The sequence below is a fragment of the Aythya fuligula genome, chromosome 6, assembly GCF_009819795.1.
Source record: "Aythya fuligula isolate bAytFul2 chromosome 6, bAytFul2.pri, whole genome shotgun sequence".
In the NCBI taxonomy this organism is placed as follows: domain Eukaryota; kingdom Metazoa; phylum Chordata; class Aves; order Anseriformes; family Anatidae; genus Aythya; species Aythya fuligula.
This window is the reverse complement of record NC_045564.1, coordinates 344,729-488,907: the sequence shown is the minus strand read 5'-3', so window position 1 is coordinate 488,907 and position 144,179 is coordinate 344,729. Positions and strand designations below refer to the sequence as shown.

The window sequence follows — 144,179 nt, the reverse complement described above, 5'->3', positions numbered from 1 at the left end:
TCATCAGCCTCTATTTGCTTTTACTGGAATAAAATTACATAGGTTGCATCCTGGGACCATGACATCCTGCTAATGCAAGAATTGAATCAGATGGATGCTTTTTGAACTAACATTTTTATCTTAATTTTCCCATTTCTCGGTATAGCATTGGCATAAATAGTATATTTATTAATTTTCATGAGAAGTATAGCTTAAAGTCCAGTGGTTAGTGAGACTTCAGCATGACTTGGGCATACAATTGTCTTAAAATACAGGAGCTGTTCTTGAAGCTTAAGATAGCTGGGACTGCCTTTAATACCCTTAAATGTTAAGTTTTTCATTCACTCCTGCAGCAGCACAATGAACTCTGAGGTCTCTGTTACCAGCAAATGTCTGAACAGGTGACATTAAGATGTGAAAAATGTTAAAGTTCTAGTAATTATTGCAGATTCAGTTGGAAAACAAAATTTTCTCTTGTTAATTGTTCTTTGAAATTAATGATATGATGTCAAAATCCTGGGATTTAGCTGAGAATTTTAAAAGAAATGCTGGCATTGATAACAGTTAGAGATGAATGATTTTTTTTTTTATGGGCCAAGTGATTCAGTTTCCCTGATGTAAGAACCATTGGTATGTTTGATACATCTCAAGCCCTGCTGAAGCCAGTAAGGAATTACTAGGGCATAGGATGTGCTGAACAGTTCACACGCTAAACTGCTGGTTTTTACAAGGATTTGACAGGACAAAAAGTTTTCTTCCATGGCTCTATGCAACATATCTGAATTTTTGCAGTGTACAGTGGTCCAACTCTGTAAAATGAGCTGCCAGTGAAATGAGTTCTGAAGATCCGTATAATTAAACTGCTAAAAGCTGTAAAACCATTATGTTAAAACATGATGTGCACTTATTGTAAAGGAGGCTTTTTTTTAAGCTTCTAGAATAGAATCTAGCAGCAAATTACCAGTAGTTTTTTTAAACTCCTGTGCAAAGTGACTATACAGTAAGTTTTTGGTACTACTGTTCAATGAAGTGTTAGTTTATAATAGGGTACATCACAAAATATTTAGAACTTTGTGTTGACTCACTTAACGTGTGGACTGTGAGTGATTTTACACAGTGCAGGTATCTGTCATGCAAAGAATTGTAGGGAAAGGTCTTTCCTGGCCTGCCTGCTCATGGCTTGGACTGGCATACACTTTGTTACATTAGAAACTGGCTAGGTAGCCAGGCCCAAAGAGTTGTGGTGAATGGAGTCAAAACAAGCTGGAGACCGGTCACTAGTGGCGTTCCCCAGGGCTCAGTACTGGGGCCGGTCCTCTTTAATGTCTTTATTGATGATCTGGATGAGGGGATCAAGTGCACCCTCAGTAAGTTTGCAGATGACACCAAGTTAGGTGCATGTGTCAATCTGCTCGAGGGCAGGAAGGCTGTGCAGGAAGATCTGGATAGGCTGGACTGATGGGCTGAGGCCAAGTGTATGAAGTTCAACAAGGCCAAGTGCCGGGTCCTGCACCTGGGGCGCAACAACCCCAAGCAGAGCTACAGGCTGAGAGATGAGTGGTTGGAGATCTGCCAGGCAGAGAAGGACCTGGGAGTGATGGTGGATAGTCGGCTGAATATGAGCCAGCAATGTGCTCAGGTGGCCAAGAAGGCCAACAGCATCCTGACTTGCATAAGAAGCAGTGCGGCCAGCAGGGCTAGGGAGGTGATCGTCCCCCTGTACTCGACTCTGGTGAGGCTGCACCTCGAGTACTGTGTTCAGTTTTGGGCCCCTCACTACAAGAAGGACATGGAGGTGCTCGAGTGAGTCCAGAGAAGGGTGACAAAGCTGGTAAGGGGTCTGGAGAACAAGTCTTACGAGGAGCAGCTGAGGGAGCTGGGCTTGTTCAGCCTGGAGAAGAGGAGGCTCAGGGGTGACCTTATTGCTCTTTTTAGGTACCTTAAAGGAGGCTGTAGCGAGGTGGGGATTGGTCTGTTCTCCCATGTGCCTGGTGACAGTGAACTTTAGCCCTGGTGGGCTAAAGTTGCACCAGGGGAGTTTTAGGTTGGATGTTAGGAAGAACTTCTTTACCCAAAGGGTTGTTAAGGCATTGGAACGGGCTGCCCAGGGAAGTGGTGGAGTCACCATCCCTGGAAGTCTTCAAAAGACGTTTAGATGTAGAGCTTAGGGATATGGTTTAGTGGAGGACTGTTTAATGTTAGGTCAGAGGTTGGACTGGGTGACCTTGGAGGTCTCTTCCAACCTGGGTGATTCTTTGATCTCTATGGAAAGCCTGTGGAGATTACTGCCCTGCTTAGCAAGTAAGGGAGGGAGGAAGAATTCCCCATTCCAGTGCCCCAATATAAACTCTGTAGGCTTATTGATGTTTCTATATAGGAAAAATAAACTGAATTATCAGCATCTATCCAGCTACATTTTAATGCCTTTAGCAACCTGTTTTTGCCCCCTTTTTTTTTGCACCATAGTTGTAGATCCCAGCTTTCTAGTGAGTCAGCTCATAAACCAGAACACAATCTAACACATGCTTGCATTATTCTGAATCTGGCCACTACATGTTTAATATAGGTTTTTAAATAAAAGGTGACATGTAGTTACACTGCCTGTTTTTTTTCTTGAGTCACAGAACTGGAATAGCAGGACTTCTTTGTCACCATTCTCTGAGTTGATCATTTGCATATGGAATTCATTTACGTGCCATTGACATTTTAGGGAGCGAGCTGGGAAGTGTCTGGTCTCATCTGCACTTGATGCAGAACTGGTCTCTGGTTGCAGTTAGATGGGAATTAAATGAGTTTGGCCTGTGGGAAAATTAAACTTGGCTTCATGAAAATATCCCTCAATTGTAATTTTTTTGTTTGATAATATGCAGCAGTGCCATGTGGGTAAGGCATACATGTTAGGTAACGATAGGAAGGAGAATTTCATTGCAAATCACCCTCTAGGCTGCATAGCTTTTGCTAAGTTCCTGGGGATTCACTTTTTCCATCATCAAAACATTTTCCTGGTTTACTGAAAGGCTCTGTAGAGTTCAAAGTTCTGCTCATTACTGTACCGACCTGGTTTGTCATCTTGTATGAAAGATACTTTTTCAAAGATAGCCTTTGAATGTTTTCTGCAGTTCTGAAGTACACCAGCTACACACTTGTCAACAGAATGTTCCTTTGGTTTAATAACTACAGGAGCCAGGAAAGCTTATCTGGTGTTTACCAGAACCAAACAGTCTCGTTGAATGAGTATGCAATGTAGTGAACTGCGGCTGGAGTGAAGCAAATGTGTGTGGACACTCACAAAGCTGTTTTTTTGCTTAGGGTGAATGTTAATGACACTTCTGTGTTTCATGATGAATTTGTTCATACATTAAATCACTGGAAAAAATGCTCTGAAAAATATCTACACATTGCTGCTAACTCAAAATCTGGTAACCGCAGCATAGTTACAAGAAAAAAAGGTTGTATGTATTTTGGGGTCCTTAAAACCAAATGTTGCCAGAAAATGTCATGGATTCTGCCTGAGCATGTAGTCATTTCAGCTTGTCCATGCCATGTAGCTGCCCTGTGCCTCAGTTAAAGATTAGGAGCTGGGGTGTCCATGAGCAAAAGAGGAGACTTCTATTGTAAGGAATCGGGGAGGATTTAGAGCAATTGGTTAAGCTGAACTAAAGAGAGGACATATGCATTAAATGACTGTATTTAGAAATCATTTTTAAAATTCTCTTTCAAATGAGATGATAAAGTGATGATGGTGATGTCATTTATTTCTTTCTTTCTATAATTGCTTTAATTTCTAGACTGGCACTGAAGCTTTACCTAATCTTAATTAGTGAAAGACTGCTGTCTGAACAAACAGAACAGCACCTTTTGGGACAGCACCTGAGGTGAATACGTTAGGGCATTTTTAACAGTCAAGCAGTAAATGTGTTTGTTTTTTTTTTTAACTTGTGCATTTGTGATCTGAGTGTTCTTGCCAAGGAATAACCTGTTCTGGATGTAATGAGCTTTCTTAAGTGATTTTGGACTTTTTTTTTTTTTTTTTTTTTTTTTTTTACTTTATCTCTCTCTGCCTCAGCTTTATTTGTTCAAGAGGCTGGTCGTTTCATAGTTTTGTTGGTTTTGTCGTTCTATAAGGATCATAAATTCTTCCAGGCAAAGGTGCTATCTTCAAGCTTAGTATGTGTATAGCAACTGGCACAGTATGTCCTCATAGGTACTACTGTAATGCAGCTTATTTCTACTAATTGTTAAAAAGAATTCCCATTTGTGTGAGCCAGGACTGAACTGAAGTGAAAACAGGGAAGAGACTTGCCTGGGTGAGATGGAGGGTGTGTGCTGGCCTCCTGCAAGTATCACCAAGAGGAATGCTGTGTCTGCAGCGTGAAACGAGGCTGGGTGCTGTGTAAGTCTCTAGGGTGTTTTTTAATGTGAGCAGGTTTCAGGTTCAAGATGAGCTTTAAATTCCATGTTTAGCAAGCACCTGGTATGTTTTATTTACAGCATGTGTAGTAGCTGTACAATGGGGTTTTAAGGGAGTTCAATTTAAAGTGGCAGAGGAAGAAATGCATCTATTGAAAATTCCTCTGTTTCATCAAGGTTTCTGGCCATGTGATCGATGGCGGGCATGTCCTATAAAAAAGAAATATTTGAATGTATGTTTACATGTGAGCAGTGCTCTCTGCTAAGAAATGCATAACAATATAGTTAAGAAAGGAACTGATCCATCCACCACAAAGTAGTGGCTTGTCACTTTCTCCTTGTGTGTTTTTGATATATATATATCCATATATATATATATATATATGGATGTGCTTTATATGAAGGAATATGTGAACCTGCCCTCTATTTTAAGCATGTGAGCAATACACACCAGCTTACAATTCAATTCAAACCTAAGTGTTTAGGTAGTATGGAGCTTGAAGGTTAATTTGCAGCAGAAAATGCCAGTAGCTAAATGCTCAAAGAAACATTAGTTTTTGCTTTCTCCTTCAGTGGGTACTAAGGAAAAGCTTGGCAGTACATAAAATTGGTTTTAGGGTGCAGATTCCAAATTTTGTGATTTTGGGTTCCATTCTTTAGGTTGACAGGACGAGGGGGAATGGGCTAAAGTTGCGCCAGGGGAGTTTTAGGTTGGATGTTAGGAAGAACTTCTTTACCGAAAGGGTTGTGAGGCATTGGAACAGGCTGCCCAGGGAAGTGGTTGAGTCACCATCCCTGGAGGTCTTTAAAAGACGTTTAGATGTAGAGCTTAGTGATATGATTTAGTGGAGGACTGTTTAATGTTAGGTCAGAGGTTGGACTCGATGATCTTGAGGTCTCTTCCAACCTAGATGATTCTGTGATTCTGTGATTCACTGATTTTTAATTTAGCTTTTAATATCTGACAGATTCCTATTACCAGGAGATCTTCCCAACAGCAATCTGAACCAGAGATGGAAAGGAAAAGGAATCTGCCTTCACTGTTTCTAGAAAATCTGTATGAATGGAAATAAAAGAAATATCCCTAGATTGAGAGATTTGTGATATTTTTTTTGTGAGTATCAGCCAGCTCACACAAGTCAAAATAGTATTCAAATCTTTCTTTTCTAAAGGTCAAAAAAAATAACTTCATAAGGCAAAATCCACCCTGCTTTTCAAGTGTAGCAGCAAAGAAACCCACAGATCATAAGTCATCTGGCAAAACTGAGTTGAACTTGGGTGATTAATGAAAGTTACAGACAGGCTAATTTATTCATTTAGTGCTGGGAATAAGTAGTGGGCACAACCATTTGTCTTGCTGCAATGACACTCTGCACGAACAGGCAGAATGGCCAATTGCAGCTGACCCTGGCTGTGTGGTGAAGGAGCTCAGGTGGATTTTAGCTCTCTGGGTGAAGTTTGCTTGCTGCAGTTTGATGCCCAGAAATGCTTTGAGATGGCAAAGCTTCAGTAGGAAATGTGAAGTCTCAAACACAGCAAATAGAGGAAGACATCACCTGATTTCCTGCAAGCAGTTCTAACAGGGAAGTCCTGGAGGCCTTGAAGCACAACAGTTCTTGTGCCAGTGCTTCATCTGACCACAAGGACATCCAGGCTTTTATTATTATTGTCCTTTTGGCCTAGATTGTCATGTCTTTTCTTTTCTCTTTAATGTCTGACAAGTCTATGCTATGAGTACTTCCTACTAAATAGCTCTGTGGAGCTGGGCTATGGCCTGTGGCTTGCTCCATCTTCCCTCTGCACCAAAACCTGTCAGATCACTGCTTTCCCTTATGTTCTCCCATCCTCCAACAGTTTGCAGGTCAGGAATTGCCTTAACCAATGGTGTTATCCTTGCGGTTAGCTCTTGATGGAATCTAATATTAATCTTATCTCTTTGAGAAGCTAAGGAATACATGTGGTAATTAAAAATATCTCATGCTGGCTTTTTCCCTGACCCTCAGTGGGCTGCCAAATTGCAGTGCTCAGGTACAGCTGGGTTTTAGGAGCTGACAGGAGCAAGCTTGAAGATGAATTGTACTATCTGTCAGAGGCTGTCAAGGACCAGAGGAGTTGATGGGAGGGAGCTGCCTCTAAAACAAAGGCTGACCTGCCAGGCCACACTGTGAAGACTGAAGTCCCAAGGACTGGTTGCAGCAGAGCTGCCAGTTTGTAAAATTACGTGTGGCATGAAGCAAGAAGTGAGCCAGTGGTACACAAGGCTGCTATGAGTACTGGGAAGAGCGTGTGAGGATTGTGGACAAGCCAAAAGGCAAGCAGTGGAAGCTGGGCTGCCTGTTACCTGGAAAGAAAACTTGAATGGAAAAAGGAGGAAAAAAAAAAAAGGCATAGCTGATGGATCCCACATCAGGCAGTGTTGCTGACTGAAATGAGGGAAAGTTATTTGGCTTCAGAGATCAATAAGTCTATGAATACAGAAAAACAGTGCTGGAAATGGAATTTCTACCAAATTCAAAATTAACAATTGTGAGTGACAATTGTTAACAGATGTCAGACCTCTATTTGTTTTCTAGAATATTTATAGGTTTCATTTCCATCTTTTTTTTTTTTTTTTTTTGTATGTTCTTTCTCTTTTCTCAGGTGAGGAGAATTTGTATACCATCTCTTCATTGTGGCAACAATGTGACAATCTGTGGGAGAGATTACACATGACAAGAAAAAATTCTGTTTATTTCTGTTGTAGATTTTATTTGGTTACAGAGTGGAATGTTATTGAACAACCCAGGTGATAGGAGAATAACCCCTCTGCCCTCTTTGGACTAGTGTAGACCATCATCACCCACCCAGTCTCTTTGCAGAGTCTGCTGATAAAATTACCTCCAAAAGCTAAATAACTGTCAAAAAAGTCTGGGCCCTAGCATGGCAATGGCAAAACCAGTCCCCTTTCCTGGAAGAGCTGAAGACTTTCAAGAACTTGCAACTTAAACATGTCACTGAGCTGCAGCAGCTCTGTGCTTCTGGATCCTTCCTGCACGCTGGCGTCTGCAGTGCAGTTCCCAGAACTCTGCTCAGTCTCTCTACTGATTCTCCATGTTTTCAAGGAAAGCATCAAGGGAAAAGGGAGAGCTGTATAGTTTTGCATCCAAGGCAGTCCTTTCAGTCCTGGCTGTTGACACTGTACTTGGTACAAAGAACACTGCAGAAATCCATGCTAGCAGCTGTTTTCCCTGTTAAAGCATTTTCCTTCGATGAAAGTGTCAGCTGGCTGAAAACTCTCTCCAGCCATTAAACTTTCCACACGGGAAGGGAAGGTGGCGTTACTTTTATCACCAACAAAATTTGAAAGCCTTCGGATGTGGCTTTAACTGGCTTGCTGAAACACCCCACATTTCCAACAGCTTTTTTTTTTTTTTTTTTTTTTTTTTTGTGTGTGAGTGTCAGCTTAACTCTAATTTCCTAAGCTTTCTGTGCAGGGAAATAAAACAATACCGGGTGAAGGGTGGATTTTAATGTGCTTCTTCCTTAAAAGGGCAGATACTGTGTGTGCCAGGGGAGGTAGAAATGGGATGGGAAACAAGCTTACGTGTCTGTAGATTCAAAGGAAATTTGAAAACTGGTTCTCCATTTATGTGCAACTTCCTTGTGTAGGCAACTAGACTCTTGGCAAGGACATGTGCTTCACTTCAGGACTCTGGAGAATTTTACTTGACACTCTGGTTTCCTTCCTAGAAATTTCATAGATGGGGAGAAGAGTAGTATACATGGATACTGACCAGAGAGTTTTCTTTCCATTTTAGAAATATATGGCAGAGGGACAAAATGGTGGAATTAACATTTGATAAATCTCTTCTTCCATCCAAGCAAGGCAGCACAAGATCTATCAAAGACTTAACTGAGAGAGGAGCTTACCTTATGATTTAAATCTTACTGCAAAAAAAGAAATCCGGACTTGAGGCTTCAAGCCTCTGTCTGTAGCTATGGCTTATTCTGCTTAGTCAATGCTCCAGTATTTTGCGGAGACTGGAAGATAGTCATATGTTTTTCAGTGTACTGAATACTCAATACTTTTGAGATACTCAAAAGCCTGTCTTCATTTCAGTGCTGGATTTCTCTCAGCTGTGTGTAGGCAGGCATGCTTTTGCATACTGCTGACTGCACCTGGCCACAGAACTGCATCTTCCATGTGTGCTGTCAGGCTGCTCTGCTTAGCAGGCTCTGAAGGTTTGAGAGGCCTCCCATGAGTTACAACAGAGATGGACTTTGTCCAGGGATTCAGCCTTAATTTGAATTCACCACCTCCACTCCCAGAAGCTAGACTCCGAGATTATTTTAGGAGTGTATATGAATGTGTAATAATTCCTGTGTGTTTGCCTCAGCAGGGTCTGACAGGCTCTTTTTTTTTTCCTCCCCATCTTTGGCATATTGAATTGGAGTCACGATTGCGTAAAGCTATCTACTAGCTAATTTTTTCCAATGGTGACTTTGTTTTTCCAAAAGGTCATGAACTACACTGCTGCTTGCTGCTTACTTAAAGCAAAAGAATGTAGTTGCATATGTTCACAGATGTAAACCATAACTGGTCTGATACTGTACTGTGTATGACACTTTTTAAAAAATAACTGAAAACAGACTAGCACACATCACTTCAAAAATTGAGTGTACAAGGAGGAGGAAAAAAGCTGAGATATTGGAGAAAAAAAAAAAAAAAAAAAAAAAAACAAACAAAAAACATTTACCAAGCATTGCGAGTAGTGTAAAGCAAATAAATGGGTAACTTGTGTGAAGGTTCTGCCCAGCCAGGGCATGGCTAATTGATAATGCTGAAACCCTGTTGTAAACATTTTGAAGGAGAAGCATACTGACATGAGGTCCCCTGATACAGTGTAACTGGAGCATATCTACAGCGAGTGCTTCCGAAAAAGGCAAGAATTACTTTATAAAGTCCTGCTTAGTTGGTGATTCTTGAAGAAAATAGGTCAGATTCTGGATGGTTGTCTTCTTTAAGCAGCCTGTAGTGGCTGAAGATAATTTCAATATGTAGCTAAATGGGGTTTGTGTCTTCCTGCCAGAGGAGGCATGGATTTCAAATTAGAGTGAATCACACCGGTGTTTTCTGAGGTCTGGTTATACAACTCTGTTCCAAAGGCTGAGGAGCACAAGACATTTCCAACCATCCAGCTCTCACTCCAGAACTGTCAATTTGGATAGTGTGGTTTCAGGGACCTGGATGAAATTTCTGTTTAAATAAATAAATAAATAAATAAATAAATAAAGTGATTGTTGCAGGTTTTAGTTTGAATTGCAGGACTGTGCAGAAAAACATCAGATTCTGGATTCTCTGAGCAGACAAGGTGTGGAGGAAAATAAGCTGTGAAACATGGTAAAAGAGTAACATAGACTAAACCCGGGAAGTAATGTGGGAAGAAAATACCGTCATGATCTTTGCCTACCTTCAACAAAACCTTGGTGTTGAGATCAGAGCCTGACCACACATTTTAGCAGCAGTTTACTCCATGCGTTGTGTAATGCTCAAGGGGACATAAACCATGTAACCCCAGGATAGATGTGTTTTTTGTGAAGGCTTCTGAAATGTCTGGCTCCTCTTCTGGTAATTCACAAATTGTTTGCACATGCAGATCTTGCTACTTACATCATAATATTTTTTTGTGTGAACTCTTCTTGTGTACTATCAGAAGAACATGATTTCACCTTTGAGTATAAGAAATTATGTTTACAGGAGTAAATAGGAGGCCAGTAATTAACTTCCAATTTCTGTTTTTCCTAGGCTTATTAAAGATACTTGTATGTTGAGATAAGGTAGGTACATAGTTGTTACAAGTGAATATAACAGCATATCAATGACCACAGAAGTATGCAAAAATTCTCCACGCACTATTGAGAATGCACGTCACTAGGACCATTTCCCATGTCAGTAACGTACATTTCCTGCTAAATTACGTCCTGCTTATGTCCTTATTTACCTAGGTGGCTTAGTGTGTGCTTTGAAGCTATGGGGTTGCATTTGCCATTGTTTCCCTGGACAAATATTATGTGTTAGACATGTGTGACAGGCAAACCAGCTCATTAACGAAGTGTACTGAAGAGAAATTGGCACATTGGTGTCCTCTGAGCACTCTTCCTCTGGATTGAAAGGCTGTGCAATAGTGAAGATGTGTAAGGAAATGATTAGTTAAAAATCAGCTTGGAGTAACTTACAAGATGTAAGAATGCTGTGCTTTGATGTTATTTAATGATAAACAGAGAGGAGTCCATTGTTGGACTAAAAACTATGCAAAGAAGCTTGCTAGATGTGAACTGCCTTTCCTCTATGACCAGACCGAACTAATACTTTTTCTTCTTCTGAAGACCTGAGAGCAGGATGCATAACTAGCATAGGATTCTAAAAAATACCAGAGAAGAACATATTCTTAGAAAACCCTCAAAACTTGTTGAAGGACAAAGGGCCCTTTAACCGAGCAAGGCCCAAACTAGTGAATTCAATGGAGAATAGTTTCTACCATAGCTGCTGCCACAGGTCTGTGTTGTAGGGCTCTGTAAGATACTTGTTTATTTTGTTCTTCTCCTGATTTATATGCTTTCCTCTTGAGTGTTTATTTTAAGTTGTCCATCACACAGAATTCCTTGTGACCAAATAAAATAGATTGAGGCTCCTTTGGAACTCTTGGATGTCTCTCTGACCGTAAAGGAATTAAATGAAAAATTTGGCCCATCAAGCCTCAACCTTTCTTTCTCTGGCCCCAGAACTTTTGTTCTCCTCTGGACACTGTGCTTGGCAAAAGTATTTTTGTGGTGTTTTTTTTTTAAGGTATTTCAAGGAGAGTTTCAAACAAAGGACCTTTCTTAAAATAAATAAATAATATTCTTACAAAACAGTTCCCTCACTCTGCTGTGAATGCTATGTCATTGAGTGTAGCAAGAAGACTATTTGTCCATTTAGGGAAGTAAAAAAGGAAAGCATTTAGTAGGAATCCATTTGAACTTAGAAGAAAATAGAAGGAATTTCTGCTTTGAAACATGGATAATTGTGCTGACAGAGAGAGGCTGACTTACTATGCCTGACTGGCTATCATGTGATTGCATTACTCTATAAAATCTATTTCACAACTCTGTGCAGTATAATGCTGCAAATGCAATCTGTTAGTTTCTATATGCAGTGTACTTAGCAGCATCAAAAAATGCAGCAGATTTCATGTGAAATAGAGAATAAGTCAGTAGAAGACTAAACAAGGCTCACGGTGTCATCCAAAGTCTACTGAGTTTAATATCATGATTTGTATCAGACCCCAAAGTAAGCAACTTAAATTTATAGATGATCAGCATATTAATTTTCATTCTGGGTTTCTAATAGAGTAGTAGATTTTTCCAACAGAGCTGAAAACTGACCTCATTGTTTTACTCACAAGGGGAAGGGAAGAACCTCAGGTTACACATTAATTTCTATATCCGTGATGCCACATAGTCATTTGAAATTACTAAATATTTTCCATAGGAAAAGTGACATTCACATATTTAGAAAGTAAGGCATTTCTAAGGATAATTTAACTGCTGTCAATTTTAAAGAAGAAATCCACAAATGTTGTCTGTGAAAAAATAGTGGATGAAGAGCACTTTATAAGTATGTTATTTCTATTCCAAATCATGAGCTATAGTTGGAAAAGACTACTAAAATAAATGTGATTTCTGTAAATGCAAACCAGCCATCTCATGAAACATTTTTCAATTGCAGTTTGTAATCTATTCTTAGGCACAATTAAGAGACTGATTTAGTAGTAATGTAACCAAGATTACACCATATGTGTGTACATAGGCACTAGATTTGTAGTAATCTGTGCTACATACTGCAACACGAATTACTGTGAATTTAGCAGCTATGAGGAATCTAGCTTAAAACAGAAGTGCAAGCATTGTACTGGGTATGTGCATCTGTGACCTTTGCAACAGTTTTGCTGGAGGACAGTGAATTGTTCAGCTGCTGTAAATCTACCATGTTCCAAAACAGTCAGTGCATCCACGTTCTTTTGCACAAGTTGACGCTCTCAGAGGATATTGTATTCTCTTATACTACTAATAGCAAAAGCATGTAAGTTGATTTATGAAGGGGAGTAGACTCATGAAAAGAACTGCTGGATCCCATTATGTGAAATTAACTTCAGTTTAACTGGAAAAAAAATAGGTCATTTTTTGCCAAAGAGGGTGCTTAGCAATAGATTCTGATATTCATATTTGGGCACCTCTGTGAAAGAGGTACCTCTTTGAAAGAAGATCTTAATAACTAGATTGTCCTACTCATATTTGTGATCTGATTTCCAAATTTCTACCAGGCCATCCAAAAGAGTGCATGACTTTCAAGAAAAGTAAGAACTGGACTCTCTCAGTCAGTGTGAATCCTTAAGTTTGATTCATTCTCCTGACATAATAGGACAACTGCTTAAGATTTCTAAGGCATTGCAGCTTGTAGAAAAGAGGTGAAAGGAATAAAGAATTTGTGTAGGATTGAGTCTGTGGAAACACAAGTGTCCAGAACACACACGTGTCCAGAACACACACAGGAGCGATGCTGCTAATCAGCAGGCTGTCCTTGCACTGGCCTCTGCTCGTAGCAGCAGGTCAGTGGTACATTTCCTGCCATTTACCTTGGCTAGTCAGGGATCCCATGCCACTCATGTTTATGCTACAGCGATGCAGTTTAATGTTTTATGTAGCCATTTGGACCCTGGTGTGACACAAACTTTCACTCATCTCAAGAACAATAGGAAAATATTTTGCTTATTGAGGAGACCCTGCTTTTCCCTTGTGCATATGTTCTCCCTTCTCCCCCCTGCCCCACGGCAGTTTCAGTACCAAGGCATTACACTATGAATAGTTTGTTTATGCTGTGGGAAGTGTGGGGCAGCAAGTCATTCAGGTGTTTGTGTTCCTGTTCTACTAGCCTTAGTCATGGTGTCATTTCACATTCACATGAAATAAAGTTCTATAAAAAATACCGAGTGTCTTATACTACTACTGTGAACTGCAGCCTGTGAATCTGAGCCTGATACCTGAAACAGGAACGCAGTAGGAATTTGAGAAGCACTGAGTAATGGGTAGTTTATTCTGCATGAAACAAGGAAAGTACTCCTGACTCTGTCGTCAAAGGGAGCTTTGTCTAAATAAGCAGCCCTGAATCCTTTTGCATGGGATTTGGTGCTCTTTCAACAGCAGACCTTGGCCAAGTCTATGACTTCCTCCAAAGCTGATCCCTTCCTTGCAGTTTTTCACTGAGAAATTTCCAAGAATATTGTAGTCTTTCTTGCCCAAAGAGTACTTTGTAGTCCTATTTATTTAATAATGCAGTCCTATTTATTTAATAATAATAACTTTGGAGTTCTATTTATTTAATCACATTTTTTAATCACTTAAAAGTAATATTGAGTGGCTTCGTGGTGTTGGGCTGAAAGTAAGTTGATGCTCTTTTTCTACCCACACATTGCAAGACATGTTGCAACAGAAGTAAAACCAATGTGCCATAAAGACAAATTAAAGTGCTGCAATAGAGTATAACACTTGCTGAAAAGGGGACTAAAAACATTTGCTGTTTGCATGTTTTCTGTTCTGAAATCTCATTATCCAATAGGACTTTCAGAAAATATTGCTCCGAGCTATGTTTAGTCCACGCATTGTGCCCTGCCCTAAGAACACCAGTAGTTCAATGAGCAGAGCAGTCAGCTATGAAATGCAAAACTTTTCTTTTTGAGTGTGATCTGTGTTGATAGGCAGGATATACATGCTGAACAGTAATGGTAAGAACTGGTAAGCAGTTCTGCTGAAGTGTTTACAAACATTATGGTGTTCTCCCATCAGCCAGGTATGAATAGACTCCATCAGTAGGAGCTCGAGCATGCAGAAGGAGTGACCCTGTGTGAGAACAAAGTTACTGTAATGGAAAATAGAAAGACAGTCTGGTTATGAAATGATGTGAGTTGTTGGGATATGAGAAGATTTGCATAATCATTCACAGTGACATCTATTCTATAAGTAGTAGATTGCAATTACAAAATATTCTCATTTTGATTTATGTATTTTTAATATATAAAATTCATTTGGTTTATGTCGTAAGTACCTTTCCAGGAGTATCTGCATGTTCCATTATAATTCATAGTTTTCCACTAAGATAGCCCTAAACTAATCAGAGCTTTATAAGCTAATCAGCTCATACTGTCACAAGTGGCATAATGCAAGTAATTATGCTTTAATTCACCTTCTAAACAAGGAGGAGAAAAAATCAGGTTGAACAAAACCAGGCTTATCATTAGTTCATGAATTGATAATGATGATTAACAGAGGATCTCTGGGGAAAGATGTGTTTAGATCTCTTGCCTGTCACCCTTTCATTGGGCATGGTGGAAAAATGAGCATGCATGCTCCTGTGGTTTGTTGACCCCACCAGCAGCCAAGCTGCCACACAGCTTCTTGCTCATTTGTGCACCTTCACCCCAGGGTGATATGGGGTGAAAATAAGAACAAAATCAAGAAAACTTGTGGCTTGAAATAAAAACAGCTTAGTAAGTAAAGAGGGAAAAAAAAAAAAAAAAAGCTTGGCAAAGGAAATCACTCACCACCTCCCAGAGGCAGACCAATGCCCAGCAGGTCCTGCATCCTCTCCTAATCAAATCTGTTCTCATATCCATGTATTCAAAAATATTTTCTATCTGAGGCAATTTCACTATTAAATGTGTCCTGTTTTTCTATGTATTATGCACATGAGGGAACAGACAATGTTTATCTAAAAGTGTATAATAACAGTGAATTAGGATTCCCACATTATCTTTTTCACTGCTACTGGCTTATGGTAAATGTATGGACAATAGTTGTTTAATACTTAAATGGAGATATGGAAGGGAAGATGACATAAGCGCAACATAGTTTTGCTAGAGAACTACTTTTTAACAGAGATTTATTTTAGAAAAATGCTTCTGTAATTTGGCTGACAGTTCAACCAGACTGAAGGAGAAAATCTCTATAACCTTGCCAGTCAAGCCAGGTGAGAGAGAAACATTTGAAAGTAAAGGAAAGTAGTAAAAGCTCCACCGCTGTGTTATAAATTGATAATATAGTGCCTATTCTATGTCAGATATCACAAACCAAGCAGGCTTGTTTCCCTGGAAGGTACAAAAATATCAAGGCTGAAGTACCCCTTTATTTAACACAGGTATAAATGACTTCTAGGATGTGTCCGTTAGGCTACTTAAAAGGCAATCACTAATTCTGTTGAATTAAAATTTGTTTCAGGAATAGATGTATTAGGTTTCACTTGTATATTGGACTTTGCTGTTCTGCAGAAATAAGGAAGGGCTTAAAAAAGGTAAATTGGGATAAGACTCGGGTGCACACAGTCTGCTCAGCTCTGCAATTTAACTTCCTTGGAAATGAAATTGAGAGCTAATGTGCCAGAAGAGAGCACATCTAGGTTGCAAATGCACACACTTTCCTACTGCTTTGGACAGAGCCTATTGTAATATCAGGATTTCTGCCTATTTGAAGAAATTCTGCATGCTACAGAACTTTTAAATCTTACTAATTTTAGGTATTTACCTAGTCTGTAATTAAAAGAAAAGTACTATAGATGAGACTGAATATATCTATATGCAATATAGATATTTTAAATCAGTAAAAGTATGCTTTTGTATACTACATAGTGTCCTTTGGCAATGAGTTCCATCAGTTTAAGTCTCAGACATTAACTAGATATAAAAATCATTAAAACTGTTACAGAAGCTTTTTAAGATTAGGTTATATACTCCTGGACTCTTAGCTGGAGGATACGAGAAATATCAGGTCTCCAGTGAAACCAACTGCTAGCTAAATGTATTAGAAATGGGAGAACTTTGTTCTTCAGAGGCTTGTTCTTCAGGAGTTGGCAATTTACAATTTGAATGTGAAATGTGCTCTCTAATGTGCTGCAGAACTGAACACCAGCCTCCATTTGCTACATTAGTCAAACAGCTGTAGGCTGGTCCAGGGTGCCAAATGGATGTGACCTACATGTATATTAGCAACCTGAAAACATTTGCTGAAATGAAATCTAAGATATTGAATATTTTCACAAGGGTTTATTTGAGAGTATTATATGCTCTCTTCTTTTGAGAGTGATATATGCTCTCAAAGAAAAGTAAAATGGTAAAACATGCATTACTTCTCAGTCTCCTACTATTTAAAGGATTTATTGCTGTTTGATACCTTCCCCCCCTTCTTTAAATTTCCCACTCTGTCTTTTTTCTTCCCCTTTTTGTTGCCAAATATTTATCTGTTTAAACACTGTATTTCTTCCTTTTCGGCACTAAAAGAATCCCTGGTGGCTCTCAACCATGTCATACTGCATTATTCTTGTTATAAATGTTATTCCTTCAATTGGGTCATTGTAAAGAAGTTTATTGATTGCATGTGAAGGACATGAGCTACATAGCTGAGATATTTTTGATATTTTATTAGTCTTTCTATATTTGTGGATTCCCTTATTTTCCTTCTATATGAGTGATGCACTCATTGAATTTATGGAGAATATGTGGAGCTAGATGCACCACTGGAGAATAATTTGATTTGCTGATTTATCTCTTGGAGTTTTATAATAGGCATATGTATAGGTGAAATGCTCCTAAAATTGTGCAGTGTGGGATGTTGAAGGATTCTTGGAAACAGGTGAAGAAAAACCCAGGCAGGTTCCCTTCTACGTATAGTGATGTTTGCAAGTCTGGGTAGTTGGAGTAAACACAGACACTATTTTATTTATTTATTTTTGAGAAAAAGCTCTGTTAAATAAAATACTAGAGAGAAAAGAAGAAGAACAAAAACATGAAAACTCATGGATCAAGATAAAAACAGTTTAACAGGTAAAGGAAAGAACATGAAGAAAAAAAAAAATCAAAGGAAATCACTCACCACCTCACACAGGCAGATCAATGCCCAGCCAGTCTCTGAACAGCAGCCAACTTGGAAGCCCCACCCTTCTTCTGCTACTGCAGTTTTTACTGAAGAGTTTGATGGTACTTGGCATGGAACATCCCTCTGGCCAGCTTGGGTCAGCTGTTCCAACTTTGTCTCTTTGCAATTCTCTTGCTCAACTACAGTCTAGTTGCTGTGGGGGCAGAGTGGGAAAACGAGAGCACTGACAATGCAAGCAACAGCCCAAACAGTACTGTGTTATCAGCACTCTTCTAGCCATAAACCCAAAGCACAGCACCGGATGGGCTGCTATGAAGAAAGTTAACTCCATCCCAGCCAGACTAAATACAGCCCTGAATCATAGTGCTTTTTATTTTAGTTTGTGTATCTGAGTTTACAATTTCTTGTTTCATTTGGGATAATTTTCTTGCTGCAAAGGCATTGAACGCTCAGTTTTCCATAGGTGATAACCACATCTCATTGCTGCTGTGATTCCTTGGCCTATTCACTTGCCATATTTATGTTTCTATACTGTTTTCCTCTAGCACGCTGGGGCTTCTATTTTCTTATGTTAGCAACCAAATTAGTTTTGCTCAAACTGGCTTCCTTTCTTCTTGGTGTATGTGATAGCTCTTCATAGCTGCTTCAAAACTGTTTGTTTAGGGCCAGTAGAAAGGGTTACTAGTACTTCCCTTAGTTTTATTTAGTCCCCAAATGTCTCTTAAATCTGTCTCCTTTATGGTTGCTTATCTGTCCAGTATCTACAAATGATCTCCTTTAAAACAGACGCAGGCCTGTGGCTTGGCTTGGGCTTACAGCCATAGAGAATATGCTCACGCTATGCTTCTTGTAAAAATCATTATTATGAGATTCTGTGGTGATGCTGCATCCCCATTCAAGTTTGCTACCAGACAAGGTGTGTCTGTTTTTAATCACGATGACATGCATAATGTCTAGCTCTAGACTTTGTTTTGTTGCGTGGATTGCATATCCTCATTTTTCTTGGGGCGTTTGTAAGCAACTAACTTTTGTCTGTACTTTCATATTTCCCCATGACTGGAACCCACTTAATTCCTTTAGTTTCTCAATGCCTTTATTTAAATGGACAGCCAACATCCATGGTCATCTTTGCGCAGCGGTTCTTTCAGATTACTGTTTTTAGCAGCTAGATACCAATTTCACTCTCTAATTCACAGTACCAAGAAGTATTTGTAACCTTTATTTGCCTGTGAGAACAGCCCAAGCCTCGCACTGACCTACTCATACCTATTGCTCTGCCAAGTTCTCCTTTCCCAGCTTCAGATGTTCTCGTTAGCTCTCAAAGCAACGGTTGATTCCTTGTTCTCAGGTCAGTTATGAACTTCTCTGCAGCTTTTCTGCCTTTTACTTTCTTTTTATACTTTTAGGTTAGAAAGATTTGTTCCATTTTACATAAATTGAAAATAGTCATAGAATTTGCACCCTTCTCCTGCATTGACTGAAAGATACTGTATTCAGGGAATTTGCAAAGAGGCAATCTGTTCTTCATTCCTCAGCATCCATGATTTTGAGCTACTCCCCGGGCTTCTCTCTGAGGAGCAAACATTTAGGTTTGTTTCAAATTTCATCACCCTTATGAGAAAATGAAATGTTCCAGTCACTTTAAAATGTTTATAATTCAAAGCTGCTATTGATCCTGTGCATAGTTTTTGTATGTTGTCTTAAGTGTGGAAGGTGCATTACAGAATAGACATCAAGAAATTTCCTATCCCAAATCTGGTTGGAAAAAAATAGTGCAGCACAGGAAAGACATTGTAGAGGGATCATGAATCTTTTGGCAACAAGGCTGTTGATTGATAAGTTTATTTATTTAATGTTGTGGTATCGTTTGTAGGTGCACTTTTATGGATATTCATATATAAAGCAAGTCACAAGTTTTTGTGAAAACTCTACAGAGAACCTGAGCCTGTGGAAACTGAGACAACAATGAAAGCTAAGAAAATAATGCTTATGAGATAAAGTGGGGGAGGGCAACTTTTTAGTCCAGGAAAGAAAAAGCTGAGTGAAGATAAACATTAAAATATTAGAATGATTCTAAGGAGAACAGTGATAAGTTGTCCTTGTCCACTGGACATAGGGAAATTAGTTTAATATACAGGAAGGAAAATGGAAGTGTGGTATGAGAAAAGATCACCTAATTTTGCAGGCTTTGAAATGCTGGAGTATCTAGAGAGGCTGAGCAACTTCCCTCAACAATGCTGGACAAAGACATGTCAGGATAGACCAGACCTGTTCCAGGAGCCAATTCTGCCTCCCATCTCTCCAAGTCTGTTACTGTTTTTTTTTCATACTGGCATGACTTGTAATGCTACAGTATAGACAACATTATTCCTGTTAGTTTTTGCTCTTACAAAAAGCTGATTCTTAATATAATTATTCTTTGAATAATAATAACAGTATAAACCTTCTGGTTTTCTATTTTGCCTAATTTTATTATTATTTATTTTTGGATGCCTAGCTTGAGATATTCATTTCTTTGTTGTTGTTCAGCTGATTTTTTCCTGAAATTTTGTCACAATTCATTCTTGCAATTGATTTTGACATTTGCAATATATTGTATTGTTATTCAAGTTCCAGCTCCTGGCAGCATCTGATCAAGTGAAAATACTGCTTCTGATTTTTCTAAACTAGCATTTTTATTTGTTGTGGTGGTACTGTGAATCACAGTGAAGTTTCAAAAAGCAAAATCAAAGGTAAACAAATTATTTTTAAAAGGTATTATGATCTGAAGGCAATCTCATAGTTTTGACTGTGCTCACATCATGATTTTGATGTAGACAGTGCTGAGCCTGTTTAGATTATGCTCAGAGTTATTTTGATGTAATTTCCCAGTGTTTCAGATAGTGCATATGCTGATGTGCATATGTGAATTCTTGTTTCAGTTCCTATGTAGCAAATAGGAAGTTCTCTCGTTTGTGCAAGTGGCAAATGTGCCAGCTTTTGTTAAAGCAAAACAAAAGATTGTCAGGACAAGGATTTTGTAGATGGAAAGAACTTCATACTGATACAAGTTGCTTTCATTGAAATGTGCTGAAAGTTGCTCTGCATTTGATTTACATCCTTTGGCTTTTTAAGCTGGACTGTTTGTTTGCAGCATACTGTCTCTTTTAAGGAGCATTCTCAGTAGATAAATAGCAGACCTGGATTAGAACCCCCTCTGCTATATTGGGGTTTCATTTTAGGGGGAAGAAACATGGGAGAATACGATGTTTTATATATGTATAGCAAATTGTTATGAAATATTTCTGCTTTGCATATGAGAGAAAAAAAAAAACAAAACACTCATATTCATCTCTTTCTCTGGAATTTGGATATGTAATAGTTGTATTTTTTTTTTCTTTATTTTTGTCTGTCCATATTTTAGGTTGAAATAGAAAAGCATTTCTCCCATTCATTTATCTCATACTCAGAGCAACAATTTTTCTGATTCATTTTACTGGTGGTTTTAAAAACAGGTATTTTCTTGTATGCAGAATATTCTGAGCCTCAAACTTCTTGTCCTTCTAATCTGAATTCCAAAAAAAAAACAATGCAACAGCTTATTATTCATTATTAAATATTTTGTGTGTTCAAGAATTAGGGATCAACTTATCCCCTATTAGAGTCACTTGCCTTCAAAGGAGTTAGATTTGATCTAAGAAGCTGGGTTATTTCCTTTCCATGGATTGGACAGAGAATGTTTTCCCCATACATTTTATTTACCATAGACCAAATATTATAATACCTTTGTAAAACTTTGTTAAAGTTCTTCTGAGATCTTCAAAAGTTGAATGAAATAAGATCTCCAGAGTTTGGCTCAGCATTTCTCCAGAATACACCTTTGGGTAAAGATGTGTTTTGTAAACAGTGAGAATGTAACACAATCTAGGTTTGCCTTCTTTCATCCTCTGGCAACCTCAGAGCAAAATCAGCCAAGATTGAAAAACATGCCTGTCTTCTCATTGTCTCTCAACCTTTAATTTTTCAGTTCTACAAGGGGTATAGGAGTCTGGCCTTGACCCAGGCAAGTTTTTGGACTTTGTGAGTTGTCACCTGTATAAAGTTAAACGCTCAGGTATGGTTTGTCATTTCCTGTGTTCAAACTCTGAAGCATTAAGATCTTGCTCATAGTCATTTCTATCATACCAGAAAAAAAAAATGTGCCTAAGCTGAAAATTTCTGGAAACTGAAAAGTTTATTTATTTATTTATTTATTTATTTATTTATTTATTTTGAAAAGCACCTCACTCTTGCTCTCTCATCATGTGCTTTCTTAACCATCAGTTACTGACTGTGACTGAGAGATGGACCTGTGACCTGAGCTTGTACCACTGACATTAAAAACTTCAGGCACTCTTTTTCTGGCTGAAAAGTCACTTCCTCAGCTGACATGAGCAAGTCTTTGCATCTTTAAAATCTAGAAATGAGTATGTAGCATACATGTACTTTACCTTACCAAGCAAATAATTTCTGAAAAGCACAAGGCTGTCAAATATACCTTTAGTCTTTGTGCAGCAAACTGCGAGGTTTCAAGCACACACAGAGTAAAATCCCGGTGGCACTAATGCCAGTGGCTCCATGAATTTATCTTTATTATTTTCATGGGATTAAATGGTTTAGAAAGGTTCAAAATTTTAGTGTCTTGCTTGTCTCTAAATTCAATCAATTCCAAATAACAAGTAGGAAACAAACACCTTGATAAACAAATTGTAAAGGAAATAGGAAATAAGAGAACTACTCATATCAATACAAAGAAATATCTCATTGCTTTAAACCACTTGAGTATATTTAATGGCAGTGCTGTATCTGATATGATGGGAAAGGATCTCAGTGACACCTTAAAAATGTTGCTGGTATACACACATATAAATATATGTGTGTATACCTCATCTCTGCTTAGTTAATGTTCTTAGGATATGTTCATTTATGGAGTGATCATGGTAATTATTGTTAAATACAGTCAAGAACTGACAGTAATTGTAACTGTAATGAAAGATTGTTTCAAGAACCCTCATAGAAACTTCCCAGTTCACTCCACTAGAGACGAGCAGGTTGGCTGGCAGTAAATCACACTTTTTAAGTAAGGGTTGAATACCTTTTATTTGTAATGATATTTAATCAGACAAGAGTAAAAAAAGTCAGAGAGCATTACATTTGATTGATACTTCAAATGATTAATAATGGATGAAATTCTGAGGTTCTTACTGTGGTTTTTGTTTGTTTGTTTTGTTTGTTTGTTTGTTTTTGATTCAGTGCTCCACTTTGGTGGAAGTTTGCCTGAATAAACATTAAGTAACAACTGATCCTGAACCTCAAAATGTGACCCAGTAATACTTAGCACTTATCTGGTGCTTTAAACTTCCAGAGCTCTTCTGTGGATCAGATCTTGAACACAAAGGGGCTATTGAAGTGAGCCTAATTTGTTCAATTAACCTGTTAAATCTGTGCATGCAAGGCAGAAGACCCACTGTGGTTTTGGAGAGGGGTTACTCAGATCCAGCAATTTACAGGATGTTGAGAATCCCATGGAGTTTATGTCCAAGCAGGGGCTTGTTGGACCCCTACTCCGTATGGAATAATAAATCACATGGTGCTATTTCAACTGGAAAAATATATTAACACATCTGCTGCTCCAGCTGGAGAGAATAAAATCATAATAGCTTGTGATAAATTGCTTATATTTCCATTTGTTAAAATACTATTTGTGAAATGTTTTTTCCTCTCAAGTTGAAACCACAATGACACTTGGGAAGGGCTCTTTATAATGCACCATCTATGCAAACTGGAGGAATATTAAAGGTCTAATTAAAAGCATAAGTCACTAAAGTTGATTAGAATGGAAACTAGGCCTAATTTCATGCAGGATCCATTAAAGGCAGCCAAGGTTGAAGCAGAGACAAAAAGGCTGAAGAGTTGCTATATTTAGATGGGGAGAAAAAAAGGTACACTAAAGCGAGAGTACCATGGAATGGAGATAAAGCGTGAAAGTGACAAAGGGAACAGGAAACAGAAACTAAAGAGGGGATTACTGTTTCTGGATTCCTGTCATACTGAAGACTTCTTTGAGGTGGGGGTAAACTGTGGGAATAAAAATGTTGTTTTTGCAGAGTTACATTGTTTAAAGGTAAGGAATGTGGTATCGAGATATGCTTGCAGTGATAAGAAAACTTAGCAGGTGACCTTGTAAAATGCAGACAACCAGACTTCTTAGAGCAATTAGGTGAAGATCATGGTGTCAAGTCAAGTCAGATGAGTGAAGAAACATTACCACTTCAAGTAGTAAAAAACTCAAAAGAAATTTGAAATTTAACAGGCCAGCAACTGAAGGCCATGCATTGTCTGTGAAGCATCAGATAGGTTGTGACTGGATTACCCACTCAGTGGGGAAATAGGGAAGGGTCCGGGTCATTGAGAAATAAAGTATATAAACTGTACTGTGTGACTAGTAGGCATGCTCCTGCTTGTGGGGTGCCCGCCATTGCAATCATGAATAAATTACTACTTCACTGAGACCCTCGCCTGAGCCTAACTTACTGGCTACAGAATGTCTCTCACAAAGCTAAGCAGGGTTTGCCCAGAGAATCATGGTGAGTGCTGCATTGATCCTGTTTTCATGGAGGCAAAAGTGCCAGATGGCTTTTGCAACGATGATTCAAGTAGTTCTCTCACACCCTGTCTAGGAGGCAAGATGGAGCCCAGGTGCTAGCAGTGGCCCCAAGCAAAATCAATTTTGCATGACACTGGTATTCTTATTGTCCACCTGCAAAGGCAGTTTCTAGTTAGTTTGAACTGCCCAGCAGGCTGATTCTTCTGCCGGGCACTCCCATCCTGAACATCACCTTGTGACTGTATCTGCCACTGGCTAGTTCCTGTGAAAGCAGTAGGGGCAAAGCAGAGATGAGGCAATTGCTCACATTGCTCTGTATGGACTGGGAATGGAAATTTGTTGTTCTGCCCATACCAGGTGAAGAGATGTGCAGAGGTCTGCACACCTCTTGTTCAAATTGTAAGCAGCAAGCCTAAACATTTCTCCTTCAAAAATCAGTGACACAATTGGGTTTGTTTTCAATATCTGTTTTGATATGATTCCAGTATTACTGTTATTAGCCGCTATCATGCTGTTTTCCCCTTCATCCAAAGATTTCTACGCGCTGACAGCAGCTTCACATATTAATTCCTAGCAGCATCCCTGCAGCCAGCTCTGTCATCACAATTGCTCAGCCATTTGACTTGCTGTGGTTATTGGTTTGATGGATTACAATCAGGATTTTGATCTCAGAGCAGCTTTGCAATAGCAATGCTGAACATGACAAATGATTTCTTCCTGAACCCACAATCTGGAAAACTGCTAACATTTCATCTTACTTGACCACTGTGCAGCTTTCTATCTTGTTAATCACAACACTTTGATGAAGTGATTGTAGCCTATTGATGGTATTCCTGGAACAAGTACCAGAACTGCATTTTACTGTACCTCAAAGTTCTACCTTAGATTTTATTCTAAATCTGGTGTTTTATCCTTTCATAGAGATATTTTTGAAGAAATATTTATAAACCTCTCTTTTTTTTCTCTCTCTCTCTCTTTTTTTTTTTTTCTCCTTCTCATTGCTTCTCTTATTTGGGGTTTTGTTTCTGAAAATGCAGCCTATTCCATTACATAATTTAGTTGAAGTTAATTACTTCCTAGCCTGCTTCAGTACAGTTCAATACTTCTTGGACTTAGGGCTTGGTATCACACAAAGTTTGCAATCCGTAATTTATATCTCTTGCTTACAGAAACACAAATACACAGCAGGCATTTGGTGTGGTCCTCTTCATCATTTGTTAATGTACTATACACACAAACCTCTTATTTCTCGTTTGGAAGATAAAACTTCAGCAATTCTGACACAGATTTAACAAATCTCCAGAGTCCTGGAGATCTCATAGGCAACAAGGGTGAACCCTTTAAGTAATGAAGCAAGATCTACATAGGAGAAAAAGAACAGTGAAGTCCTCCCATTGTTCCCTGTGGACATTACCCATCATTTTGAGAGGTCTGTTAGATATGCCTCCTATTGTTCAATTTTCTGTTTTTAATAAAATAATAGATTATGTGGATTTGATTTGAGAAGTTGCCAAATCTATTCAGGTGTCTCAGGTATGGAATTTATGCAGACTTACTTAACTTAGAGAAAGTTATTTGCATTTCCACTTAGTCTAATTCTGTGAGGTGTAGGAGGCAGAAGAATGGTGACTGCTTTGAAACTCAGCTTGGCAGTCACAGCATTTATTTGTTGACAAAGGCATGTTCTCATCTGTAGTTCTTAAAGATCTTGTTGACAAGTGAAGTTCACAAAGGTGGTACCTTATTTTTTTTCTGTAGTTAAGTCAGACTTGTTAGTTGTGGAGTTATACCACCGATCCCATGGTTTGTGGGGATCAAGATAAAGTTTCTAAACTATGCCTGCAAAACACTGTCAGCTGTTACTATAATGCTACTGCTGCCACTAATAAGTGTTGAATGCAGCATGGGAGCTGTGGGAATGTTGGGGGTCTGCACATAAATTTTCCAGTATTTTTTTTTGATACTGAATATCCAGTTTAGAGTTCAAGTGGAGTCATTTTTGCAACCATGAACAATGATTCATACTGAAAAGCAGTTTATTTTAACATTAAAAAAAAACCTGTTCCACTTCAAAGGGCGTATTTAAAGCTGGGAATTGAATGACATAACTGCTGCAGCTTGCAGCTTCCTTATGTCTCCTTCTGGCTCACTTTCTCTCTTTCTCCCTGTTTCTGCTGGGTGATTAACTCTTACTTTGCTGTAGACAAAACACAGATTGTCTAGTGTTGTGACATAGTGGGGAGAAATAGCTAAATACTTTGTTATTGTGTGGCAAATGCAGCAGGGTAAACTCACATGACATGATGAGTTTTACAGGAGGGATCAGGTCATTCAGGTAACTGTTTCCTCCAAGGCAAACTTGGAACAAACTACACCCACTGTTGGAGAGAAAAGACCATCCAAATCCATCCAAATCTTTCATGACGCTCCTACACCCACAAAGGCAAAGGCTTCACAGTACCACCAGGTATGGTGATACCACTAAACCTTCTGGGGTAGATTGTGGATAGGGCAAGAAGCCCTTTTCCTTCGCCTTCCAATAACTCTTTTTTTCCCTCAGATGACTTGATTTTGCTTTGGGGCAGATTTACCCTGGGTAAGGCATCTCTGTTTTGCTCTAGCCGTGTTTTACTCCTGCAAATGCTTGTTCTAAGTTTTGTCTGGTTATTTATATGCGTGTTATACTGCAAACAGTGTAATCAGCCTCTTAATGTGCAGGTAATCTTACCAAAGGACAGCCTTTTATTCCACCTTTGTTTTTTTTTATATTTCATATGAGATTCAGCATGTAAGACACAATGAAAAATCTGGCCTCAAACATTCATATCTGTTAGGATTCTGAGTTTGAAAGTTGATTGGCAGTTTTGCTGGTGGATGAAGGGGGCAGAACAAAATGGTATTTGCAGTAGTAATGGCAGTGAAGAGCTGAAGCACATCTCTGTGAGTTACCTCCTTACATATCCTTCATGGAGAAATATGCTAATAATATCTTTCTCCTAGACTTTTGAAGCCAGCCTAATCATTTTAATAAATACATTTATTCTTGTACAATGAAATGTGTCATAAATAGGGCATGTTCATTACCTTCTAGTAGATTTGTGGAGCATGACTACCGAATTGTCTGAATCCTGTTACATGGACGGCACCTGTATGAAGAATGACTCAACTTTTTTTTTTTTTTTGTAATGTGTAAAAATATATATACACACATATATGTCCCTTTGTCAGTTTTGTCCTCTTTGTCTTGTCTTCTTTTAATGTCAGCTCTTTCATCTCCTTAGCCCATAAGCTGTGCTTTCTGGTCTTTGAAAGCAGCAAGCAGTGTTTGTGCATTAAATCAAGTAATTGCATAGAGACAAATTTTGTTCTTGTTTTAGCCAGAGTGCTGTGCTAAGCAGATTCAATACTGCGTAACTTTCAGCAGTATTGAATACAAGGTAGGATCCTGTGTTCAGCCTTTGGTTCTCACACAGATTTTCTATGCAGATGTCTTTGAGGCACTTTCTGAGGTGGGACTCCCTCACTTTTAAATAGAGGTACTGTTTTTCTGTTGCTCAGAGGTGTGGGGACACTTTATTTTTGAGGACTCTACCTGTTCAGCTTCACTTGAGTCTCTTCAGAGACAGGCTCAAAATCTGTGTTGCCTTAAGTGACCTTGGTCGTTTCTGGATCACACTGCTGACATTTTCTGTCATGATCATTGTACTTCTGAAGAATGCTGTTTATTGATAAAACCTTGTTTCCCCTTGTCTTTTTTTAACACCTTGTAGTTCTTTCTGACATTATTACATTACTAATTTTTTACCATTTTCCTTTAATTCATTGCCCATTGTGTAGCAACACTAGTACTCTAATCCTTGCATTTGTTGTTGGTTTGTTTTCTTTTTTTTTTTACAACTTAATTATATGTTTCCACCTGTTGGTCAACCCTTCTTTAAATACTACATCAGACATATCACTGTGTCAACAATAGCCTGAACCACTAAACTCCTCAAACTCATGACTGTGGTAGTCAAATCATTATTTAAATGTGCCACTTCCATTATTAGTATTGCTTCCCAGATAAGTTTCATGTTCAATTTCCTGAGCTGAAACCACACTCCAAAGCACTGAATATCTTTGATCGTCACTTTTTCCTTCTGGCTAGGATTATCTTGTGCAGATTACTTTTTTTTTTTTTTTTTTTTTTTTATGTGAAAGAGACCCGATTAATATCTGTATGCAAAGCCAGTCCTCAAGTGGAGTCACTACTTTGTGTTTCCCCGTTACACACATTCATTTCCTACTAATGTGTCAGTTAAAATCCCATACATCTCCAAGCTGGCAATGGAATACTTTAGTAAAATAGCCCCTGCGGTAAAAACTTCCAACTTTTGTAAATCATGCTTGTTAGCAGAAAAGGGAGGGTAAGGGCTAATGTACCATTTTGTACACCTGCTAGAACAGAACTCTTATGTAGGAATCAGAATTGCCATACTTCTTACTTCTTGTAGAACTTGTTGTTTTGTCCAGTTGTATGGGAGGAAGGATTGTAAATAGTTTCTTCTATAGATCATCTTGCATTGAAAAATTTGGAAACATTATATCTTTTAGATGTCAAGTTTTTTTCATTGGCTTCTGCCTTTAGCTCCCATGTGAGATCTGTCAGGCACCAGGCCTCAAGCCACTTCAGAGAATTAAGATAAGATTTAACAAATGTATGTATTAATTAAAAAGTCCTGATATACAAGTTAAAGATTTTCACAGAGCTACAGCATTTATATACCATGTCTTCAAAGCTGGAGTAGTTTGCTCAGTGGTCTATGATGCAATACTCACTTTGCATGTTTAGGAGTTGCAGTGATGTGAAACAGAAGGACTTTTTTTACTAAATTTTGTTTAGTCCATGTGTTTGCTTTACCATTAACACTCTTGAGTTGGCTGTACATTTTGTCAAGCTGAAAGGGAAAGAGTCACCTCTGTGTCAAAACAGTCAGCTCCCACAGCACCTCACTTATTTGTGCCTGGACAGACTGAGCTGTTTGCTCTAAAATGGAGACTGTAATGTTCTAATGCTCTCATCTACCATATGAACAATCAGATTTTCTACTCACAGTCTCAAGTCCAGATAGAGGACAGCAATACAGTAGTGCTACTAGGAAATGGATGTCCCCTGTTCTTTTCTAGCTGGAGCTTTAGGGGTAGGCCAAGCCCTTTTGGAACAAAGCAGTAAGCTCCTGGAGTACATACAGTGGCATCTGAGTTACTGCGAGCAGTTTTCCTCGTAGTCAAGTGCTCCAGGAAAGTAACAGAAGTAACACTGAATGTTTAGGTCATCCCTGCATTGGGGTTTTTAGCAGTGTAACTTAAGGTGACTAACTCTGGTGCTTACAGGGCTGAAGGCTCCTGTAGAGTCAGTGGGACACCGCTGCTTCCACGACAATCTAGGGTACTGAGGCTTCTCACTTAGGCACCCAAGTTGAATGCTTAAAGCTAAATAGTGAGACTGTCAGGGTCTAGCCCAACCACAGAGCAAAACTCTACCACTGCTGCTAACTAAAGGAAGTTCCTCTCCAGTTGTTCCCTTAGAGAGTGCACATCAGCACCCGGAGTGCATGGTGGAACTCATCAGAAGATGAGCATTTAAACTGACACAGCACCTGTGTCCTGGGACTGCAAGCCATTATCAGAAACTATTCCAGCAAACCCCAGCTATTTGGGGGGTCAACTAGTGTCACGGAGCTGTTTCTGTTTCTTTTCCCTCCTGTTTGGATATCACCACAGGACCAGGAACACTATGGTCTCAGACAATTCCATCTAGAGCTACAGAACATTTTTTTCTTTGTATGCCTTTTCTTATCAATTAAGAACTTGTGCCCCCAAAAAAAAAAAAAAAAAAAAAAAAAAAAAAAAAAAAAAAAAAGACCAAAGATACCAAGTCCAGTCTGTTCACACACTGCCAAGAATCTGCTGCTGTGCAGAGTGCCCTTGTCTGGAGTCCTGAGAACTGCAGTGAGGAACCAGGATGAGGTTGCTTGCCCTATACATGGCATGAGCAAGAATATGAGCAAAAGCGGCACCTATATATCATAGCGTATTGTTAGCTGTGTTTGCTTTGGGGGTGGGGATAGTAATTTTTCCTCTAGGTTTTTGTCTCTGTTTAATTACCTTTTCATGACTGATTTCCTGACTTAATCTGAATGTGCATAAATCTCCACCATAGATTTATCATCTCTATAGAAAGTGTTTTCAGAATGGTTGTGCAGCTTCCCAGAAAAGGGACACTGTTGGAAAATGAAGCTTTCAGATTCAACAATAAGCCTACTATTATGCTGATTTCTGCCAAGCTTTCCCTCACTTCTTTCCCATTTAATACAAGAGTGTGCTCAAGGCTCCTTTTTGTTTGTTTTTGAACTTCATTCTTAAGTGTTTACCACCCTGTTCAAGTCCACTCACTCTGAAACACTGGACACCAAAAGATACTGCTGCATTGTTTTCAGAAAATGCTCCCAATCTTTAAAAAAAAAAAAAAAAGAAAAACTTTCTTAGAGATTATACTTTGTCACAGTCACTTGAAGACATTGTAGTTTCAAATAAATGTGAGATCTCAGAGCAGCAGTTTCACTTATCTGTGATATAAATATTCTCATTGCAAAACAGATTTTTGTTTATATAGTTTATAGTCTGCATGCGCATAAGCATTTAATCAAATTCAGGCCTTGTCTGAGCAAACATAATGGCCGAACTTGTGTGTGGGTTGCAAATTATCTTTTCTAAATTTGACCCACAGCTTTGGGAGCCAAAAAAGCCAACTTCCTTGTTTTTTTTTTGTTGTTGTTTGTTTGTTTGTTTGTTTTTATTTTGTTTTGGTTTTGGTTTTGTTTGTTTGTTGTTGTTGTTGGTTTTGCTTGGGATCACATGTGCAAACACAGAAGCTTTTCTATTTACAAAATTCTTCTAGATACTGAATACAGGTTTCTGCTGATAACATGTAAGAAGCCAGCCTCTAGGATTTTGGTCCAGTGTGACTGACTGTCAGAATTTGCTGTAGCTATAATGAATTTTCATTTTCCTCTTTCTGTGTCGTTATTCTATATAACACTCCTTAGGACTCCACACAGGTCCTTGAAAGGACCTTCTGCCTTTTCATTGCTTGGCATCTCTCTCCGAAGCTGAGCATGTAAACAGTTATCTCCCGAAGACTTATCTCTGGTAATCACTTCTGGTGCCTCTATTTAAACTTTTTTTTTTTTTTTTTTTTTTTTTTTTTTTCCATTAAGATTGCAAATTTTCACTGCAGTTAACTAAAGTCAGGATAAAATGTTATCATCAGCCCTTCTCCTGGTTTAAAAGAGCCATGTTATATTTATGCCCCAGATTAGCAACTGCTTTACAACATGAGCTATGTAATTTGCCATTTTCCACATCTTTACCCTTAGATCCTCTGCCAGACTACTGTGATTGCATCAGTTTACTTCCAAATTTCTGTGTTGAATCCATTTCTCCCTCTTACAAGCCAGAAACAGTTGTGTGCCAGGGGAATTTCAATTGATTAAATTTCTTCCCAATTAACAAACTTTTAATTAGTGATTCTGAAATTGAAAAAAAATCAAACACTTGTAGAGGCACAACTCAAATCCCTTCTAGATACTTTTCCTGCTCCCCAGTCCCTTTGCCTTTCAGTGAGGCAAAGGCAGTATGGGAGACCGGGATCGGTGTATGGTGGTTCCTCCTCTGTTTGCAGTCCCCTTCCAGTCGTACCTCACCCTCAGTTTTCTCTGTGCTCATGCTCAAGGTGGCTAGTTTTGCTCCCGCTCTTGCAGGAGCAGATAGTTGTTTTTCTATCTTTTTGTTTGTTTGTTTGTTTGTTTGTTTTTTCCCCCTAGCTTTTGTCTCATGTCCCTACTACCCTGGCGTCTCTTGCGTCTTCTGCGTGTCTTCTCTCACTTTAATATGTTTTTGCAGAGGCAGTAGAAACTGCTCTGACTGGCTCACTTTTGGTCCACCCCTCATCTCTGTGAAGCACATACTTAAAAAACATTACATGAATATACATTTTATGAATATACATTTATTACTAACTCTACTTTTAGCATAATCAGGTGATAGTTCTGTTCTTTCCTGGTGGTTTTCTCAAGGCTACCCTTAATATTGGACCCTCCATATTATCCTGGCTCTTGCTGCTAATCTCAGGTCTACTTTCTAGGACACGGCACAGTGCATATAGCTTGCCACTTGATCAACAGGACATCCCTTTGTCATACGGTATCAGGACAGTGTTAATAACTGTCTCTAGCCATCAGAGTTTTCAGGCCACAGGATCAGTGATCACTGCCTTTTCAGTCCCTTCCCCCTTGTCTGCAAACACCCCTCAGCCATCCAAGCAATTGCAGCCAATTATCTCCTTCTTTCCAGTCTCTTTGTGGGGGTATCTTGTTTACAGGGTTGGAAGGATAAGGTCCTTGCTCTACATAACCCAGAAGCTCCAGCTTCCCGACTCCACCAGAGACATTGCAAGGGCACCTCAACGAGGCAGTAGCTGTAGACATTCCTCATTCCTAATAATTCCTCAGGCATGGGAACAGGTGCCCCAGGGCAGTAGTTATGGCACCATACCTGTCAAAGTTCAGTAGGCATTTGGACAACACTCTCAGACATATGGTCTGAATTTTGGGTGGTCCTTTGTGGAAGCAGGAGTTGGACTTGATGATCCTTGTGGGTCAGTTCCAGCTGAGGATTTTCTGTGATTCTAACTGAGGATTTAATGCAAAATCCCAAGTCAGACCTCTGACCAGTAGGCCACCTCGCTTCTAACAGAGCCCAAAGGTTCCTGCTGGGATGTTTGCTACTGTCTATCATTCTACTTTTATTTGTGAATAAACTTTATGTAGGAGCCAAATGATGTAATGTGTGGACCATAATGTTCACACTGCTATTTGGCATAAACAGGAGATGAGAACTAAGTGCTGGGCAGCTGGAATCCTCTTTTAGACAATGTAGGCTCAGCATACAGCCATATATACCGCAAGTCAATGTAGATCTGCGCATTTGCTGCAAAAATTGGAAAACTAGTAAGAGTAGTGCTAAAACACCTTCAACGCAGATGTATATAATCTGTGATACTTTTGTGTGGAGATCAGCTTCTGGTGTTGGCTTTTTAGTCCCCAAAAAGCAGTTTGCAGCTGTTGCATCAGTCTCTGTTGAAGGGCTCCTGTTCCCTGAAAATTTGTTTGAGGTGGTTGTTTGTAATCCTCACTGCAGAGCATTCATGATTCCTTCTCTGTTCTCATTCTGGCCTCTACTTTCAGTTGCTGTGGGTGGTAATTTCCTTGTGCCAGCTTTTGCATGCACCTGTGGACTTCCCAAAGCTTTTATTCCTTGTTTTCCTATTTGTTTTTTTCCTCACTTGTGTTTAGTACTTAGACACCCCATCCTCAGTACTGTCCAAATACACCATTTCTCACCAGCAGCGTTGGATTTCCCCGCCCAAAACCACAAAAAAAAAACAACCAAGAATTGTTACAGGAAGTAATTTCAATGTACACGGGGTACAAAAACTTTGTTAGCAAATACAAAAAAAGTAGACCATTTGATTTTTATTTAACTTTTCTATATAAATTTACATAGTTCATTTCTAATGATTAACTTTCTTTTAGCCACTACTTTTTAAAAAGTCAAAAGTAAAGATACGTAATGAAGTTACCACTTGGGTTTTTCTGACCACTGCATTGTCATGGAAAAACCTAAACTGTTTCTGGCTGTTGTTAAGTTGTTCTTCATATACCATCTACTGGCATTGAAATTAATGAAAAAATAAAAGGAGTGACCTTTGACTGAGCACATACAATTTATGCGTGAGCTAAACAGCAGGATCCTTTTTCATTCTTCTTTTTCCCACATTCTCTTTCTCCCTCCTCTCTCCCATCCAAATATAATTTGTAAAGCCTTCAGAGCCTTTCATCCTATGTGTTTCCACTGTGTTCCTTTAGATGAGTCTCAGCTCCTTGATTCACATCTATTATTTTGTGTGGAAAGGTCAGCAGCACCCTTGTTTTATGAACATAATGCACTATTTTCTTGAACTTCAGAATCATTTCCACAACTCACAGGCAAAATTCATACAGTTCAGGGTGCTGATAAATGTCAGTGGTACTTCAGTGAGAGTATTCTGAGTGCAAATGCAAACCTGGACATTCAAAGTTAAGCTGTTTAAAATAAACAAACATTTACCGCAGATCTGAACAGTTTTGAAGATGCAATTCCAAAAGAAATGTAAATTCTGAACTTGTGGCCACACTGTATATCACTGAGCATTTAATTTGTGCCCAGCTCTCTGAAGGAGGTGGGCAAACCCATCCTCTGCATGAAGCAACTGCACCCAAGCAGAGTAGAAGGTGTCAAGGGAGTTTCCCTGGGACACCACCACCACCAAGAACTGTGTGCTGTAATTCCGAGCTAGTCCCCTGCCAGCCCACCAACCTGCCATGAGGAGGCACACCGCCTGGCTTGGAGGATGGGTTGGGCCCTTGCTTTAGACAAATCCCACCTTGCGTTATTTTCCATGCTGAGGTCTGGGAACCTTTGGCTGAAAACAGTGAGGACCCAGTGCTGCCTCCAAGCTGGGCTTGGCAGTGTAAGCAGTTAATTTTCTTGCAGAGGGTGGAAAGATAAAGTAGAGGTGTGTTAGAGCCAAGGAAGCCTCCTCTCCGTTCACAGGAAAAGAGGCAGGTAAAGGTTTTTAGAGGAAGCGCTATGATTTTCCAGCACTTGGGGCTCACATTGCTAGCAAAGATGAGAAATGGTATGTGTTTAGGTCAAGGATACCACCAGTGATGGTATGAGACACCAATACTGACAGTAAAGCCAGATTACAGTTGTTTATGGAAAATTTGCTGTAGTTTTCTTTAGTTCCAAGCATGCAGCTGTATCTGCATGTTCTAGTGTTTAAGGGAATAGTTATTTATTGCTCCTTTACCATTGGGTTAACAACCCAGACTATGCACTTGTGCTTTTAGGCAGTATTTTAAAACACCGATTCCTGAAAAAAAAAAAACGGAGGTACTTTTTAATTTTTATCTCCGGGGAGCTTCAGGGGCTGGCAGCGTTTGGTGCCGCTCGCTTCGCCGTGCTGGGCGAGGGGCTCCACGGCCGCACCTCCCCACATGGCCCGCCACAGGGGAGCTGGGCCGTGGGGCGGCCGTTGCGGCCGTTGTCGGGGCGGGCCCGGGGCGGGGCGAGGGGCGTTTCCCGGCGGGCTGCCGGCCCTGCCACCGCCGCGCCCCGCTGCCGCCCTCCCGTCCTCTGCCGCGGCGGCACGGCGTCGCTGCGGCCCGGCGGCTCTGAGGTAAGGCGCCGCCCTGCCCTGCCTTCCCTTCCCTTCCCTTCCCTTCCTTTCCTTTCCCCTCCCTCCCCTCCCCTCCGCTCGGCACCTGCCCGGAACGCCAGGGAGGGTGAGGAGCCCTGCGGCGAGTTCGCTGTGGCGGCGGGGGAGGCCGGTCGCTTCTCGAACGCTTCGCGCCCCTGAGGTGGGCGGGCCCGCCCCTCCGGCGGCACGGGGAGCGCGGCCCCGGTCCCTCGGCTCCTAAGCCCTGGGCCAGGGTGCCCGGGGAGCCGCCCCGCGGTCGGTCGCCCTTGTCCGCCGGGCGCCGCTGGAGCCCTGCTGGGCTGCGCTGCTCCGGGCTGTTCAGTAACAGCTTTGGGCATAAATGATTAACGGGCTGGGAGCTGGCGCTGTGCCGGCGCAGCCCTTCATCCCCGCCTGGCTTCGCAGCCAAACGCGCTGAGACAGCGCCGCTTTTGCTCCTGAAGCGTTGCCTCACGGTGCTGTGCGGGCTGCGGGCGCCGCTGCGAGCCCCGACCTACTGTGCTGCAAGGTAGGGACGAAGGCTGCCGTGCCCCAGCTCCTGTTCCTGCACCCGTTTAAGGATTTAATTTTTCTGCGCCGCAGTAAAAGATCGCTGAGGTGATAGGGCTTTTTTTTTTTTTTTTTTTTTAATATACATATATATATATATAATTGTTGTTTTTCTTATAGTGAATGCAAACCTTAATCATTAGGCGTGGAATCTGTTGGTAAGCAGAGAGAGCTGGCAGTGTCTTTTTATTTTCTATCATTATGCAGTGCTTCCTTTGCTGAGCTATAAATGAGTAGTGTAAGTTTCCTTCTCAGCCTTGTCATCGTGTAGTCTGAATCACTTTTACTACTAGATTTGTTTTCTTTAGGAGAGCCAAGAGGTACCTCAGAAACTCCATCATTTTAATTCCAGGTCACATTCTCCTGCATTGGTTTGGTTGATTCCGGCTTGAACACGTACAAACGCTTTACGTGCTTCAAGGAATCTAATAGTCTTCTGTGGGAATTCCTTTCTGTGAACTTCTTTATTTGAATTACCAGTGTACATTATGAAGCATCTTTCTCCTGTTTCTTTGGGTTCCTGATGCAAACATAAAATGCCATCCAAAACGTGATTTTTCAAGGAACGCCAGCTAAAGACTTTGTTACGTTGAAAGCAGAAAGGAGTGTTGCATCTAAAATGCCAGGGCTAACCAGGAACATACTTGCACTAGCCATGCAAGAAGCCTTTCTGGGAGGTAACCTGTTGAATGCCTCTAGTTAGAGTCTTTAAGCTGCTGTGAGCAGGACATTGTGTCCTGCCACAATTGTTTCTGTGGATGCAGTTAAACTGTGTAAACATGGAATGGTTTCCAGGTTAGAATGGGCTGAGTTTTATGAGGCTCCATCAGAGCCTGCTGAAGCTGAATGCTGCTGCTGGGTTTTGAGTGTTCTGCTAATTACATTAAGGGAGTTGAAAAAATTTGGCCATTTAGGAGAACAGCAGGATCTGTTAAATGTAATGACACACCAATCAAGATAAGGATTGTACTGTGTCAGGTGCTGTATAAGCATGAGACAAGGTGAGGTCACAACTCTGAGAATTGTACTGTATAAGAAAAGTGTTATGATTAAGATGAAGGAAATTAAATGTCTTTCAAAGTGTTTACGGGACTGCCCTTAACTGAAGGGTCTGCTTCCACAGTCCTTATCCACACGGTTGCTTCTGAACTTAATAGACCCTGAGAAGGAACATGTACTTGAGTCTGTTTTGTTTAGCATTTAGTAATAAGCCTAAAAGTTGAACACAAGCATATCCAAGTACTTTCTATGTTGAGGAAGCTTGGGGTCTGAATCTAGATCAGTTTTTTCTTACCTATGCTTTCTCAAAGAAAGGGAAACAGGACTATGTCAGGATACCTTCTCACCATTTCTGAAATTTTAAGGGCATAGTTGTCCAGAACTGAAACCTATGGTTTGGGTCTACTTTTAAGAGAAAGCACAAGATTCCAGTGGCCCGAGGAGTGTTTATGTTTTGTGTTCTCTCCTAGCAGTGGTGGAAGTACCAAAGTCATGCCTGTCAGTAGTTACAGCTAACCTGTGTTTGGTGGTAATTCCCCTACATCATTATATTTGTGTTCTGTTTCACCCATGTGTTGCCTCCGTTGTCATTCTAGGGACTGTATTTTCCAGTATGTTTTCAGGGCTCAAGTCTTAAAGGTCTTTGCACACTGTTAAGTAATGTTAGTCATGCAGAATACAAACAAAAATAAAAAAAATCCTCAAGCACTTCCTTGGAACAATACATATCCAAAGGAAAGGTCAAACTCTACTTTTCACTGTGCACTGGAGGATTTTAAAAATAAAGCTACATAACAGTTTGGAGCAGAAGATTCAGGCAGTGAGGCTTTGCACAAAGATCAAGGGAAGAGAAACAACTTGTAGGTGATTGTAAATTGTAATTTACTTGTTAATATTAAGGATTTTATTGTCTGTGCTGCTCTGGGGGAATATGACCTCATACCTATTGCTGTTACTATTTTTTCCCATGTCCTTATTAGTTTTGTGCGCTTTCCCTATCCTTCTGTTTCTATCTCCTTCCTTCTGCCCTTTCTTCTTTCCCCAGATTGTTCATGAGTTTTCTGTTCAAGTTTTCTTCTTCATGTACAAAAATGAAGGGTTGCAAAATAGTTAACTTTGATAACAAAGTGTCTATTTTAGTCTAGACTTTTGGCATCTTAGTCCATCACCTTCCCCCTGTTAAGAGTTACTTGTAAGCATCATTGTGTAACATTACTATATCAAATAATTTGTCCCTGAACTTCAATGATTAGCAGGGGGCTGCAGAGTTCATGCCTCTTTGCTCTGTTTGTTTCTGAGCACCTTGAGCTCAGGAGCTCATGCCATCTTGTAATACACCAAAGCCCAACTCCTTTCCTGATGTGATTTGATAGGATGGTCAGAAGAGCTAAATCCAGTTCATAGCTGGTGTCTTGGCCAGTAGTGTGCACAAAATATATTGCTTCATTTCAGAAAGGGTTGTAGAAGCACGAGGAATATGAACTCTAGGATGCTGGAGAGTGAAAACTGACATTTTTGACTGTTTAGTTTCACAGTATGTGGGTGGAACAGATGGGTGAATAGGGCAAGTCTGACAGTTGTGACTTTTGTTTCTTAATGGAAAGTGCAGTAATTTCCCTAGTTCTGGATATGGATTAGAAGAAATCAGGTTTTGCTTATTAGCCTCCACTGTCTTTCCTGCTGAAAGTTTGTCTGTGTGAAGCTTATTTAGAAACTCCATAATGAATTCCTGTGTGCAAATCCCATTTTGGGTGTGCGTGCATTTGCATGTAAAACTTCATAACTGAAAGTGTGAGTGGGGCTGGAGAGAAGTGAAACATTTTCCTACTTTTCAGAAGTCAGCAGACATAAATGACCTTTTTTGCGAGAGACTTCAGAAACAAACTTAAAAATTAGTTAAGAGTCAAATGCTTTTTTTTTTTTTTTTTGTGAAGAAGCCACTGCATACTTCATACGTAATAGCAAATTTGCTCAATTACTAAGTGATTATTAAGCAACAGTCACAATGCTTTCAGCTATTATCCCAGTGCAATTACACTTATACTAGATCTCTTACTGAAAAAAGTTTCCAGGGATTTTGTGTTTAGACAAGGCAAATAGTGCTGCGGACCCTAATTAGGGATTTGGAATAAAGTCAAAACTCTGCATGCATTTACAATTTATCTTCTAAAACAACTAATATAGAATGCCTGTCCATCTTTTAGTAATATGAAAGAGGCAATCCAAAAAATATGCTTGGCATATACATAGTAGGAAAGGGTTGTGGCATAATGTTTTTCAAAGCCAGTTCTTTTCTTGGTTTGCTTTTAACTGAAGCTATACAGTTTCTTCAAAAGCATGAGTTACAAATGAATCTGCGATACTTTGTGACTCCTTATCCTTTTCCTTCAGACAAAAGGCCCTTTCAATCCATTGTGGAATAGTCACTGATTTTCATGTGGTCGTTCAAGAAAAGGATAGTGATTGGTCTTCATAATGGGCCTTTCAGTAGTCTCTCTAGTGGTTTGCTGACTGGAAAAAAAAAAAAAAAAAAAAAAAAGAAAAAAAGAGTATGGTTGTGTACTGTATCCAGTGCTTAAATTACTGGTAAATCTAATCTTTCAAGTATTGAAAAGGTAAGAGTTCAAAGAAGCTTCATGCGTTTGTGAATACCAACGTGCTGCTGCTGCTTGCAGTTGTGTGTCAACTGGTATGTTTTTTAGTTTTATGTTTGTTGGTGAAAGATCTGTTCCTTTTCTTCCCCACCCCCCCCACCCCCCCCAATGTTAGGTAAATTAAACACAATGTTTCCATGAACTGTGTTCTTTTGAGATGGTTGATGCTGTTCTGTGTCATCAGTGGTGTGGAGCAGTCATTTGCTTGTGCTGTGTGTGGCCAAGTGGACAGTAAGTATGATTTCTTGGAAATGTGATTATCCTGGAAAGTTGTGGGTATGTTTTGAGTTAGCGCTAAAGAAGCTCTGTTATGACTGTTGTATCAGAAGTACAGTCTCACTGAGTTGTTATCCTTTAGTGCTGATGAGGTCAACCTGCCTGGCAGCACTTCAAAATAAACACACGCCCCCATTCAGGGCAGTTAGCCTGGTATTTGTTGTCTTATCCTTGTTCAAAATCTGTGCAAGGTGTTCTGAGTCTTATCTGGAACAGCACCAAAAGATAGTGTTTGTGTTAGATTTTTCTCAAGAATGGTAGCTCTTCTGGATCTTGGTTGATTTGTGTTAGCACGTGCACAACTTGCCCTGAAGCTTCAACACCAGGATGTCTGCCTGAGTACTCTCCATGGTGCAGAGAAACCCACAGCTTTTTATTGCTGCTGAAGGCTGATGTGTGCTGGCAGCTAATGGGGTGGTAGATCAGAACTTGAGACTTCCTTATGAATTTAGATAAAACTGCTAAGAAAGTGTTTGGGCTTCAGATGACTCTTAAGCTCAAGCATGTACTGAAATGGTCATTTCAGACTGAATTACTTCATAATGTGTAAATAAGAAAAGCTTTCAGTATGTACTGGCTTACACACATGTCCAATGTGTGGCGTCCACTTTTAATGTTTAAATGAGTGTCCTGTGTGAGTATAACTAAAGGCATGAAAAACCCTACACGTGCAGTGTTGGTATGGTAGTAGTCTAAATGAACACTAAATATGTTCAGAGACCGCGGTTTATGCTAGTCATGGAAAAACTTACAAGTCTCAAAATGTCATCACTGTGAGACTCATCCTTACTGTATTGATGAGGGAATAACTATCTTATGCAGTAATACTAGCCTATACAGAATTTGATTTAGTGATCTTTCAGACTCAGTCTGAAAAAAGTGTTGCCTTTTTTTGCAGTTGTGTTTTCCAATAATAACTTAGTGCTGGCTGCAAATTGTTTTGAGCTGGCTGGTCTGTTAAGCTATTGGCATGAATTTGTGCTTTTGTGTTAGGATGACAGCTTGTGTTCCTTGCTCTGGAGCTGATGAAGAGTGCAATAGCATGGAGGAAGAGTGCTTGCACAGAGCTTGGGTGGAGAGGCTTCCACAACTCCTGAGGGTTCCCAAAGCAACTGCTTTGCTACTGCACTGGAAGAGGGAAACATATTTCTCATGAAAATCCCTGAAGAACTTGAGGGTTTTCTTCTCTGACAACAGCGAAATTACGTTGGTAACAAACATGGTGGAAGCCAGAAAGGAATGGATGATACATCTGGCCAATAGAGGCAGACAGGTTGAAAGATCAGGACAAGAACACAGAAAGGAATTGGAAGATCAGGTGGAGTATTGCATGCATGGAGCTGTAGAATGGGTAGGACAAGAGATGGATATGTCAGTGGTGCCCTGAAGAAGTCTGCAAAGTGAGGGAAGTGCATGTGAACTAGAGCAGCTGCTGTGTAAGAGGAGTGCCTGGATGTCTTTGTGTGAAGAGAGCAGAAGATGGTGGTTGGAAAGAACCCTGGTGAGAGTGGAAGATCCTGGGGGCTAGAAGGAGCACTGGCATTCAGAGGACACCAGGTTTAGATACCCCAGTGGAAATGAAAGCTTGTGAGGTGAGAGGAAAGGGGGGGGGTAGGGATTACAGGGAAGATCTTTTCTGTGTAATGGTAGTACAAGATCAGGGTTTGTCTGGCTGTAATGGGAGTGAGTGACAGATAAGGATCTTCCTCAGGTGGGGCCACATGGTTAAGGATCTAATGGAAATGATAGTCTTGCACCGATTTATATGTCTAATAGTGAGCCCAATTCTCATGGAGCTTATGCTCGCTGAAATCCACGAGGCAAGTTTGCCCTACTACCATTGCTTTCTTGTTGCTCAACAAAAAGTTTTTCACTTGTTCTCTTGCTAAAACTGCACACGTGTCTTTAATATCCATTCTCTTGTGCCTTACTGACCTACACATCCTGATTTATTACCAGATTGCTGGTGGGTCAGAAGGCTAGAGAACATGGCATAGAGTTGATTATAGTAGCCGCAATGAGATTTTACATGGTGAAAAATATTTTATCCTAAAAGAGGTAAAATAACCTTCTGAACAGTAGTGTATCGGGGAAACATTGGGCTGAACAGACAAGCAGCTTTACAGTAGAAGATCTCTGACTTGCTAATATTTGTCTTTGTGTGAAAGGGGACTGTGGATAGTGTCATAACTTGTCTGGCACGTGCTTCAGTCAGGAAATTGACACCAGTGGAGTCGCACTTTTTTGATACTGGTGTAAATTTTGTATCTTGTCTTATGATCTTTTTAGCTTTTTATTAAATCTTGCTAATTTTTTTGTTATGCAGTTACTTTTTAGTATGAGATGCTTCTAACCCTTGAAGCGTCAATGATGTAATGGGTCTGCAGCACAGCACAGCTTGTAACCTCTCAATTCTTTCCTGTCATGAGAAGCTGAAGCCCTTCTGTCTGAAATAAGTGAAATTCAGGTCCTCTGCAAGTGAAATGTTTCCCCAGGAACTAACACTAAGGCTCTGTCAGTGCTCCACATATGTTAGCAGTTCTGCAGCCCTTGTGATGTGAGGGGGAGTTGAGCACTATGTCCTTCCTCAGGAGTACTGCACAAGAGGCTGCAGCAGCATGCTGCCTCTCACTCGAGTGCTCTGGTGCTTACGCAGTGCTCGGTCCTGAAACTTCTGTCAGCTCTGTGAGTGTGTTTGCAGTCCACAGGGTGTGTTGCAATGAGAGGTGCTCTACAATGTGAAGAATAATATTTTATTTTGTAATGAAGAAGCCTACAAAAAACAAGGAAATGCTGAACAGGACAGACAGTTTGGCATTCTGGAAAGTCACTTTGCTGTTGCCTAACATGGCAACAGATGGTCATGTATGTAAATTCATCCATTACGCTGCCATCAGCTGACAAAGAATGATGGGTTGCCTTTCTCTTTGCTAATGGGATGAGCTAAGATTCCTGTGGTGGCATTTTAACATGATTTCCTTCTCTGAAGTTACACTGTATCTGACCCTGATTATTTTTTACTTACTCTGCACATAATCCAGTAGCAAAGGTGGGAAGTTTCTAATTGCCGTCCTGGTGCTGGATTTTCAGAGATGATGAGCACAAAGTTTTAATTTGAATTGTGTTTAATCAGGTCCTCCAAAAATCAGACTGCGGGTGAATGGTGTTACCTTCCAATGCATTTTAATGAATTGCCAAAGAGAAAACTAGATTAATTATGCTATTGAAAGGGACATATTAAATGGAAGAGGAATCATCTTGTAGTTGCAAGAATATTAAACTGTAAAAGGTTAGTTGTTACTATTGTTGCATCATATTAAAGGAATAAGGCAAAGTAAATGCAATTCTTAATTAAATTGATAGCACGCTTAAGATACCACTTAAATATTTTAGTTGTTCTCTCTTGAAAATAGTATCTTCGTTTTAGATAGCAGCTGAGCCTGTATTAAAGATTCTGTAAACTAAAAAAAAAAAAAAAAAAAGTTTCAAGATTACTGGTACTTATGACAAAAAATGGGCATCTTATATCACGATATAGTGCTTGTTCTAGGGTGATCTCTGCCTATCAGGCTCTGCATGGTCAGTGAGCTGCCCAAGGTTTCTTCAGTAGTGATTTAATAGAGGGAAATGGCTGAACAGCATCATAGCAAGTACCATGTTCTGTGATAACAAAAGACCTGTGTGAAGACGACTCATTTTGAAATCTTGGACTGTAAGATAGGAGTGTGGTAAAGCATCTTCATCACATGTGTATGGGAGGAAGGTTCGTGCAGAGCTGCATTTCTCCTGCAGGCCTTATGGCAAGCATGGGAAAACCACTGGAGCTGGAACCAGCTGGCAGCCTATGTGCTTTGGAATGACTGTTGATGAGGGTGTTGTTTTATTTTTGTTTTTTTTTAAAAACAAACCTGGTATTAGACTCCTAAAAAGCTTTTTCTTTTTACAAGTTTAAGGACTTCTGCCATGGTCTTCATGGGTTTTCACTGCATTTTTCAGACAATTTCAGATTGTAGTACTGACATGGAAAAAAGCTTTGGGAAAGAATTTGCTGTTAATTGAAATGGAAAACACAGAATTGCATGGGGTCTTGAACAGCAGATGGACTACATCAGTTATTAAGTGACCATGTTAATGCAGATGTAGAAAGGTACTTGGTCAGGGGTGAAAGTTTTCTTTTTTTTTTTTTTAAACATGCAAAACCACACACACATACAAAAAAAACACATGTATACAAATAAACTGTGTAGTCAAAGGAAATGTTTGTTGAGCAGTCATGATAGGAACAAGGTAGAAATGTATCAGCTGCTCATTTTCAGCCCTCTCTGGAATCTGCTAGGTAAGATTTTTAGTACACCTGATAAAAGGAAGTCTAAGGAAGTGCGTGTATTATCTGTGCTGTTGTACATCAAGAATGAAACAAAGATGGTGGGATTTACTCCAGTCTGACAGTGTATGTTTTTTTATATCAGTTTCAAATTTTGTGTAGTTTCTTCATTAAAAGGGTCAAGCAGATTATCATCACACAGCTTGATCCTGCATGAGGATCAACAGAAAGAAATGGGACCCAGCCCTTGCCTTTCCTAGCTGTTTCCAAAGATTGTTCGGAATGCCGTTTCCATACTTGGAGCATATGCTGAAATTTGGAGCCATCCAGGAGTCTGGCTGCTTTTGATGAAAATCCAGGATTTTTGTTGTTGCTTTTAAAACAAAGTAAGAGTAACTCAGAAGTTGGCAATTTTGACTCAAAGTGGCTAAATGAATTCAGGCTGATAATTTGTAAAAAATAAATAAATAAATAAATAAATAAAAATTTAAAAAAAAAATAAGATTCTACCTGAAGTCACATGAAGTAATCAAGTTCTCATAATGCCTTGAAAGGAGAAGCCAAGAACTGCTCGTAGGGTCCTAACGAGTACATGGTAGCAGCCATATGATAACATTCATGCAATTAGTGACAGATGTGAGCATTCTTCTGTGAGAAACATAAGCAGCTTAAGTGCATTGAGCATCCAATGATTGTTCTACCAAAATGACAAGCCACCAGAGAAGAACCACTTGTACATGTATAAAGCATCTTTCAAAGCTGTTACAAAAATGTCTGTGCAACTCCATTTCATATGCAATATGTGTATATAAGTGGTAGGGCCAAAGGAACACCTAGATCTCTGCAAACTTGGGTGTGTTGCTGAAAATGTTTAGTTTCTTAATTTTTTTCTGTGATGTTAAATCTGTGTGATTCAATTTCCACTTGTGCAGGTATTGATTTGCCAGTTTCTGAGTTTGTCGCTTAGGTGAAACAAGAAGAAGGGGGGAAAAAAGACCAAGCAGCTCTCTGTTTTATTGATTTAAGTAATGCTTGTTAAGCAACCTAGCACAAGGATCTTGTCCAGCCATGGCTACATTGCCTTTCATCTGGGCTCCCTCCAGGGCTCTGCCTCGGTTAGTTTCTGAATTATCATTTAGAATCTTTTTGTTCATGTTTTTTGTTTGTTTGTTTTTGAATTCATGGCCTATCCTTTATCCTCCCATGATGATATAGTAGTAAAATTGAGGTCAATGTAGTATACTCAGGAAAGGCTGTATATCCAGAAATCTCTTCTTAAATGTCAGGTGTGTAAAGACTAGTTAATGGTATTTCTGATAATTGGTTGGACTTTACATCCTATTAGAATGTTTTGTCTTGAGGCTTTTAAGTATTTTGACTTTTTTATATAATATATTATAGATATATTTAAGAATACCTTAAGCTTGAAGATTTTCCTTAAATTTCTGTTACTTAACCATAAGGCATCAGTGGTGAAGGAAAACCCATCAAAGGTTTCGCATTTGTTTCTTTGAGGGCTAATGTTATGTACTGTGCTATATTATAGTTCGTATTTCTTCTTTGCATTTGCGTTACATTTGTTTTTGCGTTGGGGAGGGACAGGTCAGTTGTGGCAGAAGACTGCACTCTGAGTTTTTCCTTTTCTTCCTTAAGCTGGAAGTTCTGACATTGATAATAGGGAATTGGTGACAAATTAATATGGCCTAATGCAATGATGAATGGCAGTCCTGTTGCTTCCATTTTTAGATATGAGATTAAAATAATTGCTTCCCTCCCACCTACATCCCACATAAAATGCCTTTTCCATACAAAGTGTTTGTAGTGCATTCAAAAAAATAGTAGAAGAAAATCATATTTCTTTTCCCTTCTTTATTTTAGAGAAAATATACACTTTAGTTACTTTAATTATAAAGTTTCAATTCTTAGAGTGCAGGACTTTAAAACAACAAAAATAAGGTTTTCCTTTTTTCTACCTTTTAAACCCATTCCTGGAAATTGTGTTACCAACAGGTTCCATCTCTGCCCTTATATTTAGCGGAGGGATATTGTCCTGCAGCAACAGTGGCAACCACGAGATGGAAATGGCTGTAATATGTTATATTATCAGCACATGCACAAATCAAATGGAAATCTTGCACTATAAACACTCTAAAAGTGATCAAATTCTAGTGCAAAGTGAGCTACAAGGTGAAATTCAGTGGTTCAGTTTTTCTTATGCATACATAAAGCTGAATTGTTGCTGTCCTCATGTTAAAGTGTGGATGGGAATGGGGTAGAGGATTGTTTATAAAATTATTTGCAAAACTGAATAAAAATAAAAATGATTGTTTCAGTGGTTACCTAAATCATACAGTTTTGGCATTTAAGCCTGGCCTGTCCAAGGTTGTACTAAGGACCTCTTATCCCAGAACCAATGTACTCTGTCTCAGGCACTAGTCTAGTAATCCATCTCTTTTTCTCCCATCTCTACTCTTGATGCATTACATTACCTTTTGTTCCTTCCTTGCCAACCTGCATTTCCTTTACTGTTTTTAAGTATTGCATGTCAGATATCCAAAATGCACCTAATGCAATTAATCATAATTTAATGCAGAAAGAGTTTACTTGACCCCTAGAGATGAATTTCTGACATGAGTTTCTAAGTCTTTAGTGTCATGATACTGCATCACTTTATTTTGAGGTTCTGGGTCTGTGAAGAACGGAGCACTCTTGCCCAATTTCTGAGTTTCTGATCAGTCTCTGATCAGCCTGTTGCTCAGTTACAGGTATTTTTGTTGTTACTTTCTCACCTGTCCCCTCTGTACTTTGTATGTGGATTTCAGCTATTTGCAGATCGGGTAGAGATTGTTTCACTCCTTTGTCAATTCCATAGCTTTAAGTGCATGTTTAATGTTGAGCACTTGCCAGTGACAGCAGGTGTATATTTTAACTAATGAAAAATACTTGTATCGCTGTATTTTAACTCAAAATCTGTTTTAATTGGATACTTGCAACAAATTCATAGCACTGTTCAGAAAATGTTGAATGAGTCCTACTGTTACAGTTTCAGCAAACGATTTATTGTACCTGAACACACAGAAGGAAAAAGCTTTTCTGAAAATGCCCCACCACAAATGGCTTCTAACCCTAAGGCCAATCATAAACTTCCAGGAGCAATACAAATCAGGGTTGTGTGAAAGCCAGGGGTATTGTTTCCCTGGATAAAATGATCTGAATCTTGTAAATAGTAAAGGTAAGAACTGAGACTCAAGACCAGATATCCTGATGCATACTTTTCTGAACATCTCATCAATATAATGAGAGATCTTGTTTTGATTAAAAGCTGATGAGGGCACCTCATTTTTTTCTCTATCCAAACTAGCACTGTATTAACACCTGTGGCCAATATAAAGCATCATACATGTTGACATGGCAGGTCTTCCTGGCCATGTGAGCAGGGATGTAGAGCCAGGAGACTCCTCCACATTGTGGAGACACGATGCAAGGGGAAATACAGGGAGGAGTTCACAAGCTGAGGGTGACAGTGTCTTTCTGCAAGTCTTACGGCTTCACTGTGAGATGGATTAGGGCTAGACATGCAACAGCTTTCCATGGCTATCAAATGCTGTTGACTCAGCAGCTTCTGATGGTTTCCTCCCACTGCAACAAGTGGTTTGGATTGTGCGGCAGCCATTGTGCCTGTACTCTTCTACTGCAAGTCACCTGGTAGCACATTGATTCACTGCTCTTAATATTCTGCGTGCATAGTAGCATGTACCTAAAACACCATTTCTTATCCAGAGGGTCTCACAGGCCTTTAGGAGCCCTAATCAGATACTGCAGAAGATAACAATGAAGAGTGGCAGCAATGGACTTTCGGTCATTGAATACTAACAGTTTGCTGTTAGTATGTTTTGTGTTAAATGAAGCATTTGATTATATACAGGATGTGAAAAGACGTAGACGTTTCACTCTTGTTTTGTACCTCGGTTAATTCTACTTTTACAGTGTGCTGTAGTCCTGAACATACACCAGGAGTTGCCTGTATGGCTCGTCAAATTCATTGGCTCTAGTAACTCACTTGGAGAACAGAAGCATACTTCAGAACTGAAGGTGAAGAACATTAATGTGTCTAAGGTAAATCTTGGTTTTTAGCATATTGGCCCATTGAGGTCAATGTATCTGAAATCTGCTTGAAATGTGAAGAGATTTACTGACATATGAAAGCCTCAGTTACTCATACTGAGAACTGTGGTTAAAAGGATTATGTTGAGTTCATTTCATCAGTGATGTGAGCAGAGAATATCCGTGCAGCTCCGTCTATGAAAGTTAAGAGACTGGAGAAACAAGAAAGGTAGCTTGTACTATTTGTTTTTATTGTGTTCCTCCCCTCCTCTACATAAATAAGCAACAATTTTAGGACTTAAAATGGAAAAACATGTAGTATCAATATACTTCGTACGTCAGTGTACTATGAGTTTTGAAATGTGAAACTGGTGTAAATGTAATACTTCTTAAAGCAAAGGTTGGGTTAGAGATCGGGTTGGGTTAGATGCTTGGCCACGTTGCATGCATATAAGTGTTTTCCAAACAACTTTGTCATTAAAAGTAGCATGTCATTTCTTTTTATTCAGTGTACAACAAAGTATGCAGACTATGTCTTGTGGATATTGCTGTAACAAACTTCACAGTTGGTATACCAAAGACACTTAGAGCAGATGTGCCAAGTTATAAGCCAGTTGCTGAGGTAGTATCAGCAGTAATTACGTGTTTGTTTCTAGGAAAGTAAATACAGACTGGAATTCTAAATCAGTGATCCATACAGAGGGTGCTATGCCTTTAATAAACTCAGCCAAGCTATGATTTCCTTTAGCACAGGGTGGATCTGAGTTCACTGGAGACATTCCAGATTTGTACCAATGCTTACAGCTTTCTTTTCTGCTAATGAGCTTGGATAAAAGTATTTTTGCTTTATATTAGCAAAAATCCTTCATAAGTAAAGGACTGACATAAGCATTTCAGCTGAAGCCCAGGTCAACATTTTGTAATCAAAGACACGATAAGTTCCGATACGAACATTTTGCTGCAAAACTTTAGAGGTTATTTTATTATTTGTGCATCATTCCTATGAAATGGCATAAGTTAAGTGTTTCATGGATCCTTGTGTCTCAGGGCTGTGAGAGCTCTGCATGCTTTCCTTTGTGATGCGAAATACCACACAGGAATGAGATCTCATTATACTCATGACTGAATTTGACCAAGATCCCCTGAGTAATTTTGCTCCTCCTTCCCATTAAAACTTCAAAAGAATCTAAAGCTACATTTGTAAATTGATTTTGTTATACATTTTTTCATTATGATCCCATTCTTAGAGTTTGTATGCAGCAAGAAAAGAGGGCATTTTCCCATTCTATATGGAGGGAAGTAAAGATTGGACTTCTATGTTAGGAGTGTATCTGATCCCAAGTGCTCTATGTTATAGAACCCAGGACACGTGCTTTGTGGTTCTGCTCAGCTCTTTCTTGGAAGGAAAGAGCAGTGTGAAACAGCTGAGAGGACATCTGGCTGGGAGTTCTCAGTCCTCCTCCTTTCCAGAAAACAGGATGGAGTGAGGTGGAGCAGACTGGAGGGATCCAGTTGGCTCCTGAGCAGAGTTGGTGCTCTCAGAGCAGGACGCAGTGCTTGCTGCCAGGGGTGATGCAGTGTGCATCCCTCTGCTGGGCATCCTGTCAGTAGGGGTTGCCAGGTGATAGTCTTCTTCTTCGTGCTTTGTGTCCTGTTAGGTTGTTAGAAAAGTGGATGCTCAACACTGTAGATGTGATGTGATTTAGTATCGATGAAAGGTTCTGCTCTTCCTGTTCCTTATGTGATATTTCTCACAAATACAGCAAGGGTGGTGGCAGTAAACCAAGTTTCTCGAAGCCCCCCTCTCTCTATGTCCCAGAGTAACTGGGATGGGACGTTTCTAGGCACAGTCTCTAGTTGGGTCATTTAGGTGTATTTTGGTTACTTAGTTGGTAGCAGACAGTAAAACCCAGTATCAGCTGGTGTTAGCATCAGGAAAAGTTGTAAATCTGTTCCTCAGGATTGAGCTTTCTGGTCACCCCCTGCAGATCGCACAGCATCTGCATATTCTATGTGTTAAGCACACCTGCTGTACCTATATTATGTTGCTTTTGGTGCTGATCTCACTGTCGTACCTGTGCAATTTAATTTCTGCAATGCTATCTACTAAATTGCACCATAAGCTCACCGTTCACAGCACTGATGTATTATCCACCTTGCACTGATTATATTCAGTAGGTGCCTTTTTTGTCTCTTGAAATTGTACCTCATTCTGTGAAAAGCAGGTGTTCTTGGATATATTTTCACTGCCTATTGTTTATTTAGATAAGCAATTCACCAACTTTTTAAAAGCATCTTGTATGTATTATTTTCTTTGTCAGATTATGATTGTCTTGAAATACCTATATATACCAAAACACACACACTGGTATTGTTAGTAATAAAATGTTTACTTTGGTTTTGATCCGTTGAGAAGAAAAAAAAAAGCTTCATAAAGTGCTGGGAAAAAAAAAAAAGTGAGACAGAGGGCATGATTTCACTTGAGTGTGCAAAATATGAAGTACTACTCCCTTCATAAGCTCCTGTTCTTCTGTTGGAAGGTTGAAGACAGATTACATGGTGGATGTGCCAATTTGAAAACAGTGTTGATAGTGCCTTAATTGAGAATGAGGTATTCCAGCTGTCATTAATCATAGAAGTTGTAAAATGCTTAATTGTTCTGATTTAGTAGAGATGAATGGGAGGACAGTTTTTGCCCAGAAAATGACACTGGATTTTTTAAATTTAGTTGTGTTTTTTATTATCTTTTAGAATTAATTATAAGATTGTTTTGTGTAAGCAAATATACATATATTTACAGGGGTCTGCACTGAATATTCTAATAAATCTGTGGAGCTTATTTTTAACTTGTCACCACTTATGCTGTCTGAGACATTATTTTTGAATTGCTTAACCTCTGTAAAAGCAAGCTTTTATGGCAGCTTGACCTTTCAGTGTGCAAAATTGGCAAGTAAAACTCACAGTGGACTCAAAGTGGCAGCAGAATTCAATTAAGAGGAGAGGCAGTTTTCACACAGAGTTGTGGGAGATGTGTAGAGTCCACAGAGTGTGTGGACTTCTTAAGACAACTTTCTCAGTTGTCTTAAGATCTGCGGAGGCCCCTGAAGTGTATAAAAATGGAGCTCCCAAAGCTCCTTTAGGCATATCCTGGCTCATCAGGGTATCAGTGATTGCCTTAACCAGGGCTCTCCAGCTTTGTGATGTTGCTTGGTTACCATCATTCCCACAATTCTCAAATAAAGCAAAGCAAATGTGTTTTGTTCTTCTTTTAAAAAGTTTCAGTTTATGGACTGGTCTACTGTGTAGATCCAAACAAAACAGAACTGTAAATCCTCTGCAGCTTCTTTAATGATCATTTTTTTCCTCAAGTATTCCACGTGGCTACTCACAAAAGCTTTCTACTTAAAATATGTTTTTGTCAGTATATTGGACTAATTCTTGAATTCTGCACAAACTCATTAAGTTCAGAAGTTAGAATCCTGCCTAAAAGTATAGAATAACAAATAATGGTTTGTGCCATCAAGTAGACTTCTCTGACTTGCTAGCTGCAGCTGGTATACTGCCTTGTATTTATACTGTACGTGCATCCTCTGAGGGTAGGGAAAAGGCTACAGCTTAGCTTGGAATGCATTAGAGAATATTTCATTTATTAACAATGATAATGAAGAACTGTCATAAGCGTTGGTTGACAATCTCATGTCATTTTGAGTATTTCTGAATGTAGCCTCAGAAGCCCTGTCCTTAGGAGGATAATTTTGACTCATGGGCTAATGTGTTTCAGTGAAAATCCTCATCTCAAATCCAGTTAGCCAATCTTGACAAAGTATATATATGGATACTAGGAACTGAATATAGCAAAAGTGCCTGGGTAGTTGTTCTGTTGTCAAAGTTAATTCCCCAGATGAGGCTTTTCTGGAAACTTTACATGTGGATGAGTTTCTTCATAAGCAGTAAAAAGCTTTCATAAGTCTGCTAGAGTCAGTAACTGCGTGCATAGAGTGAGTTCCAGAATCCCTCTTATGGTTTCTGAGAACAGAGAAGGCTAAAATAATTGGAGATACTTGAGGTCACCCAGAGATTGAGGAGGAAAAAAACATCATCTATGTAAACAAACTGTGAAAGGATCTATCAAAAGTATTGACATGGTAGGAAGCAGGCAGCAATTCTTGTAGGAAGCAGAAAAGCATTGCCTGATGCCAGCTGTCTGAGTGCTAGTGCTTTAGCAGTGCCCACAACTCAGTCCACTCTATTTTGCACTTACAGTGAGTCTGGTGGTTTAGACAGTGAACTTCTGAGAGAGGTTTCCCTTCTAGTGAGATGCAATGTGTTTAACTGCGTGGTGTTGAGTTTCTAGTGCCATGTGGCTCATGTATGTCTGTGTTACAGGTCCATTCCAGCCCCAGTTTGGTCAGTAGCAAATGGATGAAGCCCATAATGCATTGAGAAGAAAATACTGGCTGGCATTGAGATAGCAGGAATAATGGACTCAAATAATGACTGTTAGGGGAGTAAAGATACTTACAGACTTTTTAGCTGTGGACTTGTTTTAAAAAACTTGTTTGTAAAGAGTCTGAGGCCTATCTTGATGCTCTAGTTCATCCATCATAGAGCTAGGAAGAGTTTATATCAGGTAAAAGAAGTGAATTATTGATATTCAGGTCCTTTAAGACTTATAGCAAGCATAGTTTTATTTTTTAAACCATGTGATTTCATGCTGGCTGAAACTGAAGAAGCAGTGCCAGTTGTATTTCTGATTGCGTAGTATGCTCTCCGCTGTGAGAGCCTTCAAGAACAGTTTTTCTCTTTGACAAGACCACACAGCATTTATAGGTTTTCTTCCTCACTGCAGCTGTTCTTCGTTTACTGTAGTTCCCTCCTGGATTGGTGTTGAACATGGATACTATCCTTTGCCCTACTGTGGTATTGTCCCATATGTGTCACTGGACAGAAATCTGGCATAGGAGGTGAGTTGGTCCAATCCTGAAGCTTTTATATGGTTGTTTCCCAATCCTAAAGTCAGCAGACTTCTTGCTATATAATCTTTGGCAAATACCAGATAGAAGATGCTTTTAGTCAAGAAGCTTCTGATTGTATGCTCTTTTGTTGTAGTAAGAAATGCACATTGTGTCTGTCTGTCTGAACTGCCCTCAGAAAGCTGAATCCTGCTGGCTATCCTTAACGCTGCATTCCCTGGCAGAAGCTTAACGCTGCAGCAAACAAAATGAAACATCCTGGCCAAGCAGCAGAGACAGGCAGAGTTCAGCCTTAGGAGAACATTACTAAATGGCTAGGTACTGAGGTGCAAAACAGCAATTTAGCAATTATGTTGAAGTTGAGTAGTGACAGACAAAGAGCGCTGCTTACGTTGACCACATCAGAGCTCCCGGTCAGCCTGTGTTGGGCATAAGGTTGAGGCTTAATGCCTTAAGTTTTGACTAATTATAAAAGACACTGAAGTTTGCTTTCCATGTGCTAAATTACTGTGCACTGGCAGCTAGGGAAGTGTGATTGACTCACTAGCTTAGGCCAAAATCTGAAAACAAAAAAGGTCCAAAGAACATCTAGTACCAAAATTCTCAACCAAGTCTTGCCGTTTTTGTGTTACAGCCGATGCTAAATAGCCTCTGCATCCAGTCATGTCAACTGTAGACTGTGGTTCTCACACTGTGTTCCTTCAGTGACTCGTGGTGTCTGATTAAATTCAGAGGGTTGTTGGGTGCTGCCAGCTATGGTTTAAGTTGGGGTTTTGATATAAGACTGGAGGACTTTATTGCTTGCTTCCACAAGGTTGTGAGTTAGATACAGTCAGGTAATTTTCAGTTATTTTTAGTGCTGATTTTTGTCCCTAGGCCATACTTTAAACTCTGTTTTGGCCTATGTTTAGGATATTTCCTCAGGAATGGAGGTGTCAAAGGTTATATTTACTGTTAGGATCTGGAAGGCTCACAGGACTGCAGTGGATTTAGCAGAGTGCAGCGTTCAAGCTCTCCTGTGTGACAGGTGGATTGTGAAACCTCAGGTGAAGGTTGGGGTCAGGACTAGGCATCAGAGAGAAGTGGTCAGAGAGCTTGTTTTTCTTGTTAAAAGTGTAAAGCAAGATTTCAAAGGATAAAGACTCCTATCCAGAGTTAGAAAGTTTGGTTCTGCTCTCTAAACCCATTACAGCACACATCCCTATGGATAGCTGTTGAGATCTAGATTGCATCTTAGCAGCTGGTTCTAGTGCTCATGTGTGTTGTGTCACATTTATACCAGGATTAGGGAGCTGTTAAAAAGATCAGAGTTCAAGGTGGAGAGATTTTAAGTGCTTGGTTTATTTGTATATTCTCCAAGGCTGGAGAGCTGTGATAGACAAAAATGTAATAGGAATCACTGCTCATGTTCAGTTTTGGTGCTGTTACTTGTCACTGAGTTCTCTTTAATGGGAGGTTTGGGGATGTGATGTCTGAATATCTGCTTTTTTCTTTGTGTCCTGTTGGAAGGTACAGTGGTTGAAGGTTCTGAGAGGGTGTTTAATGGTGTCTCTTCCACACACAATGCTTTCATCAGCCATAGATTTGCCAAAACGGGATATGGGCTGCTGTTTTTAAAGTGTTAAAATATGCAGAGTTGCAGCACAGTTTCCTACTTCAGGGTCTTTTTCTGTCTGAAAATACAAAATCACTTTGACCTGTGATTGCAAGAAGTGACTTTTCATTATGGTGGGAAATTACCTTAAATATTTGCAGACTGTAAGCTACAGTATTTCACTTTTATATTATCAAATAAATTTCCTTTTAATTGTTGTACATTCACTCTTGATTTCCTTTCTCCTCCCTTGAGTCATTATTTTCTGCATAATGTTTTCTTTAACAATATGCCATGAGGACAAAATGGTGAGTCAGGAAGGTAATCAAATTATGGAGGGTTGTCCCATATGAATTCAAATATTTTCTATCAAGTTTGACCAAGTAAGATGCAATACCTTGAAGAAGTGGTAACGTTTGGGAGGAAAGCAGCTTTACAACATCCAATAAAACATTCTTTTTGTAATTTTGTTGTATGGTTTATAGTTGTCTTGGTTACCTGCTTTGTCTTTTTTACTGTACAGTGGTACAAAGCAAAGGCTTCTGACTTCAATTTTGTGCTTGTGTTTTGCTCTCAAAGTACAAGAATTACAATTCAAATTTAAATCATTTTATGCCAGTGACCTTATTTCATATCAGAGCCCACATAAGAATGGGCTTCTAAGATTACACGTCCATTTGATCATCAATATTTCATGAAGTTCAAGAGAACAAAAATAGTTGAAAGAACTCATATAACAGGGGAAAAATACATTTTTTGAAGTTGTAAAGCTTTTCTGTTGTTGTTTTAGAGTTTTTTTTTTTGTTGTTGTTGTTTTTAACATTTTCATTTTCCTCAAGTTCAAAAGCAATCACTCTCTCAACTTGTCCTGAAGGATCAAAACTGAGGTTTAGCAGGTAGTATATTATGCTGGGGAAAACACAATCACTAGAGTGTCTCAATACAATAATGTGCATAGTCTGGTCTGCTTAAATCCTAAAAATACCACCTGCAGACTACAGATAGCACTTTAAGGAGAGGGGTCCATATTTTGGTGTAAGAAATGCAGTAACTGCTAGGCATCTTACTGTCTTGTTCAATCTAAGTTTAGGTGCCTGTTAGACAAAAGGGAAGACTTCACAGTCTTCCTTGTTCTCAGCCCTTCCTTGTATCCCTTTTGAAGGGAATAAAGAACCAAATCTTGTCTTTGTTTGCATCAAATTCTGCCCAAAGACATGCAAGTGAGTATGTTTACCTTACCAGGTTTCCAGCCTTCCTGTTGAGCTCTGAAATCTGCACCTCTGTGGGTTCCAACACCAAGGATTGCTCTTTAACATTGTGACATGTGTGAGTGGTTGTATTTCTTCATTCAAGTATCACATTTTAAATTGCTCCATTCATTCCTTCGATTTTGAACATGACTGAGTCTCAGCAAGCCATGTGGAAATCCATGTTCTTCAGTCTTGCAGTGAACTTTGGGACCTAAGCCGTCAGAGCCTTTGTTGTGGGAGGCTTTGCTTCAGGGAATACCTGGATGTTCCAGATGCAATTATGAACTTTGTACTTTCCTTTTAAAAGTGCAGGCTTTACTTTAAAGCACTTATGTGCTCCAAAGCTTCACTGGAGTCTTTAGGAAAAGATACAGTTTCAATAAGCAAAAACTGGCTAACAGGACAGCAATCACATTTCTAATCTATTAGAGTGAATATTTTGTAATACAGAAGGAAAAATATTCCTGCAAAGACAAACAAGTTGTACTGGCTTAGGAGAGGCTGGTTTTAACAATCGGGATGTTCAGAAATGTCAAGTAATAATTCTAGGGTTAGCTGGGGGACTGCTGAATAGGTCTTATTCCCAAGCAAACAAGGATCAGTACTCACTTAAGTGGCAATCAGGAAGAAATAATTCATGTCTTGCACACATGGCTAAACTATAAGCTAGTCTGTGACTGCCTTCTCCTTGCTGCAGTATCGAAACTTACCTATTACTTCTTTTCATTATTTTTCCTCTTCCAATGAAATCAGGAAATCAGTTTCTGTCCATCTGTGTATGGATGTGGACACACAACTGTGGTTATATGTTCTTAACTTTGGGGATAATTACTCTGAAATTTCTGTGCAGATCAGCAAAGGCATTGTCACATGGCCAAAATGCTGGTGTAACTCTGGACCTCCTTTTGTTTCAACTGAATTGGCGCTCTTGAGATAATCACAGAATCACAGAATTTCTAGGTTGGAAGAGACCTCAAGATCATCGAGTCCAACCTCTGACCTAGCACTAACAGTCCCCACTAAACCATATCCCTAAATATTGCTTATTGGAGTATGGTCACACTGAAATTACATTGGTGCTGTTCAACGAGATTGAATTAGTAACTGCTGAGTTAGCGTATCTGTTGCACCTACAGCCCTCTTGTATTAATGGCTAGAACAGTTTGTATTATTGAAGGTTTATCTTTATGTATATCCCAGTGTGCTGGATAGATTGAGTTTAAAATGAATTATTTTTTTAAAACTGGCTTGTTTTAGCTGGGAGTATTGTATGTGCGGTCAAGAATGGGTCTAATGACAAGTCTTAGGCAATTGCCCAAGCTTCTGTGGCAGTGAAAATAAGCTCTGTAAAAGCTGTTTAAGGGTATCTGTCAGCACCCCCATGTGTTGGCCAGAGCGGAAAGGGAATGAGGGATGTTTTTTCACAAAAGAGTCTCCTATAAGGAGAGAGCACCAAAGTAAATCAAATGTAAATTGACAACTTTCTTTTTAACTTCCAGCTGTCTTTGCAGCAGATACAGTCCATTGGAGAAGACAGAAAAATAAGAACAGAAACTGGAGTCCTTCACAGTCATAAGATACCTTTTATATTTGTCTTTGCAAGTCATTGTGACTGGCATGTGACTAAATAAGCTCAGAAACTGAAGTCACGCTTTCAGCCTATCCTTTACAGCTGAGTTGGTCGTGTTTCTTGAGCTGTCCTGCAACAACTGATCATGGTGCCATGTGCCACTGTGATCACAACAGTAGGAAAAAAATAGCAAGAATTGGAAGAATACTTGATTCGTTCTCTGTAGCTTTGACTTCTTACTTATCCTCTAATTCTGTATCTTTGTATTCTCACTTTCACAGTGCACGTTAGTGTTATAAATAACAAATGTAAAGTCTGTTTACTTAGAGCTTTTATCAGTGTAGGAACAGGAAGACAGGTACTTTAGGGAGTTCTTTTGCCATGGCAGTGCAGCCTATTTGAACGTCTTAAAAGCTGCTTTGGTTCCTGTTTTATATGTGGAGTCTGTCTTTCACCTTTCCAGATGCGTTTCTTTCCTTTACCTTCTTTCTATGTGTCACTAAGTTGACAATCTCTTACTATAGTGTCCTTCTGCTTCCCCTCATCCTTTTCAAATTGAACCTCTATGAAGAAATATCATGATTTGCAACTGAAGGTTCTGCTGAACTGATATTTGGAAGTCACCTCTCACTAAGTAATATCTAAGGTAATGTCCAGAGAACAGTGGAAAGAGGCAGCTTCATAGCAATAATAATAATAAAAAAAAAAATAGGTAAACTTATAAAATACTGAGAAATCGGGTCTTTGCAATTGCTTCAATTCAGAGGTGGCAAGAATCCAGTATTTTTTGACACTTGTTTTGAGGGAGATAATAATTATCAAGTAATTCCTTTTACTATTGTGTTTGAAAGTAGTTGGTGTCTGTCTGTTCAGCATGTTTTTACAAAAAAAAAAAAAAAGCATAAGCTGCAGCCTGTTCCTAGCCTAACAAGGGAATTAATGTCTTCATCTTTCTGTTTTTCAAATGTCTTCAAGATTCTTCTGTTTACTTGCAACTTAGGATATCTGGATAGCGTTCCTTATGAATTGCTTCCTGGGAAGTCTTCAGTGAATCACGTGTTACCTCATTTTTGTATCAGTGAAATGATGTAATAATACTATTCTTCTGCACTTGAGCATGGATTTTTGGAGGATAAATAGATTGTGTATCAATGCTCATGAAATACTCAGACATTATTGTAACAGGCAAAGAGAGGACTCATTTGCACACATCCTAGATTGCACATAACCATATTTCTGTGGTATTTCACCTTTCTTAAGGATTTCAATTTTTAAGCACAGTTGCTACGTGGCAAAATGCCAAAGTGTTTGGTGATGGAAGGTTTATAGGCAGTGGCTGAATAGATTCAGTCTGTTAATCCTTTAGCACTTCAGACTCAGTAGCTGTGAGCAGTGTGACTTCCTCAAAGGAAAGAAGATAGATATGGGTGCCCAAAGTAGTTCTTACACATCTGCTGTTCCGGAGTGTGGCTAAATACATGGTGAAATATTGCTTGTCTGACTGTAAGCTCTGTCTATTACAACTAAGTGAATCACTGGGTCAGTTCCCAACCAGACCTCGAGCTGTCAGAAACAGATGGTCAGTCTAGAGAGTGGGATACCTTGGAAGCATCTTCACCCTTGTCAAAAGTGTTATACAACACAGGAATTTCTCAGAAGAGCAGAGCTGGCTTTCAATGACTTCAATTAAAAGGTGATAATTTCTCAGCAGAGTTTAGTCTTCTGCATCAGAATAATGGCCTGTGGCTCTGAAAATGGGGAAATTGTTGCTGTTAAGTAACTGGAGGGCCAAATTTGTATACCAGATCATGTACTTGGAGGGGTAGGGGTAGGGAGGGGTCAGTATAGCCCTCAGGCTGATAGAAGGCTGGTTTTCCAGTTCTGAGAAACCTTCAGGTCACTATTAGAAGATGGCAGGTGTCTGTAAATTCTAGAAATAAAGCTTATATCTTTAATCAATACTGAAAATGTTTCCCTATAGTTTGTTTCTACCTCAGTACCCATCAGTAAAATAATTTTAATAATACTTAGTAACTCCGTATAGCTCAGGTGATTGGATGTACAGTGCCATACAAATACCTACAGAAATAGTAGAATATTGCAGATACTGAATACTGGAGGCAAGTTTTACATCAGAGTCTGAGAAGAGTATAGTACACAAACGTGGCATGGGTTTTCTGTATGATTTGCTGTAGAGGGTTTGCCCTGTACAAGAGCTAAGCACCCACATAGCAGCTTGCTGACTTCCCTCACTCTACACCAATGGGATGGGGGAGAAAACAGAAGGAACAAAAGTGGCAAATTTTGTTTGACAAGCTATGGTTTGAGATAGACTGTTAATATGTGAAGGAAAAGGGGTGGGGGTGTGGGAAGGAGCAGAAATAACACAAGTAAAGGGAGTTGATTCACTACCACCTGCCATGTGCAGGCTGATGCTCTGCCAGTCTCTGAACAGCCACCTTGTAAACAACAGCAACAAAAGCCTCTCACCTAGTTTTTATTGGTGAGCTTGAAGATTCATGGCATGGAATATCCCTCTGGCTAGCTTGGGTCAGCTCTTCTAGATGTCTCCTCCTAACCTCTTGCCTACCCCCAGCCTACTCAGTGTGGGCAGGGGGGAGCCTTGACACTGTGTAAGAACTACTCAGCAACAGCCAAAACACTGGTATGTTATCAGCGTTATTGTAGCCTCAAATCTAAAACCATATGGGCTGCTGTGAAGAAAATTAACTCCATCTCAGCAACGCTCAGTACAATTTTTAATGGAATGTAGCTTTTTAACGAGTTACTCCAAGAACAAAATCGTGTTGTAATATTTTTAGAACATAATTTTCTTGATTAAAAGTGTTTTCATGTGCAGATATGAAGTTTCACATTAGTGTTCTGTAAACTTCTGAAAAATTTTTAAAAGCCCTTAAATGTGTGCTTATGTTCATCTTTCTCTGAAAAACATCTGAAAACATGTATTTAAATTCCATGAAATTCAGTAGCACCTAACTGTTTTTATGAATTGATGCTGTATATTAAAGCTGATTGTTCTGCAAGAGCAATTCTGAAGAAAGGTCTGATGTTTGCACTGGGCAAGTGGTCTCAGAAATTGCTAGTTATAAAAGTGCCTAGTCACACATCTTGTTGCAGTTTTTATATATAGATATGTAATATTCTGCCTAAAAATAATCAATTCTTCCACTTCTCTGAGTTTATCATGAGACTAGACAGATGAAATGTTTTCAGTATTAAAGCATTAAGATTGAGAATTGCATGATTTACCCTAGGAAATTGCAAAAGAAAAAATAAAATCTGATGAATGAAATCTTTGTTCAATTCTGATGAGAATTGTAGTGAATCACTGTCAGAGTACCTGTTCCTTGCTGCAGCCCTTTATTTTTGATCAGATACACTGTTGTCTGTGGAAAAAATAACTGGTAGCTGTTTGAAAACAGCTCAAGAAATATTTCAGGTTAGATTTCATTTATCTTATTAATATCAAAGTCTGAAACTGAAAGCAGGTTGAGCTTTCACAGAATTTTCATAAAGATTAAAGGAGACAAGCTCTTGAACAGGTACTTTATTTTTAGGATATGTGGAATGCTCTGTTACTGTTAGCCCTTTATTCCACTTATGCTAATATTAAGGTGGATAAGCACTTGCTTCTGGTGGTGAAAAGCATCACAAAATCTTGGACAAATGTGTAGCAGTGTGATGTGTCTGAATGGAAGAGCTCAAGGTCTCCATCTTAAGTCTCTTGCTGGACTTTTCAGCTGGTGCTAACCACTTCAAGGAGAAATGTGATGTTACGTGCTTACTGTGTCACCTTCATAGGTAGCATAGGAATTTCGGGTAAGCATACAATACATGGCGAATCTTTAAAGAAAAGCATCTGTGCTCATGGATTTTCAATATTGAAACATTGATTTGAATGAAGGTTTCCATGAGTGGCTGGGAAGGGTGAACACACTCATAAAAAGACACTGTGCAGGGAAGGTAAGACAGAATTGACAGAATTGACCCCTCTCCAGTATGTTCTGAAACCATCCGTGCTTGAAAAGGTAACTTTTCTTGGGCACAGGTAGCTTGTATTTTTGTTCTGTCCTTGGAGGGTGCACTCTGAGTAGGCTGGAAGAATCCTTATCCTTTGCTGTGGAGGAACAAACACTTTCTCTGAGGGTAACAGGATGGAGTGGGTGTTCTGCTAGAAGGGAGGACCAAGGCTGTGATTTGTGCCCTGTCCAAAAGCAGGGTGTGCATGGGGATAATGTGGTGAAAGGCTTCTTGTGTTTTTCCTCCAGCTCCACAGTTCAGACAGACTAAAAGGAGCCAAAGCATTCCCTGTTTGCTGTGCTCTGAATGCAAACAAGGTGGTCAGACTGTCTGGTCTCAGTTAATGACCAGAACCTCAAGAAAAATAACCATGGATAAAATTAGAACGTCTCTCCCTATGTCAACATTATTGAGAACTCTGCATACGCAAGGAAGTCATCTAGTGGAGCAGAATCTTTTCCTATGTAAGTTGCTTTTCATCCATGGGTCTCATTTTCATTTTTGGAGTGGAGAGTCCAAATACTGAGTTACTGTGGAGTGAGCACACTTCAGCCAAACCCTTGGTTGTGTGGAAGCCAGCAGTAGAACTCTGTTAACCACAAATGTCTAATCACAGCTCCCATAAGGGGTCTGCAGGGCCAAGCCTGCTCATTTTGGTACGTGGCTAAATCAGAGAGGAGAGTTTGTGGCAGTTCTGACTGCATGATTTGTTTGCAGTTAGTCTTTCTGAATGACTGGCATGACTGCTCTTTGTGAATGAAGATGCTAACTTTATGTAAGGCTTTGCATAAACAGTGAAATGCTCTCCCCATCCCACCCACCCCCCCTCCACACACACGCGCGCACACACACACACACACACACACACACACACACACACACACACAAAGAAAGAAAAAAAAAAAAGCTGTTCAGGGTCACCTTTGCTATTACTTGTGGGGGGGCTCTAGTTGAATGAAGGGAAGGTATGACTGATATAGGGCTCCACAGTAACTCAGTGTTTGGACTTGACAATAAGCACTGTCATCAGCTCTTCCCTGAGTACACAAACCGCAGTAACTTCCTGCTTTGTTGTGATGAACTTCGCCCATCCAGAGTTTTGCTGTGATACGGGGTCTGTGGGGAAGTATAACTGGCTCACAGGGAATTCAAATAGCTTTTTTGGAGAAGTTTTGTTCAGCAGATGTTTCTGAGAAGTGTTCCAGTTGTGATGAAGTAATTCTTTTTTCCAACAAAAACCCTGTTTGATTGGAAAATTCCAAGCCAGCCCAATTTATTGTCTGCTAGTTCTTACTACTTACAGAATGGTTCAAGCAAGTTGAGAAACTGAAAATTCAGCTTGTTTAGTGTGTTAACTCTGAACTGGCACTGTTTCTTTGACAGTGCCTACATACAATATATAGGAGCTTGTAAGTGCTACTGTAACATTGCTACCTAACAGATGTAAAAGATAAGGCATGCTTTTCTGTGCACTGCTTACCTGAAAAGTGCTGGTACCAATGTTTGCCCAAGAAACGTGGGTATGGTACCCTTCAGTACATGGACGTTTGAACAGGTAGGGAGGGCATAGCTGGTAGTTGCAAATCAGAGCTTCATCTAATGCTTTTGAACACCAGTAAAGTAAATAATGTGTTTTTTAGCCTAATATCTCTTAAATATTTCATTGTAGAAGTTCTGGATAGAAGCAAAGTAAAGGTCTGTGTAATGTGCCACTCATTTTATCAATTCATGGGTTATGACATGCTGAAGGATCACCTCTGGTGAATTGGCAAAAAAAAAAACAACAGGCAAATCAAGAAGTGGTCTGGAGTATGTATCCCAGAGCTGTACAGTGTAACTGATTTAGCTGTCTTTGAGAAAAGTGCCATTGAGGTAGAATATAGATTTATTTCTTTGGAAATGTTCCTCAGTGGTGAACAAAATATCTTCTTTTTATTTTGTTGATAAAGTTGTTCCATTAGCTGTCCATGCCACGTTTGTTTCCTTGGCTAGTCAAACAGCTTTCTTCATCAGGATTGTCACTGGCCAGTTAAGAAGTCAGTGTTTTGTTTTTTTTTTGTTTTGTTTTGTTTTAAAGCCCCTTATATGCCAGGCTAACCCAGGGCTTCAGTTCATGCATGACATGCTGTGCTTCCTATGCTACTGACCTTAAGAAGCAGAAAGATTTTCTGACATTAGCTCATCGTCTCCTTTTCGCCAGGGGCAAAACTGGTTAAGGTGCGTTTGCATCTTTTTGGCAATGTACAATCTGCATTGACTGACTGTACTTCTACATTATTTTTGATGTACCTGTGAACAGCAATACCTAGATAGTGTTTGTTTCATCTGGAAAGAAAAATTGGTTTATTTTGTTTCTCTAAAAATGTGCAGTTCAAAGTCCAGTAAACACTAACAGACACATATTTTAATGTGCAATAACAAGTAGGTTGAAGGCCTGTTTGAACAATAAGTAATTATAGGTTAGCTTATTCAGTGTTTTTGTTGTTGTTTCCAGGAATACCTTTTGTTAACATAGGAAATCAGGGTTTTCCTTGGGGTAGGAAGGTGGGGGAGGAGAGGCAGGCCAGCATTTGTTGTAAATCTAGGAACCACAAAACATCAGTGGCATTGCTTTCAGTGCAGTGTGTGACTTTGTGGATACTGTTAGCAGAGGAACAATGTTGGGTCTATCTGTTTATTGTGTGTCAGGTCGCTTTAATAGAGAAATTTATAGGCATTTCTTAGTGTTTGTGTGTGTTGTGTGTATTATACACGCAATTTAAAAATACTGTTCAAGGAAAAACTTGCATCTTCACAGGGCAGCTGCTTCATACGGAGTGAAAATGAAAGGCTGCGTTTCAAGGCTTGGTTTTGCAAGGTTCAGACTGCTCTGACACATTTAGATCAAGTAATATGCATAACTCAAAGTATGTTTACATATGCTTTGAACATACTTTCATCACCTGAGACCTATCTGCATAAGACTTAAGACTTTCCTGCCCTCATTTGAGTATCTGGCTTCATCAGTATTCATCAAACATGGGAGTACTTTCAGAGCTCTTTTAAAGTTCTTTCTTTCCCAGAGTTCACCATAAGCTTGCCAGCTGTTGTCATGAGTGCAGTGCTTCCTCATGTGCTCAGCCAGGGCAGCTCCAGCAACTGCATTTAAAGCTCTCTGCCCAGATGCTTTTTCATCTCTGCAGCTATGAGGGTGGACTCTGCTGTGCTTGCCCGTGGTTCCAACAGGCAGCTGATGAAAGTTTGTGTAGCTCCTTGAGTTCAAAGGAATTGCTGCAACCTGTTTTTGCTGAGAATCAGTCCTGCACATCTAGCAATGGTAAACTGGCTCTTCAGAGATCTTTGAACTGGAGAGAAGGAAAGAGCGTGAACTTAGAGCGCTTAACAGAAAGTAGGCTGAAATGTGAGTAGCTCCATTCCTTTGAACTTAAGATTTATTCCAAAATAAGAATTTATTCTAATGATCACACTGTACCAGTCTTCTGGTTGAAACTTTTATTTCTTATTTCTAATTTTTATTTCTAATTTTATTTCTTAACATCTAAAATTAGTGTGTATTTGGAGACTTCCTAATATTCATTTTTATTCTTCTGTTTGTACTGTTTAGACATGACTGACTGAGGCAAAGTATACTACTACACTAGATACTCTGATGTTAGCATTCCCATGCCATACTGTCCTGGCAGGCCACGTTTTGACAACAGAAGCAAATTAGCTTACACTGTTTCCTGGTATGCCATTCTGAGCTGAAATAGGAGCCGACATAAACGACTTAATGACTCAAGCACCTGGCAAAAATGACTTAAAAGATAATAAGCAGTCTGTAAAGACTGAAAGTCAACTTTTTTTTGTTTGTTTTGTAGGGGTTTCATGGAAAAGTTGAATTCAAACAGATCATATTTTACAACTTCACTGCTCTTTATCAGTGTGTTTGGCAAGATTCCTTCTTGCACTTGAGGAAGAGCAAGACTGTAATGTTTACTTTGGCAAGCATTGCTGTGGAAAGCGAGTTTTCTCATTCTGAAATATTTCCAGGTCCCCCATCCATCTATCCTGCATAACAGAGAGGATCACTCTACTGGCCATGTAACTGAAGCCCGCTATTCTAAACTGGACTTGGTTCTACTAGTGAGATATATGCAGTAAGCCTAGGAATTTTAGACATCTTCAGTTTATCCTGGATCAGAGTGATGCTCTTGGATGTTCCACTAGGATGCCAGTCAGCAGAACACAGCCCCTAGGCCCTCTGCAGTGTTTCCAGCCCCAAAGTAGTATAATCCATTCCCTGCTGTTGTGGAGGGGTAAGGGTACAGAGCTCCTTGACACAGTCCCCTGTAGTGGAGAGCAGCAGGAGCCTGGAAAGTTGCTATGTTATCCTGAGTAGTAGTTAGCAGTGGTGCTGAGATTCTTGCCTTTGGAGCCCTGAAGTGGGGAAATGCCTTCTAGTGTGTTTTTTTAATTTATTATAGCTTCTTAATGTGTAGTAGTGTTGGCCATTGGTGAGTGTTTCCTTAGGTAACAGGGTTGTATATGAGTTGAAAAGAAAGGCAATGGGAAGCACTGCCACTTCAGTTTTGAATTGCAGCTTCATTCCACCACCCCCACGTACTTGACAGTTGGTAAAAACCTGGTGGTGGTTCAGATCAAATCAGATCGTATACCTCAGCTGGGACGTAAAACCAAATGAATATGGAGTTCGGGTATGTGATGATATGTACACCATAAAGAATCAGTGGGGAAAACCTCCTGACTTCGGGTTCCTGGCTCTCTCTGCTTCAAGTGGTGTATAGTCATACTGCTGTAGTGAGGAGCTGGCTTGGAAATAAGTGTTTGCCTGTTAATCAGTATGGTAAAGAGGATGAGAGGAATTTGCAGAGATTATGCCTAAGTTGCTTGGCTGTTCGCTAGGAAACAGCTTTTATATCATGTGAATACCCTTCCACAGAAAGGTCCAAGTACTGAATAACAAGACTCCGTTCCAAAAGTTTGGTGTTTTTAGAATTTGAACTCCATTTTTTAAAGATAGTGTTGCATGTGTTTAGTAGATGTCCTCCAGTGTTTCAAATGTTGTTTGTTAAGTAATTATGCTCATTATGTAACTTGAAGTTTTATTTTACTTTAAAATATGATTAATTCATAAAGTACTTCATTGCACTCATTGTTTCCACACACTACTGAAGAAACTAATATGGGTTCTTAGAACATTCAAATTAGCGGACACTAGAAGTTGAGTTACTTAGCAAAGACTAAATTAGTTTTTCTATAGTAGGGTATTTTATGAGTTGGCACAGTTTGGACATCCTTTAGCTTTATCTTTGATTTTGCCAACATTATGACATAACCTTTTGTTTTTAATTCATGATATTGTTAGAAGTATCAATGGTTGAATTTGAATGCAATGTAATGCAAGTTTGTCAAATAACAGAGAAGAGGAAGTGAATTGCATGAGAACTGTAGGTCTCTGGACTTGTAGCCTCACCCACCATGCGAAGAGATCAGGGATGAATAACCTTGTTGCCACTCCTAGAGTATAGACAGCTGTCATCCTCTGGTCTCAGTGAGTGATTGTAACAGGCCACAGAAAATTAATCTGAATATTTGTGTTGTGCACTTTTTAATGCACAGGTGTAGAATGTGATGTAGTGAATCAACAACTAATTTTTATGGATGGAAGGCACATAGCCATCAGAGGAAGGAGCAGTGTTCATATTTCCTGGAAGCAAGCAATTTTTTACTCACTGTGTTTAGTACGGGAGGTGACCACAGGTGTAAGAATGTGTGTAGGTACAGAATATATGTATGTGCCATTAGAAGAAAAAAAATTTATTCTAATGAGAGGGTAGCTAGGCAGCAGAGGCAGATGTGTGTTTTCTGATGACAGCGGTCCTGTGATTCTGGCAGGTGTTTATAAATAAATAAATAAATAAATAAAAACAGGTATATGTATAAACTTTGGCTAAGGAGTGAAGGTGTCCTGGAACCAACTTAGCATGAACAGTTCTAGGAACATATATGTGCCTGCCTGCCTATCTCAGCAGGTGCAGAATACCTGCTTTGTACTGGTCTGCAGCTGCTGCATCATGGACCGTACCATATACAGGGCTTGTATGTGGCCTGTGCTGTGGCCTAGTTCCTCATTCTGATAGTTTGCTATGATTAACACAGCTGGCCTTTTGTCAGTGTTGTGAAACAGGTAACTCCTGTGGCAGAGCTTTTCTTTGTTTCAGTACAAAAATGGTAAGAGCAGAGGCCAACGTTTTGCAATGGCTAGAAGAGATGGCTTTAGAATTTAGCCTGAAGCATCAGTTAAACACAAAAGGAAACTTCTGATGTTTGGTATTCTAGAGCACAATAAACAATAAGTTAGATTAAACTTATTGAACAAATTACTCAGAACATTCAAATTAATTAAAAGTTCAGTAAATTATCAGTAAAATGTTACCACTTATTTTTTTAGTAGTATTGCAAATGCGGGCACCTATTTTGTATTTCGCTGGGTTCAGCTGTTCTCCTTAATGTTCTGGCCTTGTGAGATAGAAGCTATGAGAATCACTTCAATGACTTACTGCAGTGTAATGCTGCCTACATTGTATTTACAGGCAAACAGCATTCGCTCTGTGAAGGCTGATTCTAAAGGTACCAAAACCTATACTTTGTTAGGCTTTTTAGGAAAGAAAATTGATCTCTATAACTCATGCAGGATGGTGTTAATGACCTAAATAAAAGTGATTGTTCAGATCCTTTTCAGCACAATGTACATTCTACAAAGGTGCAGTCTGTAAGGCTGTATATCTGAGACATCTGCTCCTTTCTCAGATTCTAACATCAGTCACTTCAGGAATCCCCAGGCAGAAGGTGATAAACAGTGGAGGAGCATAAACCTTTTTTCTGTAGGAATCCAGACTTGCATGTGGAATCAGCGAGACATCTTATTTCCTGTATCCTGTTTACAGCTCTGCAGCCAATGGATTTCAGGCAGTGTGGTGACCATCAGGGAATCAGGCTGTGGCAGCCGAGAAGAGAGAATGCAGAGGCAACTGCTGTGGTTGAGATGAGCATGACAAAGGCATGGTAATGGCACTGGGTTCTGCAAGAGGAGAGTGCTCTGCAATGTGTGTGTACCTTAGTGCATATCTTTAAAGGAGAGGATCCTAAAAGCCTTAGATATCAAAATTATCCAGAGGCACTTAACCAGCCTGAAGTGGCTAACCTCAGATTTCTGAAAACCAGGAAATAAACAATGAACATGTGTACTGTTTCTGGGTATGATCTTTAAAAAGGCTCAAAACAGTACAGGAAAAATATGAGCTCTTTGTTAATTACCTCTTGTGTGTGTATGTTGTTTTTCTTTTTTTTTTTTTGCTCCCCTTTATGTTGTCTTTTAGAAAGATAAAGCTAAAAGGACAGCTGGGAGGATGCTTGTTAATGTCATAGATATTCCTGATCCTCATTACATTTCTGCATTTATTTTTTAATTATTCTATTTACCATTAGACTCTAGACTACAGCAAATAGACAAATCACACCTGTTGCTAATTTCAAGATAGTGAAAACAAGCATCAATCTCAGTGCTGTGTCCTGTATTTTAATTTTATTTTATCTATTGTGCCACCACAATAGCACAGTTTTGTGCACAACTGACGACAAAGTAAGGTTTTGTAACTTAGTCAAGTGTGTGTTAATGTTTGGCTTTTGATGTGGTAAGAGATCTTTTTTTTTCCTTCTGCTATTTAAATAGTCTTAGTGAAAACCAGAAGTCCTTTCCAAAATACTTGATTTTTGAGAGTCTTCCTTTAATTTAAAAATACACTAGAAAAGGTGTGTTTATCTCAGCATTTATCTGCTGTTCTCTGACAAATAACATCAAAGAGACTATCTCTGTGATAGTCAGAGGAAGTCAAATGTGGAACAAAGGCCATGTGTCTCTTATTCTGATGTTTTTGTCTTTACCTAGAGCATGTGGGTGTCTGCGGGCAAGACAGTAATATAATACACATGGGATAGATAGGAATCCCATTTAAAAATGAGATCTAATTCTGTAGAGGAAGTAGGTGTGCAGAAGATGAAAGCATAGCACAGGCTGCTGCAATCTCATTAGATACACTTAGAACCAACTTCCAAAAACGATGTAAATGCTAAACTTGTGATTGTTGTGTTCTGCCGGTACCTCACATCAGCTTTTTGGATTTGGGGAGTTTTGACAGAACTAATTGGAAATGAGTAAATGATCCTTAAATAAAAATAAAAATAAAATAAAAAGCCCACATTCAAGCATTGATCTACTTCATCAGCATATTTGAGTGAAAAAATTGTAAACTCTAGCTTCTCTGCTAACAGTGAAAGCTTACTCAGTGACTGAGTGCGCATAGCCATGCTTGGCAGGGCTGATAAGTTAATCACGCAATAGTGCCTTGTATCTGTCTCCCGCCTTTTGTTGCTGCACTATGACCCAAAGAATCTGTACTCATGGGATCACCTGTCTAGTATAGGGGAAAAAGGAAGAGGAGGGTTGTACCAAAAAAAAAAAAGAAAAAAAAGGCTGCGTTTGGGGTGCTGTGTAGAACTTGGAAAATGTTAGTCACAGGACATTTGTAAGAAATTAGCATTGTGGAAGGAAGGGCTGGGTTAGTACAAGATGCAGCAGATGACAGCAGAAGCAGATATGGACTTGAAAAGCATGGAGAAGGGTCAAGTCAGTCAGACCTGGGATTCTTGTTGTATAGGGGAGGCATTAAAATAGGAAATGGTTGTGGTGGCCAAATGAGGAAGTACATCATTTTAGAGGTACAGGAGACTTTATTCATCCATAAACACAGAGATAGGAAAACCTTCCCAAAATATTTTGTGGGGAATTTTCTGTTTGCTGTTGCCAGAGATAAGTTGTGTGTTCAGCTGTCAGAAGCAGTGGAACAGCTGCAACAATCTCCTCTGCTCTGATGGAACTTACTTCTGGGCTGCTTTCACAAAACACATCTGCCTGGCAACACTGGCACTTCCATAAGCTCCTTTCCCCTCTCTGTATTTGTTGGAAGATTCTTTTTTGTTTTGATGGAAAGAGGCACATTTTTTATTTTTCTGATACTGCTTTTAAGTCTGAAGTTTAAGCATACTATATGTGGTAGTAGCCAGATTTTTGCAGGAGAGGCAGGGCACAGACTCCTTCTCTGATGCTTGAGATGTTGGCAATTTCCTGCCCATACAAAATGTTTCACAAAATGAAGAGTGTGGCACCTTTACCCCAAGGCCTGCTTAGCTGGAGAAATTTTGCCTGTCAGACACCTGGTGCTAGTTGAAAGGTGGCAGGTGTTCCTTGGAAGATGAACACAGCAGCAGAGGGATATCAGAGCTGCTTGAAGACAGGAAAGAAATGGCTGTAAATGCTGGGCAAGTAGCCACGTACTTAAGACAGTGACAGGTGAGCTCAGGCATGTTCTGCTGTGGTGGTTAAGGGCTATGCCTGCCTGTCTGCTCTGCTGGATATTGCTACTTGCAATAAAGTCGGGGCCAGAACACATGTGAGCACCTCAGCTTGCTCCAGTTCAGTTTAACCTTAGCTTAAACCTGTGCGGAGCAGTATGAATCGCTTAATTTGGTAGGGGAGGAAAATAAGGCTCTGCCAAACTTAATTCACTCTGCTCTGCAGCACTCCATTAAAGCGCCTCTACTGTATTTTTCTCTTTTCATTGTATTGAAAGGGAAGGCATACTCTCTCATTTGGAAGTATGTAATCGGTATAGAAATAATGTGCTTCTGTCAGTATTTAAGGTCAGGAAGTAACAAGCAACTCAGAGTGATCTCCTATTCCAGTAAACACATCTGGAAATTAGTATTAGTAATTAATGACTAATTTAAATATAGGATTCTGTAGTATTTCTTTCATTTCATTCCTTTTTCACAAAAGCCCTGTTGAGGTGACATACATGTACATTAACGTTTCAGGAGTACGATTGAGAGATGTGGAGAAAGACAAAGCATTTAAGCTGATACTCAAGTTGAGAATCTTTCATACGGTATGTTTTGTGTGTGCATAATACATTCAGCGCTTGTTTTAACTTACAAGTCTTAGCCCCTGCAGCAAATATGTAAAAGACCTTTCTCCAACCATTTTCTGTGCACACATTGACATGCAAAGCACTGCTCTGTGGTGGTTTTAGGACTCAGTTGTGGGCCATATTCTGATCTTCCACAGCTCAGGCAGGAAGATGCTTCTATAAAGAATTAGGAATCAAAATGGAGCTGTTCAAATTTAGATTTATGCCTCCAGCAAAAGCTCTTAAACTTCACTGGGACCATTTTCTGCATAAAATTCCTTGTGTGTTACAATCTTTCGTCATAGGATTTAGAAATGCAGCAATCTTTCAATACAGGGATTAAAAAATCATTAGAGGAAAAAAATAATAAATCAGATTGCTACAATGAGAAAACTGAATAGCACGTTAAGTATAGTGATAAAGGATAATTTTAAAGATCAGCACTACTCTGACATTTTCCTTCTAATGTATATAGTTTGTGTTTTATATAACAAGTATTGCTGGACTGTGAGTTACATAAATGAGGAAGTGTTTTATGCAGGTTATTTCAATTATCTGCCCTTGTAGAAGGTGAACAGAAAATAGCTCCAACTCAATTTTAGCATCATTTTGACAGCTCTAATATGCATATTAATGAAAAGTCTGAAGTGTAGAGGAATGAGCCCACTTGCAGAAGCTGGTGTTCTCTTAGTTCGTGATCTTGAGGGAGGAGGCAGGGGAAAGCAGGATGTAAGGGGTGGGGGGTGGGGGGAGAAAAAAGAGAAACCCTCTTTTTTGAGGGATGTTCTTCATGTCTTGCCAAGTCTTCCTGAAGCAGCTTGGAGGCTAGCTGAATTGGCACTGCATTCATCAGTAGAAGACTCTTATCATAGTAATACCTGGACATATAGCAAAGTAGAGACAAGTAAATCTGGAGAAGTGTTGTATGACATTTTTGTCTGTTTTTAAAGCAAGTCAGAGCATTGTTACAAAGACTAAATTTGGCTAAGTGCTATAGCATGGTTAAATCAGCAAATTTAAATCGGGTGCGTTATTTAGCTACTGTCTTTGAAGTTACATAAACAGAAGGTTGAATTTTTCACTAAATAAGGTCACTATGATTAATTTGCTTCATACAAAATGCAGTTTTACCAGTTTTTGTATAGTTCTCTTACATAATTAGGAAAATATGCTGAAAAAGCAGAACTTCGATATTTCAGATGGCAGATATTTTCCCATTATTTATTTGTTTTATGTATTAACAGATTTTAAGGTCAGAAGGCTCTGTTAGCTGTAAACCTTATTGTACTTGGTTTCTGTGGCATGTTCAGTTCTTCAAGAAAATTTTCCCAGTTTTTCTTTATTATGGTTACTACAAGGTGTGGATCAGTTTAAGTGTGTTTTAATCCCACATGCAAGAGGTCACTGTAACATTACTGGAGCTACTAGACAGTAGATATGAGGGTGAACTAGTCAGATAACCATTCCTTAAAATGCAATTATCTTAGAACAGAGAAGAATATCAGTCCAGCACAGTTTTGATGTCAATAGGTAAAATGCATTCTTTTCTGAAAAGTTGTAAGGGATAATGAAGAGTTAGCATAATTTTAGAGCTAGGTTTTCCAGTCTGCATGGGAAATTTGATGTACTGTATCTCATGCTCTGTGCCCATTTGGCATGAGAAATAGCTTGATGGCAAAATAAAAGTACGAGAGAAGTACAGGAAAAATGTCTTATAGGGACTACTGACTACAGCTAAGTTCACGCACTAAATATTGGAGTTGCCCCACCCTCACATTTGATGTGATCTTCCTACCTGCTTTCTCCAGACACTTTATAACTCTACTGTTAGCCATTAAGTGGGTTTGACAAAGAAACTTGAGCTCTTTCATCCTTGATTTATAAGGGTTGTGGGGAGGCTTCTGATCTGAGATGCTTTCTTCAGCAGATAGTAAGGCATTCAGAGTGTCCCAGTTGCTGGAAAGAAGTCTTATGGGATACACAATGTAGACTCCATCTCTGTCTTGGTAAAGTGGCTGAGCCACTGAATAAAGGCAGCTACAAGGTATGTGAATTTTTATAGACAGATGTTATCTGTTGACAGCACAGTAAAACAAAGGTGGCAGAAGGAATCTTACTCATTTCAAGCATATTTTTTTTTAAATAACTAGTAATGGAAAGGGTTACTTCCCCCCCCCCCCCCCCCCCCCCCCCTCTTCTGGCACCTTTTTTGTGGGCTTGCATAATTTGGTGTCTGCTCTTCATCATATCAAAACTCAAAAATGTGTTCCCTTTTCTTCTTCCTGCTGTCTCTTTCCCACTTACCAAAAGTAATGTTATGTTTGAAAATGTACTTCCTTGAATCTCATCTTTTTAATTAGAAAACACATGCATACAAAACCAAATAAATATATTTGAGTGATATTACTAAATAGTGTAGTAGAAGCATTAGGTGTTTGAACTCCACCAAAGTGCAATGTTTCAAAGCTGGAGTTGAGGGAGGATTTTTCTTTAAGTGCATTAAAAGAGATTTAGAAGAATTATGGGAACTCTTATCAGTCCAGAGAGCAGAGGTATCAAATGGGGAAAAAGTGTTGCAATTTAGGAAGTTGGAAAGAACTGAGATTTTATTCTTGTTTATGTACAGCAATACCTTCCTTCCAGTGTACAATGGAGTTAAATTTGGTGGCCAAGCCTCTATATCTTTTGACTTGAGTCTGCTATGTAATTCTTTGTGTGTGACTTAATTTTAAAATGTTTTTTTAAAATGAATTTTAAAATTCAAGTCTGTCCCTTACGGAACTCTAAGGTAATTAGTTTTGATGGAAGCTGGATTAGACACCTGGACTACTTTCTCTGTATTAACTCTTCATTGTGGGATGCAGTGTCTCTGTTACATGGCTGGGTAACAAAAAATAAAAAGCCTATAGCAGAGTTTCTTAATTACATGCAAACTCCATTCATGTGCCCAAGTTCAGGATAGACTTGGAGATTTAACCATACAGGCCTTGTTAGCTTTAAAAGAAGGTGTGTGGTTAAAAACTTTAATTCAGTTTAAAAACAAAACAAAAAAAAACAGTTGTGCAGCACTTGTCTGCCTCATGGTACTTCTGGCTGCTTTTTACAATGGGATCTTCAGATGGGATCTTTCTTCTGGCAAAAAGTAAGATTTCTGGTGATTGAGAAAACAAGAGCTGTTGAGTTCATCATAGGTATTCTTCCTCCTCAAATTTCAAAAGTATCAAGTAATAATGGAGTCTAATCTAAGAGACATGTCTGGGAGAAGCATGATACTCCTTCTATCATGATTCATAACTATAAGGCATTTTTGAAATGTGCTTGCAGAACTAATCCAGGGAAGGCATGAAATTTGAACTTGTTCCACTTTTTTTTCAAAATTGAGCAGTGCTGTGCAGGAAACAGGATCCGCATGGTGGCAGAACTCAAGGAGGAGGTGGAGAGGTTGAGGGCCATCAGGGAGTGCGAGCGGGAGATAGACTGGTGGAGAAACTGCCTGTGCGGCCTGAAGGGTGTCTCACTGGGGTGAGACACCCCAAATAGGGGTGGACCCCCTGCCCTGTCACCATCAGGCAGAGGGAAGGGACCTGGGAGTTGAGGAGGAATGGAAGCAGGTCCCTGCTCGACCTCACAGGCAATGCCCTCCCCTTCCAGCCCCGCCTTCCCAGGTGCCCTTACACAACAGGTGTCAGGCCCTGGAGCTTGAGAGACCCGTGGGTGAGGATGAAGTAGGAAGCCTACCCAGGAGGATGCCTAGGGTGAGGAAGTCAACTCCACGCCTCAGGACTGCCTGCACCAACAAAGAAAGAAGGGTGATTGTTGTGGGAGACTCTCTTCTCAGGGGAACAGAGGGCCCTCTTTGTTGGCCTGACCCTACCCGTAGGGAAGTCTGCTGCCTCCCTGGGGCCAGGGTCAGGGATGTTGCCAGAAAGCTTCCCAACCTGGTTCGCCCCTCTATTATCCTCTTTTGATAGTCCAGGCTGGCAGTGATGACATTGAAGAAAGAAGTCTCAAGGCTATCAGACAGGACTTTAGGGGGCTGGGACGATTAGTGGAGGGAGCAGGAGTACAGGTGGTGTTTTTGTCTATTCCTACAGTGGCAGGGAGGGGTACAGACAGGACACGGAAAGTCCACCTGATAAACACGTGGCTCAGAGGCTGGTGCCAACACAGAAATTTTGTTTTTTTTTGACCATGGGGCGCTTTACTCGGCGCCCAGCCTGATGGCTGCAGACAGGTCCCACCTATCTCTAAGGGGAAAACGGATCCTAGCCCAGGAGCTGGCAGGGCTCATTGGCAGGGCTTTAAGCTAGGTTAGAAGGGGGACAGGGCTGAAACAAGGCTTGTTGGAGGTGTGCCAGGGGGAACAATGGCAAGGCCGGGGGATAAGGCAATGGCGCAATTGAAGTGTATCTACACTAACGCATGCAGCATGGGTAACAAACAGGAGGAGCTGGAAGCCATCATGCAGCAGGCAGGCTACGACTTGGTTGCCATCACGGAAATGTGGTGGGACCACTGTCATGACTGGAGTGCTGCAATGACTGGCTATAAGCTCTTCAGAAGGGACAGGCAGCACAGCAGGGGTGGTGGTGTGTCTCTCTATATTAGAGAATCTCTTGATGTTGTGGAACTCGAGGCTGGGAATGACAAGGTTGAGTTCCTGTGGGTTAGGATCGGCGGGAAGGCCAACAAGGCTAGCGTCCTGGTCGGGGTCTGTTATAGACCACCGAACCAGGATGAGGAGACGGATGAGGAGTTCTACAGGCAGCTGACAGAAGCTGTGAAATCATCTGTGCTTGTTCTCGTGGGGGACTTCAGCTTCCCTGACATATCCTGGAAGCACAACACAGTCCAGAGAAAGCAGTCTAGGAGGTTTCTGGAGAGCGTGGAAGATAGCTTCCTGACACAGCTGGTTAATGAGCCTACCGGGGTGGTGCCCCACTAGACCTTCTCTTCACAGAGAAGGACTGCTGGGGAGATGTGGTGGTCAGAAGCTGTCTTGGGCAGAGTGACCACGAAATGGTGGACTTCTCTATTATTGGCGAGGCCAGGAAAGGGACCAGTAAAACCATTGTATTGGATTTCTAGAGGGCTGACTTTGAGCTGTTCAGGATGCTGGTTGGTAGAGTCCCTTGGGAGGCAGTTCTGAATGGCAGAGGAGTCCAGGAAGGCTGGGCGCTCTTCAAGAAGGAAATCTTAATGGCACAGTAGCAGTCTGTCCCCATGTGCCCCAAGATGAGCCAGCGTGGAAGAAGACTGGCCTGGCTGAACAGAGAGTTGTGGCTTGAGCTTAGGAGAAAAAAGAGGTTTATAATCTTTGGAAAAAAGTGCGGGCCACTGAGGAGGACTATAAGGATGTTGCGAGGTTGTGCAGGGACAAAATTAGAAAGGCCAAAGCTCATCTGGAGCTCAAACTGGCTATTGCCATTAAAGGCAAAAAAAATATATTTTTACAAATACATCAATGCAAAACGGAGGACTGAGGAGAATCTCCATTCTTTACTGGATGCGGGGGGAAACCTTGTTACAAAAGATGAGGAGAAGGCTGAGGTGCTTAATGCCTTCTTTGCCTCAGTCTTTAGCGGCAATACCGGTTGTTCTCTGGATACCCAGTACCCTGATCTGGTGGAAGGGGATGGGGAGCAGAATGTGGCCCTCACTATCCATGAGGAAATGGTTGGTGACCTGCTACGGCACATGGATGTGCACAAGTCGATGGGGCCGGATGGGATCCACCCGAGGGTACTGAGGGAACTGGCAGAGGAGCTGGCCAAGCCACTATCCATCATTTATCAGCAGTCCTGGCTATCAGGGGAGGTCCCAGTTGACTGGCGGCTAGCAAATGTGATGCCCATCTACAAGAAGGGCCGGAGGGCAGACCCGGGGAACTATAGGCCTGTCAGTTTGACCTCAGTGCCAGGGAAGCTCATGGAGCAGATTCTCTTGAGAGTCATCACGCGGCACTTGCAGGGCAAGCAGGCGATCAGGCCCAGTCAGAATGGGTTTATGAAAGGCAGGTCCTGCTTGACGAACCTGATCTCCTTCCTCCTTCTATGATAAAGTGACGCGCTGGGTGGATGAGGGAAAGGCTGTGGATGTGGTCTACCTTGACTTCAGCAAGGCTTTTGACACCGTCTCCCACAGCATTCTCCTCAAGAAACTGTCTGCTCTTGGCTTGGACTGGCGCACGCTTCGTTGGGTTAGAAACTGGCTGGATAGCCGGGCCCAAAGAGTTGTGGTGAATGGAGTCAAATCCAGTTGGAGGCCGGTCACTAGTGGCGTCCCCCAGGGCTCGGTGCTGGGGCCGGTCCTCTTTAATATCTTCATCGATGATCTGGATGAGGGCATTGAGTGCACCCTCAGTAAGTTTGCAGATGACACCAAGTTAGGTGCGTGTGTCGATCTGCTCGGGGGTAGGAAAGCTCTGCAGGAGGATCTGGATAGGCTGCACCGATGGGCTGAGGCCAAGTGTATGAAGTTCAACAAGGCCAAGTGCTGGGTCCTGCACCTGGGGCAAAATAACCCCAAGCAGAGCTACAGGCTGGGAGATGAGTGGTTGGAAAGCTGCCAGGCGGAGAAGGACCTGGGAGTGATGGTTGATAGTTGGCTGAATATGAGCCAGCAGTGTGCTCAGGTGGCCAAGAAGGCCAACAGCATCCTGGCTTGTATAAGAAGCAGTGTGGCCAGCACGGCTAGGGAGGTGATCGTCCCCCTGTACTCGACTCTGGTGAGGCCGCACCTTGAGTACTGTGTTCAGTTTTGGACCTCTCGCTACAAGAAGGACATCAAGGTGCTCGAGCGAGTCCAGAGAAGGGTGACGAAGCTGGTGAGGGGTCTGGAGAACAAGTCCTACGAGGAGCGGCTGAGGGAGCTGGGCTTGTTCAGCCTGGAGAAGAGGAGGCTCAGGGGTGACCTTATTGCTCTTTTTAGGTACCTTAAAGCTTATTGCTCTTTATAGGTACCTTAAAGGAGGTTGTAGCAAGATGGGGGTTGGTCTGTTCTCCCACGTGCCTGGTGACAGGATGAGGGGGAATGGGCTTTAAGTTGCGCCAGGGGAGGTTTAGGTTGGATGTTAGGAAGAACTTCTTTACCGAAACGGTTGTAAGGCATTGGAACGGGCTGCCCAGGTAAGTGGTGGAGTCACCATCCCTGGAGGTCTTTAAAAGACGTTTAGATGTAGAGCTTAGGGATATGGTTTAGTGGAGGACTGTTTAGTGTTAGGTCAGAGGTTGGACTCGATGATCTTGAGGTCTCTTCCAACCTAGAAATTCTGTGATTCTCTAGACTAACTGTTTTCATGTTTCTCTGGTGCTTATATGTAAGAAGATTCAATTAGTCCTTATGTACCTCTGACAGGTTGTAATTAAAACCTCCAAATGAATCTTTGTCTTCCTCTTTTCACAGACAATATTCTCACCAGGGGAAAGATGGCAGAGATCAGGTCTCCTGTAAATATCAAGGAAAAGGTAGGCTGAAGTAACAGTGCAGTGCAAACTGAAATCTTTGTAACACGCGTTTCATCCCTGCTTCTTCAAGCACTACTCACATACTTAACTTCAGTATAAGTTGACTTTGTGCATAAAGTTAAGTACACTGACGGGTATTAATAGGTTTAGAATGTTAATCTTGGCTGATGAGAAACACATTTTTGCTTTTCTGCAAGGAGACAATGTTCTGTCAGATACAGATCTCTTATTTTCTATCTCTTATTTTCTTGTGGTTCCTGTGCATGCCGATGCTATGGAGAGTAGCACTTTGTGATGGTTGCCAATGCACAAAATTCACCCTTTGAGGAAACGTACCCTTTTAGAAATCACTTTTTTCTGACCAAGAATGTTGTACTGGAATACTTGAAGGTAATTTCTAAAATTAGAGGCTAAAAAGGATATTTTTTTTTTTGCTCTTACCGAAGCATCTCTGATAGACGCTAAGGGCCAGCATCCAGTTCTGTTAGTGGGCCCAAGTTTTTTTGAGTATCAATGAGAAGTTGATTAGGTGTGTTCACTTCATGAAAGTTGCACAAGGAGAAAGGATCAAATCTGTTTGATCAAATATGTTATATCAAGGAAATACAGAAAAGTGAAGGCAATGTGAAACAGAAATATAGTCATCACCCACTGTATCATACAACCTGCCTGTGGCACGTAACATCCTGCGGGGCAAAAGGCATATGAAATAGTTTCTTCTCTCTAGGCCTTGCTTTATTCTTTGACGAAACAATTCTTTACAAAATGCCTTGCCCAGGTGCTGTTTTTTGAGTTGCTTTTCCTCATATTCATTGTAAACTGCTATATTGCTCATTGTCACTGAGAATTTGCATGTAAACGTGAATCCATATTTTGGTGATGAGTATCTTCCTTAGTCCCTAATAACAGCCCAGGGTTTAAATACTGAGTAGCTCGATTGATTTTTGCAGTAGACAGTAATGCCATCAAATGTCATTCCCTTGAGCCAGAGTTCTGCAAGGCAAATTAGAATAATTCTCAAAATATAACTCCAGTAAATTTAATTTGTTTTACTTATTTACTGTGTATCTTAAATTCTTTCCTTAATTTAGTTAGTTTTACAAGTGCAGGGCTTTATAAACGGACTGTTTGTCTCTTTCTAGTTTAAGAACAAAGAACTGCAAGAGGCTCTTATTCACAGTGTAATATTTGTTATGTCCAACATTTATTTGAGGTATCTAAAGTTAAATGTTCATAAGCATACACATTTTAAAGAAGGAAAATAATTGGATCAATATCCACTCACTTATAATAGTTCTTTTTATTCTAGTATTTTCCACCAGTATTTAGTGCCACTAAATCTCTATGCCATGATTAAAAGCTAGGTTATCAGCAGCAAAGTTGCTGTTTTTTTTAATTCCGAAAAAATACAGGCTAATAAACTGCTGAATAAAGGCTTAGCAATAAATGCATAAAATGCATAAATTTCAAAATCTGCCTATGTCTGTTGAAGAGCTAGCATGCTCAGTTTGCTGCTTCACCTGGGCTGCTTTACCTGTCTCATTTTAAAGTGAGATTGCCATGGCATGGCACAGAACATCCATTTGAAATCTGTTTGTTTTACAATATGGTGGCTCTTTCAGAGGGTTCTAAAGGTACATTCAGAATATTGCTGTCACACACTAGAAATAGAAGAGAAGGGATGAATGGATATGCCCTGCTCAGTTGACTTTAACTGTATTTGCCCACAGACCAGAATGCTAAAATGTAAGGACCTTGTGTACTTCTGAAAAGCAGGCATTTACTGTACCCCGGTAAGAGTGCAGATCAAATCCCTTTCACACTTAAAACTTACGTGGGTAGAGCAAGACAGTCATGTTACAAAGTCTAAAAGCAGTGAGTTCAGTGTTTAGTTTTATTCACTTTCTTTGGTTAGTATTTCTGAGAAACAAAAGTAAGTTTTATAAACTTAATTACTTTTGCTGAGCTCCACAAACCCACTGTTATCAATACAAATATGAGCAGGTCTTGTTAAATAGAACAGAATTGAATACTGTTCCTTGCCAAGTCTCCATCTTTCCTACCTCTGTACTTGCAAATCATAGTATGCTTCAGATTTTGATCCTGCTAGGACTTGAATGAAGCCAAAAGAGCTGTACATCACATCTGCACACACATACTCATTATTGTAAGTTTTTTTTGGCAAAAATAGAACTCAATTTTCTACTTAAGTTAGACATTGCTTTGCTGTAACAAAAATGTACAGAGCCCATGAAGTTTTGGCATAATGTGTTTTTTATTGCTTTGTTTTTAAATTGTTACACCTACTCATGTTTTTCTCCATGATCAGCATCTAGTAATTCAAGGAAATAAAATTTCTGCCACCATTTTAATGATAATGTAAGGCTGAGGCAGACATTTCAAGTGTTACTAACTAAAGTTATGATGCTTACACGTGCAAGTTTTCTAAGACCTTACCGCTAACTTGAGTCACAAGAGAATGCTACTGTAGTACTGGTACTTGTACTGGTACTATAATTTATTCATAACATTTCAGCTGAAATAGTTCATAAAGTCAGTAGGACAAGCATTCTATTTAATATCTATTTTTTCTTTTTTTTTTTTTTTTTCCTGAGAGATTCACATAAATGTTGGCCTGCAATGTCAGAAATCTTAATGGAATTTTCCAAAGTTGGCAGAGGCTTCTGCATCTGTGATACTTGTGGGGAGCCAGGAGAGTTCTGATTACCATATTTTCATGCATATAATCCAGAGACTTTCTGGAATACCATAAGCCTACATTTCAGCAGCAGCAAGGGTTGCATGCCTGTATAAGCAGTACAAGGAGTTTACCATCAGGATCTCTCTTGAAACAATTCCCTTTCCCCTGCCTCTTGCTGTGTTCTTCATTCACTATGCTGTTGTCCTTGCCCCCTGATTCTCCTCATCTGTATCTAAAAACAATGTATATCTGAGGACTTTTCTGTTATCAAGATCTTTAAAAACTAGGAGTTATACATCATGCACTTTCAAGTGCAAACATTCTGTGGATTAAGGGATAAAACTGGTCAAACTCATTGGCTTAAATCCCAAATAATTCCATAAAATTAATGAAACTATTCAAGCATTAACCAAGTATATGAACAGAAGAGGTGCTGAGATTCTGTACGACAGGGCCTCTAGATAAGAAGCAATTGGAGTGAGGAATGCAAACGGTTTGTCATCTTCTGCAACAATTTAAATCTCTAGTTTTGACAAGAGGTGAATGAATGTGAGGCACTTCCCAGGATATCCATTCAGCTCTGACACATGACTTTTAGTTTTGATTCAAAGAAATACCAGAAATTGTTCAAACTTCAGGACTTGCTGTTGGACCCATCTTTTTCTATTGTGTGTCTGGTTGTGTTTGAAAAAGATATGATGTCAGCTGGAATAAACAAAATACTCAAATGAAAATATTCTTGGGATTATGTTGGGGGTGAAGTTTTGCTGGATTTCCCAAGAAGCATTTGCTTCTTCATTTCATTGTCACTTCAAATGTCAGGGCTATGGGAGTAGATGGGCAGGTTTGTTCTATTAACTGCAAGAAGAAAATGTTAATCAGATGTATGTTGGAGGATTTCAGTTTTGTTTACATTACATCATAACTGCAGTTTTCATAAGTGATGGTCAGCATGCAAGGAAATAATAAGATTCATTGTGGAAGGAATGGAAACAGTATATACGTTTTAAAACTCTCATTATAAAAAGCAGATAGTTTCCAATCTATGATTTCACTAGGTCTTAGTAAGGTTGACCTTTGCAGCTGTTCCACACCCATGCATTGATGTAGATGGATTTAGTCCAAAGACCAGCAAAGTTGATCAGAATGCAATTTTGTCATTTGAAGAACCATTTAACTTTAGTTTAGGTTATTACAGATTCATGTCTCTAAATAGTGCTGACATTATTTAAGTGAAACAAATTTTACTGAGTCAAAATCTGTTTATGTACACTTTTTAAAAAATGTTCTTTCATGAATCCTGAAATGTCTGTTTTCCATTTCATTAGTTTAAAAAATTGAGCAGAGGAAGGGGGAGGAACATTGTAAATCCAAGGTGTTTGCCCAAAGTAGATTACTGTAAGAAGTAGAATTTGTTTTGTGCTTACAGGGATAAGTGATCTGAAGGTATTGGTGTGGTAAATAGGGTATATAGTGAACAGAGAGGTGCAGAAATGGTCAAAGCTGTTATTTTGCTCAAAGGGTGCATTAAGAATATTTGTTCAGTGGGTCATGAACTCATTTAGTTAGTAAAGCCTTTGGAAAAATGTCTCCTACATAGGCTGTTAATGCAAAAATAAATAAATAAATAAATAAAGATTGTGTTTATGGAATATATTTGTATTGGAGTTTTTTAAAACCTTGAACAATTCTGCCCTTAAGTGTTTTGGGGGGGGGGGGGGGGGGGGGGGGGGGGGGGGGGTGGGGAAAAAAAACACTTTCTGTTTAAAATAGCCAGGGGACCTACTAAAGACAAACTTACAAATTATAGAAACCAGCAGAGTTCTGTAGACAGCCCTCCTGCACTGGTTCTCTTGCAGGATTTGGGTTGATCCTAATTGGAGCTGTAATCTAGTTGAACGTGGCATACGCTGTTACCTGGCCTCAGTTGCTATGGGTGTATACAGTATGTATGTGTACATAAAGATCTGCTACTGACATGTGGTAGAATTAAGCAGGGTGGGAAAAGGTCTGTATTTGTTGATAACCATATTTTAGAAATAAATTTAGCTCATTACTTAGAGGAAATCTGTTGAGCTTGATGTTTCATACCAAGTGAAGGTGGATGTGGGTTAGTGTTTCTAACCAAGAATACATAAGAGAAAGTACTTTTAAATGAATAAGGGACTGTAATAGTAACTTCAAGGCGATTAGAGCAGCTGTGTTCAGGGGTTTTTGAACAGCTGTGAGCTTTCAGAAAAGAAGCTTAATTTGTCACTATGTCACGAATATTTAAACAAATTCTCTGAACCCCGGATATGTTACTTATTCACCAGAAACATCCCCTTTGAGACGATGCCAAGGGGGAGCAGATGGAGTAGAGCAGCAAACAGGCAAGGACAGATTCCATGTTGTTGCAGTTGCCTGGGAACCATTTGAAACTTGACAGGAAACCTAAAGGACTCGGATGAATACACAGAAATGTTAGCTTGGTTCTGGGTGCAGAGTTAAGTGATCTGTTGTCACAACTTTCAGGCAGGCTTTAATTCTTTTTAAGCCTTACATGTCAGGGATCTCTCATGAAGTAAATGTTTGTAAGGACTTCAAGCGTGTAAGGTACCATGAGAGGTTAGAATTTCAGTGTCCTTCTCTCCTCTCTTATGCTCCTCCGAAGTAACCTATTACTAAATATTTTTTAGACAAACCAAAGATTTGTCCTAACTGAGATTATGTATATGTATAGTAGAACGTGTAAGTCTCAAAAAAATAAAGTATGTCTGCCCAGACAGAACAAAGGGTTCTTCTTTTCATGTTCTTGAGCATACACAGTTGTTTTCAAGAACAAGGCTTTGTATTTTAGATCTCTGATGCCTTTAATGTAGTTTTTGTAAGGTTAATTTTTGAAAAAAGTCTTAACATTAAACTAACAAAGAGAAGTGCAAATTAAAAGCTTTGATCAGGTCTGCAACTCTGTTCACTATACTCCCACTTCCGAAGGAAAATGCAGGAAGGTAACTGGTGTCTGTGACAGCATCTCAGCTAGTGATGACATTAGCAGCACAATTATCTTTGGTTCTGAAGGTACAGTACTGAATTCTCTTGATGTCCCAGAATGCTTGTCTGGCATCCAAAATGATGACACAAGTTGACTGGGAAGCTACACGGGATATAAAGACGTGATGATTCACAAAACTGTTAGAGTAGTTGACTTCCCTGTAGTCTCTGTTGTTCTTCCTAAGATCAGGTTTCACCAAGTAAGAGAAAGTTCTCTCACATACACAGGGAAATAAATTTGATGTTGTGAGTTTGTTCTTGCAAACTGTTAGGTATTGATATAGTATCATTGCATGATAGGAGATTGTTTGTATCTTGTACTTTTTTTCATGGCATTGATAAATGTTCTTAGAAAGGAATTTGTTTATTGGTGAGAAGTCATGAAATACTGGATGATTGCAGTTCTACAGTCTGTGTTGCTTACATGTTGAAAAGATGGATGTTCTTTGTAAGCTTGATTACTGTAAGTTTAGAGAACGAGAGTTGGGTTTTATCTCCAGCCCTGGGATAACAACCTATTCAACCTTTTGGAAAACTGAACTCTATACAGTTTCCTGGATTAAAAAGTAACAGATTTCTCAAGCAGCTAGAAACTTGTAAGCAGTTGAAGTGTGTAGCTGTACCGGTAAAAGGGCAGGTGTGTCACCCGAACCAGCAGGTGAGCCAGTATAGCTGTGCTGCATAGATCCAGCTTACATCCAGCACTACCCTACGTATCTCACTTGTCATCTTGTATTTGTCAAGCATTCTTGGAGCTTTGCTGCACCTCCATTCATCACAGCCTATGATGGTTTTCTTATGACTTTCAGCTGTGTAGGTGCATTTGCATTAGGCTTATGCTGTCAGGAAGGTTGTCCACCTCTCCCTTCGGTGTTTTATTGTGTTTCGTTTTCATGCACCTTTCCAGAAGTATATGGGAAATGTTTTGCATGTATAAACAGACCTTGGCTTCAAAAATAGAAAGCTACGTTTATTTTGAAGCTGAAATAAAAGGACTAAAAGATAGAATATCAGAATGTTTGCGTTTCTTGGTTAAGGCTGTCATATGGCCTTGTCTGCCTCAGCATGTCTTTGTCTTTTTCTTAGATGCACTTTCAGGTCAGAATTTGTTACTTTTAGCCATTTGTCATTTGACTTTCTCCATTGTATGTATACAACAATTCCAGTTTGTTTTTGGCTGAAAACTAGTCAATGCATATGTTGAAAACCTGATGTTTGACACACACACACATCTGCCTGTTTTTGAAATTCTGGGAAAATAAAAATAAAATAATAAAAAAAAGATATGGCAACTTTATTTCATTTTGTTCTTGAAAGTTTTTAAGACAATTTAATTTCACAGCAAAACCTTTTAGGATTTCTCTGCTGTTAGAATTCTGGTTTTATGTGTTTTTGTTGTTTCTGAACAGAGCAGTGTATGTATGTATTTTTTTTCTTAATGTTGTAACTAGAATTTCCAACCTGTATTATTTCATTTATCTTATCCTCAGTAAGTCACTGCAGAAATCTGGAAAGCAGAAATGCTAGTGATTGAGTGGGGATCCTGGCTATCAGTAACATAAGTGCACAAGGGAAACAGATTAACAATGTGTTAATCAAATTCTGGTTTAGAATTTCTGAAGTTCTGAATGCTTTGCAACCTGATACTCATTTGCTGAGGAAGCTTCTCATAAGATTTAAGTTTTTATTTTCTAAAGAAAAGATAAATGTATGTATTCTGTGACAACAAAGGCTGTTGTTTTTTGGCAGTAAAACCATTGAGCTCTGCAGTACATAAACATCCCCTAAAGTGAATTTAGTCCAACTGAAACAGGACTATGTCCACAGTGTTGGTCATGTGCACAGTCTTTTTTCTCTGCATTGGTGAATGTTCTTCCCTAAGAGCATCATTTTGCCTTTTTGGGGTTATCTCCACAAATAGGACATTTCCATACCCTTTTTGTACTTAGTCATACTACTGAGATGAAGCACAGTTTAGCTTTTAACTCTATTAATCAAAAGTGTCTTAACAGTCAAAGACCATACAATGCAAACAGAAAGACTTCAGTGGATTCTGTAGTCTAAAACATAATCTGTCTGGTTGAGTTCTTGTGCCATGATGTTCTCCACCCAACAGATGTTCTTCTTAATGCCTCTAAGAAGTTTGCACTGTATGGCAAGTTGCCTGGTCCATCCTGTGGTCTTCGCCTTAGTTTGTAGTTTCCAGATGCTTCTTGAGACTTTCAGACCTTTCATAGTACAGGATGACCTAGAAGACGTGAAATTTCCATGCTTATGTTTAGACAGTTAGAATACACTAAATATTTCCTTTTACTATTTTGCATTTGAGCAGTTGCCGCAAAGATTCTACAATTCTGTGTGGGTAGAGAGAAGATCCACATGATTATGAAAGAAGAAGGGAGGTTTTTGTGAGAATAAGATACAGTCCATGTGGTGGAAATATTTGGTAACTACCAGCTTGAATATAAAGTGGACTGCAGTTTGTGGCCTGCTCCAGCCCCGTGGTGTGTTTGACAGTTCTTGTTGTCATGGAGCCAGCTCAGTTCATGCTTGTTGCAGCCTTATCATTAAATAGCATGTCTGTGCCCACAATCAGGGAATGAATAAAACTCATTTTTGGGGGATTTCTCTGCACATCCTGTTCATTTCATGTAATTTTCACCTAGAATGCCTGCAGTGTATGAGGGGCTATACTCACCCAGCCTGTCTTAACTTCCAACACAGTATTTGTTAACTAGAAGCTCCAAGGCATCTAACGCTTGGGTTGGGAGCCTGGCTTGTGGGCAAACCTTGCTCAGCCATAGGGTGGGAGCAGTAGACGTAGGATTAGATGGGCCTTTGGAAAGGATCCTTGGAAAAGGAGACAAGCAATTTGACTCCTGTACTGCATCCTAGCTGCTAATTTTGGTACTCTGTAAATAATGGCTGTGGCCTGAGTTGGCCAAGGTTAAACTTGCTACTTGAAATGTATTGTGGGAATTACAGAATCACAGAATCACAGAATTTCTAGGTTGGAAGAGACCTCAAGATCATCGAGTCCAACCTCTGACCTAGCACTAACAGTCCCCACTAAACCATATCCCTAAGCTCTACATCTAAACGTCTTTTAAAGACTTCCAGGGATGGTGACTCCACCACTTCCCTGGGCAGCCTGTTCCAATGTCTAACAACCCTTTCGGTAAAGAAGTTCTTCCTAAGATCCAACCTAAAATTGTTCCCAATTGTAAATGGGAAGCTGCAAAGAGATGAGTTACAGGATGGTGGACAGGAGCAGAGTAAATTGTATTAAGTAGAAACATGAAATTTGTCTGCTGAAGTCAGAGATTGGCCTTCTTTACATAATGAAAGAGATTACCTGATCCCATGTGGCTTGAGCTGAAGCAAGCATCAGCCTTCTGTTGTGCTGAAGCTAAATCCGGCAGGTATCATAAGAGCCCTCAGTCACTGTGTGCTAACAGAACTTTAAATGAGTCATGGCTTACGTTGGTGTACAGGAAATACAGTGGCTGAGGAATGGACTTGACCTAAAACAGCAAAATAAGGCTTTGGTCATAAATTGGAGCACTTACATGTAAGTGGTCTGAATCCACTGCTAGAGACACGATAAAGGGCATGTAGACTGTTCTTACCTCAGGATTTAACTGGACAGCTGGGTCAAGGTAATGTGAATGCTTCTAATTGTGTAAGCCAGCGTAGTTCCATTATATGCAACAGAGCTATCTTCATGTGTTTGTTTTCACAATTAAATTTCACAGTATGGTGAATAGCCAATCAGTGTTTCATAAACAGAAATTAGCAAAATGACAAAGTGATGCGCTAAACAAAGTACACAAGGATGTATTCCAAGAGGCAATGAAAGGTGCCGATTAAACATTTGCAGTGCAACAAGGTCTTAATAGTAAATAGGTGCTGGAGAGTTTGAAGAGCTTAGAAAACTGATTGGGAGCAACTCTACTGGTTTAGACACTAATTCTCATGTTGTTTTCAAACTACAATCAGTATTTTGTTAGTTTTGCTAGTTACATTTAATCAAGTCTTTTTTTGTTTTCGTTTTTCTGGTACTACCTGCTAAAACTTGTCTGGTATTAAAACAATGTAATCATTAAGTTTCATGTATCTTTATTTTCAGGTAGATTGCATGAGAAAGTAAGCCATCAACATGATTCCATCAGTAATGTTGTATTTAAAATGTGGTGGGTTGAATGACCATTTGGTGTAAAAAAAAAAGTAGCAAAAACCATACAACAGTAGGAAACATTGTGAAATTGAAGTATAGTGTGTCAGAATCATCTGTGGATATAACAGATGATCAATACAGTTTTCTCAAGGAAGTGTTTGTCCTTTTTTCAGAATTCTGATGCACAAGCTTCCTGGTCACATGTACATGGAACAGCAGACCAATATTATGCTGACAAGATACTAGAACTTTTTACAAATAATGCTGCTTCCTTTTAGCCTGTGACTTTTTTCATGTATATCACTACTTTCCAAATGTTTAAAAAAAAAAAAAAAAAAGCATGAGTCATGTTGAAATGTCAATGTAGCAAGGCCTTACAACAGCCTTAAAGTAGTTACATACCCTAAGATTTCATAGGTGATATGATTTGTTAAGTAGCATGACAGCAGAATAGAACATTTGAGAAAGAAACCTAAGGCCAAATTATGTCAGTTTAGTTAAATGATTTCTCCAGCTGTGACTGAGGGATTTAGCTTCAGGCTTACTGGGTACCAGTTGTCTGTTTGGTCTCTTAAAATTGTTTCCTTTAATTGCATGGGCTGGATATGGAGAACATATCAGTATAAAACAGTATTGTTGGATATCGTAAGTATTTATATAAGCGTGCATTTGCACGGTTACAGTGTTTTCTACATGATAGTGATAAACCTGCATATTACTGTCTTCCCTTTTTTCCTTCCAGATCAATGCAATCCGATCAATTGTTCCAAACAAAAGCAACAATGAAATAGTTTTGGTGTTACAACAGTTTGATAACAATGTAGACAAGGCTGTTCAGGCTTTTATGGATGGTGAGTATAGTGTACTTTTTTCACTAAGGCATGAGACATAACTGCATGCTAAAGTGTTCATTGTCTGTAGTGGGTCAAAATCTGTTTTGTTCTGTTGAAATTCAGATGACTGTGACCTTGCCAGAAAACTTTTTTTTTTTTTTGTAGTTGATCTCTCTGACTGCATCTTTGTTTCTTCACAATATGAGTGCGACCTGGATGTTTATCTTTCTCTCTGAAATTGCCATTTTTGGGTGCCATTCTTGTTGCCAACCTTCTTTGTTCTGTGTGAAAGCTAATGCTCTTTAAAGTGAATATGTTGGAATATGATTCACTGCTGAAGATAGACTACTAATACAAATTGGGGAGGGTTCTGAATCAGATTACTGGATCCCTAAACCTCTGAACTTGATGCATACGTTAACATTCAAACCTCAACCTGAATTTTGCAAATAGCCTCAATATTTGTAATGGCTGAACCAAGTCTCCATTGCACATTTGAGATGCTCTAAATCTGTATCTGGCTTTTGCGTTTTGCACCATAAAACTGTCTCTTGTAAAGGGTCACTTGTATTTAAATAACACTTTACTGATAAATATGTAAGGGCAAGGATTTTGAACATTCCCTGCAGCCTGTAAGAAACTTTTTGCAGGAATTATAACATAACAGGAGGAAATCCTCTTGAAATTCTTGTGTCTGAGGGAGGCTTAAAAAGTACTAGAAGTTCAGTAGTCTCAGAAGCCCAGTATATCTTAAAAAGCAAGTGGACCCTGAGGCTGCACATATAGCTTGGTGATGCTGAAACTTACAGAATCATTATGGGTATTTCACCAAATTGCTTATCTATTTTAATTCAGAGTAGTTTTGATTTTGGTTTGGATTAATTTACTGAAATGTAGCAGTCAAAAACATCGTGTACTTGGAATCACAAAGATATGCAGAAATCAGGTGCAGGCAAACTGGACTATTCACAAATGCACCGGATCTATATGGTGCTTCTTGATTCAGGTAGTGCATAGACATATTCTGAAAGGTTTATTGAAATCAGAGTGTGCAGGTGGACAAAAGTGCAAAGGAAAAATGTGATGCATTTAACAGTAACTTTATTTTCCTGTAATATATATCCTGAGGAAAGTAGTGGAGAGTTGCTACATGGTTAATTCATTAAGTTCCTTTCATTCAGTTAATTGTCTTACGTTACTGTTGCTTATTTGTGGTCTTTGAGTTGTTCCCAATGACTTCAAACCTTGTGTTGCCTCCCATAAGTGTGTGAGAAGTCTCATGGTGTCTGCTATTCCAATGCCCTCCTCAAATGCCAGCAGAACTTCCTTTATTTTTAGTAAAAAAAAAAAAAAAAAAAAAAAAAAAAAAAAAAAAAAAAAAAACTTAAAGCATTACAGAATCCCAGAGTTGCATGTGTGTCCCAGAGGCTCTTGTTCCAACACTTCAGATGTTTCCCAAACTATTTGAAGTTTTCCAGCAAAGAGAGACAGTGCATTTTTGTTTCAAGACAAAAGGTACTGGTACCTCAGTGCAAATCAAAAGTGAAAAAGTATTTCTCTCATTCAGCAATATCAAATAACTTAAGGGTATTGAGGGGAAGTGCTTTTCTAGCCACATATCCTCTGCTACAAGGAAAAAATAAAAATAAAAACCAAGCCTTGCAAGAGTTTTTTTTAGAAAAAAAAAAAAAAAAGTATTAAAAAAAGTGCAAGGTAGTATAACCTGAGTTCAGACTGTCTTTGTTTAAATGTAATTTAGTTGATCATCCTTGTGCCTTGAGTTTAGAAGTCTTTGCAAATGAGTATTTGACAACAGCCAATATTTGTCACCATCTGGAAACAGTGCACCCTTATTTCAAAGACAAAATCCAGAGTTGTTTAAGCACTGAGTGAAATGGCAACAGAAAAGTGTGTCCATTCAGCAGCCACTGTGAATATACTAAATATAAATAGCGCTTCAAATGTATTTTCACATGAGTGATGAAAATTGCTAAGATGAAACTATTTTACAATCACAGAGAACCTGTTGCTACGTACAGTGAAAAACATGGGGACAGCTATGCTGAGTGCAAAGGCTGAGCTACATCCATTTAATATCACTCTCAGAATTGCTGCAGGCTGAATCAAGAAATGTTCAAATTCAGTTTTCTGAGATCAGAGCTTATCTTGCTTTGAATCTGGAGTGGCATGCAGGTGCTGTTTTTGTTATGCGTTTTGTATCTTTATGTGAAATTTGAGTTTAAAAAAAAAAAAAAGCAGTTAAAATGTTTTATTTGTCATGTTAGTATTTACCTAAATGGGCGTAAGCAGAAGTTCTGTTCAGCTCCTTTGTAGATGTGTTCAAGAAAATATACTGGTGTTTACCTAGTGTTATACAAGTTTACTGAGATGTCTTCCTTTTAGGCAAGAAATTTGAGCATTGGTGTGTTTGTTTTTTTTTTTCCTGAAGCTTATGCTAGTGCTTCAAGTTAGGCACCCACTTAATTACTTTGTGAAATGAAGAGCATAAAAAGCAGTAGTGTTAAGTGGCCTGTCCACTATGCATAGTGTAATCAGCTAAAACTGGTAAGTAAAAAGGAGAGGCAGCAGTTCTCATTTTATTCTCCCAACGTGAGAAAACTTGCAACACATGGAAATGCTGCCCAGGAAGGAGGCTAGAAATTGTTCCTGAACACATTGATGCTTTTTCATAGCAGAGCTTTTGTTGAAATGTTTTATCTTTTCTTTCCCTAGGCAGTGCAACTCAGGTTCTAAAAGAATGGAATATGACAGGGAAAAAGAAGGTAAGATCTTGCTCTTGAGAAGCAAAACATTTGGACTACTTATCAGCCATCTGTAGCTAAATGTAGTAGTTTTATTTTGTCTGCCTTTGCTAACACAGATGACATAGATGACTTCATCCATGCTTGTATTCGGAATACTTGAAACCAAATGTGTGCATTATTTTTAATCTTGTTCATCTGTTGCTGTCTCTCTTGCTCAGTGTTCAGAGCGAGTTTCTTGGACAGCATGTGTTTGTGGAAGCCAGGCTCTAGACAAGTACAGAATGAATCCTAAAACGGCTCATGTGCACCACAACCACTTCTAATATGCTATTGTATCCTGCAGAGTAACAGCCACTTAATGCTAGAGGTTTTTCTGCTGGATGTAAGAATAATATATGCATAGTAGTCATCAATTAGAGGTCACATATTAGGGAAGCTCTCAAGTCAGATACTTTAAGTATATGTTTAGGATATACATTCTGAGCTGTGCCGGGAGGCTGCCCTGTGAGTTGCAGTCCTGGAGGCACCACTTTGGAGAACCACAGTATCAGTGGCTAACCTGTCCTCTGGTCACATTATACTTCTTTATTTGGTTTACATGGCAAGGGCTTGGTAGCAGGGTGACTGCAGGGGTGGCCTCTGTGAGCAGAGCCCAGCAGCTGCCCCACATCAGATCAGAGCCAACTCCAGATGGCTCCAAAAGGAACATGGGAACATGCTGCTGGCCAGAGCTGAGCCAGTGAGCGATGCTGGTTGGGCTTCTGTGAGCAGATTTAAGAAAGGGCAGGGGAGGACTGCTGCACAACAGTAGGTAGGAGAGTGAGAAACAGCCTTGCAGACACCAAGGTCAGTGCAGAAGGAAAGCAGGAGGTGCTCCAGGTGCCAGAGCTGAAGTTCCCCTGCAGCCTGTGGAGAGGCCCCTGGTGAAGCAGGCTGTCCCCCTGCAGCCTATGGGTCCCACATGGAGCAGGGTCTCCACGCTGCAGCCTGTGGAGGAGCCCCCTGTGGAGCAGGAGGCTGCGGCCTATGGAGAGCCCCCGCAGGAGCAGGCCCCAGGCCGGAGCTGCAGCCCGTGGAGAGGAGCCTATGCAGGAGCAGGGGGCCTGGGGAGAGCTGCTGCCCATGAGGGGCCCATGCTGGAGCAGTTTGCTCCTGGGGGATGGACCCTGTGTTACAGATCCATGTGGGAACAGCTCTTGAAAAGCTGCTGCCTGTGGTAACCTCTCACAGGATAGGATGGCATCCTGTGGGAGGGACCCCATGTGGAGCAGGGCAAGAGAGAGACTATGAAGGAACGACGGAGACGAAGCATCAGGGACTAACCACAGCCCCCATTTCCCTGCGCCACTCAGGGAGAGTGTAGAAAGGGATTGTATGGGAGAAGGTGGTTTTAGTTTGATTTTGTTTCTCACTGTTCTAATCCACTAGTGATAGGCAATAGATTGTATAAATCTCCCTGTGCTGAGTCTGTTTTGTCCATGACAATAATCGGTGAGTGATCTTGTCTTAACCCTTGAACCCTTTCCATCATATTTTCTCTCGCTTTTTCTTTGAGGAGGGGAGTTAGAGAGCAGTTGTGGTGGAGCTCAGCTGCCCAGCAGGGTAAAGCCACCATAATTTGACAAGACAGATGCCTTCAGATATTGTCTGTGTTACTGAGTGGATGTGCCCTTTGTGGTTAGGAACTGTTTGTGCAAGTTGACTGTAAATATTTTGAGCATTATTTTAGCACAGGCTCTGTTACTATTTTGCATTGTAATTGTTCTGTGTGGAGGGAGGAGGAAAAACAGTTTGGGTCTTTAGTTTTTATTTGAAGCCATTCTTATTTTCAGCTAAACAGATAAAATGCATTATATAACACCAATGGGCTGTAAATAGCATTACACTGAATGCCACTTGCATGACATTTTAAGCGTATTGATGATTTTATGTTTATATTTATATGTTGAGTTTATAGGAGCTGCAGTGTGTAATGTCTGTTCTTGCAATATTTCTCAATTTTAGAACAATAGGAGAAAAAGAAGCAAATCTAAACAGCACCAGGGCAATAAGGATCCTAAAAATAAGAATGATGGGCCTGAGAAGGCATCTCAAGAGCCCCAGGGAGTATATGGCTGCCATCTGAATGGATGCTCTAAGGACAACTCTTGCAGCGATTCTGCCAATGAGAAACTGGAAGCTGCTTCTCTTGAGAACAAAGGCTCAAGATTTGTAGCATCAGTGCCGGTCTGTCCAGAAATCACAGGTTAGTTCATCTGGCACAAGACACCTTTTTAATTGGCAATAGAAAAGCCCATTTACATAAATAGCATAGTTTTTTTTTTTTTATTGCCACAAAGTAGAACATAATGAAAGGAAATCAAAGAGATGTTTGTGTAAAATGTATTTATTAATTAAAGCCATACAAGTAGATCTGGGCACAGAAGGCCTTGCAACATGTATCCTTGCAAAAAATGTTTTGTTGTTTTTTTCTTCTTTTAAGAGAAAAGGTCCAAATTGTAATTAGAGAGGCCCAGCTGATGCAGACTATTATGATATAAATACAGAAGAATACGGGGTTAGAAAGTGTTAGATGATGACAGAAGTGATCAAGTCCCTTATCTAGGACAATAATTTTTAGGCTGTATGGGTCTGATGCACATTACAGAATTTCTTTATTGCCTTCTTCAGACTTGTTCGTTTTTTTCTTACCTTCCCTGAACTGACTAGTCACAGTGGATCTCCACTGGCTTTCCGTAGGAGGGAAAGGAAGGCCTTAGTGTTGGGGGAAGACACTCTGATAGCTTCAAAGTATGTATGTGTTTCTATGAGGGTCTAGATACTGATTCTGAAGCTCTGGGGGACAGTAACAAAGTTCTTCCTTGTTGGGCTCCAGTAGATACAGAGTTATGATTACAGTAATACCAATGAAAACAAACCTTTTCTGAGTGAAAAACTCTGAAAGCTTTTGCTTTTAAGTGTCACTTTGTAAATCTCATATTTTCTTTAATTGCTGTCAGTACTCAATGATGTTTCAGCTCTTCACGTTTCAAACTTCTGACACCTAGGGAGTGTCAGATTATTGCTGCTGCATTTTCTTCCTGTGTCTTAAGCAGTACATAAGACTGCATTAAAATAATTTTCCTTGAAATCCCTTTTTCCATGATAGCAATACAGCTGTTGAAACTCATCTTAAGGCAACGTCCCAAATAGAGAATTGTCCTGAAATGAATTCTCCGCTGCTTCCAGAGGACTTCAGGGGTGCCAACCTCTGTACAATTAAATAAACACTCAGTAACACAGAAAAACCAAATTGCAGAACTACTTACCAAGAATTTTGTCCTAAGAACTGGGTGGAAGGTCAGAGATACTCCATACCCTTGCTAAAAACTCATACTTACTTTGGATAGAATATGCTGTAAGCAGGAATATTCTGCATTTCCATAATATTAAAAGTATTCTTACAACTTATTTTGCAACATGTAAAGATTTGTTTGCTCTCTTCCTCCATATTATGTGATAATTATATACAATTCATCTGCCATGTCAAATTTCTTAGAGGTGCTTTTTTAAATGACACGTGCATCAATAAAGATGCCTAGATTGATTTGTCCGTGCACATGAAGTGTTTTTTAGGGCATAACAGACCTGAATGCAAGAACTCATACCCGCGCTGTCTGTGATCTTTTCCTGTAGTATTGGGGTTGTCTTCCTTTTTTTTTCTCTTTGGTGTGACACAATCCAGATTTATACATACAAAGGGCAAGAAGAGCCTCAGATTTTTTCTCGTTTTTACAGTTGACAAAGATAATACATATTACCATAACTTTATTTTTTTAAAAACTCTTAGGCATATGTGAAAACTAGTAATTGACCATTCTATGAACAGAGAATGAAAGATTAGGGAGGTAGAGAGAGAGAATGGAAGGGAAATTGAGAGAAAGAGGTAAAATTTTAATATTTTGGAAGTTTACCTTTCAGAAGTAAAATAAATTCCTGGGAATTTGTGTAGTGTAGATACAAAAAAAAAAAAAAAAAATTCTACAATGCTTTCAGTTGTGCTAGAATTCTGGTCTTGCAGCTAGCTTAAGGACAAAAGCAGCCTATATATATTATGAAACATACATAGAACTAAATAGACTAGAAGGGTGAACAGGATCCCTCAGAGGCCAGAAGCAGTGTCTTCAAAGTTTTTGAGCAAATCAAACACTGCTAAAGCCATTTGAAATGCTGAAGTGAGTCCAAAGAATACCTGTCTCACATTGGTCCCTTTGGTACTGTAATCTCCTTTGTTTTGCCATTGTCAGTCATATTTGTTTTCATTCCTTCCCTATCAAGTTAATGTTACTGTCAGCATTTCACTGTTGCTTTCAGACAGCCCACAGCATGGAAGGATCACAGCCAGGTCTCTGCTGACAGCCTGTTATGCTTTCTTCCCCATGAGGAACATGAGGCTGAAGCTTGCTAATGCCATCTCAGTCTGTGAGATGAGGTCCTTCCAAGATATAGAATCTTGGCTGTATGGAAGGGACTTCAGGGAGCAGAAAGGAGGAATGCAGAAAAGCTGGTGTTTCCTTCTAATGTGCTAGAAAATTATAGGGGAGGATATGTGGTTTTATTACATTTAATTCAGTTCTACCTCTTGCCATTATTCCATCTTTCTCTGTCTTGAACATCTTCAGTTGCTGCTTTTTGTGTGATGTTTTTCTACAGGGAGTCAAGACCTGCTAGAGAATCTGGTTAACTCTCTTTCTTGTACCTTAATATTCTATTGCAGACAAAGAACATGAACAGCAGAAAGTATCTGTAGAATTAAGCTCAAAGACTATGAATGGAGTAGAACAGCACGAGCCTCTTCGGTCAACAGTTCAGCACCAGAGTAACCTAAGCAGGCCAAAGTCAAAATCTTCCTCAGTTAAATCACCCAATGCTACAACCCAACCTGAAACAAAGCCAGATGATTCAGTCAAAAAAAGAGGTAAAGCAAGTCCCTTTGTTCAGTCGCTGTGTACTAAGGTGATCAGAAAGCTGGTGTCTCTAAGAAAAAAGCAAATGTGAGGAAGAGATGTGTTGGAAAGTGAGAGTAAAATTATTTGAATTATCATGGCTATTTTAACAGTTACATGATTTGGGTTAATGAATATGAACATACATGTTTAAGAATTGAAGAGCACAGAAGAACAACTATGGAAAATCTGGGCTGATGGACTTCTACAAATACATCAATGCAAAACGGAGGACTGAGGAGAATCTCCATTCTTTACTGGATGCGGGGGGAAACCTTGTTACAAAAGATGAGGAGAAGGCTGAGGTGCTTAATGCCTTCTTTGCCTCAGTCTTTAGCGGCAATACCGGTTGTTCTCTGGATACCCAGTACTCTGATCTGGTGGAAGGGGATGGGGAGCAGAACGTGGCCCTCATTATCCATGAGGAAATGGTTGGTGACCTGCTACGGCACATGGATGTGCACAAGTCGATGGGGCCGGATGGGATCCACCCGAGGGTACTGAGGGAACTGGCAGAGGAGCTGGCCAAGCCACTATCCATCATTTATCAGCAGTCCTGGCTATCAGGGGAGGTCCCAGTTGACTGGCGGCTAGCAAATGTGATGCCCATCTACAAGAAGGGCCGGAGGGCAGACCCGGGGAACTATAGGCCTGTCAGTTTGACCTCAGTACCAGGGAAGCTCATGAAGCAGATTATCTTGAGAGTCATCACGCGGCACTTGCAGGGCAAGCAGGCGATCAGGCCCAGTCAGAATGGGTTTATGAAAGGCAGGTCCTGCTTGACAAACCTGATCTCCTTCTATGATAAAGTGACGTGCTGGGTGGATGAGGGAAAGGCTGTGGATGTGGTCTACCTTGACTTCAGCAAGGCTTTTGACACCGTCTCCCACAGCATTCTCCTCAAGAAACTGTCTGCTCTTGGCTTGGATTGGCGCACGCTTCGTTGGGTTAGAAACTGGCTGGATAGCCGGTCCCAAAGAGTTGTGGTGAATGGAGTCAAATCCAGTTGGAGGCCGGTCACTAGTGGCGTCCCCCAGGGCTCGGTGCTGGGGCCGGTCCTCTTTAATATCTTCATCGATGATCTGGACGAGGGCATTGAGTGCACCCTCAGTAAGTTTGCAGATGACACCAAGTTAGGTGCGTGTGTCGATCTGCTCGGGGGTAGGAAAGCTCTGCAGGAGGATCTGGATAGGCTGCACTGATGGGCTGAGGCCAAGTGTATGAAGTTCAACAAGGCCAAGTGCTGGGTCCTGCACCTGGGGCAAAATAACCCCAAGCAGAGCTACAGGCTGGGAGATGAGTGGTTGGAAAGCTGCCAGGCGGAGAAGGACCTGGGAGTGATGGTTGATAGTTGGTTGAATATGAGCCAGCAGTGTGCTCAGGTGGCCAAGAAGGCCAACAGCTTCCTGGCTTGCATAGGAAGCAGTGTAGCCAGCACGGCTAGGGAAGTGATTGTCCCCCTGTACTCAGCTCTGGTGAGGCCGCACCTCGAGTACTGTGCTCAGTTTTGGGCCCCTCACTACAAGAAGGACATCGAGGTGCTTGAGCAACTCAAGAGAAGGGCGACCAAGCTGGTGAGGGGTCTGGAGAACAAGTCTTACGAGGAACAGCTAAGGGAGCTGGGCTTGTTCAGCATGAAGAAAACGAGACTCATGGGCGACCTTATTGCTCTCTATAGGTACCTTAAAGGAGGCTGTAGTGAGATAGGGATTGGTCTATTCTCCCATGTGCCTGGTGACAGGACGAGGGGGAATGGGCTTAAGTTGCGCCAAGGAGTTTTACGTTGGATGTTAGGAAGAACTTCTTTACTGAGAGGGTTCTGAGGCATTGGAACAGGCTGCCCAGGGAAGTGGTGGAGTCACCATCCCTGGAGGTCTTTAAAAGACATTTAGATGTAGAACTTAGGGATATGGTTTAGTGGGGACTGTTAGCGTTAGGTCAGAGGCTGGACTCGATGATCTTGAGGTCTCTTCCAACCTAGAAATTCTGTGATTCTGTGACTTCATCTTAATGTGGGCAAAAAACATGTTGAGCTATTCATTCTTCCTCATTCAGAAAAGTCAAAAACACCTTTCTGACTTTGTGCTGTTTTTGTTTTCTATTTTAGGGCCAAACATTGAGAAATCAGTAAAAGATTTGCAGCGTTGCACTGTTTCTCTAACTAGATACCGCATGATGATCAAAGAGGAAGTAGATAATTCAGTGAAGAAGATCAAAGCTGCTTTTGCAGAATTACACAGCTGGTAAGTAAATCAGCTTGAGATCCACCAGCACCACCTGAGAATAAGGGGCTCATGCAGGTCACTGATATTGATGGTTTTAAACCCTGTTTGCAGTGTTTGTTTTCATTTAAAAAAAAAAAAAAAAAAAAAAGTGATGCCATTAAGAAACTCCTTAGCAACCAGACAGTAATACATTCATGTGTGCATGTTTACATACACAAAGGCAGACAAAACTGCAGTGCTTAGGAAGGGAAAAAAACATAGTGGGATTTTTTTCCAATGTGATCCATCTTGAGCTAATACACATTCAGTGGCAGCGTAGCTAAGCAAATTAAACTTTCCCAAAAATTCTGTCTGTGGGACTTTTTGTAGTTTTTCTCTTCTTTAAAACTCTTTTGTAGAGGTATTCTCCTGGGATTTTAGAAATCTTATATTTACTATTTATGTTGGCAGCTCTGGCATTTTGTCTGAGTATACTGATAGCTGGGTCTCTTTTGCTGTATAGTTTCCACTTGCTCTCAGTTTTTCTGTACCTGTTAAAAACATAACATGTCATATGTCTAATCTTGTTTTCAGGCAGTCACAGTTCATTAGATCTTTAAAGATAGTTACTTGGGTTGTGGAATAGGCTTGTCGTACTCTATCCTGATTTAAGAATGCATGGGGAGAGGCTATATTATTGTATTCAGAACTGAAATTGTTTATTTTGTAAAAGTTCATGTTTTAGCCTGAAAAATACTGAAATATATTGCCTTGTACTAAAACATTAGTTAAAACGTTACTTAATAGGAGAGGTTAATGGCAGGGGAGGTGGGGAATGACCTCAAAAGTGTGTGTAAATCCAAATAGACTTAAAATGATGAAAAATAGCCTGAAAATTTTTTGAATATACTTCACTTAATTCTTTCTCCTACCAACTTTAGTGTCTAAATTGCTGGAGTAGAGTATACCAGAAGCTCTAGAATGTAATGGATCTGTGCTCCAAAGAGTCAGGCCTCACAAAGCCATTTTGTGCACATAGCATGACATTACATACAACAAGGAGAGAATAATGTCAAGACATGTTTATGGAAATCTGCATCTGGGCTATGTTGCCTTCTACAGCTCTTTAGTCTAATATTGAAGTTTTTCTTTGAATTTATAAAGAAAAAATTTGGTTTGAACAGCAAAAGGTGTAACTTAACACCTTTGGTAAAATTAAAAACAGTTCTAGGATGTTTAATATGATCTGGTGACACAATCTCTGAAAAAGATGTGAAGAGCTGTCTCTGCTGCTTAATTAATAAAAAAAACTCTCTGCCAGCTATTGTAAATTCACTGCATTTGAGTAGTAATCACCAGAGTCAATGATACTATATCTTCAGACCTCATATGGTCAATGCATTGTATTCCTGGGCTGGAAGGTTTTGTTTGTGTTATTTACAAAGCAACTTCGTTACTTAAAAGTTGAACAAAGCATCACTAATGGTAGTGGGAGAATAAGGTAATTAAGTGACCTCTCAGTCTCTTGCATTTTTATCCCCTTCCTTGAGCATGGGAGTTTTACTGTGGCACAATCAACCTATCTGTCAACGGAAATGAAGAAATTCAGTTAACTGTTCTTCCAAGAAGGCAGTGGAGTAAACAAAGGGTTGTTAGAGGCTAGGGAGGGGTGCCAGCATGGCAATGATATCTGGTCTCTTTTGTGGTAGTGATTTTAAAGCTTCTCCCGAGTTCTTGGGGAAACCTGCAACCCCCAGTTACTGCTGAAGTGTGGGCTGGTTGGCATGTATAACAGATCAATGTACAACAGCAACTAAGCGCTTTCTGTGCTCAGAACTGCAGGGGTTACTTGAATGGGCTCAATACTGCAAACTGGATGGGAATGTAACTAGTTCCTGTTACAGCTGTCACCAACCACCTGAGGAGTTTCAGTGAAGCTGTGCAGTCAAGCTTTAGTCTTGTGTTGCAGCTGAATGCTGAAATGCACACTGCCTTTTGTTGTCGCTCTTGGGCTTGTTTTTGGTTTTCTTCATTTTGACAGTAGGATAAAAGCCCCTTTTTGTGACATTTTTGCATTTAGTACTGACTCCTGTATTTCAGGAGTCAGTAATATTTTTAGATTGTCTATTGAGTCTTCATTTTTTAACATTGACATTGTTTTGCCAGTCACAGATGGTAAAGAATTGCAAAGATGACAAGTCTTCCACCTACCCTCAGGTATCACATGGAAGTATTAATATGGAGATAAATGAATACTACATGTGGCCCAAGACATCCTGAAAACTTCAGCAGAGAGCCTCAAAAAATTCTCCTTTTAGCAGCAGAAACTGTTGAGTGACAGTTGCCAGTGGAAGTTCTTGTCTCTGTCTCAGTATTTTGCAGTTTGACGGGACCAGTAGAAGGAAATTACTTGTGAACACACACAGTCAGTGTTGTGCTGCTGTTTAAAAAGTCACCTACTTGGCAAAACAGTGCATACTACCTTTCCGCAATCTAAAAAAGGAGTGGTATGGAGCACATGTGCTGTAACTAGTTGGAAAAAAAAAATAATGCGATGCTTGCTTCCCAATTTTTCTTTTTAAAGAAATAGAGCCAAAAAAACAATCCCAGGGAGACATTTTGTTTAAAAATACTGCAGTGGGCTCTTTCTCTTTCTTGAAGAGCCTTTCAAGAGCTGCCAACTGGAGTAATTCTCTCTGTATGCCCAGAAGTGATAATGACTTGCTTTTAATGCACTGCTTCTTGTGCCAGAAGATATCAGAACATTTTTACAGACCATGGGCTAGACTGGACAGGTGCCCCATTCTCTGAGAAATCTTCTGCAGTATCGTGTGTGTATGTGCTTCTGCTGTGACCTAGCATCCTCTTCACACCCTGTTCTTGCAGAGCCTGCTATGGCATTACTTTCCCCAAGGCTAAGAGAGAGCTGGGCAGAGCAACCTGAAGGGGCACTCTTTCCTGGACTACCGTGTGCACCTGAAAGCTATGAGGAACAGTACTAACAGTTCTGCCTGAGCCAGTGTTTCTTATTATATCTAGCTGTGGGGCATGGCTATCGGGCATACCTCTGTGTGAATGAAAACATAAACTGCTCCAGTATTGCAATATTTTGCTTGGATGCAAAATCTGTCAGAATGTAGCCATGTCACATATGTAGGGCAGGAAAAGGAGAATTCTAAACACGGTTTAAGATGCAGGGGAAGGTCAGTAAAGCTAAGTGAATTCCCTATTCACTAGTGCATTTGAGGTATTTGTTGCCAAGGTTGAAACCCATGTGCTGTAATTGTGTTCTCACTTTTCTACAGAGGCTGAGTAATGATCTTAGGGATAAAAAGAGAGCCCCATGAAATCCAAGAGAAATGTGTAAAGTACAAAAGGAGCCACAGTTCCTCATAGCATCTCTTGCCAGCAAATCATTTTCACATATTGAAAAGAAACAGCTCCTACTTGCCCATACAGTCTGCTTCCAACCACAAGCGGAAAGTACCCTGTAGTAGTAGGGGCCAGCTTTAATTAACACTGCGCAGAACTGGACAAACAAAGACTAGCCACCTCTACTCTTTGCATCTTAAACACTTTAGTATGTCGAATGCTTTATAAAGAACATGAAAACCAGCATACACAGTGAACAAAAAGCACTTGAGAGCTTCAGCATACTGGGGGCAAAACATTGACATAATGCTGGTAATGGACTTGGACAAGAGGACAACTAGGAGGCATGTGATAAATGTTTGGGGAAGATAAAGCCAACTTTCAATTGTTCTCTAATTTGAAATCAAAGTAAAGCAGTGGTTAAATGGGGGAAGGACTCATTTAAAAGAACATATTTGTACCTGTGATAACTCAGTGCTGGATGATGAGCAATACTGCCAGTGCTCATAGTTGGAGAGCTGAGTGAACATAGGCATCCCCTTACTGGGATTCCTACTTGGTAAACTGGAAAGATAATAGTTTATTTTTCCTGTAGTCCAGATTCAGTGGCACTAGATGCAGAGCTGCCTTTGTTAGTGACATGATAGTTATTGTATGGCAGATGCCTGGAAAAGCCAGGACTGCTATTGCTTTACACTACTGAGCAGAGTTCCTGTGCTGCTTCTCTCTGCATTTCCAGGCAGTCCTCATTAGCTTTCTGTCTACATGTGTACTGGGTCTGGCTGGGATGTTATCTTTCCCTGCAGTAGCCCATACAGTGCTGTGCTCTGCACTTGTAGCTAGAACAGCAGTGGTATCCCACCAGTGTTGTGTCTGCTGCTGAGCAGTGCTTGTGCAGCATCAGGACTCTCTCTAACCCTCCTAGGGGGGTGGGCAAAAAAGTGAGAAGAGAAACATCACCAGGGCAGCTGACCTAAACCAACCAAAGGGATGTTCCATACCATATGATGTCACACTCAGCAATAAAAGGTGGAAACTGGAAGAAGGGAGGGATGGGCTCTCGTGAAAACGTTGGGCCTCCTCCCGAACACCAGCGATGTGCGTTGAGGCCCTGCTTCAACGACATGGTCAAGCATCGCTCATTTGTGGCAAGTAGAGAGTAATTTCTTTTCTCTGCACTTCCACATAGCCGTTACTTGTTTTGTTTGTTTTCCTCCCTTATTTCCTTTTCCCCTTCCCTTTTCCCTTTCCCTTTTTTCCCTTTAGTTAAATTGTTAATAATAATCTTTCCTTAATTATTATTATTATTATTTCACTTTAATTAAGTTATCTTTATCTCAACCTGTGAGTTGTTCTTTACTTTACTTCTTCCCCTCCTCATCTAAGGAGGGGGAGTGAGAGAGCAGTTGTGGTGTTTAGCTGCCTGGCACGATAAAACCACCACCATGTGTCTGCCAGCTGACTTTTTGTAGACCTTATGCCCCTAAAGAGCAGATTTTCAAATCTTCTTGCAGTTTGTTCTAATATTTTGTTTACCTGTCGGTCACATGATCCAGTCCATAACCTTGTTTAGTGCACAAAAAAAATGTTCTGTCAAAAGTTTAGGTTTCCTGGGGCCCAGTGTTTTTTTCAGGTACCTTCAAAGAGCAGCATTTCTGCTGAGGCTACCAAGCCTTGCCCATATTTCTAGAGGGCCTAGGAGGATCTAAGCAAGCAGCTCTGGTCTCAGGGTAGCTACTTGGCTGCATAGCTGCAGCACCAGGAGAGGAGACTGCTTGTTTGCTTCTTGCTGCCTCCAGCGGTTTGGAATTTCCACAAATACTCAGCTAGGGTAGAAGCAGGTGGATCTCATGAAAATGGAGGGAATTTCATGAAACGAGATGCGTAATTCCCCCTTCTTGCCCCTTTGTCCTTTACAGATACTTGCTTCATTCTCATATTTTTGCGAAGCTTGCAAAGGTGGATTTCAGAGCTTTCTAAAGTAGATTCTACTGTCTCAGTCTTTTTTAGTTTTGGAGGCCATGCAGATAGATCGTTAATTTTGTATGTTATTTTGAAAGAAAATCTTGACACACCTGTCCATCTTACAAAATATAAGACAGTGTCTTGAGCCTGTTTCAGGTGCAATATAAGGGAACTGCAGATCCCTGGATGCCAGGAGCAAAGATCACAGAATCATCTAGGTTGGAAGAGATCACAAGATCACAGAGTCCAACCTCTGACCTAATACTAAACAGTCCACCACTAAACCATATCCCTAAGTTCTACATCTAAATGTCTTTTAAAGACCTCCAGGGATGGTGACTCCACCACTTCCCTGGGCAGCCTGTTCCAATGCCTCAGAACCCTCTCAGTAAAGAAGTTCTTCCTAACATCCAACGTAAAACTCCTTGGCGCAACTTAAGCCCATTCCCCCTCGTCCTGTCACCAGGCACATGGGAGAATAGACCAATCCCTATCTCACTACAGCCTCCTTTAAGGTACCTATAGAGAGCAATAAGGTCGCCCATGAGTCTCGTTTTCTTCATGCTGAACAAGCCCAGCTCCCTTAGCTGTTCCTCGTAAGACTTGTTCTCCAGACCCCTCACCAGCTTGGTCGCCCTTCTCTTGAGTTGCTCAAGCACCTCGATGTCCTTCTTGTAGTGAGGGGCCCAAAACTGAGCACAGTACTCGAGGTGCGGCCTCACCAGAGCTGAGTACAGGGGGACAATCACTTCCCTAGCCGTGCTGGCCACACTGCTTCCTATGCAAGCCAGGAAGCTGTTGGCCTTCTTGGCCACCTGAGCACACTGCTGGCTCATGTTCAACCAACTATCAACCATCACTCCCAGGTCCTTCTCCGCCTGGCAGCTTTCCAACCACTCATCTCCCAGCCTGTAGCTCTGCTTGGGGTTATTGCGCCCCCAGTGCAGGACCCAGCACTTGGCCTTGTTGAACTTCATACACTTGGCCTCAGCCCATCAGTGCAGCCTATCCAGATCCTCCTGCAGAGCCTTCCTACCCTCAAGCAGATCGACACACTCCATTCACCACAACTCTTTGGGCCCGGCTATCCAGCCAGTTTCTAACCCAACGAAGCGTGCGCCAGTCCAAGCCAAGAGCAGACAGTTTCTTGAGGAGAATGTTGTGGGAGACGGTGTCAAAAGCCTTGCTGAAGTCAAGGTAGACCACATCCACAGCCTTTCCCTCATCCACCCAGCGTGTCACTTTATCATAGAAGATCAGGTTTGTCAAGCAGGACCTGCCTTTCATAAACCCATTCTGACTGGGCCTGATCGCCTGCTTGCCCTGCAAGTGCTGCATGATGACTCTCAAGATAATCTGCTTCATGAGCTTCCCTGGCACTGAGGTCAAACTGACAGGCCTATAGTTCCCCGGGTCTGCCCCCTGGCCCTTGTAGATGGGCATCATGTTTGCTAGCTGCCAATTGACTGGGACCTCCCCTGATAGCCAGGACTGCTGAGAAGAGGCCTGTGAGCAATAAGGTTGGTGTTATAACCTGAGCAAAGAGAAAGTTTCATCCTCATCCACAGCTCTTCAAAAGCCTAGAGCCTGCTTTAAAACCCATAGACTACTTAATTTTCTCTCAATCTTCCCATTCTCTCACCTACCTGAATGTGTTCAGCTCGTACCTCAACCCTCATCTCACTGATCCTCAGAAGCCCTCTGTGTTCACAAGTGCACACTGTGCCATCTTGAAGTTCAGATTAGATGCTGCAGGGTGTGTGGTATAGCAATGTTGTGTGTGATTTAGGGTGCTGAGAAATCTTGAGCCAGCTCTACTTGCCATGCTCATGTCAGATTTTGGTATGTCATATTCTGGAGATACAGTGCAGTTTGTCTCAGAAACCAAGCCAAATTTCCTGTGGCTGTTTTTAGGTCCTGGTGTCTTCCACTGGGTACAAAAGCTTGTTGAGAACTCCACTCTTCCCTCGAGTGCGTGCCTAGATTTACTCGTGATGTTTGACTGGCTTTTTGCAGTTTCTCCCTAGCTGCTTGAGTTCACTTACATAAAAAGCACCATTAACATTGGTGGTGTTTATTAAATGTGAATATGAGTAAGAATAATCCTGTGAGGGGAAGCTGGAGTGGTGTACCAGAGCATTGCCCACTGGAGAGCATTCTGCAGTTTTGTTATTTCACTGAATAATGTTGCTGGCTTGGTGATATGAACGTTTTACCAGACCCCCTATCTGCCCTCAGTAGATCCGCCTGATCAATTTGCACTTCGATAAAAACTTTGATCAGTTTGCTGTCAGGGATTGCACACCAGAGAGTTGTAAAAGGAGAAGCTTGTGAGATCTTCAGAAAGGTCCTGTGAAAGGGTAACTGATCCTTTCCAGACTTTGGTGGTTGAGTAAGCTGACCTCTCTCAAGGCTTATTCACTTTATTTTACCCTGACATATTTTGCAAGGATATCTCTATAGGAAGAGAAGGAGCTCTTTTTCCACATGGCTTTAATTCTGTTTTATTCTTAGTACAGCACTGAAAATGAAGTTGTATTAACTTGGGTAGCAAGCAACAGTGGTATATCTGGCTTAATTAGAAAAGAGACTGTTTAGTCATTTGAGAACTGCTGTGCCTAGGCAGTGAGGAAGAAGCATATCAGAATGACTTCCACATTTCTGCAGATAAATGGGCAGACCAGTGAAATGTTTGTTTAAATTAACACACACTGATTGTAACTAATTATATACTGAGTTTGCCTAGTTGTTTTGTAGTCTTCCATTTCTTTAAAATCTTACTAATTTCAAAACTGCCATAACTAGTATCTGAAAGCCTTTCTTTAGCTTTTGATTTTGGTGGAGATCTAGCATGGATTAAATTGCAGTTTTCTTTTTTTTCCTTTTTCAGCATCATAGACAAAGAAGTGTCATTAATGGCAGAAATTGATAAAGTTAAAGAAGAAGCCAGTAAGTACAAAGCGTGTCAGGGAACTTCTGGTATAGTCATGGAAAAAATTGTTTTGTTTGGCAGAAAATCTACATAATACGTCAATTCAGTTAGCAGTGTTCCTGTATCTTTCATTGTACACATATTCTTAGGTGTTTTGGTATAGTTTCTATCTGTAAGGATTATGCATCAAAGTTTCAGTATTATGAAATTAAGATAAACCAAAAGTTTGCATGAAGTTAGATTAAAAATATTTATTCATTCTGTTTACTTACCAGAGCTTTTGATCACATTTTCACCTCATTTCTATGGTTTGTTGAGTACTTTATTTTATTTTCTTATTTGATGTGTTTGCTTGCTTATATATATGAGTTAGAATGCTGGAAGTTACTGAGGAACAGGTTGTTCTGGCTTTGCATAGCTGTCATGAATTAGACCAAGAAAAATCAAAAAACAGATGTTTACTGGAATCTGTTTTCTTAATAATCTTTGGGAGTTTCTCTCATTTCAGTCTTTTGCGTCTCTGTTTCTTGCATAGGGTGTACATGTATGTGTGTGTATTGTGGGTTGGGAGAGGGGCAATTTGACGCATGCATCAGGATACCACAGTATCTGTCATATATCCCATCAGAGATATGGTATTTGTGGACCCATAGTCAATGGAATGTGTTTCAACAGAAATAAGTAAAGAAGTACAGAATAACCCAAGTATTGTTAGAATGATTCTTTGCCTGATAGATGAAATACCACTGCCATGCATGCATATAATCTTTCATTGATTTGTGAGATTAAGACTCTTCCAAGGGGGGGGGAGGTTCCAGATGCATGCAACATTCATGAATGCTTCATTTGCATTTAGAACTCTCCTTTAGTTCACAAACATATATTAGTTAGAGATTAAAAAAAAAGTCAATCCTCTGTTGCCAGTTAAGTCTCTTGCAGTTATATATGCATAGAGACTAAAAAGTATGAGTTGTTGCAGCAACAGTTGGCATTAGTTTGTTTTGAATTTTGTATGCTAACTTCTCTAATGCCAACATGCTGTAAATGTGGATTTGGAGTTCTGTGCTGTTCTGTGGAGGAGCTGTGAATGGAAACGTGTCAGTAGGTTTTTACCTGCGAAGGCTGACATAATTGGCTACAGGGCATGCCCAGGAAAACCAATGGAAAAACACCCACTGATGTCAGCAAACAGAAATCCAAGCCCTAACTGCATAAACAATATTTTGAAAATTCACAGTCCAGGGGTGATGGTATATTAAGGCCAATTCATTAGTCTTGCTGGGGAGAATAGTCATTTTTTTTTTGAAAGTAAAGCTTATTCTTATTTACAGTCATGCTAAGTGCTGTATTCACGCACGGCAGGTTCAACTTCCCTACTTTTGTACTAACTCCACATATGACATTAGGTGTTCTCCTTGCCTGTCTTTTAACTGTGTTATTTCTGCTGTCTCTCAACCCTGTTGTAGGCCTGTAGGCCTTCAAAACTTGAGGTAGGAAGTTGTTGTAGGACTATAACATGCTAACCAAGATTTACATTATTATTTATTTTCATATCTCTTTGCTGCAATGGAGGACTATTTTAATGTGGGTAATCTTCCTCTTACTGTTAATACTGAGAAAACTTACAAAATGATCATTTCCCTGCTCGACCTCCTGGGCAACGCCCACTCCTACTGGCCCCACCTTCCCAGGTGTCCTTAAATAACAGATTTGAGGTCCTGGATCTTGAGAGAGTTGAGGTGGAAAATGTACCCAGGAGGATGCCTAGGGTGAAGAAGTTGACTCCACGCCTCAGGACTGCCTGCACCAACAAAGAAAGAAGGGTGATTGTTGTGGGAGACTCTCTTCTCAGGGGAACAGAGGGCCCTCTTTGTCGGCCTGACCCTACCCGTAGGGAAGTCTGCTGCCTCCCTGGGGCCAGGGTCAGGGATGTTGCCAGAAAGCTTCCCAACCTGGTTCGCCCCTCTATTATCCTCTTTTGATAGTCCAGGCTGGCAGTGATGACATTGAAGAAAGAAGTCTCAAGGCTATCAGACAGGACTTTAGGAGGCTGGGACGATTAGTGGAGGGAGCAGGAGTACAGGTGGTGTTTTTGTCTATTCCTACAGTGGCAGGGAGGGGTACAGACAGGACACGGAAAGTCCACCTGATAAACACGTGGCTCAGAGGCTGGTGCCAACACAGAAATTTTGTTTTTTTTTGACCATGGGGCGCTTTACTCGGCGCCCAGCCTGATGGCTGCAGACAGGTCCCACCTATCTCTAAGGGGAAAACGGATCCTAGCCCAGGAGCTGGCAGGGCTCATTGGCAGGGCTTTAAGCTAGGTTAGAAGGGGGACAGGGCTGAAACAAGGCTTGTTGGAGGTGTGCCAGGGGGAACAATGGCAAGGCCGGGGGATAAGGCAATGGCCCAATTGAAGTGTATCTACACTAATGCACACAGCATGGGCAACAAACAAGAGGGATCTGGAAGCCATCATGCAGCAGGCAGGCTACAACTTGGTTGCCATCACGGAAATGTGGTGGGACCACTCTCATGACTAGAGTGCTGCAACGTCTGGCTATAAGCTCTTCAGAAGGGACAGGCAGCACAGCAAGGGTGGTGGTGTGGCGCCTCACTATAAGAAAGACATAGAGGTGCTCGAGAGAGTCCAGAGAAGGGCGACAAAGCTGGTGAGGGGTGTGTAGAACAAGTCTTACAAGGAGCAGCTGAGGGAGCTGGGGTTGTTCAGCCTGGAGAAGAGTAGGCTCAGGGGCAACCTTAAGGAGGTCTTAAAAGACCTCCTCAACCCTGGAGGTCTTTAAAAGACGTTTAGATGTAGAGCTTAGTGATATGGTTTAGTGGAGGACTGTTTAGTGTTAGGTCAGAGGTTGGACTAGGTGATCTTGGAGGTCTCTTCCAACCTAGACATTTCTGTGATTCTGTGTGATTCTGTGATTTCTGGATACTTGGCTGGCATCTCATGCTGAGATTTAATCTGATAAAAGTTTCTCAGACTTGTAAACCATGTTCCACAAAAAGGAATTGAAAAGGTCAGTTAGAGAAACATAAACGCCTGTCATTAGGATAAGTAGGTAATATAGGCACAGGTTAACCAACAGGTCTGAGGAAACTCTAGCCACCCCTTCACTTTCTGTAAACCCTGCCCTGTGCAACACACACTCTTCTATTGCAGCATGGTTGCTCCCATACAGCTGTACAGACACCACTCTCCCCTGCATTTGCTGAACTATGCTGTACTTTCAAAAGAAGCTCCCATGCAATTAAATATAGTGGGTTGAGAAATAAATTCTGAAATACCATTAATTCTCTCCTTAAAAAGGAAAAAAAAAAAAAAAAAAGGCATTATAAAGTATGAGCTGGTTAAGAGACTTGTAAGGACCACTCCGGAATTCTGTGGCAAAGGAAGGAAGTCAAAGAAGCCCAAGTCTCAACATCAGTAATGAAATCAGTGGCCTTATGAAGCTTTACAGCAGCAGCCACCCCCTTACCATGATTATTCGCATAAGCTCTAGACAAAAGACTATGATTACTTATTGTTTTACATTTAGACACTGTCTTTCTTCTCTGCCATAAGTGATGATCCCACCAGACAATCAATCATTCGTTCCTTTTACATTAAATCACCATGTAGGTAGCGGTATTTGCATATAGTTAATTTTCTACCAAAACTGTAATATATCACATCATCCTGAATGTAAATGGACTGTGATTTTGTGACTCACAGTTAATCTTTTCTTTTTAAATGTAGCTATTCACCACTTCCTTATAAGAAGCATATGAGATGGGCAGTATTGAATAGTTATTTTTTAATTAGGACTGGTGGCCTTTGTAATAGTGCTTTGACCTAGAAATGGCAATTGTGTATATTCTGTACTTGAAAGTAAAATTGCAGTGCCTGTGATTTAAACATAAACCATATACGAACAGATTTTTTTCAGGGGAGCTAAAAAGCCCCTGTATTCATAAAATGCAGCATGTCTTCAGAAATAGGCTGCTGTGTCAGCAAATGTACTGCTTCTTTCTGTGTCTAAATGAAAGGCTTCCTGAATTTGTACTTAAGGCAGTGGAAAATTGAAAACAACGTGTTGCTGCCCCTGTTTATCTAAACATTACCTTTTACTTTGTGATAGATATCCTATTTTGAGATCATTTCAACATTAGGCAGTTTGGTTAAATAAACTGCACAAGCAGCATCATATTCTGTTTAGTTCAAATGTGGTTTGTGTGTTTGCCTCATGATGTAGTGTTAATGCCAAAAAAGAAATGAATTACAGACCAATTTAGCATCCTAGCAATAATTATTGACTATTGGTATTTGGTAGTGGAAATTCTGACTGCTCGGCAGAAGAAAGCTGAAGAGCTGAAGAGACTGACGGACCTAGCCAGTCAGATGGCTGAAGCACAACTGTCTGAACTCAGGGCCGAAATTAAGGTCAGGAATTTGCTTCTGTTTGGTTATGTTAGCTGTTTGTGCAAATGTGAAGAAAGCACTGTATTGTTAAAATGCCCAGTCTGCTCCTACCTACCTACTATGAACCAAAGGGTAACTAGCTTTCTGGGGGGAAAACATACCTTCTTGAAGCATTAAAGGACATCTGAGCAGTCTGCATATGCTGTCAGAGAAGTGTAAGCTATCCCCTTCACAAGTAGAGCTCTTTGTGTATCATTTATCAGACCCGGTTAACAAGTAAACCCGATAGCTTCAGGTTCAGTGATCAAATGAAATGACCCACTTCCCACATGCGGGACTACTCCACTCATCACCGGGCTGTGAGAATTGTCATTTGGTAAGGATGTGAAAATGTTTGGTTCTGCATAAAGATCCTGTGTACAGGACAATGTCGAGAGATTGCTGAGCCTTAATGTGATCTTAAGATGAGTATCGATTGTTTTTTTATACCATCCATATGGTCTTTTGATCAGAATGCAAATTGCTGTTAACCTGCCTGTATTTTTGCAGCACTTTGTAAGTGAACGGAAATATGATGAAGAGCTGGGTAGGTCTGCACGATTTTCCTGTGATACAGAACAACTGAAGACCCAGATTCAGCTCTGTGGAGAGAGTAAGTGCCGGTGATACATCACACCCAAGTTCTCAGAATGTCATGTCCCACATACCTATCCAGGAAATGCTGGTCAGAAATAATGGCATCTGTAATGCCAGCACACGTGTGTGTAGTAACTCTGATGGAATGGTATGCAGCAGTCTTACTGAATATACACTGGGCACTTTTACAGTATGCAATATACTAAGCTCACTGTACATGTGTTGAACAAACCATCTGCACAGTTGCTGTCTTTGTCAGAGATTTACCAATATTACTGAGGTGAGTTGGAGTTTTCCATCTAAAAAGCAATTCAGCTGTAGGGAGCTTTCAAATTTGGTAGTTACTTATGATTAACTAATAAATTGGAGGCTTCTCTGTGTGACCACAGTATTATGAGACCAATTCACATATCTCCTGCTAAGGAGCAAGTTCCCAACTTTATAGCCATATTTATTGGGTTTTCCAGGAGCCAAATATTACTCTTTGGAAACCACCTCCTGTTCTGCTTGGAAATTCATGTTCGTTTTCTGCTCCAAATATCATGTTCCTGCTGTAAAATGAGAAATAAGCTATCTCACATCTTTGCCTTTGAAGAAGACACCTATTGAGAGAAATATTTGATGTTAGCATAAGTGAGTAGGAGCCTTTAAAAAACAAACAAAAAACAAAAGCAAACAAAAAGGATGGTTCTCAGTTGCTAAAATTATTGTCCTAAAAGTAGAAAAATAGAAGTACCTATTAGATAAAAAATCAGGTGTCTCACAGAAAATGCTCTTTCTAGTTTGCGTCATCTGTGCTAGAGGGGAACAAGGAAATTCTGTAATCAGAAAAATCAAAACAGCAAATTAAAGTTGAGAGCTGTATTTACATCAATAGCCTCAGAATCCTTTTTGAGACTACCCAGGAGCCATTACACAGAAGCAGACATCTTGAATTGCTTGTGGAAATGCAGAGAGGCAGGAGTAAAGGATTTGTTTGGTGCACTTCGCATCTAGATATGGAATTGTTTAAGAAATCCTTGTGTCTCAAAATACTAAGTAGGGAGCAGAAATATGAGATGAGCAATAGTGATTTCTGATAGTGCTGACTGTACTGTGGTCTATATATTGGGGATTAGTGCATTGCATTCAGTTCATTTGATAGATAACCATGGTAAACATGTCTACCATGGTAGACAAACATTGTTAACCACTTCTTTAGAAAGAGCAACAGCCACTAGATTATTTTTTTTCTTCTTAAAAATATTTAGGCATACTAAGGAAGTTTTTATGGCTATTACCTGTGTTGCAGCTAGTATGTATGTAGCCTGCAAGCTCCAGGGTCTTCAGCTTTCCATGATCAGTGAATGGTCTGGAATCAAATTAGTGCATGGTGTCTACAGGCACAACTTCCTTTGACCTCAAACAGTAGAGAGTTACTGGCATACCACTTGCTTCCTTCCAATGTTTCTTCATTTAGGAGGAATAATGATCCAATTAGGAGCATTACTGATAGAACAGCAGTGTGAGGGGCAGTCCAGCAGCATGTGGGTTCAGCCCAACTGGTTAAAATTTGCAAGCAAACCAATAGCTGCCAGGAATTTTGAAGAGTTTTCTTGGATAACCAAAGGTGTGGGTTGGCAGTCAGTGGGGCTTTCATACTCATCGTTGACAAAAAAAAAATATAAAAATTGCTGAAGTACATACACCTTCATATAAAGCACATCCATAACAGTTACGTGATTTGTATTTGAGCTGAAAATACTTAGTAGGATAGGCAATGGGTCCATTTTAACTGTTGGTTTCATGGGCTTTGAGACAACTCTGATCTTTGCACAATACATTTTTAAACAGTGCTAAAATAATAGACTGTCTTCTAAGCCCTCTGGTATAGTCACAAGCTAGTCTGTTCTAACTACCAAGGTAGCTCCCGAGACCCTATTTTTTATTTGTGGTCAACCTTTAGGCAGGTGCCCTGAGGAAAATGGTTCCTCATATTTACAGTACAAACAGAATTGTTCTAGTTTTAGTGTGGTTCTACTATACCAGCTTTTTTGTCTCCATAACCCCTTAATGAGGCAGTTTCAAAGAAGTAAAACAGTATGATCTAATTCTTACCCTAGTTATCTCACTTACTTCATTATCTAAAGTAAGGCTAGAATGATGCTACAAAAAGTAACTGTAAGCAGGATGAGAATACAGCATTATGTTTAGATGTTGATTATTTAACTGGTAATACAGAATACTTTTTTTTTTTTTTTAATTTTTACAGTTTCTCACCCAAAGAACAATTATTCCTCAAGAACACCATGTAGTTCAGTGCTGTCTTCAGTGACCTCACATGCAACAACGGGCAAGCAAAATACACACACTCGAAAGTCCTCTAGTAATGCCAAGAACTCTGATAACAAAACACCCAACACTAAAGTACAAAGTCATCATTCTTCCAATCCTACAGAATCTTCTTCCCAAGGAATACCAACAAATAAGCAGGTAAGAAACCAGTTATGAACTAAGCTAGACGATGTCAAAAAAAATCAGATTAACAACTATTACTGGAAGTCATTAGTACAAAATCAAATACTGGTTTGTAGATCATATATTTAATTCATAATTTTCAAAAATATGCAAATGTGAGTATGTCTTTTCCGGATTCATTTTCAAGGTAGTATGAAGGTAGTTCATACAGTTCTTGTGCTGTTGTGCTTACTCAGGTAAAGCTACCACTAAAGCTGGTCTGAATTTTGTCTCATTTTTTTGGAGGCTTAAAAAGGTGCGTGAAGGGAAGTATAAGAGTAACACACAATGTCAGTGCACGTATGGAATCAACTGTCCTAGTAGCTATGCGAATAAAGTAATATATCCAGTTCCTACTACTGATCAAAACTTTCTCTGAGCAAGATATCACAATGGATATCTCTCCCAACATGTGGTTTCTTAACTTGACTGATTTACATGTTAATTTCTGTTTGTCTTGCAGTAGTTAGACAGTACTTCTCACTAGACAAGGTATTTTAGAAAAAAAAAAAAAAAAAAAGGAAAACAGTCAGTGACAATTTCTTTGATACCTCTTAGTTGCTGCTGTTGAGAAGTCAAGTACTTCATCTCTCTTTTCCATTTTTTCTTGAATCATGGCTGATTTTAATTTGGCATCTCTGGTGAACCTTCCACATATGTTTCCAGGCTACTCAGATGTAGTATGTTACTCGTAGTTCGGTCATTGTGTTGTTTCAAAATTGTTTTCCCTCTCTAGTTATACTGAGAATTTTATTCTGCAATTTCTGTTAATTCTGATTGCTGTATTTCTTGTCCTGTAGAAGATTGCAGATGATCTAACACTTATTTTCAATAATTTCAATTTCTTTCTGGGTAGAATGGGCCTTCTAGTCAGAGACGAAGATTCAACACACAGCACCAAAATATCCGTCTCAATGGATCTCTTAAGTCGCAAGGTGCCTGTAACGAGGCAGATCAAAATAATATAAAAAGTGGTTCCAGGTCTGAACACAGAAGACAGCAGCATAACAGCTTCAGACCTAAAAATAAAGGAGCTACGAAAAATCAAGAGCAGTCCGCAACTGCAAAGACCACAGAGAATCTGACACATTTGGAAAAGACACGACGGAAGCATCATACAGCAGACACCACAGATCACAGGCCTTTCCGAGGCAGCGTTGGCAGGATGTCACAATGCAATTTATGCCCAGCAAGGATGGAGGTTTCCGCTGATGCCACTGTTCTTTCGGTGCCAGCTGTGACTTTGGTGGCTTAAAATGTCACAGTGAAGGCAGGCAGAAAAATTTTAAGCTCTTCAATTTAGTTTCTTGCTCAAGATGCTTGTTGGTGAAGAAAATAAGTCAGAACATAGTCATTTTAAATCTGTTGCTGCTTAAAACTTGTTGGTATCTTTACTACTTACTAATTATTAAAATTATACTTCAAAGACTTTGCCCAATATGTTCACCGTTACTTTGTCATGACAGTACAGAATCTTACCAAAGCAGCATTTACTTCTTAGAAGAATAAAGTCCAGATTGGAAAAATAAATTGATGTCACAACAGCAAAAGACCTGTTGTAGATACGTGGTTATACCAGTCAACATTGGTTGTTTTTTTTTGAGCAGCCTGTGTTAGAAGGATGCCAGGATGGCTGTGTGCTGCGGTCTGCAATGAAATCAAATAATCTTACAGAATTTTTCTACAATCTCTATACACCTTTTTCTTTCTGTGCATGCATCTGTGTGCATGTATACACACACATACATGCACACTGTATACACACAGTATTGCTATATATGAAAAAATTTGAAAAAGCAGTACATTGGATTCTAGCTTATTATTCCATAAACTGACATCTTTAAATGTAGCTATAAATTGTATTAAATGTATTACATATTGGTATTTTCATTGACAAACTATTTTTATGAAAATGCTAATTTCATTCAAGTTTGGATTGTATATAGTCATGGCTATTCACATGCACAGCCCTTTTCTCCATACGTATCAGCCACTTTTCTATGACTAGTTGGATTTATTTTTTTGCACATGAAAAGTCACAGGTGTTCTAGACTTGAATCCAAATTATTTTTCTATATTTTTGCTGTAGGAACCATCTGTCCATAATGAGCTATGACTAATAAATTTGTTACAGCAATGTGCAGCAGAATCTGGAGGTACGTATTTAAGCAGATATTACATCTTTCTCAGTTTTCTATTAAAATAAAAATCTTAGTGTTAATGTTATGATTCTGTATTTCAGAAAACTTGTTTCTTCAAAAAAATTAAAATAAAATCTCCTTTCTAAAATATTCTGGTGTTTCCTGCCTTGCACTACCTAACCACTTATCATCTTATTCAAATTATGTTTGATTAATTCAACTGATAGCAGTTGTGGGAGGCTTTCAGTTTGAATTTGGATTGGAACAGGCTTTTGCTGTTAGCTAGATTCCAGTGCCACAAGTGCACAGAACAGCACCTTCCCATAAGAATAGAGTTGATCCTGGACAATTCTACATTAGAAGTTATTTAACATAGCAAGGTGTCGGAATCGAGACCCAGCATCAAGTGAACTAGAGGATCAGAATCAGAAAGGTGTAAAAGGGTCTATTTTCCTCTGAGGTCAGTAAGAGCAGGACACTTAAGCATCTTTAAAAGTTTATTCCTATGTTACTGTTTGTTATTGCTTTATGCCAGTTTCCTCTGCCTAATTTCTGTTAGCTGACTGCACACTTCCTTACTACTTTCACTTTTCCTGTGTAGCCCTCAAAAATAATCACAAAACAGAAAGCAAGCTGCATTGCTTATGGATAATTTTATTATTTCTCTTTATATCTGTATACTGTTTTTTCCATGTGAATACTGATAAACCTTGTTCTACAAAGAAAACAGCTCATCTTCATTTGGAATAGTCATAAGAGAAAAACAAATATTTGTAGGTAAACTCTGCCTTGCAAAAGAAAACTTCTTTTAATTACCTATCATGTTTTTAGTCTGAATGCTTTGAGTAAATGAAACTGAAATTCCAGAATCTGTGCTGTGCACACCCATCAGAAAAGTAACTTTATAATTTGTCTGCTGCTGTACAGCTTGATCTGTAACCTCACAGTGAGAGATGTAACGACAATTTCTGTACAGCTCTTAAACAGGAATCTTACTATATTGTGCTTACATCATTTGTGAAATGTATTTGTATCTCTTCTTGTACTCTATCCTAAAAGGAATCTGACATATCTATAATTACTTTTACTGCTTCCTCCATAACTTCTCCACTTAACAGGATTACTGAAAGTTACTTTATTCCATAAGTCAACATCCTCACAGGCAGCCTTCCACAAAATAATTGAAATTTGTGACATAAATAATCATACAACAGGATAACCTTGCACTCTTCAGCACCTCTAATGTTTGATGTGCTGGAGACTCAGTATATGACAGATCCAGGACTAACAGGTGAGAGACAGCATTTTTCATCAGACTATGAGGCAGGGGAAATTTAGGCTTGACGTCAGGAGGGGGTTCTTCACAGAGAGGGTGGTTGCACACTGGAACAGGCTCCCCAGGGAAGTGGTCACTGCACCGAGCCTGTCTGAATTTAAGAAGAGATTGGACTGTGCACTTAGTCACATGGTCTGAACTTTTGGGTAGACCTGTGTGGTGTCAAGAGTTGGACTTGATGATCTTTAAGGGTCCCTTCCAACTCAGGATATTCTATGATTCTATGATGCAAACATTTACTTGTTGAAGAGAGAGAAAAGTATGTAGTTGGTTAGGGTGGAGAGTGGGCTGGTTCTGGGAACTCTGCAGTCTTGATGCATCAAATATGCTTTAGTTTTACAGTACACATTTTAACTATGTTGCATGGCTGGGCTCTGAAACAGCTCTGTCAATGTTATTGCATTGTCTTCCTGTTCTTATGTCTCCGTGGCTGCAACTCTATTTGCCAGTTTTGAGGAGTGTCTTGCTGCTCGCCATACTCATAAGTAATTAATAAGTGGGTTTATCTTCCACAAAACTCTTGTAATCTTCAAAGTTTGTCTTAGTTATGTGTAGTCAAAGCCAATTATGTGATACTCCTTTTAATGTAATGGATTTTTACAGGGGTCAGTGAGAGAAGCAAGAGATGGATGACACTTGACCTTCAGACTTCTAGGCCAGCAAGCCTTTTTTAAATAAAAACAAATAAATAGATCCCCTACTTTGCAAAGTAAACAAAGTTTGTCATCAGCAAAATCATGGAATTCCAATTGCATTTTGTGTGCTCTTTTGAAATTGGAAACGTGTCCAAAAAGGCAGTATTTAAAAAAAGGCAGTATTTAAAAGCAGGTTTGATCTTTTTGTCTTTTATGTATGATTAAATTGAGACTAACACTAGAACTCAGCAAAATAAAAGACCAAATATGCACTTGAAAAACTAAAAAGAGAATGTAATTCAACATAGCCAGGTTAAACTAAGCCAAACTTAAACATTTTTTTGTTTGTTTTGTTTTGTTTTTTGTTTTTAATAACTTAATGTCGTTGAAAAAGTCACTCTAAAACTGAAACTAATAATTCTGGAAAGGAAAAATTAATCCTCCACTTTCTTGGACCCTGCTGTTACAAGAGACCACCTCATCTGAGTTTGTATGGATGGCAGTTCCTATAGTGGGTCTGTTTCACGGTGTAGAGACTGGGATGCATCAGGGTTTGATAAATAAGCTTTACACTTCACTTTCATACACTTGTGACTCCAGCAGAAAGACCATGGGCCATAGAGGTCCCATGCTTCAGTACCACTGCCAGTTACCCACCTCAACATGTAATAGAAATTTGCCAGAAACTTGAGATAATACAGCTATTTTAGTATGGCAAACAACTAAAACAAGCTGTAACAAAACATTCATGGATGTTGTACCAGAAATTAGAATGATTTAAAAGGTACGTACAGGAAAGGGGCAACTTAGAAAATGGCCAAGTTCTTGATGTAAACTGTGGGCATGCTATGCAGCTGATGACATGGCCTAGTGAATTTGCAAAGCAATTTCCAGCCAAGAGTGGTAAATTCTGGTATAAGCAGACAGATTTGGGGGGGGGGGGGGAGGGGGCAAAATAAAATACTGTAAGAAGAAATACCCCAAAAGCTCAGAAAAGAGCAAAGATCTGTAACATCAGCTGTGTTTCTACTTATGAATCTTTTGTTAAAAGCTGTTAGCCAAATTGAATCTAGATTTTTGTGGGGCTTTGCCATCGCAAAGTATTTACAGAGTTTTATTTCTAACCACACTTTGGCTCTTTAGCTCTAGCTAAGGAACAGGCAGCTTGACACTCAAGTTTCTGATAGCACAACTGCCTTCCTGTTTTTATCAGGTGAGAACTTCTTCATAGATTTAGAAGAATTAAGTAGATGAAGTCTTCTTACTCCTGGGTAGTATTGGTATGTCTTAGCCATAGTAAGATTTGTGCCATGTAATGTTTGTTATCTAAGCAATTTAATTAAAGTAGGTTTAGAAGAGTACTTTTCTGCTCTGGAAGAGCTGGCAGGCTAAATAAGTTTGAAAGAAAAAAAAGAGGTAGCTGCATTAGGAGCAGTACTGTTTGTGAAGTCAACACTGTCTTGAGAGAAATGTGAATTACTATTTACTAGTATTTATATATTTGAACTGTATTTTGTAGACAAGCATCCCTGAATTAACACTGAGTTCACAGAGGCTCGTTTAATTGTATTGTATTTAAATGGCCCTTTACCTGTGTACAAGCCTGATGAAAACTCTCCCTGAGCATGTGTTAACATGGGCCTAACACATGAAATATCTGCTTCCTTACTTCCAGTACAAATGAGTTCTTGGCACTCTGAGACACACAGAACTACATCTATTTGAAACACATCTTGGTGATAATAGGCCTTTTGCATCACAGTCTTACTCCCAGAGGAGTAATTTTCTAGAAATTAATTTGGAATGTGCTTTTTTTTTTCTTTTTCTTTTTAATCTCCTTCACTTATATCACAGATAATTTGGAAAGACAACGTGAAAGCGCGGACTAAACTGGAAGTTTAGACAGTGTTCATGAGAAAAAAAAAAAAGCATCAAAATACACTGGTGATGGAAATATCAGCCTTTAGAGCACAGCTAGTTGATTACTAGTTGAAACTAACTTTATGCATGTGGCCTCTTCAATAACGAGTGATAATTTCACAAAGATGCAAAGTAAGCCGTTGTCACACCAGTTAACAGTGTCTAATTTCAACTGTTAAAAAAAAAAAAAAAAAAAAAAAAAAAAAAAAAAAAAAAAAAAAAGATGGTACCTCTTTGGTTGAGTTGGACAAGTGAAACATTACCAAAACTGCAGACTTCCAATAAACTTGGGAATGTTTAAAAAAAAACATTTTTGAGGAATGTTTAACCTGCAGGAAACTCTCAGACTTGCAGAATTTCTGCTCTTTGTTCCAGGCCTCAAGAAACAGTCTGTTAGCCCATTTAAGGGATGACTAATCCTAAAACTGGCAAATTTCATTTATTTTGAGCTAATCCCCAGAGAGATTAAATGTGATTTAATTTATACAATTTAAAAGGTTTGGGATGTATGTAGACAAAGCTATTTTTATAGAGAAAGTCACCTTGAAGGGTAATTCTATTCAACTGTCATAAAACTGTTTAACATCAGTTACAATAAACTATTAGCAAACTTCATAGCGATTAAAAAAAGAAATAAAAATGAAAGTACTCGGGTGAGTTTAAATAAACATATTTAAAAAATCAAGTCCCCAAAAAAGTAAAAATATCTTGCTCTACCTCCTCACCACAGCCACTTTCATTCAGTGTTTCATCTACTCAAATTAAAGGGAGTGGTTTTTACTTTTTTCTAACCACAAGCCAGTATGTGTACAAAGATGACACTCATTGAAGCCCCTGTAATGCAAATAACATGAATGCTACATAAAAAATACTGTGCTACCAGAATGATTACACAAACACTGAGCTAGCGTAGACTCAGGAAGTCTGACAGGATTATTATTAAAACTTCCTTTTACACATGTAAAAGCCAGTACTTTTTGTGAGCTTTTGCATTATATTTACAGAAGCCTACAAATTCATCAGAAGTTGAAAAGGAAGGAAATCTTCTTTAGGAAGCATTGTAAAAAGACAAAGTTATATGGTAAAGGGCTCAGCTATTCAGTAAATAGTGAAATAAAAGACACATGCAAGACAGGTATTTAAAAACTGCCTTTCAGTCAGTTTTTTGTATTTCATCAATGATGAGTTGCACACTCAACAGATTGCAGTGTTAGTATCTTTCTGTAATTTTTTCTTTTTCTGGTCTTCAAGACAGGAAGAGCCTTGGGACTGTTGCTTTTTAGGTTCATTGTTTAAGGAAAAAAACAGTAGATTTTAAAGGTAAGCTGGTCTTGAATATATATATCTACGCCTATTTATACCAATCACAGAAAGTTACAGTACTGCTTTCTTTTACAGTAACTGTTGTACGTGGCAAAATGTCTCCTTAAAATTGTTAGTATATAAGAGTTTATTTTTCTTTTTTACTTTTGCAAATGAAATTTCAAGTCCTTATGGTTATGATGAAAAGCCTGGAACTGTGATTTATTCTAAATGACTGTAAAAATAAAACACTTAAATAACCCTCCCACAATTCTAATAGTCTCAGGAATTTTAAGAACATTTCATTTAGGCAATGTGATAGGACTTCTTAACGCTTAAGGCCAGCTGTATTTACTGTGTTTCAACAGCAGTACCAACAACAAAAACCCAACCGTAACAAACAAGGACACAAAACAAGGCAAGTTTGGAAAATTTAAACAGTGTTGGTTTAAACAACCAGAAGGACTTTTTAAAAAGAAGTGAGATAAATTCAGCTTTCCTTTGCTGAGTGAAACATACAGCAGCTCTTCACTTCAGTATCATTGGTCAAAATTGACCCTAGTACTAGTGAGGACAAGAAACCAGCATCTTCTTCATCCTGCTCGGGAGGAAGGAAGGATTCTTCTATCTTTCTTCAAACCAGAGCACATCTGTTAATACTGCTTTGCTGCACAGAAATTGAGATTGTCCCCTGCTCATTTAAAAGAACAAAGGAACACAAGCTGCAACTCAGCCCTGTAAGTTTCCCTGCAATTGTCGAAAATATATCCAACAGCAGTGTAATATAGAACACAATGGCTGCACCACTGCCTGCAGCAGCCTTGAACCAGTAGCAGATGACATCCCTGTAGGAAAGTAGTATGTGTAGTTTTCAGGTCTATGGAAAAACTGCCTTATTGCTCCCTAGCCATGCTCTTCCTTCACTGTATTTATGAATTTTCTCACTGGGTACAAGCAAAGAGGGTCCCTCTAATTGCTCTTAATAATAAAATGGTGACTTACCCTCACAAAAAGTACCAGTAATTGTGCATTCAACTTAAAAAATAAATCTTCGCAGTACTCAGTATCTTGCATACTAGTGACAAAATTGTATCTAGTAACTGGTACTCATGGTTATCTACTTTTCACCCAAGTCAAATATATGGATTAAGGAAATTATCTCTAGTTAATGTTACCTGTAGTTAAAGTTAATAAAGAGGTCATCTTTTATGCCTTGCACATACTCCCTTTTAAAAAAAAGTCAGTTGTACTAGTACAACCTGACAGAAATACAAATGTGAGATACCGTAATATTAAACATCACATGCTGTGTGTTTCTTAGCCTATGTTTCTTCCTCCCAACTTCTAAAAAATAATTTGACATAAAGCAGAAAATACAATTCTCTGCTCATGTAAAGCCATTTCTCTCTATGCCCTTGATTAACTTTTTCACCGTGATTTTCTACCAAATCTTTGAATACATGACAACATGAGATGATGAGCTCTTCTTTGACTAGATGATGCCAAGCTGTCCAGCCTATTGGGCTGAGTCAAACATTATCCATCCATTTTATCACTCTTAATATTCTCTGCTAATACAGCTGGTTCTTTCTTGTTTAGTACCATAGAAGTAGTAGGAATTCCAATAGCAGCATTGTCCTGTTCACTTGTTTTACTGGACACAGAAGACAATGACTGAGATGGTGTTGCAAGAAAAAGTGGAGTGCACTTCAGCTTTACTACACGGCTGCTCACAGGCTTTCTAGGCACTGTGATCTTCAAAGTCATTTGACATGGTGTTCCATAATCAGCACTCTGCCTTTCACAGGGCAACTGGGAATTGCTGGGCTCTGATGTGCATGTTGTAGATTCAGTTTCAGAAGCTACTTTGTGCAGCATCAAACTTTCACTATTGGGTCATTTAAGAGTTACTGCAGAATGTGAAGCATTGCAAGCAGCTACCTTTAATGAAGCTGAATTCTTAACTTTGATGTGTGTACTTGTTGAAGGACCTGAGAATCTAATTGGCTTGGGACCCACTTTACATGGTAAATAGTTTTCCTCTTTAGTGAAGTCAATTAGCCATCTGTAAAACAAAGGACTTAAATTGAAGAAACAAACTATATATTTTAGTTGTTATTCTTGTAACATCATTACAAAATAGACAATGTTCAAATCTGAAGTTCTATTCATTTTTGCTTGTTACAGTATCATTTATGGTTCTCAGCTGTTCATCACTGTAGTCAAGCTTGCCTTTGTGTCACTAGTACCAGCACTAATTTCTACCTGTGTAATACGACACATTAAAAATGGTAAAAGATACGGTACACAAACTGCTAAGTGAAAATAAATGAGAAAAAAAGCAGTAGTTACTGAAGAAAAATATTACAATAAAGTACAGTTTCTATCTGATAGGAAATTCACTAGACGTTAATCTGATAAGTTTTAAAATATCTACAAAAAAATTCAGAGCCAACTGCACAAGAACTGTAGATTTAGAGTTCTATGCTATGTAATTTGAGAAAAGAAGAAAGATACCCCTTCTTTCTTCCTCCTCCCTCTCTTTCCAATGTAAATTATGAATAATCAATCTTTCAAGAGAAAATGATAAGAAAAGCTACATAAGAAAACCTATGGAGTCTCACGACAACTCTAACTGGCATAAGTAGAAAGCAATTGTTAAGAAACTGTGAAGGCCATTAAAGAACAGAGTAAGGTATATTACAATAGCACTGATATTCTTTGGGGTACTTGTATTTTGGATTTTAAAAGATCTCTGAAATACTACAGGAATTCATACCCAAAAAGTAAACAGTATGAAAGAGTAATATTTCTTATAAAAGTGGTATATGGTGACCTTGTTCAAACAGAAAGCCTGCAAATAACTTAGTGCTTATAATGAGACTAAGGAGGTTTTCTTCAGAGCTCTAAGGTAAGAACTATACACATTAACCACTCTGTTTTTCTTAGACTTGTGGTTATACGAGGGTATGTAAGACAGAAGGTCACATTTCATCATGTGGCCATAGCGTTGCTTCATATCAACACGAATCAGATGAACACATTTCACAATTATGGATACAAATGCTAAATAACTAGTAACTGTACAAAATTTAACAGTGACAAACTCAGAGGTTCCACAAACTTTCTGGAAAGTATGACCTGACTGTGTAGAAAATACAATTAGAGGTAACAAAACCTAGAAAGTTAATAATATATTCTAATTGGTACCTGGAGCTTAGCAAGAATGCAGTTAACTTTACACTCCATAAGAAATGTGCCCATATTGTATTTAAATAGTTTATCTGTTTACCTAGCAAATATACTCAGTTATATATCAGCAATTCATACTGATATTTATCCTAGTCCATTTTTAAATTATTATTCAATATTTTATTTTAGAAGTGTTTCACCACCATATTTAAAGCATTTAAAATTTCAACCACAAGTTTATTTACCAAAGGATCAAATTAAAGAATGCATAACAAATAATTGCAGAACAACTACATTTCCCACTGTGCAGTTAGCTATGTTAAAATAGTCTGGTCTATTACTACTGTTTGATTTTAAGAATACCAAAATATGTATATGTTACTGCAGTTTAAGTTATTTAGGGCCATGGTCTCGTAATTCAGACTTTCCTCTAGCCACAAGTGAATGGCTTTAAAGCAAAGAAGCGTCTAAGTCATGTTGCATCTAGTTGTAGTAGGAATATAATAAATTTTGTTTGAAATTGTGTTACTCAGATTTCCTTCTACTTAGAATTTGATTCTTTTTGTTTAATTCTGATTTTATTTGAATGTCAGTTAAAGCTACAGTAAATATTTCACATTTCCTTTTTCTTAGCAACTCAGCATGTAACAGGTGCAGCAAAGGAAGAAAATACTATGCTGGGGCCAAGGATCCTATGTGCTCTTTGAACATGACTTTGCTACAGAAGTACCCAGAAGCCAGGTCAGAACAGGTGCTTGAATTTCTGGCCTGTAGGTCCTTACCAGAAAGATGAAGGAAATTATGTTCTTTAATATTTGGTGCCTAATTAATTAGTAAGCACACAAGTTACATCTTGACACTGAATTGTGATACAGACTGATAATTGCTGGATGTTAGACTTCCTCTAAAATAAGTGGAAATATATGTAATAGATTATTTCTGTGGAATAATGGTGTCTGTTTGAACTGTATCTTTAGAAAGGACATAATGTGTGTTGTCCCATACTCACTGGGAATGGTTCATACATAGCAACTGCAGCTTAAATGTATCCATCATTATCAAGTTGCAAAGTAATTTAAGTTACTAGACTCAACTCTACTAAGATCTTTCTCAGAGGTGGATGCGTAGATACTTCTGCTCTTAATATTTATTTAAGGTATTTAGGCTGTGAAACGTGGCAGTTTCAGGCTCTTCCCCATTTTGAGCAGCTGGCAATAAACTGGAGATTTTTAAATGTGACATGTTACAGTGTGGGAGTTCTTCAGCAAAGTTCAAAGGAAAGTATGACCACAGGTGGAATCACAACTTTTGATGTTTTAATTTAAGTTTATTGTCAGCAATTCTGACATAAATATCAACTGCAATCACATTAGTGATTGCTTCTTTAGGAGTTGGGACTATGGTGCAACTGAAGGAATGAAATGTCATGACTGGATCCACAGGAAAACAATACCTTCTGGAAAGCAAAAGGAAGTAAATTATATTAATGTAATTGTCTTTCTGTTCTTAAAGTTATATAAGTGTTTTGTTTTGTTTTTCTATAATGCTACTGATACTTATTGTTTGATTAATTTGATTTACTTCATAGCACATGGTAATGTTAGCACATGATAATCTTTTTCGTAATAATTACTGGATCACAGAACCTTAATTATTCTCAATGTTACAATGTATATACGACAACTTTTTGGTCGGTAAGTTTGCCACCTGCTCTTACTTCCGTGTATAGTTTTATTCGGCTGTCATTCAATGATTCCATTCTAAATAACTATAGCATTCAGGGGATAGGGGGTAAGACTGAGCACGGGTCAGCCTGCAGGCCGCCGTCCCGCTGCTTCCAGATGGGGCCGTTTACACTCCGTGGCGGTTGGGGGGCGCGAGCGGCTCGGCCAAACGGCTGTCCGCCAACGGGGGCTCGCGCAGCCGTTGGCGACCCCTGAGGCGAGGCGAGGCGGGAGCGGGCGCGCAGCCCCTCAGCGGCGAGGACGAGGGAGCCCCGAGAGGCGGCTGGCGGCGGGACCTGCCTCCTGTTGGAAGCGGTTTGCGGGGTCTTCTGGCCCGCGGATCTGTCTCTCTTGCTGTGTACTTATATGTGTAGTTTTTCTGATGCTGTTTGTTTAAAAGGTTGTGCTTAAAATTTTTCCTGGCAGTGGTGATTGTCAAGTGGTGGAACGTTTTTTTTTTTTTTTTTTAACTTGAGGGAATGGACAAAAGCAAAAATCTGTCATCCTTTTAAGTTGTCGTATTTGTTAGTTCGATTTTTTGCCACTGTGATAATGTGACTTAGATCTTGTGGAACGAATCATTAACTTGTTTGAATAAGTGAAGACTGAGGTGATTTTTCCTCAACTTTATAGATAATAAATCCTGATAAGAGATAACGCAACTTACTATTTAAATAGTATCACGTATCATTTGGGGGTTCCTCTTGACAACTTGCAGGTTGATCTTTATGATGGATAAACAAGCAACTGCTAAGTTATCTACCACTTCAGATGCTGTTAAAGGGTGTATGAAGAGGGATAGAACATCACAAACTGCAAAACTGAATGCTTCTTTGGCATCTAAAATCAAAACTAAATTATTAAGTAAGTCTTGTTAAAATAAAACTGAAGCCATTTTACTATATTTAAAGTGTATGACTTCAAAAGTAATAGTAATTGTATTTAACATGATTTGCTGAATCACTGCTGCTAAAAATGTATGTTGAGGATTTAAGGAGAGTCTGAAGGTTAAAACACGTGATTGTATGTTGATTATTTATCTAATTCTCTGAATATTTTCAGTGTTTGCTCTTTGGTGTGCTAGCATTTTGTAAAGAACACACTCAAGTGCATTTCTAACATCCATGTCCTATTTATCTCGGACATCTAAAAACTGTGGTGCCAAAAAGAGTAAGATCAATGACCTTGCATAGTTGAAATAGTATAGTACATAAAATTCCCATTTGCAAAATAGGATTTATATAAAATTCTTCATTGAGGCACTTATAGAATCAAGGAATACTATAAGTACTAATTGTGATTGTTGGGTTACAGGTCACAGAAGTAATAGCATAAGACAGTGAATAAAAGTAGCTGTAGCAGACTTCAAGCTAACCTTTCTCCTTTTGGTACTGTAAAACAGTATGGCCAGGCTTATCTCTGTCTTACTTCAGAGTTAAAACTAACTCTGTGTATACTATGAACATGAGACAAAATATTCATCTTGGTAATACGCTGCATCACTGGAAAAAAAGTTCTTAAAAGGTTCAGTAACAGACATGAGTAAGCAGGTTTTCATTAGGACAGCAGGTGGTGTATTTTTAACTTAAAGCTTTTTTTCTTGCTGAAACAAGTTTTTGCTCAAAATGTTTGAACTTTTTAATTGTAAAATTTTATATATATTTTTTAGAAAGCTGGAAATGTTGTCATGCCGGAAAAACTATCCATTTTAAAATCCTTTCTTTTTTTTTACTGTTGTGTCAAAATATATAGATAAAAATATTATTCTATAGTAATTATTCTAAGTATTATTCTATAGTACATAAAAAGAGGGTCTGGAACTGAAGCTGTTGAAAATGAAATTACCTGATTTTTTTTTCTAATATAGATAACTCATCAATGTTTAAAGTATCTTTAAAACAAAATAATAAAGCATTAGCTCTGGCTTTGAGTGTGGAGAGAGAAAGTTCTCGGAAACTGAAGAAGGAGAAGCTTTTTCTTCAGAAGGAAGTAGAAAAGCTGCAGCTTTATAATACCTTGCTTCATCGGAAACTAAGCTGTTTGGTAAACTACAAATAATATTTAATGATAGATCAGCTAAACCAAGCTTTCATCCTTTTTGGAAACGTATTGCTCCTTAAAATGGTGATTTGAAACATTTACATTTATGAAGTTGTGTCATCTCATAGCAATTCATTGTTTGTGTTTGATTTTTCTCTAATTTTTGTACTATTTTGTCAGTCGGTATATCTTTGTCCTTAGCTATTATAGTGTCAGCTTCACTTTTGTATTTAAAGCTATTGAAAATTAGTTTTAGCCCTTAAATGAGCTTGAAAATTACGGCATATGTATTTACCCTTATATCTTTTCTCTAAGAAAGGAATATGTTTAAAATGCTTTCTTTAAATTACTATTTCTTTTTGTATGCAGAATAAAACTCTTGTAGAAATAGAAGCATTTTTGAATGATAACCTTTTAGCTGCAATAGAAATAAGCAGTCTTCCTGAGGTAAGGTATTTTTTAAACAATTTTTCCAGGATAATATTTTCGAAGTGTCTAAATGTCTGCAATGTTGGAATTAGATGCATTTTAAAACATCTACCCCTGTTGTTTGGTTTGGGGTGCAGCAATGTTCCAGTTAAATCAATGGTGTTTTACTGTTGCAGGCACTAAAAATTTAGGATTTAATCTTGTTTACAAAGAATCTAAAAGCTATGTATCAGACCTGATGCAGTCACGTAACTTAAAAAAACAAAAAACAAAACAAAAACAAACAAACAAACAAAAAAAACAAAAAAAAAAACAAACAAACAAAAAAAAAAAACACACCATGTTGCATAGTATTTCAGTAGGTGGCATTCTTCAAGGAGCTACTTGTCTTCCTTGCTGAATGTTGGAATGAACTATGCTAGTGTAATAAAAACCTTGAAAGTGGAAACCTTACCAGAAAACAGACTGTGTCGGTCCTTGTGTCATGGCAAAATTACAGTTAAGTGATTATCTTCTGTTTTAGTATGGCTGTCTGGTATTAACAAACTATGTTTTTTATGATTTGTTCTAAAAAGTTGCATAGTATTAGCATTGCTGGGTGCATCTATATACCTAATGCACTTTGTTGCATTAATTGTATCTGTATGAACAAAATCTATACATTGTTTCGGGGTGTGAGTAGGATGAAGATTTTGACAAGTTTTACTGCATTTTTTTTTCTTTAGAGCTGTTGTGTGTGCTTGAAGAAATATGTTATGCATACTTTTATACAAATGTCTTATCTGCAAAAGTTATAATCAGGGAAGCAGTGAATATCATGCACCTTTCAGCAGTACTTCTGTTTTTTGCCTATTAATTTATATTTTTCCCGTGGATATTTCTAATAATACATAAGAGAATATTTAGCTGTTTCTACATCCTCACTGCTTTTCTTTTGAAAGAATCTTCAGAGTTTTCTTGCTCTGACAGATGGTCCAAGTAACTGTACTGATGACCAGTTGAAGAGTATGTCTCAGTCAGCTAGGTAAGTTGTATTCAATATGGCAGCTGTGAGGTGTCTGTAGGTTTTTATTTTTACGTTTTTACAATTAATCTTTGTATGTATTATATATGTATCTTTCTAGATATTTTTGAGGTAGTGAGAAATAATTTTGTCTAATTCAGAAATTACTATTTGCAACATAGAATGTTTAGGGAAGATAGTGGTATGCAAACCTGTGTTTGAATAATTTGCTTCTTCATGGGATCTCACCAGCACAAAATGGATTCTGTATCATAAAAAATACATTTGCCCCTTGGATAGTACCAGAAGTAAAGTGCATTTCATGCTTGAGTTCTTGTTTTCTGCTTCTATACATAACTAAAGGACTGCTTTAAACAATTAAATGTTATAGCATACAACATGAAATCTTCACAGTAAAATTCCCTCTTTTCAGATCTGTAGAATTGCCTGTGAAGCTTCCTTTACTCACAGCATCTACTGGAAAACAGCAGGGTAGCCCTTCTGTGTATGCAATAACAAAATCTTCTAAAAGTACCACTACTTTGTCAAAGGACATGCATTCAGATCAAGTCAAGTTTGCATTATCATTGCCTTCTGGTAAAAATAATCAAAAGATAAATGAAGTAGACAAGGTGGAAACAAACAATGACAAAAATATAGTTTTAGAAGGTAAGATGTATTTTCTTTACAGATAATTTAATATTATTATTTTTAGACCTAGCTGAGAATTAGTATTTAATAGTTCATAACTTGATGTATGATACAGAAGATAGAGTAAGATTCCTGAACTATCAAAAATTAATCAAAATAGAATGCTCATCCATAAATAGAGGTGTCCTGACAATCTCTTGTAGAATAACACAGATTAAATTCATAGAATCATAGAATCATTTAGGATGGAGTAGACCTCTAAGATTGTCTAGTCCAAGCTATAACAAAATTAATGTGAACAGGATAAAGTTTTGATAAGATAATGAAATAATAACTGCAGCACTCATAGAAAACAAGTACATCTTTATTTATACCTAACTTCAAAATTCCAAGTCTGGTAAAATGGGAACCTAGCTGTAATTAACTGAATTTTTAAGGACCAACCACAGAATGTGTGTATTCAGTAGAAAAATGCAATTTGTCATTTTCCATGCTTTTATCTTATTCTGACAAATATATTCCTTTTTTCCCCAAGCTGCTGAAATTTCTGTTCTTCTTTGCAGAAAATCATTTACATGGAGAACTATACTGCAATAGTGCATTCCTGACTCATATCAATAATACTCAATCTCTGAGACAGTCTGAGGAGCTTATAAAACAAAAAAATATTTCATTGCCATTCTGTGGAAATGTGCCTGAAAGAAGGAACTGTGAAGCACTTTATAGGTCAAAACCTCAACCTAATATAAATGAGTTTGATAAAAAATGTATCTCAGATATGCATCATCACGGTAGCAGCAGCAAAACCAATTACATGAATTTGCAGGGAAGTTCAAGTGGCTTGTCTCACATTATTCCTTCACCTCTTGAATTTAACAGTGAAGGTAAAATAGAGTTTAAGTCAATGTTGCTTATTGACAAGACTAAACCTGAAGAAACCATATATGATGCTGATATGGAGTTGACTGCCAGTGATGCAGGTGAGCTGCTCACAGTTACATCAAAAGACAAAGATAAGCTACATCAAAATAAAAACAATAATGCCAATTCTGATAAAATATTGGGAAATTTCAGAAGAGTAAAATATTCTAAAAATGATAAAGAGAAAATGAAAAGCAAGACTGAAGTCAGTTCAGGTTTGTATGCAGAAGAAAGGCACACCAGGGCTGACAAGAGCAAAGTTTCAAAAACTACTGAGTCACAAACGCAGCTATTCCAAAGTCAGACAGAACAGCAACCTACGAAGAAATCTTTACAGAAGCAGAATTTGCCGAATACTAATGACTATTATGAAGCACAAAATTGTCCATGTAAAACTAGAGATACTAGAAGGACATGCCTAATTAAACTATCACATCCAAGAAAACAAGAACAAGAGAAAAATAAAGAAACTTTCTCAGAAACATATGAAGAATTGGAAACCAAAATAAAAGCAGACTCAGATTCATCTAATAGCAAGATCTCTTCTCAAGTTTATTGTGCTGAAAGTTTACTGTTTCAGGATAACACCTCTAATGTACTACCTTTACAGCAGGAATTTCCAAGTGAAAATGCAAAGCATATCAGACCACAAATAAACAGGAAACCCCTTCAAAACCCTTCTAAAATAATCACAGCAAAATGCTGTGGAGTGGAAAATGGGCAGTATGGAGAATATGGTTCAAAAATGTCTCAAACAGAGAGGTGCCAAGATGACAGAAAGAAAAAACAAGACAAGAAGAATACTATAAAGAGTAAATGCAATAAAAAAGGTAGTAACAGACAAAGAGAAAATAATAGTGTTCATAAAATTACTGAGAAAGCACACAGTAACAGTAGTAATTTTTCACCAGGCAGATTAAAACGTACATTGGCAAAGGCTGGCCGTAAAGCATATGTAATGCCAACAAAAGACCTTACACAGTTCTCACTTTGCAAAAGTGAAGAATTAAAAAACAAGGATACATTGTGCACACAGGCTGCTCATGGAAATAAAATAACTGAAACTCACCAATCTCAGGTAGCTTTAATTACTCAGAATGGTGTAGCTATGAATATACCACAGGCTAACGCCTCTACACAACAAGTTGATGGCAATGTTAATGCATTAAAGGGGGTAGATTCCTCATCAATGACATGCAAAACCCCTAACACTAGTAATTCTTCTGAAAATCAAGTAAAGAACAAAGGGAGCTTTACTTCTGGTGTTATGGAGACCAGACCAGAAAAAAATTATTTCAGGCATACTGATCAGGGACAGCTGAACATTTTGGATGACCATGAAGTCCCACATAAGATAGATTCCTTTATGAGCAAATTAAAGCCTACAGTTGAAAAATCAGAATATTTGAATTTCATACCTGTAGATTTTTCTAAGAATATGTCATTAAATACAGGTAGCCTTTTCCAGGAAGATCTTTCCAATTTGGAGCTCCAAGCTCTTGATAACCCTAAATTCCATTCTTCTGTCAACCTCTGCATGCTGAGAAACTCTGAAATCTGGGGGAAAAATAATCAAGATAAAGCACTGGATGTTGGAAAAGCAGAGCAAAAGTTGGATCATATTTCTACAGAGACTTTTGAAAAGACTCCTGCACGTGGTCATGGTAAGTACATGAAGGAGGGAAAAAAAGTGGCATTTTGAATTAGTTTCTGTCTGGAATTGTGGTAAGATACCTTCTCAATACTATCCTATTCTTATTTCTTGATTACAGTGGGTAAAACAGGAGTGAAAAAGGGAAAGCTGAAAATCACTAAAATGATTCATTTATCAATCAAAATAGGCTTTAAAATTGTGGTAACTAATATTCCTATAATATACTGTAATATGTTCCAAGATAGCATTTTGTCATACAGATAAGTTAGTCTGCATTCTTGAGGAGCAGTTATATTTGGAGCCTGTATTCATTTTGCAAGAGAATGTGGTAGGATTCAGAAAGGTAGGGGTAAAAAGATAAAATAACTTGGTATTTTCATATAAGGGGAAGTAAGAGTGAACATTGTTACCGTCATAAATGGAGAACAGATGCAAGAGCTGTTTTCATTAACTGGACTTACAGGTTTCATATGTGTTTCTTTAAAAATATTGCAAATCTACACAAATTTTGAGATCTTTACAAAGAAAAAAAAAAAAAGCTTGGAGCAGGTTTTCTCTAGAATCTACCTATGAGCAAACTTTTGTGTGACAGCCTACTTATTTATTTTGAATAAGATGTATTTAGTTGAAGGAAAAAAAAAAAAAGAAACACTTCAGTGTGGTCTGAAAGATAAGTTAGGTTCTCTTGTTGTACATGAAAGTACTGTAAAGGAGCTATAGGAATGTGTGACTATTCTGGAGTTTAAATATGCTTTAAAATGTAGCTTGGAAGTTTCCTAGTATGAAGGCTCTATTTTATAAACTATTTTTTCCTCTCAACAAGTTCCTGTTTATTTCACTGTCCCTAAGAATGTGCTACCACATAGCCAGTTTTCTAGCTCAAATAAATAAATGGAATCCCAAGCCATTAAGCAAATCTTGCTTTTGCTTCATTTGAACCCTAGAATACTGGCTGAAAAAAAACTCTTATTTTACATGACCGTAGAACAGGAGTACTGGCAGAATTAGAACACTGTGCAAGTTATTACTGCTGCTATTCTGCAGTTACAGTTTCTCATATTAAATTTATTTGGAACGTAGAAAAAGGATCACGTATTTTTATTAGCTTTAATATTGGATTAGTACATCCTTGTGATCAGTAGTATCAAAGACTACTGTCATAAAATGAAGCAAGCTAATCGTTTGATCTTTGTCCACTTAAGCAGAACTGAAAAACGTATTCATTCTTCATCCTACATACAAGACCACATCTCGAATTAAAAGAAAGCAAGGAAAAGCCATCAATTCTGATGCCAGCTCTTCTGCAGCACTACTGTGCTGTACTTAAAAAATATACCTTAAAAGTTTCCTGTAACAAAGGTCTTTGTACAGTTATGTATATGTCAACATGAATATTCACACTCAAAGCCATCCAGCTTACCTAAATAATTTATACTCATATATGTCTCAAAATTCTTCTGGTCATAAAGAAACTGAAATGATCTCTAACCTTTAGTTTTAGGAAAAGCTTGGAATAACATTTTACTTCCTATTTAAAACTAGTCCACATCAAGATTGATTTGAGGCAGCCAAACTCAAGATGTTTTTAATGGCTGGAGATCCCTCTCCTTTAAACTACATGAACTTCCTTAATCAACTTAATTCCTTCAAAGTACAATGTTTTTCTTTTTGCTTTCATAAAACAGGAGTAACTTCCTGCAAGCAGCCCAAGTAACTTTAATATGTCTCATATACTTAGGAGAAAAGTTAGCAGAAATCCAATTAAGAACCTTTGATTTTTGTGTCTCTAATTAGTATATTTCAAAAAAAAAAAATTATAAAATAGTTGGTCTTATCCACTAATATATTTCACTTGATCTCAGCAAAGAATTCTTCTACAGGATAATGGTAATTCAGTGGTATTTGCGTGGCTATCAGTTCAGTTTGTGTGCTACAATGTACAAGATATTCAGTTGCTATTATACAAAATAAAATCTTCAATTTTTAGCAGGTATATATATATTCAGTGGTATAATTTACTAGTATAATTTACTAGTATAATTTACTAAGATAAGTACAACAGAAAAGTCATAACTACTGGTGTGTGTTTGAATTTCCTTTGTGTGATCAATAGCATGCGTTTTCTGCACCAGAATTTAAGGTGAGTAAAGACTTCAAACTCAAGAAGTAAAAATAAGAAAGCTTTCATTTCAGTCCCGTTGAAAACTGCATCCAATATGTCCTCATCTGGATGCTGTAAATTTAATATTTGATCTGTATTAGTGGAGAATGTATGCTCTTGGGAGAACTTTTAAGGCATACAGATTAAGGCTGTATTTATTTTATCTTGGATTGATGTCTGCATTAAATCTTGGTGCTTCTCAGATTGTGAACTATGAATAGTTTAGAATTTTTTGATACATGGACTAATTTAATAACTTCAATATTTCTCCCAAGTTATCTAAATATTTGTCTCCAAATTGAGTATTGATGTTTAGTCTGGCATTCTGAGCTGATCTTAAAATATTACACAAAATTGACACAAATAGTGCTTCTTCCACCAAGGCTGGTTACTTCTTAATAGAGTATTCCTCTTTGACGTGTTGTGATTCAAAATACAAGGCATTGTAAATAATTCTGTAGTATATAGTTTTGACAATAAGGATCCTCACTTAATCACCTTGCTGTGCTCATTTTGCATACATGTTCATAGAGCAGGAACAAAATTGAAAAATTTAGTCACCCATAGATTACCCTTGTTCAGGTTGATCTTCAGGTTATACATAATACTCCCTCCACCTGCATTAAAGCCTTGAGATGTGTGCAATTTTACTTTAACAACTTTGTGGAGTCTTAAGCAGCCAGCTGCATATTACAGTGTTTCTGGGATTTGAGTCTGTCTCTTGATTCTGTCCCAAGAGCCATGGTAGACCTCAAACAGCTCCAAACTAGGATAAATTGAAAGCTATTGTAGTTCCCTTTCCTTCGGTCATGTACCATTCCTTGCAGAACATTTTCAGAGGAAGAACAGTGACCAAAATACCTGAATTAAGAAATAAAAACAAAAAATAATGAATTGAAAATTTACTTAATGATTCAGAAAATATTTGAAATGAAACATAAACTGCTATATTCACAGGGAGAACAGCTTTTCAAGATCTGACAAATACTAGTGTATGTTCTCATGCTTCTTTACCTACATGCCCTAAAGTTTTAGAAGAAAATTCAGCAGCACCAGCTAGAGGAGGAAGACCCAACATTTGCTACAAAGAGCCTGGTCTAAGATGGCAAGTATCTGTAAATTAGAGCAGAGGTTGTATTTACTTCTAGAACATAACTTAATAAACATTTACTATTAAAACACACAACAAAATATTTTTTTAAAAATATAGTTTCCAAACTGGAGTGGACAGATACTACAGTGTCGATGTAAAATGTTTCCTGTTAGTGTGTCAGGGTTTTCAGGTGCTAGAGACAGCAATATATCTAGCTTATTATTTAACATTTTATTCTAGTAGTGAATGATGATGAATTCTTAATGTTTATCATGACATAAACCCATTTAAAGGTGAATAACTGTAAATCTTAAATATAAACTTCTGACATAATAACGTCCTTGTAGCATTGTTAAGTGGAAGATAATGTGTGTACTAATATTATGTTATTCATTTATTTTTCTTTAACTAAGTAAGAATATAGCTATATCTGATGATATGTATATAGTTATATCTAATGTAAGAAATCATTTGAGTTTAAAATATTATAATTTGATAGTTAGATACCTATATCAGTGTTCTTACTGAATTTAGTGGCACAATATTTCCAAGATTTTGAAAAGATATGCCATAGATTATATAATATTAATTGAAACTTACAAGAGGATTTCAGAGTCAAACTTCCATTAAGAAAATTCATATATTTGCGGTTATGTAAATAGACTTAAGTACTGATGGAACATTAAGTTGAAAATAAGTTCTGAAAATATTCAGAAAGCTTTTTGGCACCAGGTTTAAATATATATATATATAAATATTACTTTAAAGAATAATTATGCTATGTTGTATGTATTAGTAGATTGCATATTCACTAGCTAAAAACAGTATCAAGATTTACCCATCATGGTCTTGAGAGTGAAAGGATTATAGTAATTTATTTTACCAGGGTGCAAAAGGAATATGCTGGTGAAACTGGGAGAAGAAAATAAACCCACCATCTGAAAAAAAAAATATCATTGTTTTCTTACACGCAAAAAATATTTTATTTATTTCCATAAGTAAGTAAACAATTGAAACAGTGAGATCGAGGACAAATAGTAACTAAAAGCAAAGAATTGAATTTTCTTTTTACCACTTTTTTTTTTTCAGAGATACTTTTTCCATAAAGTTAGCAAAACAAAGGCAAAGGGATAAGAGTTGGATTTTTCTTTTACTAATTTTAATTGGATGCTAAAAAGATGGTGTGATGTTATGCCATTGACACATTCACCTGTTAGATCTCACAATGATAAGGTTTTGTATTTCTGGAAAGAGGCAATGAAACAATAACAGGGAAAAAAACAACGGATTTCACTTGGGATTTTAGATTTGTCCCCTACGTATATTTTATTTTTAAGTGTTCTCTCCCATGTAGATACTACTATGTATTTGGTTTGTCTTCTAGGAGTTATGAGAATGCATGTTTATATGATACACATGACACATAACAAGACCAAGACTTTTAGCATTATTTTGAAAAATAGTATTTGTTTTCTAGATATTTAATTTCTTTAGTGTATTAATTTTTCCATGAGATTATTTACAATTTGGAATTGTTATTATAATTGCATATATTTTTTTGGTGATTTTTATATGGTGTTTTCTATTTCTTTTGTTTACAGCAAATTAAGGCGTGGGGATCCGTTTACAGATACGCAATTTCTGCATTTCCCAGTTTATAAAGTAAAAAATAGAAGAAGTTTTAAAAGTAAATCAAAAATCATTTGAAGAAGACAGGAGAATTGCCTTTATGAACAGTACTTCTAAAATGGGTACTTTTTTTCAGAAATTAAAAAAAAAAAAAAAAAAAGTAGTATAGAATGCTTACTTGGTTTTGATTGATGGAGGTAAAACAAAGCCTTCCAAAGTGAGATTTCTTGGAAAGGATTCCCTATATAAAGGACACAGAATTCTTCACTAAGGAGAACAAATGCAGATTAGACTCCATTATTGTGTTTTACTTTTTTGGTCTGTAATTTATAAACTGTTCAAAGTGTTTGCAGCACTTACTAATTTGTAAGAAAAGTGTAAGTTTCTATGAGAATAAAAATAAATCACATTTGGAAATTTTACTGTGATTTTGTCATATTTACCATGAGCAGAATCATTTCTCAATGCTAGTTGGATCAGGCCAAGCATCGCAAGCTTTGATAAATCTGAAACTGATGGAAAGAGTAGTTTGGTGATAATTGTTTTGTTTTGTTTTGCTTTTTGGCAGAATCGTTAAAATCTGAATGAGTTCTTATTTTTAGGAACATTAGACAGAAACCCAGTGTCCTGCATATGTGTTAGAGGCAACTAGAAAGAATATAGCATTGCAGTAGAAATTCAGTAGTAAATAACATCCAAAGCAGTGCTGAGTATCCAGTTGAGAGTGTGATAATGAGACAAATACTACAAGCACATCATATAATTCAGCTATCAGGTTTTTATATTATTTCCCCTCTGGTTCGTCATCGATCACTTCTGCATTTGGTAACACATTGTCATCGGACAAACAATTTTATGGTATTATCTGAGTTGTAGATGCAGTCAGCCACATGTTATAGCCCACAGTTTACACAACTTTTATGGATTATGTTGGATAAAGGTTCAGGTTCACTTTGAAAAAAGTGGTTCCAAAGATCATTTTTAATGAGATGCAAATAAATTATCTTCTTTGATTACAGAAAGTGGTTTTTCACACAATGTACAGTTAAACTGAAGAATTCCTTACAATAGGAGTAGATGTTGTTAGTTTACATGGGTTTAAATATTGATCACTCTAATTAACAGAAGAAAAATACATGAGGAATTAGCAGAAATGCCATTTTATACCTTTTCTAAGGGTATTCACTATTGGTAAAACCACCACAAAACCTTGAGAGACTGCCCATTTGTTTGACAAGTTAGACCTTTGATCTGATCTGGTATACCTCTAAGTAACTAGTACTCTTAAATTTATAATGCATACATTGCATACCCTTTAAAAAAAAAAAAAAAAAAAAAAAAAAAAAAAAAACACAGTACTCTTCATATTTCATTGTAGCATTCATTGGAACCTAAGTAGGTGATGGAGTGATGGAGAAAATCCTCATGGAAACCATTTCCATACATGTTAAAGATTCAAGATGTTGAGAGTATTCAGCATGGATTTATGTAGTGAGGATCTTGCTGAATTGAGCTGATAACCTTCTACAATTAGATGATTAGCTTGGTGTGTGAGAGGACAGCGGTAAATGATCTTTACCTCAAATTTTTAGGGCTTTTGACAGCAATTTTTTTTCAGAATGCTCAACAAACAAGTCTTTTTCATTCTGAAATGTACTGTGTATGTCACTACATTAGCAAAATCATTTTGAAGAGGTGCAGATATGGATGGAATGATAGATTCTGTCCTCATTCAATATTATTAAAGAAATAATTACAATATTATACATTCTTTCCTTTTATTATTATTTTCTTCACAGTTTATAATTGTTTCCTTTTTAACTGAAATGCTTTTGCTAGCCTTCTCTCTGTGTATCAACATCATTAGGTATGTCATTATTTTTTTTAGAAATCCAAAGAAGTATTTGTTACAACTCATGTACTTTACTGGCAATGCAGCAGCAAAATGCAGGGGTTTTTTGTTTGATTGTTTGTTTTTGTTTGGTTTTGTTATTTTTTTATGGTTTGTCTTTATTGTCTGTGGTTTGAGAGCTAGAAAAAGAAACATGCTTTTTTTCCTCTGGAAAAAAAAAAAAATATTATTGGAGATTGTCTTATTTCTTTTTTTCAGTGAAGGTCCTGCTGTTCTATACAGTCTCAGATACTACCAGCTGGACTGGTATAGTATTTCACATAATTTTCAATAAAACTGTAAGGCTTAGACTTTATGCCTTAGTTTCTTCAATTCCATTCAGTACAGATAACATTCAGAATAACAAAAGATAAAGAAAGTGGCCTGAAGATGAGCAGAAATTACTTGAAATAATTCTGAAATCATATCACTGTTGCTTCTGCTCTTGTTTCATTGTTTTCTCCATCCCAACAGCTTTTGTTGCTCAAGTTGATATTACATACAGGGATATCATTTACTCTGCTATCATCTAAGATCTGGTTCTGTTATTTGTTTTACAAAATAGTCACTCACTTTAGGCACTAGGTAAATTGTTACATTGTCTGTTGAGTCTTCACTGAATGTGCTTCTTCTAGGTAAGTTAATACATTAGAAGCTCTTGCTGGGATGGGAAAAATTGATGTTAAAACAGCTCATAATATTCCAGATTAAAACAACTCTGTACCTGTCACAGGAATTAAGATTTTTGATGAGAATAGGGTACTTTGGACTTTTTTCTATAGCTTCAAAGTTGTGGGTTTTTTTCTCATGTTTATTTTATTTATTTATTTATTTTAGATTTTATAGTTTACCACTGAAAGATTTTCATTGTTTTAAAATTTATTTAATCACTTCAGTATATTTAAATTAAACAGGAAAAGGAGACTGATTTGATAAACCCTTATTGGTAAAAGTATCCCTTACAAATGCCTACAACATCTTGAAGTTACTGAAGACTATTTTGTGAGTGAAAGTTTATGCAAAACTTCCATTGGAGTTGTGATTCGTATATTGTTGGAATTTATCACAATTTAAAATTACCTTTGGAGACTTAATTGTTAGAAAGCAATAGCAGTTCACATAGCTCATTTTTTTCTGCAGGAACACGTGTCCTTTAAAAAAGCAGGAGATATGTCTTACTGTTTGAATGTACCTTAACAAAATCAAGTAAATAAATTGTGTGATTAGCTCTAACCATCAAGAAAAAAGCAACTTGTAACTTTGGGAGGAGATGTATGCAGTACTAATTAGATGGATTTACATAGAATTCCCCTCATACATACAATGTAACTGAAAATATGTATGTAATATACTTGTATTTTCTTTTTCTGAGGAAAGTACAGTGCAAGAGGAAGACAATATGAACATTTCATAATTGAAAAAATACCAGGTATGTAATCAGCAAGTGAACTTAAATTCACACAGAATCACAGAATCACAGAATTTTCTAGGTTGGAAGAGACCTCAAGGTCATCGAGTCCAACCTCTAACCTAACGCTAACAGCCCTCCACTAAACCATATCCCTAAGCTCTACATCTAAACATTCTGTAAGAGAAATAGTAAGAGAAAATACACTTTTAATATTATGCTGCATTTAAAAATGTATATTATTTACATACATCATATAAAATAATTCAGTATCTTCAAAGGAATAAGTTTGTATTTTCTTATATGTTCTGGTTCCAGCATCCTACATTTAACAGTATATAATAATTTCAGTGAAATTTAGCAAGAAACATGTCATTGTAAGACAGAGGCCTGGCAAACTGTAATAGACTGAAAAGGAATGATTATCCCATGAAGTAGGTAATATTTCATTGTACTAAATATGAAGTAGGGCAGTAAATATTGTAAAGCATCACTTACTAGGGACTGAAACTAGGTGATGCATTATTCAAAGCTTGTACATGTAAAGCTTTATTTGGTATTGTTAAATATCAAGACTTCATAAAATCTTTTAGTTTCTATGGGATTTGAAAGTTCATTTTCAGAGGCTTTTTAATATTTTTAGAAGAAAACTAAAGTTTATGAATCAGAATTTTCCAGAATATCAGTAAAAACTATCAATAAAGAAGATAAGACCACCACAGAGGTGCTCATAAAGGGTTAGTGTATTCACCACATATACGACTTTCTGCAACACTGAGTGTTTATAATACATGAATATAACAGTCTAGGTGGGAAGATGCAAGCCTGTAACGTCTTCTGAACATGAATTTCATAACTGATTCTTCCTTTGTCTCCTCTTAAGGGGAAAATCACTAGTTGCATCTATTTTACAGAAATCAAAATGTAGAGTCAGACTGAAATATGAACAGACTGAAAACAAAGAAGCATCATTTTAAAACGTCCTACAGAGGGTGCATCCCATGTAACAACTGAAGTTACATAGTTCTTCAGTAACTCGTGGATGAATATGCTCGCTCATCAGAGGAATCAGGACTCTCTCCTTCCCTTAAATCGCTGTGCTCTACCTCTGGCATCAGTCTGAAATACTTGAGTTTTATTGAGAGACAGCTCTGTTCAAGTAGAAATGGTTGTTGTTTTTAAAAATAAGTCTAACAGTTACCTCTTATCTGAACAATGTCTAATCACCTCTCCTGAACTCAGCCTGGCATGTGCATGTGCCAAACCCTATGCAGAAGAACCCTGAACAGTTCAGGAAAGAAGAATCTGGCTGCAGTTTGCCATCCTCCCTTTGGTTCACAAGAGCATCTTCTTGTCCTTGCAATTCAGAATATGGAATATTCTTCAAGTTGGCTCCCTGCAGTTCAAAATC

The 144,179-nt window shown here is 38.9% G+C and overlaps 2 protein-coding genes across 5 annotated transcripts; one reads left to right on the top strand and one right to left on the bottom strand.

Moving 5' to 3' along the window:
* Window positions 1-35,211: 35,211 nt before the first annotated feature.
* On the top strand, window positions 35,212-117,846 carry SPATS2L (spermatogenesis associated serine rich 2 like). 4 transcript variants are annotated; one of them, XM_032189867.1, is made up of 12 exons: window positions 35,218-35,276; window positions 79,064-79,125; window positions 89,779-89,887; window positions 92,603-92,652; window positions 94,639-94,879; window positions 97,391-97,591; window positions 99,727-99,862; window positions 108,051-108,109; window positions 112,418-112,527; window positions 113,056-113,158; window positions 115,394-115,614; window positions 116,495-117,846. In XM_032189867.1, exons 2-12 carry the CDS (start codon window positions 79,087-79,089, stop codon window positions 116,891-116,893), a joined length of 1,668 nt encoding a protein of 555 aa, XP_032045758.1. In that variant the 5' UTR covers window positions 35,218-35,276; window positions 79,064-79,086; the 3' UTR covers window positions 116,894-117,846. The 4 variants fall into 4 exon arrangements, with proteins under 4 accessions (XP_032045761.1, XP_032045758.1, XP_032045760.1 ...); XM_032189869.1 differs by lacking the exon at window positions 35,218-35,276 and adding an exon at window positions 35,777-35,805; XM_032189868.1 differs by lacking the exon at window positions 35,218-35,276 and adding an exon at window positions 53,134-53,167.
* Window positions 117,847-124,508: 6,662 nt separating this feature from the next.
* KCTD18 (potassium channel tetramerization domain containing 18) lies at window positions 124,509-129,014 on the bottom strand. The gene is given in 3 exon segments (XM_032189953.1): window positions 124,509-125,037; window positions 128,020-128,273; window positions 129,009-129,014. Coding segments are annotated over 3 exon segments (789 nt in total).
* Window positions 129,015-144,179: the final 15,165 nt, after the last annotated feature.

Excerpts from the sequence above, each read along its gene's own strand:
- SPATS2L (XM_032189867.1), top strand. The coding sequence starts at position 79,087 with ATGGCAGAGATCAGGTCTCCTGTAAATATCAAGGAAAAG. Across the intron at positions 79,126-89,778 it reads CTGTAAATATCAAGGAAAAG|ATCAATGCAATCCGATCAAT; the intron begins GTAGGCTGAAGT and ends TTTTCCTTCCAG. Across the intron at positions 89,888-92,602 it reads TGTTCAGGCTTTTATGGATG|GCAGTGCAACTCAGGTTCTA; the intron begins GTGAGTATAGTG and ends TTCTTTCCCTAG.